At 38.9% G+C, this 144,179-nt stretch overlaps 2 protein-coding genes across 5 annotated transcripts; one reads left to right on the plus strand and one right to left on the minus strand.

The window, feature by feature from the left end:
* The first annotated feature begins 8,775 nt into the window (after window positions 1-8,775).
* Window positions 8,776-117,855, plus strand: MTMR8 (myotubularin related protein 8). Of its 4 annotated transcripts, none has more exons than XM_030934332.1 (14): window positions 8,776-8,889; window positions 43,586-43,708; window positions 46,760-46,922; window positions 48,167-48,324; window positions 53,007-53,135; window positions 54,304-54,438; window positions 57,910-58,042; window positions 59,505-59,614; window positions 65,879-66,004; window positions 67,135-67,184; window positions 69,488-69,688; window positions 72,338-72,466; window positions 112,731-112,857; window positions 114,763-115,730. In XM_030934332.1, the coding sequence occupies exons 1-14, from the start codon at window positions 8,866-8,868 to the stop codon at window positions 115,285-115,287; spliced, it is 2,133 nt and encodes a 710-aa protein (XP_030790192.1). In that variant the 5' UTR covers window positions 8,776-8,865; the 3' UTR covers window positions 115,288-115,730. The 4 variants fall into 4 exon arrangements, with proteins under 4 accessions (XP_030790192.1, XP_030790191.1, XP_030790193.1 ...); XM_030934331.1 differs by having other exon boundaries at window positions 8,793-8,889; window positions 46,760-46,925; window positions 114,763-117,855; XM_030934334.1 differs by lacking the exon at window positions 8,776-8,889 and adding an exon at window positions 27,546-27,553 and having other exon boundaries at window positions 46,760-46,925; window positions 114,763-117,855.
* Window positions 26,535-27,455, minus strand: LOC104673813 (40S ribosomal protein SA-like). The gene has a single exon (XM_030934336.1). It carries the CDS (start codon window positions 27,453-27,455, stop codon window positions 26,649-26,651), a length of 807 nt encoding a protein of 268 aa, XP_030790196.1. The 3' UTR covers window positions 26,535-26,648.
* Window positions 117,856-144,179: the final 26,324 nt, after the last annotated feature.

Here is a 144,179-nt window from a genome sequence, read left to right on the forward strand (position 1 = left end):
GTAAGTAAATAACTTGTTTTTGATTTTACAGGCTCATAGGTGGAAGGGACTTCCCTTGTCTCAGATGAGACTTTGAACTTTGAGTTAATGCTGGAATGAATTAAGACTTTGGGGGACATTTGGGAAGGCATAATTGTATTTCACAATGTTAAATGGATATGAGATTTGGGGGCCAGGAGTGGAATGATATTGTTTGGATCTGTGTCCCTACCAAATCTGATGCCAAATTGTAATCCTCAATGTTTGATGTGGGGCCTGGTGGGTGGTGATTGGATGATGGGGTTGAATTTCTCCTGAATGATTGATCATCACTTCTCTCAATATTGTCCTTACAATAGTCAGTGAGTTCTCGTGCGATATGATCATTTAAAAGTGTGTTGCACCTCTGCGCTCAAACTTTTTTGCTCCTGCTTCAACCATGTGAAGTGTCTGCTAACCCTTTGCCTTCTGTCATGATTTTAAGTTTTCTTAGTTCTCTCCACAAGCCAAGCAGGTGCCAGCATCATGCTTCCTCTACAGCCTGTGGAACCATGAGCCAATTAATCCTCTTTCTCTCATAAATTACCCAGTCTCACATATTTATTTATAGAAATGCAAGAATAGACTAATACAGAAGAGGTGGTATTCCAGGGGCACACAATTTTTAAATAATGGACCAGATCCCAAACGCTTGAAGAAACTACTCACTCTCCAACCCATACCTCTTCCCAACACAAACACACACACACACCCCTCCAAACCTGGTCTGGAATCTTCTATTTTCCTGAAGAACATATTAATTTAGTAGGTGAAACACATAACACTGAATTCAAATTACAGGTCAAACACCAATTATTTTTTATTTAGTTATAAATGGGCCACATGCTGCTGAATGGCCTCTCTGATGTAACCTGCCATCTCAAAAGCTTCGAAGTTGAGAGGCCCTCCTTCTGTTCCTTTTCGTCCAATCACCACAAGGCATACAGACTCAATCTGAACTACCGTCACTGCCCTGCTGCCCTGACTCTGGCCTTTGGTGCGCAGGTCCATGGTGTTGTTGCCTTCAGTGTACAGATTGTCCCGAATCAACAAGCATTTGGTTCCTGGAAGGGTGACTCCTTGGAGAAACAACTTCTCTCTCCCCTCTCTTGCCAGTAAAATCTGAATTTCTTCCTGGGTCAACTGGAACAAGATGCCTTCAGAGTAAGATGCTAATAACCAGGGTGGGGAATTGGTGATAATTGCTGCATCACAGCACGTACCAGTCGGTAGAAAGAGAGTGAGGCAGTCCTGCCAGACCTCTTCACTGATATCCTGTATCCACTGCATGATTCAGGTAAGCTGTCTCTAGCAAGTTGGTCTTCAAACGAAACTTGTTAGCACTTGGCTCAAGAAGTCTGATAAGCTGAGACTGGAATAAACTAAAAATACAGTCTATTTCTCATGGCCTTTCCCCAGAAGCAAGGTAGAGGAAGTCTTGGTGACTTGAATAAAGTTGTGCCTCAGCTGCTATCTGCTGTGATTTGTCAAGCTATCTCAAGAATAGAAGTGAAGTCACAAAGGTTCTGTGACTTTTTAAAGAGTCATAATCGACTACATCATTGGTGATCTCTGGCACTACCTTTCTGAGGCTGTATCTATAGCTATAAAGATAGTGGGTGCAAAGTGTACTTACTTCCCTGGTGTACCATGGGAAAAATACCAACCCCCAACAGTAGGAAAGGCTTTAGTAGAACATAAGTGGGAAATAATTGAGTTGAAGGCTTAGATGTGAAATAGGACAGGTGAGAGTTACTGCAGCAATTAGTATCTCATATGTTGGTTAATCTTACTGAGACCTGAGCTTTAGGTACAAAGTCAAAAAGCCCACAGGATTGTCAGTTCACAACTTCTTTTGAGATGATCACAATAGCTTCTTACTTGGTTTCCTTGCCTCCAGACTTCTTTCCTTTAGTTTACCCTCTGACCTACATTAGCTGTTAGTCATTCATTTGGTTATTTATCAAACATTTACTATTTGCCAAGAACTTGTCTAGGCAGTAGGATACAGTAGTGAACAGAACAGAGACAAACTGCTGCCCTCATGGAGCTGACATTCTACAGGGAAGAAACAAATAATAGATGCTACTAGTATCTCTTTCAATGAAAATATTTTTATTAGCCTAGTAGTTTTTTCTTCCAGATTTTCTCTCTTATTGCCAGGCTTTCTCTACTCCTATGGGGGTATATTTTGACTTGTGGTTCTTCTGTAACCTTTGGCAAGTCAGTGTGTGTGCATCAATTTACTCTGAAATGACACCAACTTGCATTAAAAAGGGAATGTTATGAGAAATCACTAATATTAATGGTGGGAAAAATTTGAGCTACTGCTAAAAATATATATTTTTTAATTCAACAAATATTTATTGAGTACCTACTATGTGTTAGGACTATTCCAGACTTTAGAAATCCAACAGTGAACAAAAAGTCCCTGCCCTCATAGAGATGACATACTAGAGAGAGAGGTAATAAATGACAAATACATCTATAATATATCAGGTAGTATTGATAACTATGAAGGAAAAAAGTTAGGAGTGTAGAGAATGTTGGAGAAGAAGTAGTGATAGTTTTATTTTATATATGGTGTTCAGGTAGGTAAGGATTGATACAGAGACATTTGATCAGAGACCTGAAAGAGATGAAGGAGTAAACATATAAATATCTGAGGGAAGAGCATTCCAGGCAAAGGAAATAACAAACATAAAGGCCCTGAGGCAGAAGCATGTCTGGTATATTTAAGAAACAGCAAGGAAACCAATATGACTTGAGGAGACAGAAAAAAGAGTGATAGAAGATATAATAGATATAATAAGAGTTGTACTGGGCTTAGATATTATGTAGGGATTTACAGACTATGGTTAATATTTGGCTTTTACTCTAAGATGGGGAGCCAGTAGACAGTTTTAAACCAAGGAATTATATCATTCTAGATTCTAGATTCTAGTCCCATAGAAGAGGCTATGTAGATTATAGGTTCTAGGGGTACCAAGGCCAAAACATGCAGACCAGCTAGAGGCTGTGGCAGCAATCCAGGCAAGAGATAACAGAGGTTTGGGGCCAGGCACAGTGTCTCATGCTTATAATCCCAGTACTTTGTGAGGTGGAGGTGGGAGGATTGCTGGAGACCAGGAGTTGGAAACCAGCCTAGGCAACATAGAAAGACATCGTCTCTACTAAAAAAAATTAAAAAGAAAAAAATTTAGCCAGGTATGGTGGTACACCTGTAGTCCCAGCTACTTGGGAGGCTGAGACAGGAGGATCACTTGGGCCTGGGAGTTGGAGGCTGCAGTGAGCTATGATCACACCACTGCACTCCAGCCTGGGTGACAGAGACATTGTCTCAAAAAATAATAAAATAAAATAAAATGAAATAAAATAAAATAAAATAAAATAAAATAAAATAAAATAAAATAGAGGCTTGGGCCAGGATACAGGAGTGAGAAGTGATTGAATTTGGAGACAATTTTGAAGGGAGAACTCATGGGATTTGATGGGATGGGATGGGATTTGGTATCAGGTATGGGATATGAGAGAAAGGATGCCTCCAAGACTCTTGTCCTGAATGACTGTGCTATGTTTTAATGTTTGTGTCTCCTTCAAAATTCGTATTGAACCTTTATCCCCAATGCAACACTATTAAGAATTAATGATTAAGGGGCATTTAGAAGGTAATTAGGTCATGAGGGCTGTAGTCTTATGGATAGGATTAGTGCCTTATAAAAGGGCTGGATGGAACTAGCCATGTGTGTGTCTCCTGCTATGTAAGTATACAGCGTTCATCTCTCCAGAGAGCATTTAAGATGCCATCTCGGAAGCAAAGACAGCCCTTCTCACCAGACACTGAAGCTACTGGCTCCTTAAGCTTGGTTTGCCAGCCTTCAGAACTGTGATAAGTACATTTCTGTTCTGTACAAATTATCCAGTCTAGAGTATTTAGTTTTAGTACCACAAATGCACCAGGATAAACTGGAAGAATAAAGTTGCAATTTCCTGAGATGAGTAATACTGTGTAAAGAGCAGGCTTGAGGATTCAGGTAGAAATAAAAAATTCTTTAATCCATCTTGAATTAATTTTTGTATAAGGTGTAAGGAAGGGATCCAGTTTCAGCTTTTTACATATGGCTAGCCAGTTTTCCCAGCACCATTTATTAAATAGGGAATCCTTTCTCCATTTCTTGTTTTTGTCTGGTTCGTCAAAGATCAGATGGTTGTAGATGTGTGGTATTATTTTTGAGGGCTCTGCTCTGTTCCATTGGTCTATATCTCTGTTTTGGTACCAGCACCACACTGTTTTGGTTACTGTAGCCTTGTAGTATAGTTTGAAGTCAGGTAGCATGATGCCTCCAGCTTTGTTATTTTGGCTTAGGTCTTAAATGTTAGACCTAAAACCATAAAAACCCTACAAAAAAACCTAGGCAATACCATTCAGGACATAGGCATGGGCAAAGACTTCATGTCTAAAACACCAAAAGCAATGGCAACAAAAGCCAGAATTGACAAATGGGACCTAATTAAACTAAAGAGCTTCTGCACAGCAAAAGAAACTACCATCAGAGTGAACAGGCAACCTACAGAATGGGAGAAAATTTTTGCAGTCTACTCATGTGACAAAGGGCTAATATCCAGAATCTACAAAGAACTCAAACAAATTTACAGGAAAACAAACAAATAACCCCATCAAAAAGTGGGCAAAGGATATGAACAGATGCTTCTCAAAAGAAGACATTTATGCAGCCAACAGACACATGAAAAAATACTCATCATCACTGGTCATCAGAGAAATGCAAATCAAAAGCACAATGAGATACCATCTCACACCAGTTAGAATGGCGATCATTAAAAAATCAAGAAACAATAGGTGCTGGAGAGGATGTGGAGAAATAGGAACACTTTTACACTGTTGGTGGGACTGTAAATTAGTTCAACCATTGTGGAAGACAGTGTGGCGATTCCTCAAGCATCTAGAACTAGAAACACCATTTGACCCAGCCGTCCCATTACTGGGTATATACCCAAAGGATTATAAATCATGCTGCTATAAAGACACATGCACATGTATGTTTGTTGCGGCACTATTCACAATAGCAAAGACTTGGAACCAACCCAAATGTACATCAATGGTAGACTGGATTAAGAAAATGTGGCACATATACAGCATGGAATACTATGCAGCCATAAAAAAGGATGAGTTCATGTCTTTTGTAGGGACATGGATGAAGCTGGAAACCATCATTGTCAGCAAACTATAGCAAGAACAGAAAACCAAACACCGCATGTTGTCACTCATAGGTGGGAACTGCACAATGGGAACACTTGGACACAGGAAGGGGAACATCACACACCGAGGCCTGTCGTGGGGTTGGGGGAGGAGGGAGGGATAGCATTAGGAGATATACCTAATGTAAATGATCAGTTAATGGGTGCAGCACACCAACATGGCACATGTATACATACGTAACAAACTTGCACATTGTGCACATGTACCCTAGAACTTAAAGTATCATAAAAATAAAATAAAATAAAAGAGTCAAAAATTCTGTTTTGGATGTAATAAGTTTGAGATGTCTTTAAGATATCTAAGGAGACATGTCAGTAGGCTGCTGAATATTATGTACATTTTGAGTTCAGAGGACAGATGAAGATTAGAGATAAAATTTTGGGAGTTGTCCACAAATACATGCTATTTAAAGCCATGGCACTGGATGACAGCACCCAAAGAATAAGATTAAATAAAGAAGAGGATAGTTCTGAGCTCTGGCAGCATTACAACATATAGAGATAGACAAAATGAAGTGAAACAGCAAAAGAGATTGGCGGTGAGAAGTCAGTGACGTAGGAGAGAGAGTGGTATCCCTATCCCTGGAGCCAAGTGAACAAAATGTATTCAATGAGAAGGGAGTGATCAAATACTGCTGAGAGGACAAAAAGAGATCTGAGGATGACCAATGGACTTTGCAATGGGGAGAATATTGGTAACCTTGACAAGAATAGTTTGGTGGAGTGGTGGAAGAAATGCCTGATTAGAGAGGTTTAAAGTGAAAATAGGACAGGAATAGAAGAGAATGGATTTAGATAAATCTTTTGAAGAGTTCTGCTATAAAGTATAAGAGGAATGGAGGGATGGCAGGTTGGGGACAGAAATGTGGGTCCAAAAAGATATTTTTTAAGATTGGAAATTCTATGGCATGCTTTCATGCTGATGGCAGTGATCCAGTAAAGTGGAAACATTTAGTAATAAAGGCAAGGAAACAATTGAGCAGGATAAAGAGAATGAAATTGAGTGGACAAGTGGAAGGGTTGCCTTAGGGAAGCTCAGGAAGTGTTCGTTAATTGAAGACGGATTATATGAGCTCACATGCAAGGCATCAAGCAAATTTGGTTGTGGGATGATGTGGAAGTTCCCTTCTCACAGCTTCTATTTTATCAGCAAACTAGGAAGCAAGGTAAGCATTTGAGAGAGAAAACAGAGGTATTTGATGATAAAGTTGAGGAAAGGAAGGAACCTATCAATATTCATTGTGTCTTTACAATGTTCCTGGAACCTCATATACATTACATTTTGAGTTCCCACAAGAACTTTATGAGAATAGGTTTATAGATGAGAAAACTAAGGCACAGAGAGTTTGTGTAATTTGCCCAGGGCCATGTATTATTAGCATATTGCTAAGCCAAAATTTGAACCTGTTCTGACTAGAGTCCACACACCCTTTCCACTATCCCAAACAGCATGGAAAGAAGGTTTTGAGTCTGAGTAACAGGGTATATGGTGGTGCAATTAGTAGGGATAGGAAAAAATTAAGAAAGAGCAAGTGGTAGAGGTAGGAAAATGCAAGGGGGTTGTGAGAGAGTGTGAAAGATGAGTTTGTTTTGGGCCATGATGCCTTTAATGTGCTAGCAGGAACACGCAAGTAGAACTGTCAGAGGGCAATTGGAAGTTCTAAATTTGAACTCACGAAAAAGGTCATGGTACTTGAGATATGAAGTTGGGAATCCCCTACTGAGGGTGCATTAGCCCCTTTTCACACTGCTATAAATAAATACCTGAGACTGGGTAATTTATAAAGAAAGGAGGTTTAATTGGCTCACGGTTCTGCAGGCTGTACAGGAAGCATAGTAGCTTCTGGTTCTAGGGAGGCCTCAGGAAACTTCCAGTCATGGTGGAAGGCAAATGGGGAGTGAGGCACTTCACATGGCCAGAGCAGGAGGAAAGTGGGCAGAGGACGGTGCCACACAATTCTAAGCCATCAGATCTCATGAGAACTCACTCACTATGGCAATGACAATACCAAGGAGGCTGGTGCTAAACCATTCAGAAGAAACCACCCCCATGATCCAATCACCTCCCACCAGGTCCCACTTCCAACATAAGGGATTCCAATTAGCCATGAGATTTGGTGGGGACACAGATCCAAGCCATATCCGGGAGTAAGGGTTTAACTTGTGGAAGAGATCACGATAACCAAAAGAAAGAAAATAGAAGAGGAATGAGGATAGAAGCCAGGAAAATGGCTTTAAAAAAGGAGAAAGGAGTTGGGAAGGAATCAGAGAAGGAACAGGTGGGGATGCAGGCAGTGAGTTTGCTTTATAATAAAGGTCAAAGGAAGAAAGAATGTCAAAAAGGAATATGAATCAATAGTTTTAAATGCTGTAAAACAAATAGAAAATTAGCACTGAGAAGAGCTGTTTGGAATCAGCAGCTGGAACTGAGGATGATGGGAAAGAGCCAATTGAGTGGAGTGGTAGGGAGGAGTGAGTTTGTTATGGAGAAGTGAAGGTGATGATAAGTAGACTATTCTTTTGAGATATTTGGCAGTGAAAGGGCTGAAAGTGATGGAACGATGGTGCAAGGGAGAATAGTGTCACGGATCGAGGGAAAGGCCTTCAGGCTAGAGAAAAAGGCAGAATATGATAAACGAATAGTTTTGCTAGCAAATGTTGTAAGAACTCAAAGAAGAACAAAATTATTTTGTAGGGGCAGTGAGATTGCAAACCATAACACTGCAATAGTAGAGCTAGAAATTACCCTGAGATAGTGGCCAATACCCTCACTGTAACCTTGGTCAACTTGAGACTCAGAGAGGTGGCGTGATTTCCCCAAGGTCACATAGCAAGTTAGTGGCAGACCTGAGAGGAGTAGAACCCAGATTTCACAACTCTCAGATTGTTCTTTTTCCCATCACAAGTCTGACTTGGAGCACACCACTGAGGGTCTGCACCTATTTACCCCTCATCTGACAACTAGTCCAGTGGGCCCTTCCTTGGTCCTCTTCCCATATCTATGATGGCAAAAGTGATGAGGTTACTGTAGTATTTCAGATTTTAACTAGGTTGATGGCAGCAGACACATAAAGGAGAGACAGAGAGGAGGATATACCTTTCCATATTTCAAAAAATATTCTCTGGTGACTTTCCCAAGGTCTCACATCTAGGAAGCTCTTCAGAAACCCAATTGCCAGCATGGGGCAGCCTGTGTTACCACTGCAGCATGCTATCATTGTAATATTAGAGTAAAGGACTGACATCTGTGTTCAGAGCCCTTATAGCATCAAGGAGTGTGAGAAGGGTGGCAGTACTCGAATCTGGGACTTAAAGACTGGGCCAAACGTTGAACCTGAACCAGAATAATCAATTCCCCGAAGAAAAGGGCACTTGCCAGGAAGCAAGATGGCGGGAACGGCTACGGTCAAAATGTCGCGATAGGAGCTGCCGCCGAGGATCAGGTGACGAGAGTTTGCGACACGACCCGGAGGGCGGGGTAGAAACCCGGGTTAGGGCAGGGGGCGGCTAGAGCGGTGGCGGCGGCATCCGGAGTAGCACTGAGATCTTCCGGTGGCGGGAACTGGGGTCATGGATCATATTACCGTACCCAAGGTAAGGAGAAGAGTTAAGCGAGGCTGACAGCTGCGAGCTTCCTCTTGGTGTTCACCTGGGAGCCCAGACACACCTCCTCAGCCTTCTCAGCCGTTTTTGACGCGTCTTTCCCGTGCGAGGTCCTGGGTTCTCTTTCTGCGTCCACACCCCTTTTCAACCAAACACCCCTTCTCAGGATCCGCTTGCGGGCGTCGGCGGCCGGGAAAGAGGTGGTCTGCGCCACTGTTCCCTTACGCGACACCGCCCCCGCGCCCGGTGCACGCCTGTTCTGGCCCTCTGACTCCAGCTCCTCCCTGGCCTTGACCTCACACCCACCCTTATCTCAGCTTTTTATACTAGCCGCACTTGTAACCGCCATTCGCGAATACCCCACATGGCAATGCCTCCTGCAGAGTTACTTCCTTTATCCAGCGTTTCTTCACCATCCTCTTGGCTCCTCCAGCCACTAACCTTCCCCAGGGGCTGCCCAGACCCCCCCACTCTCGCCCCAGCTCCACGGCTGCCTGTGAGGGTTTGTGGGGCTACAGCATCTCTTCGGCCAAAGCTGAGCAATAGAAAAGGAAGGGGAATGGGGCAGAGTGAATCTGGCCCTGCTCAGCCGGTAGGAGAAACCCAAGAGGTTTATCTAGCCAGTTGTCGCCTGTTTTTAGCCAGCCCCGAGTTAAAGTTGCTTCTGCTACTTTTTCCTCTCATCTTTCCAGATCCTACTCCCTCCTTTCCCAACGCCAGCCCCTTTCTGTTTCAAATCCGCTTCCCTTCCTTCTCCTCTCTGGGGCTGGGGAACAGTGAGAAGTTCACAACTAGTCTGTCGTTATTTTTTCCTGTTGATCGTAACACACGTGGCCCAGGCTAATTGAAGTCCCGGCAAAAAAATCCAGCGTGTTTTTAATGGAAAGAACATAGATTTTGAAGCCAGAAGACTTGAATTAAAGTGCTGCCCACCGCACCCCCACCAACTACTAACTAATGACTTTGGACAAATTTAAGCTCTCTGAGCCTTAGCTTTGATAGGGTTTTTCTCTGTGTCCCTACCCAAATCTCATCTTGTAGCTTCCATAATTCTCACGTGTTGTGGGAGGGACCCGGTGGGAGATGGTTGAATCATGGGGGCAGGGCTTTCACGCACTGTTCTTGTGATAGTGAATGGGTCTCATGAGATCTGATGGTTTTAAAAACGGGAGTTTCTCTGCACAGGCTCTCTCTTTACCTGCTGCCATCCAGGTAAGATGTGACTTGCTCCTCCTTGCCTTCTGCCATAATTGTGAGGCTTCCCCAGCCATATGGAACTGTTAAGTCCAATAAACCTGCAATAAATTGCCCAGTCTCGGGTATGTCTTTATCAGCAGCCTGAAAACGGACTGATACACCTACCAAATGACAATAATGAAATTTGCCTGACTCACTTCACAAGATGGTTGTGGGATTAAATAAGAGGATGTGTGTGAAAGAGTTTTTGTAACTAGTAATGTTTTGCCCACTTTTTAGCATAAGACCTTGATGCTGCCTGATGGGCAAAGCACAAACTCCAACCTTCAGCCTCTTTTTCTGACTCCCTCCTCTTCAGGGCCTTTGTCTGTGGAGGATAACCACATCCCGTGTAACAGCCAGCCTTGCCTTTTTCTGTGTCCCTTTGTTTCCAGATCATGTCATTTGTACGAGGTGCTCTGACATGGTATAAGAAGGTGGTACCATTAAAGGAAAGGAACTTCTGTTGTCCAGACTCCCTTTTCTCCCAACCCACCTAAGCTCTAGTTCAAAATCAGCTCACTTGAATACTCCTTTTTTCTCTCTTTTGACAATTGGGGGAGATGGGGAGGCAGAACTGCCCTTGTCCTTGAGTGTTAAAATATTAAAATTCCCCTGTTAAGGATTGAAACTATAAACTGGGCTTGCTGTATGGAAATTGGAAGGGAGAAGAAACCATTAATGGGCCCATATGAAAATTATAATAGCAACTAATACATATTGAATATTTAACTATGTGGCAGGCCCTGTGTTAGATATTTTACATGAAATATGCCTTCAATCCTTACATTAACCTATTAGGAGATACTATTATTATTCCCATGTTACAGATAAGGAAACTGAGATCCATAGATGTGGAATGCTTGCCTAATAAATAAAGATAGGAGTGCTCAGACTGGCGCTAGGATAGGGTTCGTGCTTAAGAAAACTTAAATTTGCATCACGGTCAGAATCCATTTGTACTGCATGGATAGTGTCATTAGTCTTGAAATATAAATAAAAACTCCAAATGAAGACTTGATTCTTTAAACAGAATTAGTATTTGTTTTGTTGCCTGGCAGGGCTGTGAGTGCCCACAGGTGGTATGCTGCTGTGAATCTGTTTTTTTCTCAGTTTTCAGAAAGGATTAGGGTTGCATTAATGGCTCGGGATTAAAATGGCCTCCCTTTTGTTAACTCACTGTTTCCACAAAAGAGAGAAACATCTGCCTTGTGCATCTCAGGTCAAAGGGATAACTGAGTTTGTCAGTAATTAGTTGTGCATGTCAAGTACAAAAGTGACTTTTATTTTTGGCTCTTGCTTGAGTCTTTTTCTCTACTCAGAAAGACTATAAAGAATTTATTGAAGTACAGTACCCATAAAGAAAAGTGTATAGATTGGAAGTATTCATTGTGCTATAAACTTATATACTGGACACACCTGTGCAACCACTACTGAGATTAAAAAGAACAACAACAACTGCCCCCCCAAAAAAAGGAACATTACCAGGAGTCTGCTTCATGCCCCTTTCCAGTCAATACCCCTCCCAAGGGTAAACCACTATACTGACCTGTAACAGGATACATTCATTTTACCCTTTTGTTGTACTTAATATAAATGGATTAATACAGTCTCTTTTGTGTTTGACTTCTTTTGCTCAACATTGTTTGAAAGATTTATCCATATTATTTTTTGAAGTTATGAATCATTCTCATTGCTATATTATGTTTTGTTAACATGCCACATGTGATTTATCCATTCTTCTGTTGATGGGGAATTTCCAGTTCTGCCTTTTACCAGTAGTACATTTTGTCAGATTTAAATATATATTTTTGTTGGTGTATGCCATAGGAGAGGAATTTCTGGGTCATAGAACATGCACATGTTCAGCTAGACACTACCAATTTTACATTCCCACCACCTATGTATGAGAACAGATCTATCTTTCTAAGATATAGTTTAGGGTTCAACAACCATTTTTGGAGCATCTCAGACCTACCCTAAAGTTTGGTGACTCTCTTGTCTGAATCAGAATTTGTTCTATGTATTTTTCCCTACTCTCATTACATCTGTGTCAGTTGGCACCCAGAATTCTTAATTACTTTTCTTTCCTGGGATGGAGCCTTAATAATAAGGCTTTATGCAATTAACATTTATTGAGCTTCAACTGGTTTGACAATTTGCTGTGGTTTAAGAGGGCATACTTTGGAGCCAGACTGTCTGAAATAAAATCTCAACTCTGCTACTTAACTAGCTTTGTGATTTTGGCAAATATGTAATCTCTCTTGCCTCAGTTTCTTCACCTACAAGACGGTGTTAAAAATAGTACCTATCTCACAGGGTTGTTATAAGAATTAGATAAATTAGTATCTGTAAAGTGCTTAGAACAGTGTCTGGCACATGGTAGATGCTTAATTTAGCTACCAGTTACTATCATCATTATTAAATATTGTATGCAGAATCCCACATTGGGAGTTAAGGATACATAATTGGATATAGATATGGCAACTGCCCTCTGGGATCTCTTAAGTAAGGTGATGAGATGCCAAGCATAAGATCCAAGAATGAAAGAGACTGAGAAATATGTCCATTCTGTCTTGTGATCTAATGGGAGCAGCCTGACAGGCAGAGAGAAGCTCTTCCAAGTTTACAGCCTCTTAGACCTCAGTAACTACTCTAGAGAATAGCGTTATGTGTTTAATTCATGAATCTCTTTAATCAAGGACAAGGATAATTTAGTCAAAAATCTGTTTTCTGGACTGTCCTTCACATAAATAATTGCTAGCTCATTAAGGAACGTTTTAACACAAAAAAGTAATTTCTACATTTGTATGGGTAAAAGAAAAGACAGTGAAGGTTTTATAGATTGTAAAGGACCTTGAATGTTACACTGAGGAATTTGAACTTGTAAATAGCCAAGGAGCTACTAAAGCTTTATAAGTCTAGAAATGGAAAAGTTAGAAAGGATCTTTTAAAATATTATCTAAATGAGGAATGGGGATGAAGTTTCTTTTCGGAATGATGGAAATGTTCTAAAATTACACAGTGATGATGGTTGTGTAACTCCAAATTTACTAAAACTATTTGAATTGTGTACTTAAAAGAGTGAATTTGACTGGGCCCGGTTGGCTCAAGCCTGTAATCCCAACGTTTTGGGAACCCCAGGTGGGAGGATCACTTGAGCCCAGGAATTTGAGACCAGCCTGGGTGACATAGTGAAACCCCATCTGTACAAAAAATTAAAAAAAAAATTAGCTGGGTGTGGTGGCTTGCACCTGTGGTCTCAGCTACTCAAGAGGCTGAGGTGGGGGATGGCTTAAATCTGGGAGGTTGAGGCTGCAATGAGCTCTGATAGTGCCTCTTCACCCCAGCCTAGGCGACAGAGTGACACCCTGTTTCACAAAAAAGGGTGAATTTTATGGTATGTAAATTATAGTTCAATAAAGCTGCTAATACATAAGTTAATTAATAAATAAGGATCATGTTGTGATGGTCTAAGCTTCTCATTTCACAGATGTGAAAACTGAGTCCCGGAGAGCTAGAGTTTTTTATAAACTGTGGAGTTATCACAGAAACAACATCCAAAATAATTGGAGTGCCAGATGGGTACAGAATGCTATCTTGGGTAGTAATAATAAAAAATAATAATACTTTGTAGTATGTTAATAACACTTTGTAGCACTTTGTAGTACCACACAGGACATTACAATTTGTATGAAGCTTTCTTAAAAGTAGATGCTTTTTGCCTTTACTTCCAGGAAACTAAGACCAAATATTCAGTCATGTTAACTACCTTAGCCCTTGTACTTAGCATAATTGCTTCCTCCCCCTCTTCATGACTTTGATTTTCTATTCTAATAACCTAATTGTAGATCTGTCTTTTATTATAAACAACCTGAAATGCATTTAGACAAGAGGCAGGGTCAAAATAAAGAAAGATAAAACTGGGTAAAGAAGTGTTTTTCATTATGAAAGAAATGAGATTTCTAGAGGTGAGAATTGTGCTCCCTTTCCAGTTCCCAAAATTGCAAATCCAGTTGGCTTCACTGTGATCCTTCCAGTCTAGGAAATAGTGTGATATAATGGAAAAAGCATGGACAAAGCTGGATTTGAATTCAGGCTATATTATTTATTAGCTCTGAGTTCTTGGGCAAATCACTGAAACACCCTGAGTCTGTTGGGACTATGATGAAGATTAAGATAAGGTATGATGAGGGCCTGGCACATTATAAGTGCTCTATAACTGTATGTTTTTTCCTCCCTCCATCAGAGCCAAACAATAGTAGAGGCTTTAGTATACATTAGTTGTGGGAGGTCTCAAAGATCAGCCTGTCTCAGGGAGATTTGCCTGAGCATCCAGAAAGACTCTTGGTACTACATTGCAAGGGAAGAGGCTACCTAGGAAGCCCTGGTGGCAGTGGTCTGGAATTTTAGACACTGTTTTGTAGGCATTGGAATAATTTTCCTTGCCACCAAAACCCACTCGTTCAACCTCACTTTGTACTTGGGAAACCCCAACTAAGCAGTTACTCCTAGAAACCACTGGGATTTGTTTTAGGGTTGTGTCTTTTTAGATACATTTTCTGGTTTTTGTGGTAAAATACTTAAGTGGTTTAGAAATATTTTTTGCTAAATTCTAAAGACATTTTCATCATTCGAGACACCAATACTAGACAGAGAGTTAGGAGACGTGAATTCTGGCCTCAATTCTGATACTGACATGCTATGTGACCTTAGGCTGCCTTTTTACCTCTCTAGGCTTCCCTTTCTTCATCAGTAAAATAATATTTAACATTTATAGGGCAATTGCTATGTGCCAGGTACTATTCTAAGTGCTTTACATAAATACTACGTATTTATATACTAATTTAACCCTTGCAACAATACTGTTATCCTCATTTTAAATATAAAGAAAGCATCCAGAAAGCTTAAGCAACTTGCCCAGAGCTGGAAATGTGAAGCCAAACAGTCTGTGACCCAAGTTTGTGCTCTTTACCCATGTACTATAGTGCTTCAATAAAATGAGCTGAGTGGGTATACTAGCATTTCCTAAACTATGTTCCTGATGAACACTAGTCCCACAAGATAATTTGTTTTAAAAAATGATTGTAAGGTAAAATATATTAACACAACAAACACTGTGGAGATTCATAGTGAATGTTCACCTATTACAGACTCTGAGAAGCCCTGCAATAAACCTGCTTGTGTTTGTTTCACCCAGTGTTCCCCTATGCTGACCACAGAACTGTGTGTGTGCATGTGTGTACGTGCCTGTTAACATCCTGTGGAACTAGGATTCATAGAAAATGCCTTAAGAATGCTGGTATCAATCTGGAAGGTTCATTCTAACTCTTGAGTTCTTTCAGCATTTAAAAATGATAGATGTGGGGACCACAAGATGCAGGATTCCTTTCCAAGACTGAAATTTGCTTTAGTTGGAGGGACACGGAGAAGTAGGATGTGGAGAGGCATAAGTTCAAGGCTATTCTGGATTGCATTTTTTTTTTTTTAACTTTAAATATTTCCTTTTTATTTAGCTTTGGAGTACATCTTGGATATATGACACTTAAGCACATATCCTTATTTCCTCTGATGGTTTTATCATAATAATTGCTCTGAGAGATTTTTCCAATGAAGTCTTAGAGTTACCACATCTCCGCTTATACTTTTCACCACTGAAAGATAGCTTTCTCCATATTCAATTTTAAAAAATCTTATTTATTTATTTATTTTTATTATACTTTAAGTTCTAGGGTACATGTGCATAACGTGCAGGTTTGTTACATATGTATACTTGTGCCATGTTGGTGTGCTGCACCCATCAACTTGTCAGCACCCATCAATTTATCATTTATATCATGTATAACTCCCCACTGCAATCCCTCCCTCCTCCCCCCTCCCCATGATAGGCCCCAGTGTGTGATGTTCCCCTTCCCGAGTGACCTTGTACGTCTTGACACAAAAGTATTCCGCCATTCCCCTTCCTTCCTCCTGTTACATATTTTCTCACTTACTACTTTAAAGAAGAGACCTAAATTAGAGAGGCTTGTCATGTAAGCCTGTCCTTTTTAATACATACAGGACACAGCGGTTGTTTTCATGATGAATGCTCTCTGCTGCTGGAGGCAGTGACACAAGGGGCAGGACTTACTTGGGACATGGGTGTGACTGATGAATATCATTACACTGATTGGTATTCTAGAGCCTGGTGTCACTTCTTTTATTTATTGTTGCAGTGCATCTAAGTTGTTACCAATAATTGTGGCAAATCAGGACAGTAGAGAGACCTCTGAAGTAAACCTGATTTCCTCTCTTCCTCCCTTCCTAGAAAGGAAATGAGAAAAACAAACAAACATGAATTATGGTTCACAGTTTCTCCAAGAGCAAAGATCTTATAAATGTCAGAGTGCTCTATCTACAGCTCAGGAGTGGAGAAATAACAAAACAATTGGGTGGCCTGCCTGGGAATTAAAATCTGTACCAAAAAAGGTCAGCCTCTTTTCTCCCTTTTTCTCTCTTTTTTCATCTTTCTCTGTCTCCTCTTTACTCTCCCTCTCTTCTCGTTTTTCTTCTCTCCTCCCTCCTTTCCTCTCTCCTCCCTTCTCTTTTTACCTTCTCTCCTGCATCCCCTTGTCTCCCGTTCCTTTTTGTCTTTTCTTTCTCCCCCCAGTCTCTCTTTTTCTTTCTCTCTTCCCCTCACCCCTAACCCCACACACTTATTGTGTGAGACCTCAGTTTCTGCCAGGTAAAAGCACTACAGGTAGAGGAACCCTCTTATAACATTGTGTCAGAAACAGATGGGGCTCTGCTGCCCTTGAGTAGAAAGAGGGAGGGTCTGAGTAACTGCAAGTCTCCTAGAAGGTCCTACCTACTAATAGGCACAGGATTCCTGCCTTGGGGAGACATACTATACAGGAAGTCCAGCCTGGATTTCAATAATTTTCCCCTCCCTTCAGGCTTCCTCAAAGACTGTTCTCCAAGCATCACACAGCACTCTTTGTACTTGCATAATGTAGCGTTTTGGTAGGTAGTGCCCTGGGCCTTAGCGGGAATTTCTTCTGAGTGGCCAGTTTTTCCTCTTGTTGAGCATCTCCTACCATTCAGGACTGCATAAGGATCTCTGGGACAATCAGGGGAAAGCTAAAGATGCTTTGTTTTTTTACAATTACTACTACTCATCCCTTAACCGTTTTTTCCCCTGAAGTGTGACTTCTTTTCCTGGGTGTTATTGAGTGAGCCCCTGTGCAATTGATACTGATTTGTTTTTCTTTCAATCTAATCACACTACACTTTGTCTAGCAAGGGCAAGCCTAGTTTCTTTCTTTCCTTTTCTGAGACAATGCCTTGCTCTGTCACCTGGGCTGCAGTGCAGTGGCATGAACTTGTCTCACTGCAGCCTCAACTTCCCAGGCTTAAGCGATCCTTCCCACCACAGCCTTCTGAGTGGCTGGGACTGCAGGAGCGTGGCCCCACACATGGCTAATTTTTAAACTTTTTTTTTTTTTTTTTTTTTGTAGATATGAGGTCTCACTATGTTGTCCAGGCTGGCCTTGAACTCCTGGGCCCAAGCAAACCTGCTTAGGCCTCCCAAAGTTCTGGGATTACAGGTGAAAGCCACTGTACCTGGCTCCTTTTGACTTAGTTGGCTGAAATGATGACATGCTTTCACCAAACTATTTCTATCATGTTTCCGTATCCTTCTGCATTGAGATTAGCACAGTACCTCCCTGCAGCTTCCCCATTATGTAAGGAAATGGTATGTACCCATGGTTCTCTTGCTGTAGTTCTTTGCAGCTTTTCCCATAAGTATTTTCCATGGGGGTAGGGGGAGCGTTCTGCCTATTCTGTGCCCGAAGGTCCCTGTGAGTTCTTTTTTCCCCTCTCATTCCCATGTGGGTTTTTGTTTTTAAAGTGCCCCCTGAATTCTGAGAGTTCTTTTGCATTTATCTTACACTGGTCCCTCTGGCTTTTCACTTAACTTTTTAATCCTTCTCTGGCCTTGTCCCACCTTGCTCCCGCCTTTCTATAGCTGGCCCCTTGTAGCTGACTTCACTTGCCTCTTCTTCTCCAGCCACCCTTTAGTCACCTTGTATATTGTGAAAAGACAAAATTACAACAAAATTTAGTTATAGATCTAATTCATGAATTGGGGAACCTCCATTTTACAAAGTAGAATGAATGTTCCCACTGGGCATTAGCAGAACAGTGTATTTTGTAAGGTGGGAACCAGAAAACAATAGAAGAAAAAAACTAATCAGTTAACATGAGGTTACTTCAGCTTACTTTTTTTTTTTGTCAGGGTTAAAGCAGAGAAGACTTCCTTATTAAGCTGATTCAGGTAGATTGGAGTCTCCTGTTTTCAGGAAAAACTGGTCCATTTGGGGATCTATATGTTTCCTTAAAGTTTCAGTTTGATTATGAGACATTTAACTTGAATGACTCTCTGTTGGTTTGGGACCAAGTGCAGGAGCTCTGTCCAAAACAATGGTCTCTGATGTGATTAGGATCTTTGTCCCCACCAAATCTCAAGTTGAATTGTAATCCCCAGTGTTGGAGACGGGGCCTAGTGAGAGGTAATTGGATCGTGGGGATGGACTTCTCATTTATGGTTTAGCACCATCTTTCTGGTGCTGTCCTCATGATAGTGAGTGAATTATGAGATCTGGTTGTTTAAAAGTATGTGGCACCTCACTGCCTACCCTTGCTCTTGCTCTGCCATGTGAGATGCCTGCTCTCCCTTCACCTTCCACCATGGTTATAAGCTTCCTTTGCTGGATAAATTTGCATAACTAAAAAGGAGGCAAGTACTGATAGCCAAGACAATGGGAAAAAGACCTCAGAGGCATTTCAGAGACCTTAATGGCAGCCCCTCCCATCACAGGCCCAGAGACTTAGGAGGAAGAATAGTTTTGTGGGTCAAGGCAAAGGCCCTGCAGCCCTGGGCATCCTTAAGACATTGGTTCTCAAATCCAGGCTACTCTGGCTCCAGCCTTGGCACAAAGGGGCCCAGGTGTAGCTCAGATTCTAGCACCAGAGGGTTCAAGCCATAAGCCTTGGTGGCTTCCACATGGTATTAGGCCTGCAGGGACACAGATTGCAAAAGAGGAAGCTTGGGGGCCTCTGCCTATATTTCAGAGGTTGTATGAAAATGCCTGGGTACTCAGGCAGAAGCCTGCTGCAGGGGCAGAACCCTCACACAGAACCTCTACTAGGGCGGTATGGAGGAGAAATATAGGGTTGGAGCCCACACACAGAGTCTCCACCAGGGCCCTACCTGGTGGAGCAGTGAGAAGGAGGCCACCACTTTCTAGACCACAGAATAGTAGATCCACTGGTAGCTTGTACCCGGCACCTGAAAAACCTGGAGGCGTTCACCTACAACCTGTGAGAGCAGCTGCAGGTTCTGAACAATGCAAAACCACAGGGGCAGAGATGCCGAAGGCCTTCAGAGTCCGCCCCTCACAGCAATGTACTCTGGATGTGGGACATGGAGTCAAAGGATATTATTTACTTTGGAGTTTTAAGTTTTAATGACTGCCCTGCTGGGTTTCGTACTTGCATGAAACGAATGGCTCCTTTCTTTTGGCAGCTTTCTCCCTTTTGGAATGGAAATGTTTACCCAATGCTTATAACCCCATTGTATCTTGGAAGTAACTAACTTGTTTTTGATTTTACAGGCTAGAAAGTAGAAGGAACTTACCTTGTTTCAGATGAGACTTTGGACTTTTGAGTTAATGCTGGGATGAGTTATGATTTTCTGGGAACGATTGGGAAGGTATGGTTGTATTTTTCAATATGAGTAGGACATTAGATTTGGGGGACCGGGGCAGAATCATATAGTTTGGATCTGTCCCCACCAAACCTCATGTTTAATTATAATCTTCAGTGTTGGAGGTGGGGAGTGGTAAGAGGTGATTGGATGATGGGGGTGCGTCTCTCATGAGTGGTTTAGTACCATCCTTCTGGTGCTGTTCTCATAATAGTGAGTGAGTTCTCATGAAATCTGGTCATTTGGAAGTGTATGGCTCCTTCCCCCCGTTTTGCTCCTTCTCTCGCCGTGTGAGTGCCTGCTCCCTCTTCACCTTCCACCATGATTGTGAGTTTCCTGAGGCCTCCCCAGAAGCTGAGTACATGCCAACATCACGCTTACTGTACAGGAGCCAAATTATATATAATAAATTATATATGTATAGTAATATACGTAATTTCTGATTTTGATTTTATATATATCATATATGATTTTTGGTTTTGGAATTATATATATAATTATAAATTATATAATATATATAATACTGCCTCCAATAATTTTGTTAAAATATATGTATATCTATCTATATATCTAATTGTATTTATATGCCTCTAGCAAGGATGGATCTATGCTGGAAAATGAATGCCTTCCTAGCTTGTACATGAAAATAATACTTCTTGGAATTGGAAAACAGTTTTAAGAATGACTTTGCAGGGCAGAATTCTAGGGGCAGGTGATCAAAAGAGATCTTTTTTCTTTGAAGCGTAACTGCACTGTGTTGTAGTAAGGATTAAAATGAAATATAACATGTAAAGCTCAATACTTGGTGTATAGTAACTTCTCTCTTTTGTTATTATAGTTGTTGTTGTTTCTGTATTTAAGGGTGAACCTTGGAACTTAGCCCTGGAAAATAAGAGGATTAATGGGATGAATGTGGTTCTCATCCTTGACTACATACTAGAATAACCTGGGGAACTTTTTCAGACTCTTGAGATCATTTATGTTAGAATTTCTAGGGGTGGGACCCAAGAATCAGTATTTCTTGAAGTTCTCCATATTCAGCTAAGCAGGAGAGCCATTGCACTAAATTTGTTGTTGTTTTTAAAAATAATTCCGGATCAATGGATTTTTCCATGTCCTTAATTTTTCTCAAATAAAAATTTTATTTAGATGAAGTTTGGATTAATTCAGTGGTTCTCAACAATGGCTACACAATAGATGGAGCTTAAAAAATTTAAATGCCTCACTTCAGACCAATTAAGTTAACCTTTGAGGGTGGAACCTGAATATGTTTTTTTAAATCTCCCCTGGCATATAGCCCAGGTAGTACCAGTGGTTTAACCGAAAGAAGGTTTGTGTTGTGAGGCTAAGTCACTGCAGAGTTTAATTGCTACAGCCATAACATAATTATTTAGTGGAACTCTGAAATGTGTGAGCATTTCTGGGTAACATTGTTCTGGAATAATTATCTCTTGTGGTTTACAAAGTGAAGTCAGACACATATTCATTTGGTGTTTGCAATAACCTCAGTGGCAGGCATAATTGGGAAATTGGCACAGTGCAGTGAAGTCAGTTCCCTGCTTTAACTGAAAGGAGGTTTGTGTTTGTGAGGCTAAGCCACTGATGTTATCTGTAGGTTTTGTGTAGATGCTATTTATCAAGTTGAGGAAATGCCCCTCTGTTCCTAGTTTGTTGAGAGGTTTTTATCATTAATGGGGATTGGATTTTGTCAAATGCTTTTCTGCATCTAGTGGTATGACTCTGTGATTTTTTTCCTTTTTAGCTTGTAATGTAATGGATTACATTAATTGATTTTTAAATGTTGAACCAACATTACATACCTGGAATAAATCCCAGTTGGTTGTGGTGTATCATTATTATTATTTATTTGTTTATTTATTTATTTATTTTGAGATGGAGTCTCACTGTGTCACCCAGGCTGGAGTGCAGTGGTATGATCTTGGCTCACTGCAAGCTGCGCCTCCCGGGTTCACGCCATTCTCCTGCCTTAGCCTCCCCAGCAGCTGGGACTACAGGCGCCCACCACCATGCCCAGCTAATTTTTTGTATTTTTGGTAGAGACGGGGTTTCACTGTGTTAGCCAGGATGGTCTCGATCTCCTGACCTCGTGATCCATCTGCCTCGGCCTCCCAAAGTGCTGGGATTACAGGCGTGAGCCACCACGCCCAGCCTCATTATTTTTATACATTGTTGGATTCAATTTACTAATTGTTACAGGTTGAATTGTGTCCCCCAAAAAGTTCATATGTTGAAGTCCTAACCTCCCATCCCTCAGAATATGACTTTTTTTGAGATGGGGACTTTACAGAGGTAATCAAGTTAAAATGATGTCATTAGGGTGAGCCCTAACCCAATGTGACTGGGTTATAAGGAGAAATTTGGACACAGGCATGCATATTGGGAAGCTGATGTGAAAAGACAGAGGGAGACGATGTCTTATCTGTAAGCCAAGGGGAAAGGACTGGATTAGATCCTTCCCTTACATCTTTCAGAAGAAATCGGTTCTGCTGACACCTTGATTCTGGTTGTCTGGACTTCAGAACTCTGAGGTAGTAAATTTCTCTTGTTTAAGCTGCCCAGTTTCTGGTACTTTGTTATGGCAGCCCTACCTAACTAATATACCATTATTTTGTTGAGGATATTTGCATCTATATTCATGAAAAATATTAGTCTGTACTTTTCCTTTCTAGTAATGTATTTTCTGGTTTTGGAATTAGGGTAATGCTGGCCTTATAGAATGAGTTAGGAAGTATTCTCTCTGCTTCTATTTTGAAGAGATGGTAGATAATTGCTATAATTGTTTTCTTAATTGTTTGGTGAAATTCACCAGTGAAACCATCTGGACCTAAACCTTTCTGTTTTAGAAGATTACTAATTTTGGATTTTGTTTCTCTAATAGATATGGACCACTGAGATGATCTGTTTCTCCTTGTATGAGTTTTGGTAGACTGTGTCTTTTGATATATTGGTCCATTTCACCTAGATTATCAAATTTGCGGACATATAGTTATTTATAATATTGTTTGATTATCCTTTTAATGTACATGGGATCAGTAGTGATGACCCCTCTTTCATTTCTGATGTTATTTGTGTCTTCACTCTCTTTCTCAGGTAGCCTGGCTAGCATCTTACCAATTTCTCGATCTTTTCAAAGAGCCAGCTTTGGGTTTTGTTGATTTTCTCTATTGATTTCCTGTTATCAATTTCATTGATTTCTACTCTGTAATATTTCAGAAGTTTACTTTGGATTAAATTTGCTCTTGTATTTTTTACTTTTCTAAAGTAGAAGCTTAGATTATTGACTTTAGATTTTTCTTTGTTCTAATACATGCATTCAGTGCTATAGATGTTCTTCTAAGCACTGCTTTTGCTATATTCTTCAAATTTTTTTAAGGTGTGTTTTCTTTTACTTTGAAATGTTTTAAAAACATTTTTCTTGCAACTTGTTTGATCCATGTGTTATTTAGAACTGCGTTGTTACATTCACGTGTCAGGCTGGGCACAGTGGCTCATGCCTGAGACCCTAGCATTTTGGGAGGCCAAGGCAGGGGGATCGTTTGAGGCCAGAAGTTTGAGACCAGCCTGGGAAACATAGTAAGAACTCTTCTCTACAAAAAGTTAAAAAATTACCTTGGCATGGTGATCCATGCCTGTAATCCCAGCTACTTGGGAGGTTGAGATTGGAGGATCACTTGAGTCCAGTAGGTTGAGGCTGCAGTGAGCCACGATCATAATAAAAAATATGTTCTTAGAGAATTGACCCCTCTATTTTTATATAATTCTTGTTATTTTAGTCTGTTCAGGCTGCTATAACAAAAATACTATGGATTTAGTGTATTAGTTTTTTCTCACATTGCTGTAAGGAACTACTTGAGACTAGGTAATTTATGAAGAAAAGAAGTTTAATTGACTCACAGATCCACAGACTGTACAAGAAGCATGGCTGGGAAGGACTCAGGAAATTTACAATCATGGCAGAAGATGAAGGGGAAGCAAGCACATCTTCACATGGCGGAATAGGAGAGAGAGCAAAAGGGGAAGTGCTACACACTTTTAAACAATGAGATCTCATGAGAACTCACTGTCATGAGAACAGCAAGGGGGAAGTCTGCCCCCATGATCCAATTACTCTCACCAGGCCCTTCTTCCAACATTGGGGATTACAATTTGACATGATATTTGGGTGGGGACACAGAGCCAAACCATATCATTCCACCCTGGCCCATCCCAAATCTTATGTCCTTCTCACATTTCAAAACACAATCATGCCTTTTTAACAGTTCCCCAGAGTCTTACCTCATTCTAGCATTAATTCAAAAGTTCAGGTCCAGAGGCTCATCTGAGATAAGACATATCTCTTGTACTTATGAGCCTGTAAAATAAAAAAAGCAAGTTAGTTGCTTCCAAGATACAATGGAGGTACAGGCATTGGGTAAATACTCCCATTCCAAAGGAGATATACTCACCAAAACAAAGAGGCTACAGTCTCCATGCAAGTTTGAAACCCAGCAGGGTAGTCATTAAATATTAAAGGTCCAATATAATCTCCTTTGACTCTATTTCTCACATCCAGGCCACAGTGATGCAAGGGGTGGGTTCAGAAGACCTTGGGCATCTTTGCATTGTGGCTCTGCAGGGTACAGCCCCCTTGGCTGCTTTCACAGACTGGTATAGAGTGCTTGCAGCTTTTGCAGGTGCACAGTGCAAGCTGTGGGTGGATCTGCCATTCTAGAGTCTGGAGGATGGTGGCCTTCTTCTCACAGCTCTGCTAGGCAGTGCCCCAGTGGAGACTCTTTGTGAGGACTCCAATCCCACATTTCCCCTCCACACTACCCTAGTAGAGGTTCTTCATGAAGGCTCTGGCTCCGCAGCAGACTTTTGCCTGGACATCCAGGCATCTCCATACATCCTCTGAAATCTAGGTGGAGGCTGCTAGGCCTTATCTCTTGCCCTCTGAGCACCTGCAGGCTTAACACTATGTGGAAGCTGCCAAGGCTTGTAGCTTGCAGTCTCTGGAGCAGCATCCTGAGACATATCTGGGATCCTTTTAGCCATGGCTAGAGCTGGAGTGGCTGGGACACGGTAGTGTCCCCAGGTTGCACAGGGCAGCAGGGCCCTGGGCCCAGACCACAAAATCTTGATTCACTCCTGGCCTCTGGACCTGTGATGGGAGGGGCTGCTGTGAAGGTCTCTGAAATGCCTTTGAGGTATTTTCTCCATTGTTTTGGCTATTAACATCTGGCTCTTCTTTACTTATGCAAATTTCTGCATCCAGTTTGAATTCCTCCCCTGAAAATGGGTTTTCTTTTCTACCACATGACCAGGCTGCAAGTTTTCTAAGCTTTTATGTTGTGCTTCCCTTTTAAATATAAGTTAGAGTTTCAGATTATCTTTTTGCTCACATACATGAGAATATGCTATTAGAGGCAGCCAGAGCACATCTTCAACACTTTGCTGCTTAGAAATTTCTTCCTCTAGATACCCTCAATCATCACTCTCAAGTTCAGAGTTCCACAGATTCCTGGAGCAGGGGCACAATGCCGCTAGTCTCTTTGCTAAAGCATAGTAAGAGTGACTTTTACTCCAGTTCCCAATATGTTCTTCATCTCCATCCGAGACCACCTCAGCCTGGACTTTATTGTCCATATCACTATCAACATTTTGGTCACAACCATTCAACAACTCTAGGAAGTTCCAAACTTTTATCTTCCTGTCTTCTTGTGAGCCCTCCAAACTTTTCCACCCAAAGCCTATTACCCAGTTTCAAAGCTGCTTCCACATTTTCAGTTATCTTTTTAGCAATGTTCCTCTTTTCTGGTACCAATTTTCTGTATTAGTCTGTTCTTGCATTGCTATAAGGAACTACCTGAGACTGGGTAATTTATGAAGAAAAGAGGTTTAATTGACTCACAGCTCTGCAGGCTGTACAGGAAGCATGGCTGGAGAAGCCTCAGGAAACTTACAATAATGGTGGAAGCAAAGGGGAAGTAGGCACATCTTCACATGGCGGAACAGGAAACAGTGAAGGGGAAGTGCTACACACTTTTAAACAACCAGATCGTGTGAGAACTCACTCACTATCATAAGAACAGCAAGGGGGAAGTCCACCCTTACGATCCAGTCACCTCCCACCAGGCTGTCCTCCAACACCGAGTATTACAATTCAACATGAGATTTCAGTGGGGACACAGAGTCAAACCATATCACTCAGTGAAACAATAGAATTTATTGCTCACAGTTCTGGAGGATGTGAAGTCCAAGATAAGATGCATGCAGATTTGGTATCTCGTGAGGTCCTACTTCCTGGCTCATAGACAGTGGTCTTTTTGCTGCCTTCTCACATGGCAGAAGGGGCAAACAGCCTCCTTTAAGCCTCTTTCATAAGAGCACTAATCCCATTTATGAGGAGAGAACTCTCATGAGCTCATCACCACCTAAATACCCCACCTGTTAATACTATTGCATTGGCAGGAGTTAGATTTCAGCATATGAATTTTTGAGGGACACCAGCATTCGGACTATTCTACCTCTCTTCATTCCTGATAACTTTCCTTGCTCTGAGGTCTTTTATGTCTTGTATTAATATATGTACTTCAACTTCTTCTTCTTTTTTTTTTTTTTTAGAAACTGATGTTTATTTTTCATCAGCCATTTTTCCATGTTGCTTAAGAGCCCGTGCAAGAACAGCTTAAGACCATTCAGTGGTTGCTCCTACCCATTCAGTGGCCTGAGCAGTGGGAGCTGCAGACCAGTCTTCCGTGGCAGGCTAAGCACTCCAGTCTTCAGTAGGGAACTGCTGAATAGGCACAGAGGGCACCTGCATACCTTCAGACCAGTCTGCAACCTCAGGCTGAGTAGTGGTGAACTCAGGAGCTGGAGCAGTCCATATACCCTGAAATTCCTCCTTGGTCACTGCCTTTTCAGCAGCAGCCTGCTCTTCTTTTTCAATCTCTTCAGGATCTCTGTAGAAGTAGAGATCAGGCATGACCTCCCACGGGTGTTCACGGGAAATGGTGCTACGCATGTGCAGAACTTCCCGAGCCAGCATCCACCACAGCAAACCCACTGAGTGAGCTCCCTTGTTGCATGGGATGGCAATGTCCACATAGCGCAGAGGAGAATCTCTCTTACACAGAGCAATGGTAGGTAGGTTAACATAAGATGCCTCCGCGAGAGGCTGGTGGTCAGCCCTGGGGTCAGTAACCACAAGAAGCCGTGGCTCCCAGAAGGCTGCCTGCATCTGGTTAGTGAAGGTTCCAGGAGTGAAGTGGTCAGCAATTGGAGTGGCTCCAGTGGCAGCAGCAAACTTCAGCACGGCCCTCTGGCCAGTATTCCTGGAGGATATAACACTGACATCAGCAGGGTTTTCAATGGCAATAATGGCACGAGCTGCCAACAGAAGCTTCTCCCAGGTCCTCTTCAGATTTATTATGTAGAGGCCATCACTTTTCCTTTTATAGATGTACTGTTCCATCTGGAAGTCAAGATTGGTGCCATCTGAGTGGGTTCCTGCTGCAAGGAACTTAAGGACATCCTCCTCCTTCATTTGCAGGACATCAAGGGCTCTGGACATTGTGAAAGTTTCCTTTTAAGTTACGACGGGAATCCAGAACAACGCTGTATGGACCCCTCTGTAGGTAGCGCGGAAAGGCTCAACTTCTTTTGATTAATGTAAGCATGGTATATCTTTCTCCATTCCTTTACTTTTTTTTTTTTTCTATTGAGACAGTCTCTCTCTGTCACCCAGGGTGGAGTCCATTAGTGTGCTCTCCGCTCACTGTAGTCTCTGCCTCCCATGCTCAGGCCATCCTTCCACCTCCTCAGTCTCCTGATTAGCTGGGACTACAGGCACCCACCACCATGCCCGGCTAATTTTTGTAGAGATGGGTTTTGCCGTGTTTCCCAGGCTGGTTTCAAACTCCTGGGCTCAAATGATCCTCCTGCCTTGGCCTCTCAAAGTGCTGGGATTACAAGTGTGAGCCACCATAGCTGGCCATTCCTTTACTTTTTTTTTTTTTTTTTTGGATTAAAGCAATAGAAATTTGTTCTCTCATCGTTCAGGAGCCCAGGAGTCTGAAATTCACATGTTGGCAGGGTTGCCCTCTCTCTGGAGGCTTTAAGGGAGAATCCTTCCTTATTGTCTCCTCTAGTTTCTGGTAGCTGTCAGAATTCCTGGTGGCTGTATCCATCGCTCCAATCTCTGCCTCCATTTCACATGGCCTTCTCTGTGTGCCGTCTCCTCTCTGTCTGTTATAAGGACACTTATCATTGGATTTACAGCCCACCTTGGGAGTCCTGGATGATTTCATCTTAGATCCTTACCTTACTTATATCTACAAAGACCCCTTTTCCAAGTAGGGTCACATTTACAGGGTCCAGGTATTAGAAAAAAGACCTGTCTTTCAGGAGGCTGCCATTCAACCCACTATAGATGTTCAGCAACGTTTTTCACTTCTCTTTAACTACTTTCATTCCACTCTTGGCTGAGTATAATCCTTATTCTGTTTCCTAAATACTGATGGTACTTCCTTGACTGATTTGTGAGTACTCACTCTGTTAGTCCTTTAGGGTAAAGAGCGTGCTCAGACATCTTTAATTCTATAACATTTGACACAGTGCCTGGCATATAGTAGATTCTCAGTGAATGTTTGTTAAATGGATGGCTGTAGGGAGGGATCATGCCTTGTTTATTTCATTTTCCCTTAAAATGCCTAACTCCATACTTTGAAAATAGTAGATACTCGAGAATCTTGAATTAAAGAAAGAATACTTTGAATATTCAGGTCTAGCTGTCTCCCAGGGGAATCTTTCTGAAACCTGGACCTCTGGTTGCCCTAGTGCTCTGCTCATGCACCTGTTTTGACATTTACCACAGGGTGTCTTTTGTTATGTTATGTTGAGTTGGGTTCATGTTTGCATTTCTTCAACAAATTATAAACTCCTGGGATTTTATATTTTATAATTTACAATGTCTCATACATTCTACTTTTATTTCCCATAGGATGTTTTAGCACAGAATCTGGTACATAGTAGGCATTCAAAAAAGAATTATTGAATTAAATCTAGCTTTCGTTGTTTGTATTTTTGCTGGTGTCTGACTCTGTGGTAGAGTGAACATCAAGATATCTGGCTGAAAGAAAATTTCCTGAGTCCATTTGGCTTTTTTTCTTTGAGCCCAGTGCTGTACCATCTTACTACAAGATCAGTATTCTTCAGATTCAGTTACTTTGGCAGGAAGTTCCCATTATTACTGCCTGGTCTTCTAATCTGGCGCTGCCCAAATATAATGTGGTGTGCTTAGATTCGGGTATCTTGGCATCTTCCCCTAGTCTCCATCCCTTGACTACATTTTTGTTACTTTTCTCTTTTAGAGGGTGGGCCATAGGGGTGGAAGATTTTTTTCAGTTCCCTTCCTCTCCCCAAGCACACATGGTTAATAAGTCTGTGGCAGTATAGTATAGTGGCGTATTAGTTCATTCTCACACTGCTATAAAGAAATAACCGAAGACTGGGTAGTTTATAAAGAAAAGAGGTTTAATTGACTCATAGTTCTGCAAACTGTGCAAGTAGTATGGCTGAAGACGCCTCAGGATATTTTCAATCGTGGCAGAAGGTGAAGGGGAAGCAGGCTTATTTTCACATGGCTGGAACAGGAGAGAGAGAGAGGGATGTGCTACACACTTTTAAACAACCAGATCTCATGAGAACTCACTATCATGAGAACAGCCAGGGGCAAATCTGCTCTCATGATCCAATCACCTCCCACTGGGCCCCTCCTTTAACACTGTGGATTACAATTCAACATAGGATTTGGGAAGGGACACAAATCCAAACCATATCAAATGGTTAAGAGTTTGGGTTCTTGCTTCTCACTGCCTGCCTTTGCCTCACCACTTAACCACCCATGTGGTCTTCGATAAGTTAATTTACCTCTCTGAGAACCAGTTTCCACATATATGAAATGGGATTAACAATATCATCTATCTTAAATAGTTATTATGAGGATTAAATGAGATAACACATGCGGAGTATAGCACAGTGTTTATCATCTCTCTTTGTTCCCACTTTTGGCTTGGACATACTCCCTAGATTGGTGTTATTGGTGTCTGTGGATTGATTGGCCCAGCACTGTTAGAGTTATTTGTCTGACAATGAAGTACTCTTTTCCTTTAAGTGCATACATATGCATTTTAATTTGTCATTAAAAAACATTACAGAAATTGCACTCTTGACCATTTATCCCAGAGAAATGAAAACCTGTTTTCATGCGGAAACTTGTGCACTAATGTTCATAGCAGCTTTATTCATAATAGCCCAAAACTGGAAACTACCCATATGTCCCTTCAGTGAGTAAATGGTTAGATAACTTGTGATATGTCCATACAGTTGCAATACTGCTAATCAATGAAAAGAGGTAAACTATTGATATATGCAAACACCTGGATGAATCTTAAGAGAATTATGCTGGGTGAATAAGGCCAATCTCAAAAGGTTACATACTGAATGGTTCTGTTTGTATAATATTCTTTAAAAATTAATTGTAGAGATGAAGAACAGATTAGTGTTTGCCAAGGGTTCGATGGAGAAGGGATGGGTGTGACTTTGAAGAAATGGCAGAAGGGAGTTTTGTGGTGTGTATGTATGTATCATGATTGTGGTGATTGTTACACAAAGCTGTACATGTGATATAATTGCATATAGCCATACACACACAATTTATAACTGTACATGGTATACATGTATAACTACATATGTAACTGGTATAATCTGAATAAGATCTGTGGATTGTACCAATATCATTTTCCTGGTTTGGATGGCTTACTATAGTTATTGTAAGATGTTAAATTTTGGGAGACTGGGCAAAAGGTCCTTAGGACCTTCCTGTAAATTTTTTTTTTTACAACTTCCTATGAATCTATAATTATTTCATAATAAAAAAGGTTTAAAAATCTTAACATTAAGGATTACACCAAATCCTGTCATTCTACATTTAGGCTACCGTTTTCATTCCATTATGTTCTCATCCAGTCTTTGTATGCATACTGACATTGTTTAACATATTTATAATAGTTTTACTTAACTTTTAAATTTATTATTATATTAAGTATTTTTATACAGTTCTTGAAAAATTTTCAATGGCACCAAATTTCAGATCTAATTAACTTTTTGGATACTTAATATGTGAAAGGCACCTACCTAGGAACCTTAGTATTGTATATCTACTTAATAGTCAATTTTAATATAATGTTCTTAAATTTACCAAATCCTTTCCCCTATTATTGGACATATAGGTATTTTTAGTTTTCTCCTATTATTGGCAGAATCTCAGGGAATATTCTCATGTGTATAAATTTGATTTTCTGAGGATAAACTTCTAAGGGTAGGGATATTGGGTCAAAGGATACTGGTTCATACTTATATGTTCTTGACAGTTTTTCCATATTACTTTCTAAAAGTGATATAGCATTGCAATCAGCAATGTATAAGGATAAACTTCAGAGGATAAACTGCTAAGAATGGGGTATTGGGTCAAAGGATACTGGTTCATACTTATATGTTCTTGACAGTTTTTCCATATTACTTTCTAAAAGTGATATAGCATTGCAATCAGCAATGTATAAGGATAAACTTCAGAGGATAAACTGCTAAGAATGGGGTATTGGGTCAAAGGATACTGGTTCATACTTATATGTTCTTGACAGTTTTTCCGTATTGCTTTCTAAAAGTGATATAGCATTGCAATCAGCAATGTATAAGCGTAGCAGTTTTACCACAACCATGCAGTATTTGATGTTTTGCAAATTTAATACCTATAAAATAGTAGGTCCATGTCATTTAAAATTAGCATTTCTGTCATTACTAGTGAAATTTAACTCATCACATTTTTATTGAATTATCTGTTCATGTTCTTTGGCTACTTCATCTGTTGAGCTTGTAATGCTTTTCTTATAAATGTAAATAAGCTATTTATACTTTACAAGAATAATAAGGAGAATATTTTTGATATTGATTCATTTGTTAATTGATTGAGATAGGGTCTTGCTGTCTCACTTAGGCTGGTGTGGAGTAGCATGGTGCAATCGCAGCCTCAAACTCCTGAGTTCAAGTGATCCTTCTGACTCAGCCTCCCAAGTAACTGGGATTACAGGCATGCACCAGCATGTCTGGATAATTATTTTTATTGTTTTTTGTAGAGACGAGTTCTTGCTATGTCACCCAGGATAGTGTTGAACTCCTGGGCTCAAGCAATCCTCCCACCTTGGCTTCCCAAAGTGCTGGGATTACAGGCTTGATCCACCATACCTGGTCTGTCTTGGATATTGAGGTTCCCTAATTAGAGCACATTTACAGTTACAGTCATGCATCACTTTACCATGGGGATATGTTCTGAGAAGTGCTTCACTAGGCAATTTTGTCATTGAGTGAACAACATAGAGTGTACTTACACAAACCTACTACACACCTAGGCTATGTGGTATATATTCTATTGCTTCCACCACCATTGTATTTATGGTACATCATTGACTGAAATGTTGTTATGTGGTACTTGACTGTATAAGAGAAAGCATCAAGGCCTCAGTAGATAAATGAGTATCCTGTTGTTAAATGTCTTCAGGGAAAAAGCTGATGCCATTTTTGTGTTATCCCTTTTAGCTATAGTAATTTGCCTACATAATTTGTCACACTGATAGACTTTGGGCTAATGACTTGTGGATGTCAACAAGAGAATATATGAAATGAAAAGATCATTGGGCTGGCGACTTTATGTTCACAGGCATCTTGCTTTACCTTTTTTTGTGTGTATGTAAATGAAAATCATGACACCTAAGGGTATGGACATACATGTTAGAAGGATGAGTTCTGAACCACTCATTCACCTATGAGTTAAAGAGGCTAACATCATACAACACCGTTTAAATATCTAAGATTATTTCTCATGTTTCTGCAAAGAAAAGATGGCATTTTAGTTTGTTTTGATTTTTCTAACCTCAGGTGTATTGCATTGAGTTCATCACGTACTCCTCAATTCTTGGTACTTATCATCATTAGTCCATGAAAAGCTACCTCTTGTTTTTATTTAATTAGCCCGTTTTTTTCCCCATTCCACTCCCCCATCACAGGCAAGCATTCTAATATGATTAATGTGATTTGTATTAGAATGTGTCTTTCAAAACATGATAGTTGTTTTATACACATGAATTTTTAGTTTATATAGTGATGCCTTCTTTATGTCATTCTCTTTCTTACTTTTTTCACTGTCTTATTTATTTTGCTGTATGTATCTCTAACCCATTGCTTCTAATAGCTGCATAATATCCCACTACATTTGACCTTCTGAATTGGCATTGCAATAAATAAATACCTGAGACTGTATAATTGTTTTTTAATTATACTTTAAGTTCTAGGGTACATGTGGACAATGTGCAGGTTTGTTACATAGGTATACATGTGCCATGTTGGTTTGCTACACCCATCAACTCGTCATTTACATTAGGTATTTCTCCTAATGCTATCCTTTCCCCTGCCCCCTACCCCCTGACAGGCCCCCATGTGTGATGCTCCCTGCCCTGTGTCCAGGTGTTCACATTGTTCAATTCCCACCTGTGAGTGAGTACATGCAGTGTTTGGTTTTCTGTCCTTGTGATAGTTTGCTCAGAATGATAGTTTCCAGCTTCATCCATGTTCCTTCAAAGGACATGGACTGATCCTTTTTTTATGGCTGCATAGTATTCCATGGTATATATGTGCCACATTTTCTTAATCCCATCTATCATTGATGGACATTTGGGTTGGTTCCAAGCTTTTGCTATTGTGAATAGTGCCGCAATAAACACACATGTGCATGTGTCTTTATAGTAGCATGATTTATAATCCTTTGGGTATATAGCGAGTAATGGGATGGCTGAGTCAAATGGTATTTCTAGTTCTAGATCCTTGAGGAATCGCCACACTGTCTTCCACAATGGTTGAACTAGTTTACGCTCCCATCAACAGTGTACAGGCATTCCTATTTCTCCATATCCTCTCCAGCATCTGTGGTTTCATGACTTTTTAGTGATTGCCATTCTAACTGGTGTGAGGTGGTATCTCATTGTGGTTTTGGATTTGCATTTCTCTGATGGCCAGTGATGATGAGCATTTTTTCATGTGTCTGTTGGCTGCATAAATGTCTTCTTTTGAGAAATGTCTGTTCATTTCCTTTGCCCACTTCATGATGGGGTTGCTTGTTTTTTTTATTGTAAATTTCTTTAAGTTCTTTGTAGATTCTGGATATTAGCCCTTTGTCAGATGAGTAGATTGCAAAAATTTTCTCCCATTCTGTAGGTTGCCTGTTCACTCTGATGGTAGTTTCTTTTGCCATGCAGAAGCTCTTTAGTTTAATCAGGTCCCGTTTGTCAATTTTGGCTTTTGTTGCCATTGCTTTTGGTGTTTTAGTCATGAAGTCCTTGCCCATGCCGATGCCCTAAGTGGTATTGCCCAGGTTTTCTTCTAGAGTTTGTATGGTTTTAGGTCTAACATTTAAGTCTTTAATCCATCTTGAATTAATTTTTATATAAGGTGTAAGGAAGGGATCCAGTTTCAGCTTTCTACGTATGTTTAGGCATTTTTTCCCATCACCATTTATTAAATAGGGAATTCTTTCCCCATTGCTTGTTTTTGTTAGGTTTGTTGAAGATCAGATGGCTGTAGATGTGTGGTGTTATTTCTGAGGCCTCTGTTCTGTTCCATTGGTCTATCTCTGTTTTGATGTTAGTACCATGCTGTTTTGGTTACTGTAGCCTTGTAGTATTGTTTGAAGTCTGGTAGCCTGATGCCTCCAGCTTTGTTCTTTTTGCCTTGGATTGTCTTGGCAATGCAGGCTCTTTTTTGTTTCGATATGAACTTTAAAGTAGGTTTTTCCAATTCTGTAAAGAAAGTCATTGGTATCTTGATGGGGATTGCATTGAATCTATAAGTTACTTTGGGCAGTATGGCCATTTTCACTATATTGATTCTTTCTATCCGTGAGCATGGAATGTTCTTCCATTTGTTTGTATCCTGTTTTATTTCATTGACCAGTGGTTTGTACTTGTCCTTGAAGAGGTCCTTCACATCCCTTGTAAGTTGGATTCCTAGGTATTTTATTCTCTTTGTAGCAATTGTGAATGTGAGTTCACTCATGATTTGGCTCTCTGTTTGTCTGTTATTGGTGTATAGGAATGCTTGTGATTTTTGCACATTGATTTTGTATCATGAGCCTTTGCTGAAGTTGTTTATCAGCCTAAGGATATTTTTGGGCTGAAACAATGGGGTTTTCTAAATATACAATCATGTTATCTGCAAACAGGGACAATTTGACTTCCTTTTTTCCTAACTGAATACCCTTTATTTCTTTCTCTTGCCTGATTGCCCTGGCCAGAACTTCCTATACTATGTTGAATAGGAGTGGTGAGAGAAGGCATCCCTGTCTTGTGCCAGTTTTCAAATAGAATGCTTCCAGTTTTTGCCCATTAAGTATGATATTGGCTGTCGGTTTGTCATAAATAGCTCTTATTATTTTGAGATACAACCCATCAATACCTAGTTTATTGAGAGTTTTTAGCATGAAGGAGTGTTGAATTTTGTTGAAGGCCTTTTCTGCATCTATTGAGATAATCATGTGGTTTTTGTCATTAGTTCTGTTTATATGATGGATTATGTTTATTGATTTGCTTATGTTGAACCAGCCTTGCATCCCAAGGATGAAACTGAATTGATCATGATGGATAAGTTTTTGATATGCTGCTGGATTCGGTTTTCCAGTATTTTATTGAGGATTTTTGCATCGATATTCATCAGGGATATTGGTCTAAATTTTTCTTTTTTTGTTGTGTCTCTGCCAGGCTTTGGTATCAGGATGATGTTGGCCTCATAAAATGAGCTAGGGAGGATTCCCTCTTTTTCTATTGATTGAAATAGTTCCAGAACGAACGGTACCAGCTCCTCTTTGTACCTCTGGTAGAATTTGACTGTGAATCCGTCAGGTCCTCGACTTTTTTTTGGTTGGTAGGCTATTAATTATTGCCTCAGTTTCAGAGCCTGTTATTCATCTATTCAGGGATTCAACTTCTTTCTGGTTTAGTCTTGGGAGGGTGTATGTGTCCAGGAATTTATCCGTTTCTTCTAGATTCTCTAGTTTATTTGCATAGAGGTGTTTATAGTATTCTCTGATGGTAGTTTGTATTTCTGTGGGATCGATGGTGATATCCCATTTATCATTTTTTATTGCATCTATTCTCTCTTTTCTTCTTTATTATTCTTGCTAGTGGTCTGTCAATTTTGTTGATCTTTTCAAAAAACCAGCTCCTGGATTCACTGATTTTTTTTTTGAAGGTTTTTTTTTTTTTTTTGTCTATATCTCCTTCAGTTCTGCTCTGATCTTAGTTATTTCTTGCCTTCTGCTAGCTTTTGAATGTGTTTGCTCTTGCTTCTCTAGTTCTTTTAATTGTGATGTTAGGGTGTCGATTTTAGATCCATTCCGCTTTCTTTTGTGGGCATTTAGTGCTGTAAATTTCCCTCTAACACTGCTTTAAATGTGTCCCAGAGATTCTGGTATATTGTGTGTTTGTTCTCATTGGTTTCAAAGAACATCTTTATTTCTGACTTCATTTTGTTATGTACCCAGTAGTCATTCAGGAGCAGGTTGTTCAGATTCCATGTAGTTGTGTGGTTTCGAGTGAGTTTCTTAATCCTGAGTTCTAGTTTGATTGCACTGTGGTCTGCAAGACAGTTTGTTGTGATTTCTGTTCTTTTACATTTACTGAGGCATGGTTTGCTTCCAACTATGTGGTCACTTTTGGAGTAAGTGCGATGTAGTGCTGAGAAGAATGTACATTCTGTTGATTTGCGGTGGAGAGTTCTGTAGATGTCTATTAGGTCCGCTTGGTGCCAAGCTCAATTCAAGTCCTAATATCCTTGTTAACCTTCTGTCTCGTTGATCTGTCTGATAGTGACAGTGGGGTGTTAAAGTCTCCCATTATTATTGTGTGCAAGTCTAAGTGTCTTCGTAGGTCTCTAAGTACTTGGTTTATGAATCTGGGTGTTCCTGTATTGGGTGCATGTATATTTAGGATAGTTAGCTCTTCTTGTTGAATTGATCCCTTTACCATTATATAATGGCCTTCTTTGTCTCTTTTGATCTTTGTTGATTCTGTTTTATCAGACTAGGATTTCAACCCCTGCTTTTTTTTTTTTTTTTTTTTTTTTGCTTTGCATTTGCTTGGTAGATCTTCCTCCATTCTTTATTTTGAGCCTATGAGTTTCTCTGCATGTGAGATGGGTCTCCTGAATACAGTACACCGATGGGTCTTGACTCTTTATCCAATTTGCCAGTCAGTGTCTTTTAATTGGGGTATTTAGCCCATTTACATTTAAGGTTAATATTGTTATGTGTGAATTTGATCCTGTCATTATGATGTTAGCTGGTTATTTTGCTCATTAGTTGATTCAGTTTCTTCCTAGCATCGATGGTCTTTACAATTTGGCATGTTTTTGCAGTGGCTGATACTGGTTGTTCCTTTCCATGTTTAGTGCTTCCTTCGGGAGCCCTTGTAAGGCACGCCTGGTGATAACAAAATCTCTCAGCATTTGCTTCTCTGTAAAGGATTTTATTTCTCCTTCACTTATGAAGCTTATTTTGGCTGGACATGAAATTCTGGGTTGAAAATTCTTTTCTTCAAGAATGTTGAATATTGCCCCCCACTCTCTTCTGGTTTGTAGAGTTTCTGCTGAGAGATCCGCTGTTAGTCTGATGGGCTTCCCTTTGTGGGTAACCCGACCTTTCTCTCTGGCTGCCCTTAACATTTTTTCCTTCATTTAGACCTTGGTGGATCTGACAATTATGTGTCTTAATGATGTTCTTCTCGAGTAGTATCTTTTTGTGTTCTCTGTATTTCCTGAATTTGAATGTTGGCCTCCCTTGCTAGGTTGGAGAAGTTCTCTTGGATAATATCCTGAAGAGTGTTTTCCAACTTGGTTCCATTCTCCCCGTGACTTTCAGGCACACCAATCAAATGTAGATATGATCTTTTCACATAATCCCTTATTTCTTGGAGGCTTTGTTCTTTCTTTTTACTCTTTTTTCTGTAAACTTCTCCTCTCACTTTATTTCATTAATTTGGTTGTCAGTCACTGATACCCTTTCTTCCACTTGATCAAATCGGCTATTGAAGCTTGTGCATGTGTCACGTAGTTTTTGTGCCATGGTTTTCAGCTCCGTCAGGTAATTTAAGGTCTTCTCTACACTGTTTATTCTAGTTAGCCATTCATCTAATCATTTTTCAAGGTTTTTAGCTGTCTTGTGATGAGTTTGAACATCCTTCTTTAGCTCGGAAAAGTTTGTTATTACTGACCTTCTGAAGTCTACTTCTGTCAGCTTGTGAAAGCCATTCTTCGTCTAGCTTTGTTCCATTGCTGGTGAGGAACTGCGATCCTTTGGAGGAGAAGAGATGCTCTGGTTTTTAGAATTTTCAGCTTTTCTGCTCTGGTTTCTCCCCATCTTTGTGGTTTTATCTACCTTTGGTCTTTGATGCTAGTTACCTACAGATGGGATTTTGGTGTGCACATCCTTTTTGTTGATGATGATGCCAATGCTATTCCTTTCTGTTTGTTAGTTTTCCTTTTAATAGTCAGGTCCCTCAGCTGGAGGTCTGTTGGAGTTTGCTGGAGGTCCACTCCAGACCCTGTTTGCCTGCGTATCACCAGTGGAGTCTGCAGAACAGCAAATATTGCTGGCTGATCCTTCTTCTGTAAGCTTCATCCCAGAGGGTCACCCACCTGTATGAGGTGTCATTCGGCCCCTACTGGGAGGTGTCTACCACTTAGGCTAAACAGGGTTCAGGAACCCACTTGAGGATGCAGTCTGTCCTTTCTTAGAGCTCAAACACCATGCTTAGAGAACCATTGTTCTCTTCAGAGCTGTCAGACAGGGATGTTTAAGTCTGCAGACGTTTCTGCTGCCTTTTGTTCAGCTTTGCTCTGCCCCCAGAGTTGGGCTCTAGAGAGGCAGCAGGCCTTGCAGAGTTGCAGTGGGCTCCACCCTGTTTGGGCTTCCTGGCAGCTTTGTTTACCTACTTGAGCCTCAGCAATGGCAGACACTCCTCCCACTGCCAGGCTGTTGCCTTGCAGGTCGATCTCAGACTGCAGCGCTAGCAGTGAGCAAGGCTCTGTGGGCATGGGACCCACTGAGCTAGGCGTGGGATATAATCTCCTAGTGTGCCGTTTGCTTTTACTGTTGGAAAAGTGCAGTATTTGGGCAGGAGTGTCCCGATTTTCCAGGTACAGTCTGTCACGGCTTCCCTTAGCTAGGAAATGGAAATCTCCCACCCCTTGCACTTCCTGGGTTAGGCGATGCCCCACCCTGCTTTGACTTGCCCTCCATGGGCTGCACTTACTGTCCAACCAGTCCCAATTAGATGAAACAGGTACCTCAGTTGGAAATGCAGAAATCACTGTCTTCTGCGTCGATCACGCTGGGAGCTGTAGACTGTAGCTGTTCCTAATCAGCCATCTTAGAACGGAAGAGACTGGGTAATTTTTAAAGAAAAGAGGTTTAATTGACTCACAGTTCTGCAGTCTGTACAGAAACCATAACACAGGCATCCACCTCTGGGTAGGCCTCAGACAGCTTACAATCATGGCATAAATTGTAGGTGAGGAGCAGGCATCTCACATGTTTGGAGCAGGACCAAAAGAGTGAGAGGTGCCACACACCTTTAAACAACCAGATCTCACAAGAATTCACTGATTATCATGAGGACAGCACCAAAGGATGGGGCTAAACCATTCATGAGGAATTCACCCCCGTGATCCATTCACTTCCCACCAGGCCCCACCGCCAACATTGGGTATTATATTTCAACATGAGATTTGGGTGGGGACAAGTATCCAGACTATGTTACCTGACTATTCTCAAAGTGATTGACATATTCATCCTTACATGTCCTCTTGTAGACCTACATGAACATTTCTTTGAGCCCATTTTCAGGAATAGAATTGTTGAGTCGTAGGAAACATATATATATATATATTTTTTTTTTTTTTTTTTTTTGATTAAGTAGTGCCAGATTGCCCTTCTGAATGGCCCCACCTGTCTGTAACCCCCTGGTTATAGTGGATGAGGATTCCTATATGCCTTCAACCCTACCAACACTTGGCATTTTCTTGCTTTCTAGTTTTTGCAAATCTTGTAGTCTTAAAGCAATATCTTATTTTAATTTAACTTTATTTTATTCCCAATGTTTTGAGCTTCTTTTCATGGTTGTATGCTTCTGGGATTGCCTCTTATGCAACTTGCCTGTTCTTATGCTTCATATATTTTTCTTTTGGGGCGTCTTTTTCATATTGAGTTACAAAAGTCCCTTGTATATTGTAGATAATAATTCCTTGTTAGTTTTAGGAGTTGCACCTATTTTCTCCCATTCTGTTATTAACTTTTAAAAAGTCTTTCCCTGTTTATAGATCCAAGGTACTCTGCATTTTCCAATAACTTTACAGTTTTATGTAAAAGTTACATATAGATGCATCTAGAATCTAGTTTTGTATATGGTGTTAGGTAGGGATATGGCTTTATCTTACTGCGTGTACTAATACTGTTTCCCCAACACATCTAGTAAATACTCTTTTGTCTGTCAATTTGTAGTGCCATGTTTATGCTCTATTAGACTCCCATTTTTTACATCAGTCTGATTTTGAGCTCTGGTCCTTTTCCATTGGTTTATTTTTCTGTTTTTGCAATAGTACTAGTGGTTTTTGTTGTTGTTGTTGTTGGTGGTGGTGGTTTTTTTCCCCACAGCTTTGAGTATGTTTTAATACCTAGTAGAGCAAATCTTACCCTCTTTACTTTGTTTTACGTTTGATTTAGCAATTTGTGGGGTTTTGTTCTTCTATGTAAATTTAGAATAAGTTTATTAGAAAATCCACTTTGAAATATGATTGAAATTGTATTGAATTTATAGATTAATTTGAGGGATAATTGCCATCTTTATTATATTAAGTTGTCCTATCCAAGAGCATAGACATTATTTCTTTAGATTGTATTCTGTATCCTTCATTAGACTTTTAAAGTTTTCTCTGTAAAGGTCTTGTATATGCTTGGTTAATTAAGCTAATTTCTAGATTCTATATAATTTTTGTTGCCATCGTGAATGGTATTTTTATGTTTTCTAGGTGGTCATTGCTGGTGTAGGAAAATGTTATTGACTTTTGTAGGTTGATATTATATTTGGTATCCTTGCTGAACTCTTTTATATTAGCTCTGAGAGTTTGGTTGATTCTTTTCTTTCATTTTTTTTCTAGTTGAATGATTACCTTCTCTGTAAGTGGTGCCAAATATAGAACTTCCCTTCTGATCCTTGCATTTCTTAATTCCACGCCCCCTTTCCTCATAGTATTTAGCCACGATATTTAAAACAGTAGCAGTGATAGAGTCAAGTTTGTCGTGTTCATGATTTTAAATTAATGCAGTTAGTTTCTTCATTATTCATAACATTCTTTGTCGTTTTTTTTTATATAATTTTTACCAAGTTAAGAATGTTTACTTTTATTCCTTGTTCACTAAGGATTATCATTATAAATAGAATTAAGCTATATTAAGTGCTGCTTTTTCTGTATCAATTGAGATAAAGCATATAATTTTTCTTTTTAGACTTGCTGATATATTACATTGACATTTTCTGATGTTGAACTCCCCATGCTTTCTTGTGATAAACTGCACTTGATCAAAATATATTTTTTAAAATATACTGTTGGATTCATTAACATTATTTAGCATTTTTTGTGTCTACATTTCATAAATGAAATAGCCCTAAACTTTCTTACTTTATAATTGTCTTTATTTGATTTTAGAATCAAGATTAAATTGCCCTCATAAAATGGACTGAGTAACTTTATTTTTTTTACAGTGACCGGAGTCAATTGGATAAGGTAGTAATTAATTATATTTTGGAAGTTCGGTAGAATAAACCTGTAACATCATCTGGACCTGAGGGTTTTGTTAGGGAAAATCTTTGACTACCATCGCCATTTTATTTTTTTCTTGATATTTAAAAATATTTCTTGTAAGTTTTCCAATTTATTAGCGTATTGTTTTTCATACTACTCATAGTTTTAGCTTTTTATGTTTTCCCTTTTTCATTCTGTATTTTATTTGCATCTTTTCTCTTTTTTAGCAAAGATCTATCCTATTAACCTTTTGACATAATTAAATTCTGGTTTGTTAATCTTTTCTGTTCAGGCTGTGTGTGTGTATCTGTGGAGGAGGATTCTCTGGTTTTAAATTTCTGTCCTTTACCATCTTACTTCTCTGTAATTTTGCTATTTCCATTACATTGACTGTTTAGTATGTCATTAACCTTTCTCATTTTATGATAAACTTACTGCTATACATTTACTACTTAGTTCTTGTTTAACTCTGTCCTACAAATTTTTATTTGTGTTTTTATTATCATTCACTTTTAAATCTTTTTTAGTTTCCTTTCCTTTTTCTTTTTAACTCAAGGTTAATTTAGTAATAAGCTATTGTGTTTTCAAACATTTGTTAAATTTTGGCTATTATTTTGTTATTAATTTCCAGTGCTATTGCATTGTGGTTGGAGAGCCTAAACTGTATGATATTCAACGTTTGGAATTTATTGATGTTTCATTTATGGCTGTAATCATAGTCTCTTTTTGGAAATTTTTTTTTTGTTGTCTTGAATGTTCGATTTGTTGGATATAGAGTCTTACTCTGTATATAATAGCTTGAGTTTTTTTAGTTGTAATGTGTAAGTGTTCTGTATCTTCATTTGATTTTTTTTTTTTTTTTTTTTTTTTTTTTTTGGTCTGCTCGACCTATCAGTTTCTAAGAAGAGTATTAAAGTATCCATATGCACTTGTTCCTTTTCTCTTTGCAGTTCTGCTAGTTGCTTGATATATTTTGAGACTGTATTATACAATATGTTTATATTTATGATGGCTATATCTTCTTGTCCTATTGATTTTTGTCATGTAAATTCTATTTAGTCAGATATTGAGACTGCTACCTCAGCTTTATTTTAGTTTATATTTGCCTGGCATATCTTATTATTTTCAGTTTGTCTGTGACTCTAAAGTATATCTCTTCTAGTATGAATATCGTTGAATCTTTTGTTTTAGTCTGTGTCTTTCTTTTAATTGGTAAGTTTAATTCATGTACATTTATTGCAATTACTTTTATTTTGGGATTTAATTATGGCATTTCTTTTTATGTGTTTTATTTATGGTACTCCTTTTGTTTTGTTTTGTTTTGTTTTTCTCCTTTTCTGTTTTATTCTATTCTTGCCCTGTAATGTAAGATCTATCTTCATGTTATTTACCCTTACTGATTTTTTTACACGTACAATAGCTGTACCTTCTTCCAACAAGATAAGTACCTCAGCAAGCTCTCAGGTTCTATATAGTTTCCAGTTAATACATACTTCATCTTGTAAACTTTGTCTAGAATTTTTATCTTTTCTAGAATACAGGTTTTCCTCTCACTTTCATAGTTTTTCCAGTGCTGGTTTCAGAAAAGGTAATATGGATCATACTAGTTTGCCACCTTGGCAGGAACTGGAAAAACTCAAGTTTTGTAGCAAATTAACAGGATTTATCTTGCTTTGAATGGCCCCACTTCAATCACAGGTGGTGAGTTGGTAACTTAATCAGTATTTTTTACTCCAATAACAGGTAGAAAATGTGAAATTGGTGGATCGTTATGTGAGTAAGAAACCAGCTAATGGGATTCTTTATCTTACTGCAACCCACCTGATCTATGTGGAGACTTCTGGTGCAGCCCGGAAAGAAACATGGGTATGTTCATGAGAAGAAGTATCAAAGGGTCTTAAAGAGTTGTGCATACATGCTGTCTATATGGTAGTTTCTTGAAATTTCAAGTATAATTTTTAAATTACTGTAAAACCTTTTCTTCAGAGGACCTATTCTAATAATCTTTTTGTGGTCTGAATTGTATTACTCCTCTTTTTTCAAGTTATTGACTCTAGTCATCGTAGTCATTTTATTCTACGTTGGAATATTCCTGGGGATTAGCTAAATTATTTTTAGGTAGAATAGTTTCTGCTAATTTCCTGAACTATGTTTGTAAGCATCTTGAAGTAATTTAAAGCCTGCTATCCATAAAATGTAGTTCAAGAACCAGCAGTATCTGTAGCATATGGGAACTTGATAAAAATGCAGAATCTTAAGCATAAGATTTTGATTTTATAAGAAGGGCTCAGGTTATGCTGATGCTAAGGCCTTATTGACTTTACCTTGGGCAGCACTAATTTAGACCATCTCTCTGTCCTAAGAGGATTTTACCTAGGTATATATATATGTGTGTGTGTGTGTGTGTGTGTGTGTGTGTGTGTGTGTTTACACCTGTAAGTAATGTTTTCTAATTACTTCAGCACCCCAACATTACTTTATGCCTTGCCCATCCTAAAGATCATAATTTAATCTTAATCATTAGATTTATGCTTAGAGCTCTTCATTTATAAGAAGTACAACATGCTTCTTTTATACAGCATAGCTTAGTGATTAAAGCTTTAGAGCCAGTCTGCTCAGGTTAAAATCCCAGCTTCAACATTTACTAGTTTTGTAACCTTGGGCAAGTTGTTTAACTTTTCTGTGTCTTGCTTCCTTCATCTGTAAAATAGAGATAAAATAATACCTTGAATTAGTTTTGAAAAGTCAAGATACAAGAATTATAAAGTGAATGTTTATAAGTGCTTATAACAATGCCTGGAACATGGTAAATACTATCATAAAAGTATAAAATAAATTGAATTGAGTATGCACATGAAAAAAGTATCTTAATACTTCCTTTTAAAACTGAACTTTTCCCATATATATCTTGCTCTTTGTGCTGTGATGATAAGAATGTCAAAAGAGGAATGAGAGCTGGGCTAGACTTAAGCTCTGATGCTAACTGGCTACGTAACCTTAGGCAAGTGATTCTTACTCTCCGGGCTTGTTTCTTCATCTGTAAAATGAGGTGGTTAGATTATATAATTAGTAAGGATTCTTGCAGTTCTAACAGTTCAGGAACCAGTTCTTTAGTACTGTGCCATGAGCCTATCTCCTATCTACCTGCATTTATAGACAGTACAGATGTCTCCAGATTTGTTCCTTTTGGGTATTATTTCAAATCCAGTGGACTGTATCTGGAAGGGAGGACTTACACTATTTCTGATGTCATAGGAGGCTTATTTACCCAATTAGGGAAGTTCTTCCCAGCCTTAGTCTGCCTACCTTCCCCCGATCCTTCCCAGTTTCACCACAATTGTTTGCCTGGGCCCTGATCTCAATTATCATTATTGTACTACCAAAACACACATCTCTGATGTTGACTGGAAGATCTTTGATTTTCTTGTGGTTGAATATATTAATTCATCTTACATTTTGTAATACCTCCAGAACTGCCATGGCAGGACTTGAGTGTGACAAAACAGTTAAGATAAAAATTAATCATACCTGTGATCCCAGCAGTTTGGGAGACTAAGGAAGAAGGATCGCTTGAGGCCAGGAGATTGAGATCAGCTTGGGCAACAAAGCAATACCTAGTCTCTACAAAAGTTAAAAAATTAGCCAGGCATGGTAGCACACAACTGTATTCCTAACTTACTTAGGAGGATGAGGCAAGATGATCTCCTTTGAGCCCAGGAGGTTGAGGCTGCAGTGAGTCGTGATTAAGCCACTGCACTCTAGCCTAGGCAACAGAGCAAGATCCTGCCTTAAAAAAATAGAAAATTTATCCTAGGAATATCTGAATCATTTCCACACTTGCTCCATTCTTAGATGGTGGATATGATTGAAAGAGTTCATTGAAGAGATGACTTTTCCAAATAAATTAGGGACTGGGGCATTGAGGTGGTGGGAGAGCAGAAAAGGCACTGTTGATTCCAAGACCATTCCAGGCACAGGACAGGGAGTCTAGAGAATGGAAAGAGCACATCCAGGCTCCATAGTTGCAGAAACATCAGATAGGGATAGGAGGAGAACATCAAAGATCAAAATGCAAAACCATGATTCTATGGCTTTTTGAATCAATTAAGAGAGAATTAATATTATTTGGACACATTTTATTTCATCAGTTCCCTTTCCATGCATTTCTTTTTTTGCTGGCATCAGCATGAACAGAAGTAATCATCCTACATTCTTTGCTTTACTGTCACTAGAGTTTAAAATGTAGAGGAATAGTTCCTCCCTAACATTTCTAGTTAAATCCTTATTCCAGAACTAGAGATTTTAGAATTCCCAGAGAAGAATCCTGGCCTTATATGGACTGCTATGGTTCAAATTCTGTTTGTGCCACTTCTTGGCTATATGATATCTGATGAGGAATTCACTTCTGAGAGCTTTGTTTTTTTTCATTCCTGAAATAGGATGATTACACCTCAAATGGCTCTTTTTAAATAGCTAATGGTCATGGACTACTTTGTTTATAATAAAGCACAATACCAACTATTAATAACTATCTTAATTAGTAATTTGATATAAGAAAAGAAATTCTTATTTTCCTCTGTAACAATTATTCTGTGATTGTGAACTCTATCACAGCATGCTAAAAGTCACCTATTCTGAGCTGATCCACCAAAATTTTCCCACAAACTTGGTAATCTTGTATCCCTAAGGAGAGAGAAATTTTCTAACACTGCGTTCTGCTTCTTGTTGCTTTACCACTATTATGCTTTAGTTCTATTTGAGAGAACCCCAGTTATGTCTTACAAAGAATGGTTGTAGGCTATAGATGTAGCCTACAGATCTGGTCATGCTGTCACCGTTATGGAGAGTCAGGAATACTGATAGTGATAGAGATATTGCACATCTGTATGTATACGCTGCTTCTTTTATGTTTTTCAGATTGCACTCCATCACATTGCCACTGTGGAGAAGTTACCCATCACTAGCCTGGGCTGTCCCCTGACCCTCCGCTGCAAGAATTTCCGGGTGGCCCACTTTGTTTTAGACTCTGACCTTGTGTGCCATGAGGTTTATATTTCACTACTCAAGCTTTCTCAGCCAGGTGGTTGTGATAGTATTTTTATCTAAAACCATTTTAATATTTTTCCAAAGTGGCATAATGGAAAGATCAGGGCTATGGAGTCAGAGGAGGGTTTGGATCTGGACTCTACCACTTATTAGCTCCATTATATTTGGGCAAGTTATATAACCTCTGAACTCATTTTCTTTACCTATAAAAGTAAGGAGAGTAAAAGCTCTCCAATGGGGGTTGTTTTGAACCTTGAATACCTTCATATATCAGTATATAGTAGATGTTTAGTAGACATTTTCTTCTCTCTCCCTCCCTCCTTTTAAGTTTCAACTTGTGAATGTTTCCTCAGTTTAGGAAGGAAGACTGCTGTGGAACAAAATTTGTTTCCTGTTGTCCTGCAGACTTTTTGTTTGGCCCACGATGTCCACCCCTACTTTTAATTCCATCTAGAAGACTAAGGGAGTTCATCAAAGTCCTCATTAATGTAGGACTTAATGCTTCCTCCAGCTTCACCCTTTCGTTCCCCATCCCCCACCCCTAGGCAATTAACCGTCAGCTTCCTCTGATTTTAGTCTTTGATTTTAATCATGCTCTTACATTTTCTCCCCCATTTTTCCCCTTTCCCCAAAATAATTCCTCAATATTTGCTGATTTTTATTGATAAAGTTACCTGCTGGATGACCCAACATTTTACAAGTCTCTGATAGGCTCCATTCATCTCTGGAGAAGTTGTTGCCACATAAATTGGTCAAATGAGTTATTTGATTGGATACTGTATCTTGTGAAGGGAGGAAGCAGGACTGACAGAGAAAAGAGAGGGAGTGGCCATTTATAAGTCAGAAGTTGCTGTTGGCTTGACAAGTAGAATGCAAAAACATTGTTGAAGATGTGCAACATGTTACAATAAGCAGTACTGTTAGGACATGGGAGCCCAGTTAAAAACTTTTGGTAAGGACTCTTTTCCTAACATGTGAAACCCTGAAGCCTCAGTTCAATCAATTATCCAGCATTCTTTTTTTATAGGAAGCTAGGCAGAAAGATCCCACTTTGTATTGATACTACAAAAAATTAAAACATTTTTTAAAAGAACCCAAGCAGTATTCCAGTTTTTATTCCTTACATAAAGGCAAACTTGCACACACTACAGTCTTTTTCTGGAACTGTTTGACAAACATTCCCTTTGGGAAAAGGAAATCTAGCGTTTATTTGTGTTGTTTGATGATTTTTAGGTTTCATTCATCATTTTGTTTTCCATGCCTATCTCTCTTCTCCAGCATTACCTGAAGATCTTTATGCTTTTTCTTATAATCCCAAATCCTCAAAAGAGATGAGGGAAAGTGGATGGAAACTGATTGAAGCAATATCAGACTTTGGGCGTATGGGAATACCCAACAGGTACTGGACCATAACAGATGCCAACAGAAACTATGAGGTAATTTTGTCCTTGTTGTTTGCCTTTTGGTGCATTCAATTAAAATGGCAGAATATCAGGAAACAAGATTTTGAAAAAAGAGAGAAATGATTCATAATCCTTCTCTCCTTTCCATTCAACATTCAGCCATTCAACAAACATTTATTGAGTACCTACTGTGCAATAGGGACTGAGTAAGAGATCTCATGGCCTAAAGCATAGGGTGCTATGTGAGCATAGGTGCAGGGCATGAAAATCAGCCTAGGAAGCCAGAAACAGCCTGATGCTTTGTGGAGTAGCCTTGTGAAGGCTAATTTACTTTTAACATTTTTAGTTTTTAATTATGGATCTATAATAGTTGTACATATTTATAGGGTACATGTTATATTTTTATACAGGCATACAATATGTAATGATCAGATCAGGGTAACTGGGGTATCCATCACCACAAGCATTTATCATTTATTTGTGTTGGGAACATTCCAATTCCATTTTCAGTTTTTTTATTATTGTTATCTGTAGTTGTCCTGTTTTGCTGCTGAATACTAGATCTTATTCCTTCTATCTAACTGTATTTTTGTACCCATTGAGGATCCTCTTTTTATCCCCCCACTCCACTACCCTTACCAACCTTTGGTAACCATCATCTATCCATGAGTTCATTTTTATTTTTTTGCTCGTACAACATGTGAGGGAGGTTATGCAATATTTGTCTTTCTATGCTTTGTTAATTTCACTTAATATAATGTCCCCCAGTTCCATCCATGTTGTTGCAAATGACAGGATTACATTTTTTTGTGGCTGAGTAATATTCCATTGTGCGTATATACCACAGTTTTCTTTTCTTTCTTTTTGAGACAAGGCCTCACTCTGTTGCTCAAGGTAGAGTGTAGTGGCATGATCATAGCTCACTGTAGCCTCAATCTCTTGAGCTCAAGCAGTCCTCCCAACTCACCCTCCCATGTAGCCAGGACCACAAGCACCCACCCCCATGCCTGGCGAATTTGTTTCATTTTTTGTAGAGATGGGGGTTTTGAACTTTTGGGCTCAAGCGATCCTCCCTTCTTGGCCTCTCAAAGTGCTGAGATTGTAGGTGTGAACCACTGCGCCTGGCCAGTAGTGGCTATATGATTTACATTCCTACCAATTGTGTATGAAGATTTCATTTTCTCCATATCCTCACCAGTATCCATTATTGCCTTTTTGATAAAAGCCATTTTAACAGGTGAAATGATATCTTATTGTAGTTTTGGTTTTCATCTTTATGATGATTATTGATGTTGAATGTTTTTTCATATACTTGTTGGTCATTTGTATGTCCTCTTTTGAGAAATGTCTATTCAGATACTTTCTCCATATTTAATTGGATTATTTGTTTTCATTCCTTTGAGTTGCTTGGGCTCCTTATATTTTCTGGTTATTAATCCCTTGTCAGATGGGTAATCTGCAAATATTTTCTCCTATTCTGTGGGTTATCTTTTCACTTTGTTGGTTGTTTCCTTTGCCATGGAGATTTTTAGCTCAGTGTTATCCCACTTGTCCATTTTGCTTTGGTTGGTTGCGTAATGCTTTTGAGGTCTTACTTGAGAAGTCTTTGCCCAGACCAATATCCTGAAGTGTTTCTCTGCGTATGGACGTCCAGTTTTCCCAGAACCATTTATTGAAGAGATTCCTTTCCCCCAAATATGTGTTCTTGGTGCCTTTGTTGAAAATGAGTGAACTGTAAATGTGTGGATTATTTCTGAGTTTCTCTCCTAATTTATACAGGGGGAGAAGGAAGGAGGTCAGGAAGTGAAACCGTATCATAAAGGGCTTCATGGCCAAATTAAGGAATTTGAACTTTATCATGAAGACAGTTGTGAGTCACAAGAGTATTTACACTTGAAAGGAACATATGTATATTTGTATTTTAGAAAGATAACTGTTATTAGTGTGGAGAATTTGTTTGCTGGAGCTAAGAATGCAGGAGAATGATATGTAAAGTTATGAGAACCTGAACTAAGGCAATGGCTGCAGATGGAGAGAAGGAGATGGTTTTGAAAGATATTTAGGTGGTAGAATTGAAAGCAACTGGTGACAGATCAAATGTGACTAGAAAAGTGGAGGAATTTAATATGCATCCCAGCTTTTCTGGTTTCTGGCTTTGATGACCAATGAGTAGTGGTGATGTTAACAAAGATAAGGACCACAAGAAGAGGGGCAGATGGTATCTTCAATTTTACACTTGATTTCAAGGTGATTAAACAGATATCAAGTATTTGATTTCAAACATTTGGGTCTGGATCTCAAGAAAGAGCTCTGGGCCAAATATGGACATCTGGGAATGTGTTGGAGGTCCCAAGGACCGTTCCTCAGGTTTTGTGATTTACTAGGAGAATTCATAGGACTCGGCGTATAGTCATACTTATGACTGTGATTTATTACAGTGAAAGGATACAAAGCAAAAATCGGCAAAAGGAAAAGGTTCAGGGGAGAAAGTCAACAAAACTGGAACAAGCTTCCAGAGTCCTCTCTCAGCAGACTAACATAGGACACACTGAATTCCTCCAGCAGAAATTGTGACAACACTTACGAAATGTTATCTACCAGGATGCTCATTAGAGGCAGAGTGCTCAGGGCTTCTATTGGGACCTGCCCACATAGGCACGTTCTGCCTAGTGTATGCCAGAAGTCCAGATGTCCAGAAGGAAAGCAGGTGTTCAGGATAAGCCACATTGTACAAACAGTTTTAAACACAATGCAAGTAGGCCTTTCTAAGGGTTGTCTGATGGTTAATATTGTCAATTTGATTGGATTGAAGTATGCAAAGTATTGTTTCTGGGTGTGTCTGTGAGGGTGTTACTAGAGGGGAGATTAACCTTTGAGTCAGTGGACTGGGCGAGGCAGACCCACCCTTAATCTGGGTGGGCACCATTCCCTCAGCTGCCAGTGCAGCTAGAAAAAGCAGGCAGAAGAAGGTGGAATGAGCAGACTTGCTGAATCTTCCGGTCTTCATCTTTCTCCCATGCTACATTCCTCCTGCCCTTGAACATCAGACTTCAAATACTTCGGCTTTTGGATTCTTGGACTTACACTAGTGGTTTGCCAGGGCCTCTCGGGCCTTCTGCCACAGACTGAAGGCTGCTCTGTTGGCTTCCCTACTTTAGAGGTTTTGGGACTCGGACTGATCCACTACTGGTTTTCTTGCTCCTCAACTTTCTGACGGCCTACCGTGGGACTTTACCTTTTGATCATGTGAGTCAATTCTCCTTAATAAACTCCCTTTCATATATACATATATCCTATTAGTTCTCTCCCTCTAGAGAACCCTGACTAATACAGGTAGCAATCAGGCCTGCTAGGATAATTTTTCTGCAGAGAGAGTCATTGATGTTTAAGTGATATCCCTGAATTGTTCATCTTTAACAGTGTTTTTACTATCATAGTAAGACTGTAATTGCAATGACTTTCTGGTAACATAGCTTTGAATGTCTACTAGGTATGGGGATTGATGAGCTGTGACTTCTCAGGGTCATCTGTGAGGTAACTTGTTAGGGTCATGCTTGAGAGGAATGAGTAGAGATTGGAAGTAAAATCTGTCCACCTCAAATGTGTGTCTGAGTCTTCCAAAGAAGGTCTGAAATATTCTTGTTGGTCTTTTTGATGTGTATAACCTAAGCTGAACGGAGAGCTCCATTTATTTTTCTTTGTATGACCGTCTTCTCCAAAGTTTAAGTCAGGGTAAGGGGGTGGGTAGAAAACATTTTTAAATGGTCTGCATTCTGGGGACATTGACTTTAATGAGTTACATAGAGCATTCTTGATCTTATCTACCTTTAACTTTTTTTATTTTTGCCAGTTCAGTTTATATTTGTTTCATGTATTGTTAAATGTTTAGGGGTGTTCTTTACTTAGGGGAGTGATTAGAATTAATTTTGCAATGTCAGCTCTGTGGTGTTATAATATTTTGTCACTGTCTCTTTGGAAATATGTATGTTGGTAACCACTAAAAGCTGATCAACTTGAGAAAATATATCAGTCTTTTCATAGAGTAGGTCATACCTAAAATGTCAACACCTCCAACCCCCAGACTAGTGGTTTAAAGGCCATTCAGATATGAATACTAGGAACCTAGTATGCAGTTTATATATATAACTTTTTCACTTGCTAGCAACAGGCTGGAATTAGCAATCACTCAAGCATTAGCTAGCTGGTATTTAATCATCTATTCCTCAGATATAGAAATGAAAATATCCTTGGTATAAAAGCTTTTCGAAGTATGCTGTTAGTTTCTGGAAAGGAAGGGATTGAGACATATAAAAACAAAATGTACTTTTAGAATTAGAATAACAAAAATCATAGAAACACATATAAAACCCCATCTTGAAATTCCTGCATATGCCTATCAGAGCAAAAACAATAACTGTAAACAAGTAAATTAATATGAACACATGCAAATATGAAGCAGACAGGTGAAGGAGGAGAAAATATGATGTACTCTTTCATAAACTGCATACTAGGTTCCTAGTATTCATATCTGGACGGCCTTTAAAACACTAGTATGGGGGTAGAGCTGTTGACATTTTAGGTATGACTTACTCTATGAAAAGACTGACATATTTTCTGAAGTTTATCAGCTTTTAGTGGTTACCAAAATACGTATTTCCAAAGAGAGAGTTATATATAAATATATATTTATATATATTGTGCTTATTTTCTTTTAGATATGCAGCACCTACCCTCCTGAAATAGTGGTTCCTAAATCTGTTACCTTGGGAACGGTGGTTGGAAGTTCGAAGTTCAGAAGTAAAGAACGTGTCCCTGTGCTCTCCTACCTCTACAAAGAGAACAATGTGAGTTAAGCAAATTTCTCTAATGAGAATTATACTTGGCTCTGGAAGACCTATTTTAAGTTTCATGCTGCCACTTAGTAGCTGTGTGACCTCAAGCAAGTTCCTTAACTTCTCTGGACTTTCATACTTCTGAAGTTTTTTGAGAGGATCTCAGGAGGGAATAATATATGTGTACCTTGTAAATTGGAAAATGTTATGCAGATGTTAAGTGGCATTTTAGTGTGTTTGTTTTTCTTTTTTTTTTTCCTTTTCTATGGGATCCAGCTTGGTAGAAAGTTGTGAAATGACAGGAAATTAGTTGTATACAGGATTTTTTGAGACTGTGGCCTCCCGGTAGAATACAGATATCCTTGATACTTTCTTACTGCTTTTCATGTAATTTCAGGTAGTAGTAAGAAAGCACTTGACTTCTCTGTGTTTCAGTCCCCTTACTTATGTAGGAAGTGATAATATTTATCACCTCTTGTAATCACTCTGAGATCTGGGGTTAGACAAATAGGCAAGTTGTCAAGTGGGCAGCCATTCAAGTGCTAAAGAGTATAGTAATGCAATTGGGTGTCATACTATTGAAGTGAGTCGACCCCTTAAAAACCACATCAAAGTGTAATCAATTTCAGTAACTAATCATTACCAGACATTCATGTTAAATAGTTACGTTGTTTTTGTGTTAAAGTGGCTTGAAATAAACCACCCTTCTGATTCGGCATTAACTTCTGAAACTAGTGAACCCTGTTCTCTTAAGGCGCTGTAGATCTTTGCTCTATCTTGAATTCTGCTGCCTCTGCAAGCTTATGGTTTATGTGGGCAATATCACTGGGACTGTAAAAAGTGAGGCAGTTTCAGAAAAGTAGCCCATTATGTATCGAGAATAGAATTTCACTAAGGAAATACTCACGATGTGATTTTCTTTCTTTTCTTTTTTTTTTTTTTTTCTATAGTCTGATTTGCCAAGACTGGGTTGGTAATTAGAGCCACATGCCCAGGGTAGGCAGGAGGTTAAGCACAATGTCAGTGGAGAATGACTTTAGAGTCACATTTCTCTTTGCTTTGGACACTATCTTAAGTTGGCTCATCCTCTCCCTCTACTCATGGAACCTGGCCAGGGTCAAGGAAGATTTTTGACCATTTGTGTATATAATCACTCAACTGACACACTTTTTCCTTACAGGCTGCCATTTGCCGCTGTAGCCAGCCTCTCTCTGGATTTTACACTCGCTGTGTAGATGATGAGCTCTTGTTGGAGGCCATTAGCCAAGCAAACCCAGGGAGCCAGTTTATGTATGTTGTAGACACAAGACCAAAGGTATCTATTTGTCAGTGATGTCTTTGATATTTCTGCCTCTTGCAGTCTTCCTCCTCATATATTGAGACATGCAGTGTTATTGGGGAAGTTAGGTTTGTGTATGTGTGTTTATTACTTCAGACATTGTGTAAAATCATTTCAGGAAGCCATTTGGGGCTCCTTTTATAAGGTTGTCACTGACAAGTGAGGTTATGAGAGGGTAATTCGAACAACCCGGCTTTGCCACCTCAGTGTGACGTCCTGCATAAGAGGCTTATTAGCATCCCTCATCTTTTTTACCAAGTCTGTTCCTTAACCAGAATTTTCAGTATTCCCATTCTGGGGTCTAAATTTACTGTCCGAGAAAGAGCTTCAACTTAGACATTGGAAACTTACTACAACCAACATATTTTTTTTTTCTGTAAATGTGTTAGATCACAGTAGTTTAATAATACTTTGGTTCTCCCAAAGCACCAGGGTTCACAAATTTTACTGCTATACGATTAACAAAAAATCTTTAGCTCATGTGGCAGTAATTCTTTTTTAGCATCTAGCACTGTTAGCTGGTTAAATTTTTTCCAGTTTAGTACAGTGCAGTTTAAATCTTGGTCCCAGAGAATAAAAAAGACCAAGTTCATAAATTTGCTGTGGATTTTGGCAGTGGACATGGATAGACCTAGTCAAATCCTTTGATCTTTCCAATAATTTAATACTGCATGATTTGTTGCAATATGTTTTCTCAGGCTTTGTCTCTTTCAAATATGAACATTGCTGAACAGAGTGTCCTCATATTAACCTAAGTATCAGCTTAAACTCCTCTCTGCATTAATTCCTTAACCTTCAACGTTTGGTCTAGCTCTATATGGGCTGTAGAAGAACTCATTGTGTCCCACAAAGAAAGTAAAGGAAGATTCCCTATTCTTAAATGTTGTCCTTTTTACAAACAGCCCCAGAAAGAAATAATTTTGCTTATAATTTGGTATGTAAAGTGTGGCTGACTAAAAGGTTTCATTGGTGATTCTAGTGATTACTAAATTGGTGATTTTCATCTAAGCCTAAGCCAGATGGTGGTGACTTAAGAGTTGAGCAGTTGGATGTACATGAAACCAGATAGTTGCCTTAGACAGCTTTCTGCCCCATCTTTGTGATCCCTCAGTGGCTATTCTCCAGAGCTACCTAGGACTGACTGAGCTCAGGAGAGAAAATAATTTCCCTTTCTGCTCAGGTCCATCCTTCAGTTTCTCAGAAGCTTGCTGTCTTGTTTCAGCCATAACCACATCTGAAATTCCGTGATTGTAAAGAGTTTAACTGTGTCTGTATCTTTAAACATTAAATAATCTTAAAATAGTAAAGAGAAATATACCAAGCTTTGAAGAAACAAAACAGTTGGTGCCTTTTGTTCAAATCTAACACCAAAAAGCCCCTTTTATGTTCCACTTTCCTCTCTCCAATTTGAGCAAATTAAGACAGGCCTAGAAATATCTGGCATTCCCTCTCTTCTGGATGGCTAGATCTGTACTTTTAGTAGGAACTATATTATACTGACAAAATTTTGTTCTAGGAGTCAGTCAAACCTGTGGTCAAATCCTGCTTTCAGCCTTTATCCATATCATCTTGGGCAAATTGGTTCATCTCTCTGAGCCTGTTTTCTTATGGGGATAATATTAGTACCCACTTTGAGAGGCTGTAATGAGGATTAAATGAGATAATGTACATAAAGGATTTAGCACAGTGTCAGGCATAGTAGGAGCTCAATAAATATTACATTACAATAAATATTATATCTGACATTCTGCAATTGGAAAGAGTTTAATCACATCTGTATCTTTAAAGATTAAATAATCTTAAAATAGTAAAGAGAACTACAGCAGGCTTTTGAAGAAACAAAAGGGTTGGTGCCTTTTGTTCAAATCCATCACCAAAAAGCCCCTTTTAACAGGTTCCATTTTCCTCTCAGTTTGCCACCTGAATATTAAATAGGTATCTGTTACTCAGATCTGCCAGACATATTTTTAAAGAGTGAATACTGGTATGAGGTAACTCGTTATCTGCATTAGGTGGCCTACCCAGACCTGGGTAGTGACTACTGTAATTATTATTATTATTGTTATTTTTGCTGAGGCATCACTCATAACAAACATCCTTGCTACTAGGTGACTATTGCTTATGCTTCCACAAGTGTTCCTTTGACATTTGTCATCAATTTAATGAAAGCTCAGTAACACTATCAATGTGATAAAAGATCAAAATTACCATCACATTTCCCCTTTTAACAGATGTCTTGCATTGTAAACAGAATATGTTTAGCACACTGACTTTTTTCCCTCTGCATGTTCTAACTTGAATAGTTTTTGCTTTGAGATTTTTGTATTCTTTAAATACAAAAATTATACCCTGTCCACATACATGCTCCTCCTGCCTTCTGAAATGCACCATATTGGGAGATGAGAAAATAGGCCCAGAAAATAGAAAATCACTTAATTAGTAAGATGGTCATTATCATAGACAGTCTCTTGGCTTCCTTCTAGTTAGTATATTCATATCTCCACAAGTCTCATTTACTCCCTACCCCACCCAGCATTCTTCATATGACCTAGGTATTCTCTGATTACCACAAGCTGAACATAGTGTTAAAACAATTGGTGGTGTCTCCATTTCAATTTTGTCAGTGAGTAAAAGTCATTTATCTCATGCAGTCACATTTTAGACATTTTTCTAGAATAGCTATTTAAAACTAATTGGGCTGTATGTGGTGGTTTATGCCTATAATCCCAGTACTTTGGGAAGCCAAGGCAAGAGGATTACATGAGTCCAGAAGTTCAAGGCTAGCGTGGGGAACAGCAAGACTGCATCTTTACAAAACAAAATTGTAAAAAAAATTAGCCCGGCATGGTGGTGCGCGCCTGTAGTCTTAGCTGTTCAGGAGGCTGAGGCAAAAGGATTGCTTGAGCCCAGGAGTTCGAGGCTGGAGTGAACTCTGTGATTGTGCTGCTGTACTCCAGCCTTAATGACAGAATGAGACTCTGTCTCTTAAAAAATAAATACAATTAATTCATCCTAAAGCTCTTAAGCTTCTTTCTAGAGCTTCTCAGTTGTAAATATTTTTGAACTTTTGCATGTTTCTCAGTATAAAACCCTTTCAGCTGAGAAAACATTTGTGGTAGGCAGCTCAAAATTATTATTTCAGTTTTTTAGATCAGATATTCTCATAGCTGCTATATCCTTTATCTCTTAAGAAAGGTTTTCATAATGAAACAAAACACTATGTCTCCCTATTTTTCCCCTATATGAGTCTGTTACTAAAAGTACCTAATGTAAAAACTAGTGAAATTCTCTCCATTCTAGAATGTATCTCATCTGATTTAACTTCTTTTTAATTGGGATTAAAAAGAATTATGATTTTATACTGTTCAGAATGAGGCATTGAGATTGATGAACTCCATTCTTTCATCATCTGACCTATCTGCTCTATTATGTTATCCACTATTGCAGTTGAATGCCATGGCCAACCGAGCAGCTGGGAAGGGATATGAAAATGAAGACAACTATGCCAACATTCGCTTCAGATTCATAGGCATTGAGAACATCCATGTAATGCGGAGCAGTCTGCAGAAACTCTTGGAAGGTACAGGGATTTCACCTTGGCTAGGCAAGCGGCCATAGCTTTGCATTATTATGTAAGCAGAAAGCATGCCTGATTTGGGGTGGAATATAAAAGCAAGCAGGTGAGCAGAGTCAGTAAGTGGTTAGGTGTTTAACTGTCATATGAATCTAGCTTACATAGTACTGAATTACAGCAGTGTTGGTCTGGAAAAAGGAATAAGATGTTCAGTTTCATAATTCGATAAAGTTCATCTGGGTCTGGTCTGGTTGGTATGAAAATTATTTCTGTAGAAATACAGAGGTTGATTTTCAGGGATAGGCAAACCAACATGAGTATTAAATAAATTTGGGGTTGATTTTATCATCCTCAGGGTAAGAAATTACCTTATTTAATTTGGTATAAGGATTTAGTCTGATTTCATCACTATGCTGATGAAGCTGAATTTAGACCTCAAAAGAATAAAGTTGATATCAGACAGTTTTGGTGATCTGTTATCGACTACAAAATGATTAGGGTCAGAAAGGAGGCAAGGTGGGATTGGGGCCTTACAAGACTCTTGGGTGTAGAACATTTCTCCTAAAACCACTACCCAGATTCCATGATGTTCTATGTCACTTCAGGCAGAGATAGTGAAAACCTGCCTTCTTTAGTGAACTCCCCGTTCTTCCTCTCCTTTCTTCAGTTTCTTACTTGTGTAGTCTGCCATGACCTCTCCTTTACATCACCCTTGCCAGATCTCATCTGCTCAGTCTGCATCCCTTTTAAAATATTAATGTCCCTCTTCCTTAGGTCTCTTACTCCTTTCTTTTTTGCCCCAGAATATGTTATGGAAGAGGACTTTGTTTTACAGATTTTTAAGGCAAAAGATTTCCCTCTGCTGGATAATTATTGCAGAGTGCATAAAAATTAACTGGTAATTTTTTTTTCAACGTGTTGACAGAACAGGGCTACAGGGAGTAGATGGGGGTGTGGGAGTAGAGACAGATGCTGAGGGCCTTCAGAGTTAGTATAAGTGGGTGGGATTAGGATAGGGATCAAATATGTTTTCTAATCAGGGGAGGTGTGTTTTCCTGTAGATGCTAATTCAGTCTTCTGGCTCTCTTCTTGAGAGATTTCTAAGGGCTTAAGAGTGGGTTCTACAGCATAATAAAGCAGGGGCCCAGGCTAAGAGATCTGGTAGGCTTTAGACCTAGTTCTGTCCCTGACTAATTAGGTTTCTAACTAATCATTTAATTAGAAATCTAAACTAATCATTTAATTAATCATTTAATTAGAAACTAATCATTTAATTAGAAATCAGGTTTCTAACTAATAATTTAATTTCTAACTAATCATTTAATTAGAAATGTGGTTTCTAACTAATCATTTAACCTTTCTGCCTCAGCTTCCTCATTTACGATATGGAGATCCACTTTCTCCCCTTTCTTAATGAATAAATCGAGTTGATCGTGAATTTCAATCTCTGCTTCCTTTTCTACCTTAGTTTGTGAATTGGAAACTCCAACAATGAGTGAATTTCTTAACGGCCTGGAGAGCTCAGGGTGGTTAAGACACATTAAAGCTATTATGGATGCTGGAATTTTCATTACAAAGGTAATAATCAGGACTTTTAAAATTGCACTGACTTTAATTATGGGATATGTTGAAGTAGTAGTGTGCCATGGAAAGAATATTGAAAAGAAAATCTAGTTTCTAGATTCAGCTCTGCCACTAATTCACTGTGTGCCCTTGGGCAAGTCTCTTTTCTTCTCTGGGTCTCAGTGTCTCCATCTTTAAACAAAGTGGTTGAACTAAAATCTAATGATGTAACTTTCAGGCGGCCAGAGAATTCTTTGGGAATATTATTAACCCTCTCCCCAACTGGAAAAATGAACATATGATGGTACATACAGAAAATGAACCTCAATTTCAGAGGGTCCACAGAACCCTGGACTTCACATTAAAAACTCTTAGGTGATCTCTAATCGATAAGTGATAATAATTGATCTCTGGCTCAGTTATTCTGTGATATATTTTTGTGTTGATACTAAGGTATTAAGTACAAGAGTGTGTGTGAAATGAATGCAGAGCTTACATATCTATGAGTTTTCAGAACTCTGAGTACAAAGACCTATTTTTTTAAACGTCTTTGTATAGATCTGCCTCCAAATGCAGTCTAGGTAGGCTTTGTCACCCTGTGTTTATGCTGACTCATTTATTTTCTGATCTCTAGGACCCTGGGCTCTGTAGCCTTTGTTAAGTGGTTTGTTTTCTTACAAAAAACAAAAATAAAATTCAGTGTATATTTTCTCATTTTGACATTTTGTTTTTATGTATTTCTACATGAGAACTCTCCCTCTTCATCCCACCCCCATTATTTGGTAAAAGTAAAGGAGATAATGACTTTTTATCCATCTGCTATAATTTTCTCAGTTGAAGGCAATGTTATATATAGCTTCTGGCTTAAAAGGTTTGAAGATTGTATATAATTAACTGCCTTAAATATCCAAGCCCTAATGCTTTTTGCTTTCCTAGTCCTGTTGCCTGCACTTTTCATTGTTATTGATGTTCACTATGTGACCCTGTCAGTTGTTTCAAGCGCACTATTCTAACTATTCTTTGTTCTGTTCCTTTTTCATAGATTCTACATCCATATATCTATAGTCCCTTTCTGAAACCAAGTTTATTAGACCAAAGAGAGTGAGGATGGATAAGAGGGAGATCTGATAGACAGTACAGCCTTATAAATATTGGTTGAATTAAAATGAGTGAACCAAAAAGATAGGCTTGGATTGCACAGTGTTTCTGTGTTCTCTGTCTCTATTACCACCTATCCAGTATCCCAAGCTTGAGAACCTCAGTCAGCCTTGAATTCTCTACCTCTTCTCCTCCATCTGGCTATTGCCAAGTCCCATGCGTTCTGCTTCAAAAGTGTTTCTCAAATCTGTCCTTTCTTCCCAGTCTCCACTGCTACTTCTCTAGTTAAGATAGCCACAACACATTGCCCACAGTGTAATAACCTCTTAAGTGCTTTACTTGTCTCTAGTAGTTACTCTTTAGTTATTTTTCTTGAACATGTCTGATCATGTCACTTTAAACTCAAAATCCTCCATTGGTTATCAATTCTATTGCCAATAAGACCTCATAAGCTTGACATTCAGAGTCTTTCACAATGTCGCCCCAACTTGGCTGTAGTGGACCTCTTGCTATTCTCTAACATACTATGTTACTTCTTTTTCTCTCTCTTTTTAAAATGTTTATTATATTTACTTGTTTTCTCATTACAAAAGCAGTACATGTATATTATCAAAGAAGTAAACACTTCAGAAGTATATAACATAAAATGTAAACATTCCCCATAGTTTGTCCCACAGTGCACACACATCACTGATAGTAGTTTAATGTTTATGTCCCTTGATCAGCACTGTCCATTTGAATTTTTTGTGATGATGGAAATATTCTCTATCTGTACTGTCTAATACAGTACCACTACATGTGGAAATTGAGCACTTAAAATGTGGCTAGTGAGACTGAGGAACTGAATTTATGACTTTATTTAGTTTTAACAAATTCAAATTTAAGTACATATGGGTGGCTAGTGACTACCATATTAGACAGTGCTGTTGTAGGATTTTTCAACGTATAGAGTTACACATATTAATACTTTGTGAAATGAGCTCATACTGTGCATACTGGGTTTTTTTGTTTTGTTTTGTTTTTGTTTTTGTTTTTTTTTTTTTGAGACAGAGTTTTGCTCTTGTTGCCCGGGCTGGAGTGCAGTGGTTTGATCTCGGTTCACTGCAACCTCCATCTACCGGGTTCAAGGGATTCTTCTGCCTCAGCCTCCTGAGTAGCTGAGATCACAGGAGCATGCCACCACGCCTGACTAATTTTTGTATTTTTAGCAGGAACGGGGTTTTGCCATGTTGGCCAGGCTGGTCTTGAACTCCTGACCTCAGGTGATCCACCAGCCTCGGCCTCCCAAAGTGCTGGGATGACAGGTGTGAGCTACCATACCCGTCCCATACTGTTCTTTAATTGGCCTTTTATACTTATACTATTTAATGAGCATTTGTTAGGACAGTTCAGTCAGTACTACGTCATTCTTTTCAGCAACTATGTTATATTCCATTGTGGTAATTTACCATAGTCCCCTGTTGATGGAGAATTTAGTTGTTCCTAATTTTTCGCTAATGCAGATATTGCTGCATCAAATATTCTTAAACATGTATCTTTATAGAAGTGGATTTTCTGAGTCAAAGAGTATGAATGTTTCAAATTTTAACAGATGTGGCCGAATTGCCCTCCAAGTAGATAATACCAGTTTCCATTCCTATCAACAGTGCCTATTTTTCCATTTTGGCAGCAATGGTTATCATCAATCTTTTTGATCTTTGCCAATGTGATAGGTGATAAATTTTATATTGTGTTTTAATTTGTATTTCTTTAATCATTAGTGAAATCCAGCATCTTTTTCTGTCCACCAGTGACTTTTGACTCCGTTTGGAGCCCTAAACAAAGAACGTGGTTGCTGCCATCATGCTCTGCTACTACCTGAGGTGTCTGCTTAATTGAGAAGTCAAAAAGGTTGAAAAACTTTTTTCCAGATCTCTCTAACTCCTTTTTTACCTGCAACCTGACTACCTTTCTAGGAATACCATTTTTTCTTGTACCCCATTACAAAGATTATTCATTGTCCCGCATCATATGAACCACATGACCAAGCTATTCTCCTTGCTCCTTACAAAAGCCCCTCCTCCTTTCAGATCTATTTCATTTGGCTATACCACCCTCTACACCTCCTAGTTACTCTTCCCCCTCCATTAAAGGATGTTGGGAACAGCCTTGCCACCTTCTTTTCCATCCTGGTTCTTCCCATCATCTGAAGAGATTTGAATGTCAATGTATAATTTATCAAACATTCTGCACTTATAGTTCTTTGTACTTTTTGTAATTCCAGCTTTCACATCCTTAATCCAGCTAGCATAGTTCTTCTATCTCATGGAAACCTCTGCACTTTTAACTCTTCTTTTTCCAAACTTCTTTTTTCTTCCCTGTATACCAAGACCAGGTAGTATAGCACTTCATTCATTCTACCTTGTCTCTTATCCTTCTACTCTACTTGCCCTGCTAGCCACTGTCATTCTCTGCTCTTACACCCTGACCTCTAAGCATTGCTGCAAATAAATATATCCCATAGATATGTTAGTTGGTACTCTCACAGGTTTATGCCTGATAATCTTAGCTGAGGTCCTGTAGTTGCAGGGCCACGGAACAGTTATTTTATGTGTATTTGGTTGGCTCCCAGTCCTGTTTCACCAAGCAGATATTCCTTGTACCTTGCTTTCAAACTGGCTACATCATGGTAACTCCCCCTCTATAAGCCCATATTGAAACATGTCCTTCATGGAAAAATGTATATAATACGTCTTCTCACTATTATCCTTACCAAATTCTTCGCTATCTCAGAGGACATGGTGCCCCATCTTCTGTGTAAGGATACTCACTCTACCTATATTTGAAATTCCATCTCTTCCTACTTTAAGGAACCAACTCTATCGGTTAAACCCTCTTTGTCTTACATTTTCAACCTATTCTTTTCGACTGTCTTCTTCCCTCAGTAGTATGCTCAAATGGTTTCTCATTCCTAAAGAAAAAGTACTTTTTCAGTCTTCTAGCTATTGCCCTCTTTCCTCTTGGTTATAACCTTCTGAAAAGTAGTCAGTCTTTCCTATTAGTACTTCATCTCCCTTCACCTTTCAGCCCACTGTGATCCAATTTTCATATATTGCTCTTCCAGAGGTCTTATGACCTTTGATTTGTCGTATCTACGAGTCACTTGTTAGTCTTCACTCTATTTTGACCTTCCTGTTGCATTTGGCACTGTTCACTCCTTTTCACTTTGAACCCTTTTTATAGTCCTGACTTTTATCCAACTACTCCCTTCTAGCTCCTTTTTTTTTTTTTTTTTTTTTTTTTTTTTTTTTTACCTTTTGGGCTTTTTTGAACAGGCTGACTCTTATGATAATCCTCCTTCCTCTACATGCCCTTTAAGGGTCACTGCTTTTTAAGGTCTTTTCTTTTGTCACATTTGGTCTCTGCCTGGACAGCGTCAACTATGCACACAGTGTATACTACTGTCTCTATTCACATAATGGTGAAATCTATACTCTGACTCAGATCTTTCCTCTCCTGACCTTTAAACCCGCATATCCAATTGTCCCACTGGACTTTCCATTAGATGTCCCTGAACTACCTCAAACTCACCATGGTCAAAACAGAAATCTTACATACCCCCACTACTACCTAAAACTTTCTTTTGTGTTCATTATTTAGTCTAATGGCACTACCATCCACCTGGTTGCTAAACCACACATTTCAGAGTTATCTTTAACTTTTCCTTCTCTTTCATCCCATGTCTAGTCTCTCACTCTGTCCTGTTAAAATGTTCATAATTAAAATCCCTCTTCTGTTTTTCAGCTCCACTGCTACTACCTTACCTCAGGCCTATATGGACTTTCACGATTTTAGTAGCTCCCTAACTGGTCTTCCTGTATCCAAACTCATGTCCTCTCAATCCATTCTCCTTACTGCCACCACAGGGATCTTTCAACGATGTACATCTGATCATGGCACTCCTCTGCTATCAACTCCCTATTGCCATCAGATAAAATGTATACCTGATTTGTCTGACCCTTGTCCTCCTAGCCAGCTCTATCACTCCTTGTTCTCTCACTTCCAGCTTAGCCTGAGCCATTAAGTGTTCTTCCTCTATGTCATGCCTCCTTGCAGTGTACACTCTGTTACATCATTCTCCAGCCTGAAATGTCCTTTCCTCCTGGTCCATCTGATAAATTCCTATTCATCTTTCCAGACCCACCTTAGTTGTCTCCTCCTCCCTGGTTATCTTTTGTGCCTTTGTTATACCTGGCATGGATTTTTACCTTTTATTTTTCATTGGTTTGCAGCCATGCATGTAAGTGTTTGTCTCTTTTGTATTCCCAGTGCACATCATAGTGCCTCTTGTACAGTCACTCAATTATTGGCTAGGTGTATGGATGAATGAATGAGTGAATTAATGTCCTTCTTCACCTAAGGAAATCCTACTCTTTGTTCAAGGGTCGAGCTTCCCTGGCTGCTGCAAAAGAATGTTGTTACTACACATTACTGTATATTACCAGTAGTTTTTCCATTGTATTTTAATTATTTATTTATCTTCGGTCACCCTGACTAGTTTGTGGGTTCCTTGAAAGCAGAAACTGAGTCTTATTTTTGTATTTCTAATACCTGGCACATAGAGGCGCAAAATTGTTAGAATGAATAAGTGAATGGTCAATATGTACCATTGCCAAAATTTCCCAGGTTGAATAACTGCCCAGATTTTTACATCATTCTGATTGTATGTATATAATCGCTTATTAAAGTGACCTAAGACAGGCGAGCACCTCCATCTTATGTTGAAAGCATTTGTGTTAGTAAGACTAAAACAGCTAGAGGAGATTGTTGTCAGATCTGGGACAAGAATGCAGAGCTGTCTGTGTTTTTGAGTGTGAATTCTTCCTCCAGTTCACCTATTCCTCTGAGAATTGATCCTTGGTTTCTTCAGAAGCTTAGTGAATTTAGAAATCCCCTTTTTCTTTTTGCCCTGCATTATGGGTTAGTTTTGATATTTTCTTCCTATTTGTTAAGCTGTCCTTCTCTTGCACTCCATTGTTTTCCTTTTCATTCCCCATAGAAAATGCTAACATTATGAGAAAAAATTAATGTAGCCCATAAACCAGATTCTCTGTGATTTAGGGACTGTATTTGGCAGCTCTTTAACCCAAGAAGCTATGCAAGGGTTGCTTATGGTACTTTTTTTGCCTCTTGTCTTCACAGGCAGTGAAGGTAGAAAAGGCCAGTGTCTTAGTCCATTGTTCTGATGGGTGGGACCGCACAGCACAAGTCTGCTCGGTGGCTAGCATCCTCCTAGATCCATTTTATAGGACATTCAGAGGACTCATGGTAAGAGAGCACACTACTGTATTTTGCTTTGTGTAAGAGACAGATTGCGACAATATAAAATTAACTCTCAAACAACTTTTTTTTTTTGCCAGAATTAACTCTAAGTCTACAAAAATAGCTTTTTCAATTTAGCTTCTTTTCATTAAATTTAGGTGTGTACTATCTGTATACTTTCTTTTGTATGTTCAACATACTTCTTACCTATCAGAACATAAGTTATATGTAATAGACTACTGTACAGAGTAGGAAAAGCTCAAAAAGTTTGCAAAACTTAATGGATGACTGTTAAATAGACTGTCCAAGGGGCTCATCATCTTTAACATGTCAGCTGTTCGAATGTCAGACTCATGATTGTTTTCTAGTGCTGAATCTAAGGCCTCTTAGTTGATCTTTCTAAGAAACAGAACTCACCATAGTGGTTTATTCTCATTTCTTTGGGAAGCTTTTTCTTTTTCTTTTTTTTTGAGATGGAGTCTTGCTCTGTCACCCAGGCTGGAGTGCAGTGGTGCGATATTGGCTCACTGTAACCTCCGCCTCCTGGGTTCAAGTGATTCTTGTGCCACAGCCTCCCAAGTAGCTGGGATTACAGATGTACACCACCAAGCTCGGCTAATTTTTGTATTTTTAGTAGTGACTGGGTTTCGCCACATTGGCCAGGCTGGTCTCAAACTCCTGGCCTCATGTGATCTGCCCTCCTCAGCCTCCCAGAATGCTGGGATTACAGGTGTAAGCCACCATGCCTGGCTGGAAATTTTTTTTTAATGGTTAAAAATGGTTTTGTTACTGGTATAAAGCTAAGAGCTGCCTTTGGATTTCTGTTTTTCAAAGTTTGAGTTTAATATCATGCTTGTCAGGATTGCATTTAGTTATGGCTCAGTGGCTTGTCACACATCATGTGAAAGCCAAAGGAAATTTGACTCTGGATATGTCTGAGAACATCTGAAATTTGAAGGCACCCTGTATAGGCCTGTGAATGAAATCTGAGTTACTTACTTAGTTATCATTTAGGAAATTAACTATTTTATGATCAGTTCAACCATTTCAGCAAAGTGTTTTGACATTCTTGTGTGTATAATTAATTCATTTTATGATTTTCCTAATGCAAACTCTTTCTTTTGTATAAAATGAAGATCTTGATAGAGAAGGAATGGATATCCATGGGCCATAAGTTTTCCCAAAGGTAAAACTATACTCATTTTGAAGGAAGGGGCTGAGGATAGTTCATTAGGGTGAAGTATGTCAAAACCTCAGTGTGTACATGTAAAGGAAGGAAGAGGAAGTTGAACATTGCATAAATCTCTTTTCATCAAGAAACAAGTATTCTAGATACTATGCTAGGGCACTAAGGTGACAAAAGTAACCAGAATATTATCCCTGTTTTTAAGGAGGACAAGTAATTATATCAAATTGTTAAATATTTCAAGGAAGAACAAGGCATCACAGGCTATAGAAGGAAAAGTGCTTAACATTGCACGAAGAGGTCAGGGTAGGCTTCCAGGAGTACACAGCATTTAAGGATGAATTTTTGGAAATGAGAAGAAATGTAATAGGAAGAACAAGGGAATGAGGAGGTCATTCAGAGGGACTAATATCAAGATAATGCACCTTAAAAGGTGCACCTTTTGAAAGATAAAAGGTGCAGATTTGTTCTTTTTTAAGGGGTGAGGATAAGGGCTTATATTTATCTGTTGTCTGCCATAAACCAAACTGCTTCACTAAGGCTTTACCTGTGTTATCAGAACAATCGATAAATATTTGTCAAATGCCTAACAATGTGCTGTATATTATATCAGACACTAAGCTGATTCCAAAGGCAAATAAAATTTGAGATTTGACTGGGCTCAGTGGCTCATGCCTGTAATCCTAGCACTTTGGGAGGCCAAGGCAGGTGAATCGCCTGAGGTCAGGAGTTTGAGACCAGCCTGGCCAACATACTGAAACCCCTTCTCTACTAAAAAAACAAAAATTAGCCAGACATGGTGGCGAGTGCCTGCAATCCCAACTCCTTGGGAGGCCGAGGTAGGAGAACTGCTTGAACCTGGGAGGTGGAGGTTGCAGTGAGTCAAGGCCACACCATTGCACTCCAGCCTGGGTGACAAGAGCAAAACTCCATCTCAAAAAAAAAAAAAAAAAATTGAGTTTTACCCCAGGATTATAATTCAGGTCTTATTTTCCCCCATTGATATGTGTTCATTTTATTTCATTTGGTTGCCACTCTCTAGCCATTTGGGTCCATGTATTTATTCTTCCTTCACCCACAAACTTTGGACCAGTCATTATGTTAGGTATTGAGAAGACGGAGTTGAATCAGATATAGTCCCTATCTCTTCTTTGAAAGAAAAGAAAAATCAGTGATGACAGTGTAGTATGATAAGTGCTTAAGACAGAGGAAAACATAAACTAAGGAAGTTTACCCATTCTGGGGCAAAGAAGGCTTCCTATAATAGCTGACATTTTAACTGAGATTTAAAGTATGAGTAGATGTTATTTAGAAAGGGAGAAAGCATTCTAGCTACTGATGTGTTTTAAACCATAAAGCCATTAAACAAGATTATGTGTTTGAGGAGCTGCAAGCAATTCAGTGTGACTGGGTCAAAGGGTGTGTAGGGAGAATAGAGGAAATGAGGCCAGGGAAGCGGAGCCAGTGAGGAGAAGATCATTCAGAGCCCTGTTTTTTTTTTTTTTTTTTTTTTTTTAAAAAAAAAGCGAAAACATTTGAGTGTTTTGTATACATAGTAAAGCTATATTGGAGGACTTTGGACAAGGCAGTGAAATGATGTTTAGATCTATATTTTACAAATATCCCTCTGACAGCATGTAGAAGATTGAAATTGGTGGCAAGGGGCTGAATTAGTAGGCTACCAGAATTGATGAGGGCCTGAAAAAAGACAGAAGCAATGGGATAGATACAAGAGTATTCAGGAAGTAGAACTCACCAGAAGATGGGAGAAAACATTAAACAGTTCTGGGATGAGGTTTCATTCATGTACTTTAATAAATGTTTCTTAAATACCAATTTTGTGCCAGACACTATGCAGTAAACAATATAGATGTGGTCATTGCTCACATAGAACTAAATGTAGCTATTTAAATTAAATTAATTAAAATTAAATACAATTAAAAATTCAGTTCCTCAGTCACAGTATCCACATTTCAAGTGCTTAACAGTTAGTGGCTGCTATATTGGACAACACAACTGTATAAATTTTCCATCATTGCAGAAAGTTCTATTGGAAAGAGGGTGTATAAAAAAATAGACTAGATGACCAAAGGGTTTAGAGTATGGATGACAGTGAAGGACACCAGCAGCTAAGAAGTCTGCTGGGATTAACTAGCTTTGAAATTCTGGCTGGCATTTTGGTATGAGGTGTTTCGTTGCCACTGCCAACAGAGACAAAAGATGACCCTCTTACAGCCTATTCCCAACAGTGTAATCCTTAATGCTAACTAGTGTCTTCCTTTACCTTTATTTGCATCTCTCAGGTGTGGCCACCTCGATGGGGACTCTAAAGAAGTGTCCCCTATCTTCACCCAGTTCCTAGACTGTATCTGGCAATTAATGGAACAGTTTCCCTGTGCCTTTGAGTTTAATGAAAACTTCCTGCTAGAGATTCATGACCATGTTTTCTCCTGCCAGTTTGGAAACTTCCTTGGTAACTGCCAGAAGGATCGGGAAGATCTAAGGTGAATTTACTTTGTGAGAAGACACTGAACAGGGAGAAAGGGGGTCAGTGCAAAAAGAATGTACCTACCACCCTGAATTTGACATAGCAGTCAAGAAAGGGGAGGAGATAACAATAATAAAAAGAACTTTTGAAGCATAAAGCACTCAGTGTTTGCACAGAGATCTCTCAGAACCCTGAGATTTCTCATCTGTAAAATAGGGATAATAATGCCTACTTTTTAGAGCAATCATGAGGATCCAATAAAATAATGGATGTACAAGGCCTTTGCAAATAATTAATTGCTGTGCAGGTACAAGTAGTCATTATCTACAGTCCTTTCTCACTCATATCAGAGATCACAAACTAGCAGCTCGTAGGCTGAACCCAACAGGCATGGTTTGTTTAGTATGTGGAGTATTTTTTAAAACTCCTAATTAGTTGCCAACATTTTTGTTTATTTCCATAGGTTTTTGGGGAACAGGTGGTATTTGGTTACATGAATAAGTTCTTTAGGGGTGACTTGTGAGACTTTGGTTCACCCATCTCCTGAGCAGTATACACTGAACCCAATTTGTAGTCTTTTATCCCTCACCCGCTTCCTACCCTTTCCCCCTGAGTTCCCGAAGTCCATTGTGTCATTCTTATGCCTAGTTGCTAACATTTAAATATCAGTAGATTTCACATTAAAATCCAGTTATTTTAGAATGTTTTTTATAAATATTCTGAAAAATCAGGAGCTTTGACAACACTAGACTGTATTTTCTCATGATAATAATCAGCTAGAGGTGAATAGTAGCTGTTCCATTTGGATGAGGCAAACTCACTCTTGTTGACTGCAGTTCTTACCATTCTCTATAGTTTATTCTTAGCCCATTTCTAATGTTATCTGCCTAGTTCTAGTAGGCAGTTGAGTTTGCACCCCTCTCTTAAACTAACATCTTGGCAATATATGAGACATAAGTACTTTTTGAAATTGACGAGATAGAGCTCCTATGAACAGTATCTTCATTATTTTAGAGACAGAGAAAAAGAAATAGAAAAGTAGCTGTTTCACAACTCACTCCTATTTCACAGCTGTTGGCTGAGTTAGTAGTTAGCCCAACCCACAGGGCCCTTTATAGCATAGCCAGGATGACATTACTTCTCTGTGATTTGGTTTTCCTGTCAACATAGAGAACAATGACAAGTCTTTCTGTTTCAACATTTGTATTTATTTGGTAGTTTCTCTCTTGATGCCATGCATGTTTCTCTCTCTCTCTCTCTCTTTACAACTAGACCTTTGTCACTTTCTCCCCAAATTCTTTTAAGATATTCATTCTGTCTTTGTTTACCTATGCATTAAAACCGAGAATCTTTTCCATAATCTTTTTCCTTCTCTTAAAATCAAGTCAATATATGTGGTATTTTTCACACAAATCTGGATATCCATTTAAAAAACATAACAGTTGAACATTTTAACATATTTTAAAATAGTGATTACTTAAAATAAGCAGAAGTGTCATACATTCATGAACGGAAAAGCATGGGCTTTAGAATCAGGCAGACTTGGGTTCAAACTTTGGCTCTGTTACCTTCTAGCTATGTGACCTTGAGCAAAATAATATTTAGTCTCATTTTCTCAGTAATTTTGGGCTAAAATATCTCAAAAGGTTTTATTGGGAAAATTTAAGGAGGTATTTTAGGTAAAGAGTTTGGAACAGTGTTTGAACATATAGTAAATACTCAACAAATTAGTTACTTTACCAACGCAATATTTTTTTTCTGTTATAAACCAACAGCAAATGAGAAAGATGGATATACAGAGCCTTTGGCCTCACTGGAATGCTCTGACAATTGTAAAAGTTACAAGACCACAATTTTAGGTCTTACTGCTTATATCACTCTTCATTTCTCCTTTTAGCTTACTTTGACATGGTGTGTGTACAAATGACCTTCTCATGAATGTTATACAGCAGCTCTCTTTGGGAACCAGTGGATCTCATGTATTTTGAGGTGTTAACTAGGGGACTTGCTTACTGGTTAAGCAGGCTCCCCATGGTCTCAACTAAAGTATAAGAATCAGTTCTGTAATATAAATGCCATAGTCTTTAGTTGCCCATCTGGGATAACTCATGAACATGTTCCAGTATAAATTTCCAATTGTCTTTCACTATCTTAAACCTTCTGAAGGGAGGAGAAGCTGGCTTTAAGTAAAATGAAAAATAGAAGAGCCAGAAATTCACCCCGTAGAACCTATCTCTTAACTTACCAGACTTTTAAAAACAATTCCAGAATTTTTAAAACCAGAGAAGTTCATAAAATCCTTGATTTGGAAGATAACTTAGAGGTCACATTTAACAGTGAGGAAATAGGCCCAGAAAAAACTCGGGATTTTTCTTAAGATCACACAGCTGTTCCGCACAGAGACTGGACTTAGAATCTCCTGTTCTCCAATATGGAACTCTTTCTAACCTCTCATTTATTTTAAAGATGGATAAATTGAAGCCCAGATAATTTGTTATTCCATCAACACTTTTTATCTACTTATTTTTCTTCTGTCATATCCTGTCCTCCTTTCTTGAGTTGGGTTACTTGTTAGTAAAATTTGCTGCTTATCAGTTCAACAGGACTATTGAGATTACTTGCTTACTGTTTTTAATTTTTTTGGCTTGTTTTTCTTTTCTAACAGAGTCCATGAGAAAACACATTCTGTGTGGCCTTTCTTGGTTCAGAGGAAACCAGACTTCAGGAACCCTCTCTATAAAGGCTTCACTATGTATGGGGTACTCAATCCTAGTACTGTACCCTACAACATTCAGTAAGTTCTTAAGTTTTTCCCTCCTTTCTTGTAGCAGGTCCCAGGGTTTCAGCTTCCTTGCTTCTCCTTGGATAGCTGCCACCATCTGTACAAGCCTGGCTATGGAGTAGGATACTCTGTCCTCATATCACCCATACCTTGCTGCTTCTGAAAACAAGAGCCCAATTCCTTTTGGTTTTCAGGGCTTTGCTGTTACCTGCTTAGGGAAATAGATAGGAAATTATAGTTGATTTGTAGGAATACAGCCAGTCAAGATAACATTTGTTTGATTCATTTACTCTTCCTCTGTATCTTCTACTTTTCTGTCCCTTACCCAATAAAGAAAAGAAATATAAAGGAAACCAGGAGAGTGCTGGTAATGTTTGCTATATTTTTCTAAAACTTCTGCAGGCTGAAGCACTCACAAAGAGTGCAAAGCAGACATTAATATATTTATTAGCTCTAATAGCTCGTTTTGTGGATTCTTTAGGATTTTGTAAATGTAAGATCATGTCATCTCTGAATAGAGAGTTTTATTTATTCAGTTGCAATTTGGATGTCTTTTATTTCCTTGCCTAATTGCTCTGACTAGAACTTCCAGTACAGTGTTGGGTAAAAGTAGTGAAAAGAGGCACCTGTGTCCTGTTCCTGATTTTAGGGGGAAAGCTTTCAGTCTTTCACTATTGAGTATTGATGTTAGCTGTAGGTTTTTCACAAATTTCCTTTTTCATGTTTCGGATGTTTTCTTCTGTTTCCATCTGAGTGCTCATTGTATTTTTTTTTGCTATTATTATATTTTAAATTTTAACTGACACAATAATTGTACTACATATGGGGTATAGAGTAATTATGTATTTGCCTTTGTGTGCCCGGCTTATTTCGCTTAACATAATTTCTCTAAGCTCATCTGTGTTGCTGTGAATGACAGCTCTTCTTTCTTTTATATTGCTAAAATAATATTTCCTCATGTGTATATATCACATTCTCCTTCTCAGTCCATCCGTTTATGAACATTTAGGTTGATTTCATATCTTGGCTATTGTGAATAGTGCTGCAATAAACATGGGAGTGCACATACCTCTTCGACACAATGACTTCATTTTCTTTGGCTATATACCCAGTAATGGGATTGCCAGATAGATCATAGGGCAGTTCTATTTTTATATTTTTAGGAAGTCCATACTGTTTTTCATAATGAATGTATGAATTTATATTTCCACTGATAGTATGTGAGCGTTCCCTTTTTTCCACATCCTTGTCAGCACTTGATATGTTTTGTCTTTTTGTGAATAGCCATTCAAACTTGGTGGAATGATATCTCATTGTGGTTTTGATTTGCATTTTCATAATGATTGGTGATGTTGCATTTTTTTCATATACCTATTGGCCATTTGTATGTCTTCTTTTGAAAAGTGTCTATTCAGATCTTTTGCCCATTCTAAAATCAGATTGTTTGCTTTGCTATTTAGTTGAGTTTCTTATATATTCTGTTTATTAATCCTTTTTAGAAGGATAGTTTGCAAATATTTTCTTCCATTCTGTGGGTTGTCTCTTCACTTTGTTGATTGTTTCCTTTACTGTGCAGCAGAAGCTTTTTAGTTTGATGTAATCCCATTTGTCTACTTTTGCTTTTGTTACCTGTGCTTTTAGAGTCATAGCCAAAAAATCGTTGCCTAGTCCAATATTATGAAGTGTTTTCCCTATGTTTTCTTCTAGTAGTTTCATAGCTTTCAGTCTTTCATTTAAGTTTTTAATCCATTTTGAGTTGATATTTGTATGTGATGAGAGATATGTACCTAGTTCCTTTCTTCTGCATATGGGTATCCTTTTTTTTTTTCAGCACCATTTACTGAAGACTATACTTTCCCCAATGTTTGTTCTTCACACCTTTGCCTGTATATGCATTTGTTTTTCTAGGGTCTCTATTCCATTGGTCTGTGTGTCTATTTTTAGATCAGTACCATGCTATTTTGCTTGCTATAGCTTTGTAGTACATTTTGAAATCAGATAGTGCGATATCTTCAGCTTTCTTTCTTTCTTTTTTTTTTTTTCCCACAAGTTTGCATCAGCTATTCGGGATCTTTTGTGGTTCCATATGAATTTTAGAATTCTTTTTTCTATTTCTGTGAAGAATGCCATTGATATTCTCATTAGGGATTACATTGAATCTGTAGATCACTTTGGATAGTGTAGACACTTTAACAATATTAATTCTTCCAGTCCATGAAGATGAGATATCCTTCTGTTTATTTGTGTCCTCTTCAATTTTCTCCATCAATGTTTTATAGTTTTCAGTGTGAAGATCTTTCACCTCCTCTGTTAAAATTATTCCTAGGTATATGTTTTTTGTAACTATGGTAAGTGGGATTGTTTTCATGATTTCTTTTTCGGATAGTTTACTATTGATGTATAAAAATACTGCTGATTTTTGTATCTTGCAACTTTACTGAATTTGTTTATTAGCTCTAGCAGTTTTTTGGTGGAGTCTTTTGGGTTTTCTGTATACGGTGAACCCTTAAACAACACGGATTTGAAATGTGTGAGTCCATTTACATGTGGATTTTCTTCTACCTCTGCAACCACTGAGTCAACAAGACCAACCCTTCTTTTTCCTCTTCCTCCTCCTACTCAACACAAAGATGACAAAGATGTAGATGTTTATGATGATCTACATTCACTTAATAGTAGATATATTTTCTCTTTCTTATGATTTTCTTAATAATATTTTTTTCTTTAGCTTAACTTATAAGAATACACTATATAATACATATAACATACAAAATAGGTGTTAATCAATGATTTATGTTATTGATCAGGCTTCTGGTCAAAAGTGGGCTACCAGTAGTTAAGTTTATTGGTAAGTGAGAGCTTATACATTGATTTTCCAGTGTGCAAGGGTCTGACAATTCTAACACTGGTATTGTTTGAGGGTCAACTGTATACACTCATGTCATCTGCAACCAGGGGTAGTTTAACTGCCTTTCCAATTTGAATAACTTTCATTTCTTTTTCTTGCCTAATTGCTGTGGCTAGGAATTCAAATACTAAGTAGAACAGAGGTGGTAAAAGTAGGCATTGTTGTCTTGTTCCTGATCTTAAGGAAAAACTTCCAACTTTTCCCTGTTCAATATGGTGTTAGCTGTGGGTTTGTCATATATGACTTTTATTTGTAGTGAGGTACATACTTTCTATACATAATGTGTTGTTTTCATCATGAAGCGATATTGAATTTTGTCAAATGCCTTTTCTTCATCTATTGAAATGATCATACGGTTTTTGTCCTTCATTCCATTTAGTGTTCTGTGTCACATTTATTGATTGGCATATGTTGAGCCATTCTTGCATCCCTGGGATGAGTTACACTTGATCATAGTGAACAATCTTTTTAATGTGCTGTTGAATTCTGTTTGATAGTATTTTGTTGATGATTTTTGCATTTGTGTTCATCAGGGATATTCTTTTTCAATTGTGTCCTTGCCAGGCTTTGCTATCAGGGTAATGCTGTCCTTATAAAATGAGTTTAGAAATATTGTCTCCTCTTCAATTGTGTCAACTAGTTTGAGGAAAATTGGTATTTGTTCTTTAAATGTTTGATAGAATTCAGCAGTGAAGCCATCAAGTCCTGGGCTTTTCTTTGATGGGAGATTTTTATTACTGTTTCAATTTCATTACTCACTAATGGTCTGTTCAGATTTTCTATTTCTTCTTTTTTTTCTGTAGAAAAGTTATTTTTTCTTTTTTTTTATTATATGTTAAGTTCTAGGGTACGTGTACACAACGTGCAGGTTTGTTACATATGTATACATGTGCCATGTTGGTGTGCTGCACCCATTAACTCATCATTTGCATTAGGTATATCTCCTAATGCTATCCCTCCCCCCTCCCCCCACCCCATGACAGGCTCCAGTGTGTGATGTTCCCCTTCCTGTGTCCAAGTGTTCTCATTGTTCAATTCCCAACTATGAGTGACAACATGCGGTGTTTGGTTTATTGTCCTTGCAATAGTTTGCTCAGAATGATGGTTTCCAGTTTCATCCATGTCCCTACAAAGGACAGGAACTCATCCTTTTTTATGGCTGCATAGTATTCCATGGTGTGTATGTGCCACATGTTCTTAATCCAGTCAATCATTGATAGACATTTGGGTTGGTTCCAAGTCTTTGCTATTGTGAACACTGCTGCAATAAACATACATGTGCATGTGTCTTTATAGCAGCATGATTTATAATCATTTGGGTATATGCCCAGTAATGGGATGGCTGGATCCAATGGTATTTCTAGTTTTAGATCCTTGAGGAATCACCACACTCTTCCACAATGGTTGAAGTAGTTTACAGTCCCACCGACAGTGTAAAGGTGTTCCTGTTTCTCCACATCCTCTCCAGTACCTGTTGTTTCCTGACTTTTTAATGATTGCCATTCTAACTGGTGTGAGATGGTATCTCCTTGTGGTTTTGATTTCCATTTCTCTGATGACCAGTGATGATGAGCATTTCTTCATGTGTGTGTTGGCTGCATAAATGTCTTTTGAGAAATGTCTCTTCATACCCTTTGCCCACTTTCTGATGGGGTTGTTGTCCTTCACATCCCTTGTAAGTTGGATTCCTAGGTATTTTATTATCTTTGAAAGTTGTATATGACGAGGAATTTATCCATTTTTTATAGGTTATCTGAGTTTTCTGGCATTGAATTGTTCCTGATACTGTCTTGTGATGCTTTTTATTTCTGTGGCATCAATTATAGTATCTCTCTTTTTTTTTAATCTAATTTTATTTGAGTCTTCTCTGTTTTTTCTTTGTGTGTGTGTGTGTGTTTTTTTTTTTTTTTAATTATACTTTAAGTTCTGGGGTACATGTGCACAATGTGCAGGTTTGTTACATATGTATATTTGTGCCATGTTGGTGTGCTGCACCCATCAACTCCTCAGCACCCATCAACTCATCATTTATATCAGGTATAACTCCCAATGCCACCCCTTCCCCCTCCCCCCTCCCCATAATAGGCCCTGCTGTGTGATGTTCCCCTTCCAGAGTCCAAGTGATCTCATTATTCAATTCCCACCTATGAGTGAGAACGTTCGGTGTTTGGTTTTCTGTTCTTGTGATAGTTTGCTGAGAATGATGGTTTCTAGTTGCATCCATGTCCCTACAAAGGACACAAACTCATCCTTTTTTATGGCTGCATAGTATTCCATGGTGTATATGTGCCACATTTTCTTAATCCAGTCTACCACTGATGGACATTTGGGTTAGTTCCAAGTCTTTGCTATTGTGAACAGTGCCACAATAAACATATGTGTGTATGTGTCCTTATAGCAGCATGATTTGTAATCCTTTGGGTATATACCCAGTAATGGGATGGCTGGGTCATATGGTACATCTAGTTCTAGATCCTTGAGGAATCGCCATACTGTTTTCCATAATGGTTGAACTAGTTTACAATCCCACCAACAGTGTAAAAGTGTTCCTATTTCTCCACATCCTCTCCAGCACCTGTTGTTTCCTGACTTTAATGATTGCCATTCTAACTGGTATGAGATGGTATCTCATTGTGGTTTTGATTTGCATTTCTCTGATGACCAGTGACAACGAGCATTTTTCATGTGCCTGTTGGCTGTATGCATGTCTTCTCTTGAGAAGTGTCTATTCATATCCTTTGCCCACTTTTTGATGGGGTTGTTTGGTTTTTTCTCGTAGATTTGTTTGAGTTCTTTCTAGGTTCTAGATATTAGCACTTTGTCAGACGAGTAGATTGCAAAAATTTTCTCCCATTCTGTAGATTGCCAGTTCACTCTGATGGTAGTTTCTTTTGCTGTGCAGAAACTCCTTAGTTTAATTAGATCCCATTTGTCAATTTTGGCTTTTGCTGCCGTTGCTTTTGGTGTTTTAGACATGAAGTCCTTGCCCATGCCTGTGTCCTGAATGGTATTACCTAGGTTTTCTTCTAGGGTTTTTATAGTTTTAGGTCTAACATTTAAGTCTTTAATCCATCTTCAATTAATTTTCGTATAAGGAGTAAGGAAAGGATCCAGTTTCAGCTTTCTACTTATGGCTAGCCAATTTTCCCAGCACCATTTATTAAATAGGGAATCCTTTCCCCATTTCTTGTTTCTCTCAGGTTTGTCAAAGATCAGATGGCTGTAGATGTGTGGTATTATTTCTGAGGACTCTGTTCTGTTCCATTGGTCTATATCTCTGTTTTGGTACCAGTACCATGCTGTTTTGGTTACTGTAGCCTTGTAGTATAGTTTGAAGTCAGGTAGCGTGACGCCTCCAGCTTTGTCCTTTTGACTTAGGATTGTCTTGGCAATGCGGACTCTTTTTTGGTTCCATATGAACTTTAAAGCAGTTTTTTCCAATTCTGTGAAGAAACTCATTGGTAGCTTGATGGGGATGGCATTGAATCTATAAATTACCTTGGGCAGTATGGCCATTTTCACGATATTGATTCTTCCTATCCATGAGCATGGTATGTTCTTCCATTTGTTTGTGTCCTCTTTTATTTCACTGAGCAGTGGTTTGTAGTTCTCCTTGAAGAGGTCCCTTACATCCCTTGTAAGTTGGATTCTTAGGTATTTTATTCTCTTTGAAGCAATTGTGAATGGAAGTTCATTACTGATTTAGCTCTCTGCTTGTCTGTTACTGGTGTATAAGAATGCTTGTGATTTTTGCACATTAATTTTGTATCCTGAGACTTTGCTGAAGTTGCTTATCAGCTAAAGGAGATTTTGGGCTGAGACAATGGGGTTTTCTAAATATACAATCATGTCATCTGCAAACAGGGACAATTTGACTTCTTCTTTTCCTAACTGAATACCCTTGATTTCTTCCTCTTGCCTGATTGCCCTAGCCAGAACTTCCAACACTATGTTGAATAGGAGTGGTGAGAGAGGGCATCCCTGTCTTGTGCCAGTTTTCAAAGGGAATTTTTCCAGTTTTTTCCTATTCAGTATGATACTGGCTGAGGGTTTGTCATAAATAGCTCTTATTATTTTGAGATAGGTTCCATCAATACTGAATTTATTGAGCGTTTTTAGCATGAAGGGCTGTTGAATTTTGTCAAAGGCCTTTTCTGCATCTATTGAGATAATCGTGGTTTTTGCCTTTGGTTCTGTTTATATGCTGGATTACGTTTATTGATTTGCGAATGTTGAACCAGCCTTGCATCCCAGTAATGAAGCCCACTTGATCATGGTGGATAAGATTTTTGATGTGCTGCTGGATTCGGTTTTCCAGTATTTTATAGAGGATTTTTGCATCGATGTTCATCAGGGATATTGGTCTAAAATTCTCTTTTTTTGTTGTGTCTCTGCCAGACTTTGTTATCAGGATGATGTTGGCCTCATAAAATGAGTTAGGGAGGATTCCCTCTTCTTCTATTAATTGCAGTAGTTTCAGAAGGAATGGTACCAGCTCCTGCTTGTACCTCCGGTAGAATTCGGCTGTGAATCCATCTGGTCCTGGACTTTTATTGGTTGGTAGGCTATTAATTATTGCCTCAATTTCAGAGCCTGCTATTGGTCTATTCAGGGATTCAACTTCTTCCTGGTTTAGTCTTGGGAGAGTGTAAGTGTCCAGGAAATTATCCATTTCTTCTAGATTTTCTAGTTGATTTGCACAGAAGTGTTTATAGTATTCTCTGATGGTAGTTTGTATTTCTGTGGTGTTGGTGGTGGTATCCCCTTTATCAATTTTTATTGCATCTATTTGATTCTTCTCTCTTTTCTTCTTTATTAGTCTTGCTAGCGGTCTATCAATTTTGTTGATCTTTTCAAAAAAACAGCTCCTGGATTCATTGATTTTTTTGGAGGGTTTTTTTTTATCTCTATCTCCTTCAGTTCTGCTCTGATCTTAGTTATTTCTTGCCTTCTGCTAGCTTTTGAATGTGTTTGCTCTTCTCTAGTTCTTTTAATTGTGATGTTAGGGTGTCAATTTTAGATCTTTCCTGCTTTCTCTTGTGAGGATTTAGTGCTATAAATTTCCCTCTACACGCTGCTTTAAGTGTGTCCCAGAGATTCTGGTATGTTGTATCTTTGTTCTCAGTGGTTTCAAAGAACATCTTTATTTCTGCCTTCATTTTGTTATGTACCTATTAGTTATTCAGGAGCAGGTTGTTCAGTTTCCACGTAGTTGAATGGTTTTGATTGATTTTCTTAGTCCTGAGTTCTAGTTTGATTGCACTGTGGCCTGAGAGACAGTTTGTTATAATTTCTGTTCTTTTGCTTTTGCTGAGAAGTGTTTTGCTTCCAACTATGTGGTCAATTTTGGAATAAGTGTGATGTGGTGCTGAGAAGAATGTATATTCTGTTGATTTGGGGTGGAGAGTTCTATAGATGTCTGTTAGGTCTGCTTGCTGCATAGATGAGTTCAATTCCTGGATATCCTTGTTAACTTTCTGTCTCGTTGATCTGTCTAATGTTGACAGTGGGGTTTTGAAGTCTCCCACTATTATTGTATGGGAGTCTAAGTCTCTTTTAAGTCTCTGAGGACTTACTTTATGAATCTCGGTGCTCCTGTATTGGGTGCATACATATTTAGGATAGTTAGCTCTTCCTGTTGAATTGATCCCTTTATCATTATGTAATGGCTTTCTTTGTCTCTTTTGATCTTTGATGGTTTAAAGTCTGTTTTATCCGAGACTAGGATTGCAACCCCTGGTTTTTTTTTGTTCTCCATTTGCTTGGTAGATCTTCCTCCATCCCTTTATTTTGAGCCTATGTGTATCTCTGCATGTGAGATGGGTCTCCTGAATACAACAAACTGATGGGTCTTGACCCTTTATCCAAATTGCCAGTCTGTGTCTTTTAATTGGACCATTTAGTCCATTTACATTTAAATATACAATCATGTCATCTCCAAACAGGGACATTTTGACTTCCATTTTCCTATTCATTAGGAAAATGAATATCCTTTATTTCTTTCTCTTGTCTGATTGCCCTGGCCAGCACTTCCAACACTATGTTGAATAGGAGTGGTGAGAGAGGGCATCGTTGTCTTGTGCTGGTTTTCAAAGGGAATGCTCCTTAAGCTGATAAGCAAATTCAGCAAAGTCTCAGGAGGCAAAATCAATGTGCAGAAATCACAAGCGTTCCTATATACCAGTAACAAACAAACAGCCAAATCATGAGTGAATTCCCATTCACAGTTGCTACGAAGAGAATAAAATACCTCAGAATCCAACTTACAAGGGATGTGAAGGACCTCTTCAAGGACAACTACAAACCACTGCTCAACGAAATAAAAGAGGACACAAACAAATGGAAGAACATTCCATGCTCATGGATAGGAAGAATCAGTATCATGAAAATGGCCATACTGCCCAAGGTAATTTATAGATTCAATGCCATCCCTATCAAGCTACCAATGACTTTCTTCACAGATTTGGAAAAAAACTACTTTAAAGTTCATATGGAATCAAAAAAGAGCCCCCATTACCAAGATAATACTAAGCCAAAATAACAAAGCTGGAGGCATCACGCTACCTGACTTCAAACTATACTAAAAGGCTACAGTAACCATAACAGCATGGTACTGGTACCAAAACAGAGATATAAACCAGTGGAACAGAACATAGCCCTCAGAAATAACACCACACATCTAGAACCATCTGATCTTTGACAAACCTGAGAAAAACAAGAAATGGGGAAAGGATTCCCTACTTAATAAATGGTGCTGGGAAAACTGACTAGCCATATGTAGAAAGCTGAAACTGGATCCTTTCCTTACACCTTATACAAAAATTAGTTCAAGATTGATTAAAGACTTAAATGTTAGACCTAAAACTGTAAGAACCCTAGAAGAAAACCTAGGCAATACCATTCAGGACATAGGCATCGTCAAGGACTTCATGACTAAAACACCAAAAGCAATGGCATCAAAAGCCAAAATAGACAAATGGAATCTAATTAAACTGAAGAGCTTCTGCACAACAAAAGAAACTACCATCAGAGTGAACAGGCAACCTACAGAATGGGAGAGCCTTTTTGCAGTCTACTCATCTGACAAAGGGCTAATATCCAGAATCTACAAGGAACTCAAGCAAATTTACAAGAAAAAAACAACCCCATCAAAAAGTGTGCAAAGTATATGAACAGACACTTCTGGCAATTAACAAATACAGATAGTAATAGACTCTGGAATAGTTCCTCATTTGGTTCCTCTGTTCAGCCACCGAGTAGTTCAGACAGCTGTACCTCAAGCTGTGGGCAACTTGGCCACTGGAATTGAAGAGCAAATAGAAGTAGCAAATAGAAGTAGTTTTGAATTATGATGCTCTTTTATACTTGCGGGCAATCCTGACACATCCCAAAGAGAAAATTAATAAAGAGGCAGTATGGTTCCTCTGTAACATTACTGCAGGTAATCAACAGCAGATATAGGCAGTAATTGATGCCCATATTGTACTAAGAATAATAAACCTTTTGGATAAGGGGATATTGGCACTCAGAAGCTGACTGTAAAAGATGTACAAGTTGTACAAGTAGTACTGGATGGACTAAGTAATATATTAAAAATGGCTAAAAATGAGGCAGAATCCATAGCCAATCTTATAGAAAAATGTGGAGGACTGGAGAAAATTGAAAAACTTCAAAATCATGAAAATGGAAACATCTACAAATTGGCCTATGAAATCATTGCTCAGTTCTCTTCAAATGATATTGATGAAGATCTTAGCCTTGATCCAGAGGCAATTCAAGATGGAACATTTGGTTTCAGTTTATCTGCCAGTATACCAGTAGAACGATTCCAGTTTTAGAACAGTATTGTGGAAGTTAGGTACAATTTTATATATGTTATATATAAATGTATATAAAAATTATATATATGTGTGTATATATACGTTTGATCCATCAAGCTTAGCTCATGGGATCTGCTTCTGCATTAAATTGGGAAAGAAAATGTGAAGATTTCATTTGGAATCACAGAAAATGCCCAAATGTGGTCAAGATGGTGAATGGGTATGAGTGAGAATGAGTGGCAAAATGTAATGAAAACTTTACATGAATGCTTATTTAGGCTGTTCATAGTAAAAAGGGCTACAGGTCACAGATCTTCAGTGCCTGAGAAAGAACATTGACTTACTCTATGTAAACTGAGGGGAAAGTGTAGTACTATTATCTTCAAGGCTTGTAAGCATAAAAGATAATTGGATGCCCGTATAAGTAAAAGGAAAATGAGCCTAGGCCTTGCTATGAAGCAGTGTCTGAATGGAAAATGTTGAATGAATATCTGGCTCAGTGATGGACAGTCAGGATCATCTTTAAAATCTAGGGCTCTCATTCATGAATTAGACTCCTAGTCCTGGAGTGACTATGTACAGGAGTGTGGTAGTGGTGCTGTATGTGAACACATGCAAGCTTGTTTTGCCTTCAGGTGGCTGATAACCTAGTAAATCATCAAAATGAGATCATAAGTGTTAATGTACACTGGACATAAAAATAAATACCGGATCAGCAGCAGACATTTGTTTACTCTGCAACTTATGTTTTCTATTTCCCCTTACCCCTTTTCCTCCCCACCCCCTCAAGTTTTTATTTACTTTACCTAGTATGGCTTTCTTCTTAGTTGACTCTCAAGTCAGAAAACATTTCAGGAAGGTTTTCCTGTGCATTTGCACTGAATGAATGTTTGATGCTATGAAAGACTTTCCTTATCAAAGCTAATTTGTGTATATTTTTGCGTGAAAAAAAATCATAACTTTTTCTCAAAAGAGACTGTGCTGCAGGATACAAGTTGCCATAATAGTATAAAAACAGTAAAATGTACTAAAAAGGCCATGCTTTTCACTTTCAGGGAGAACATAAAGATCTTTGCATGAGGTAAATCTACAGCATAGCTCATTTTCGGATTTTGTTGAGTCCTGTAGAGAAGAAAAAAGTTTCAGTTGTGGTAGAATACCATGCTGTATTTAAATGTTACTTGTTTTCAAATTTTGTTTTATATGAGAATGAGGTGGAAACTTCTAAAACGGAATTTGTCACATGTATACTGCTTCATAAAGACTGATCAAGTGGTTTTTATAAATTGAATAATACCTCAGTTTTGAGGTTACGTACAGTAAATGTGATGTAATTTGTACAGTAAGAACTCTTTATAAGATGGCTCATTTTAGGAAATCCTGTGCCTTCCCCTTTGAGCACAAGTATTGTGTGAACACAGTTTGCTATAAGAAATATATCACATTAACCACCATTAGCCTCTAGATATACTTTGTGTTTAAAAATCAACTAGTAATTCTGAAACACTGTAGAATGGATAAAAATTATTTTGTGAACATAACTCTGTTGAACTAGAGTATTTTTTGCAGCATGTCTTGTCATCAGAACTATAATTCAAGTTTAAAACTAGTAACAGCAGAAAACTAGCTTATGAAATTTATCCAAGTCGAGTGCAAGCTAGGCTGTCTTGGGGAAATAAACATTAAAACTTAAAAAAAAAAAAGAAAAATGTTCAACATCATTAACCAATTTGGTAAATACAAATTAAAAGCTCAATCAGGTATTACTACACATTTATCAGAATGGTTAAAATTAAAAAAAAAACATGGTGACAGTACAAAGTGCTGTCAAAGATATCGAAAAGCTGAATTTTTCCTGCCTTCCTGGTGGGGATTATAGTGACTTTGAAGGATTTTACCTCTGATAAGAATCATGAGATGGCATTAACACACAGCAAACTTGAAGTGATCCTTTGATAGGTTTGCACCTGGGAAAATCCTTCACAGCATGAGGCCATTCAGACTCTCTGGTATAGGCCTGAGGGCACAACCCATAAGGGGAGGAGGGCTAAGGAACTCGTGAAGGAGAGGGGGCTGACATATCTATTAATATATGATGTTGCTAGGCAGCACAGCGAGGAGTCTGTGGGTCAGGAAACTCTGAAGACCAGCAGCAGCTTGGGGTCTTTATTGCCCTACAGTTTTTTTGTCTATGGGTAGTAGATGTTTTGTGAAGTTTTGTAGTGTATGTAAAGCAGGCAGGCTCTAATGCCTAAAAATATACTCATGTGGGCTATATTTAAAACAATTGGATGTGTAAAATTTTCAGATTGGTACCATCAGGCTTTTCAGCTAATAGGTTACTAACCTGTAATGAAGAAGTAAACAGCATAGGGTCCGTATACAGAGGCTATCTGTGGTTCATTTATATAACAATCTGTCCTCTGGCCCCATGGTATTTTTTGCTTGTTTTGCTTTTTGTAAAATATACATAACACAAAATTTACCATTTTAACCATTTTAAGTGTACGGTGTAATCAGCAATCAGAAGTTGTATATCTACCATCATTATCCATTTCCAGAACTCTTTCATCATCCCAAACAGAAACTCCATACTATAACAAAATAACTCTCCATTTTCCCCTCCCAGCAGCCCCTGGCAACCTCTATTCTACTTTCTATCTTTATGAATTTACCTATTGTAGGTAGCTCATGTAAGTGAAGTCATACAATATTTGTTTTTGTATGTGTTTGTGTCTGGCTTATGTCACTTAGCATAGTGTTTTCAGGGTCCATCCATGTTGTAGCATGTATCAGAACTTCATTCCTTTTTGAGGCTGAAAAATACTCTATTGTATGGATATAGCACATTTTGTTTATTCATCCATTGATGGACAACTGGGTTGCTTCCACCTTTTGGCTTTGGTCAATAATTTGTCTATGAACATTGGTATTAAACTGTTTGATTTCCTGCTTCGAGTTCTTGGGGATATATACCTAAAAGTGGATAGTTGGATCATATGGTAATTTTATATTTAACTTTTTAAATGACTTCCAAGTTGTTTTCCACAGTGGCTGTGCCATTTTACATTCCCACCAGCAATGCACAGAGGATTCATTTTTTCTGTATCCTCACCAATAATTGTATTTTTCCTTTTTTTTAGATAGTATCCATCCTAGTGGGTATGAAGTAGTATCTCGTGGTTTTGATTTGCATTTTCCTTGTGACTAGTGGCATTGAGCATATTTTCATGTGCTTATTGTCCATTTGTATATCTTCTTTGGAGAAATATCTATTGAAGTCCATTGCCCATTTTTGAATTGGGTTGTTTGATTTTGTGGTTGAGTTTTAGGAATTCTCTATATATTATTTATATCAATCCCTTACCATATATAGGATTTGCAAATATTTTCTCCCATTCTCTGGTTGCCTTTTTATTCTCTTGATAGCATCTTTTGGTGCACAAAATTTTGATAAAGTACAGTTTATCAATTTATTCTTTGTTTCCTGTGCTTTTAGTGTCATATTGAGGAAATCATTGCCAAATTCCATGTCATGAAGATTTCCCCCTATGTTCTCTTCTAAGAATTTTACAGTTTTAGGCTTCCAAATCTTCTTGTGAGAGAAAAAAAGAATTTTACAGTTTTAATTCTTGCATTTAGGTTTACCTCCAGAGAATCTAGGAAACAATTTGTGTGTGTGTGTGTGTGTGTGTGTGTGTGTATGTGTGTGTGTGTCAGAAACATCTCATTTTAAGTTTTATCTGAGGTACACTAACAGGAGAGCCAAAATGATAGCATCCTTTAGTTTATCTAGTACCTCGTTGCTCAGGTTCTCACTGAAAAATGAGACTTACAGGTGACTCAGTAGCAAATATTGGAGATGAGGAATGTGTTGGAGCCAGAATATAAACATTCCTATCGAATGTTGGATCTTCTTTACCAGTGTGCGAGGTTGGAGCACTAGGAGCTTGTCTTACCAGATTGAGAATAGTTCAGCCTTCTGAGTTCCAAAGGTAACCCCGAGATTTAGTAGAGAGGTCTTGTACCTTATGTGGGGCAGTTTCCCATCTGCTGTAGACGATATTTATGTTCTCCCAAATTCATATGTTGAAATCCTAACTCCCAATGTGATGGTATTAGGAGTTGAGACCGAGAAGGCAAAGCCCTCATGAATGGGATTAGTTCCCTTATAAATGAGGCCCCAGAGACATTGTTTGCTCCTTCTGCCATGTGAGGACACAGCAAAAAGACAACCATCTATGAAGCAGGAAGAGGACTTTCACCAGATGCCAAATCTGCTGGCATCTTGATCTTGCACTTCCTAGCCTCCATGACTGTGAGGAATAAATTTCTATTGTTTGTAAGTCACCCAATCTATGGTATTGTGTTATAGCATCCTAAGTGGACTAAGACACCATCCCCTCTCATTGAAGTGTTTGCTCGCAGTTGTGATAGCCTCTGAGACAGAATCTTGGCAAGGTTTAGTAAGGAGGATTTTATCAATATAATGCCAAAGCTGAATTTCTGGTGGAAATACGGGGCAGGCATCTAGGTCATGTCTGCACATGTTTGATCACAGGGCTATTTGAGTATTCCATAGGTCGCTGGGAAAAAAATACACTCTTCACCCTCAAAAGTGAAGGCAAATTGTGATTAGCTCTCCTACAAAATATTTCCCAATTGGAGCATGTTAGGCAAGTCTATAACTCCGTACAATTTATCTATGTTGTTTTGAATGTCGTCCATTAAGGTGATGATATCTGGTAGAAGTGCTCCAATAAAAAGGTACTCTTATTTAACTCTCTATAGTTAACCTCTCTTTATTAATAGTGGCTTTACACATAGGCTATACCAGGGAATTGACAGGTGAGATGATAAGAATCAGTACATGTTATTTAACTAAGCTATGATGGCCTATAATCCTTCAGGGTCTTGCCTTAGCTTGTGCTGTGCCATATTTACCACCTGCACTGGTAGGGGAAAGTTAATTGGTTCCTACCAGGTAATGCCACGAATACCATAAAAGCATTAGGTTCTGTGGAGTTACTAGCTGATTGAGGAAGTCCATTCAAATAATGGGAAAAGGGATAGTCTCAGGGGTGCAACCAGAATCAAAGCATCTTTTAGCAGAACTGGATCAGTTTTAATAGTTAAGTAAGTAATTGCTCCCTTACATAATCATCCTCCTGGACAAGGTGAGGGTTGAGGGGATTCCTTTAAAGCATGAGTGATTCTTAGGATTGGGGAGATTTGGGCACCCATGTCCAACAAAGCCAGCCAATGTTATGGAGCCAAACTGCAGTTAATATGGTAAAAGGGTGATTGTCTGCTGGAAGTAGCCACCTTCTGCAACCACCAGATCCCTATGTGAGGGTGGGTCCCTGCCACTGGAGGAGATCAGGAGCAGGTTTCCCAAATGAGACTGACTTTGAATACCTGCTGCAGATTGTAATCTAACCCTAGTAAATGTTAATACTTGCTTCACCAATGTATGAGAGAACATCCAATTTGGGCCTCTTTGTCCATTAGGGTCCAATGTAACCCCTTTTGTTTATCTCAGGGTTCAAGCTAAACCATGGACCTCGCTCTACGTGGTTTGCTTGGTCTAAAAGGGTGCAGCATAACTGTTGGTAGTAATTTTGATTTAGGCTAGATGGAGTTATAGAATTAACAGGCAACACTTGAGTTTGTCTTTCATGTATTTCTACTACATCGAGTGAAGCTATGAACTCTTAAATTGTTTTAGCATTAGCCATTATTGCCCAAAAGGAGGACTTACACTTGTCAGGAACCCTCCTGAGAAATAAGTGGTTAGACGTGGGACTGAATTCAGTTTCCTCTGGACTTGCCAAGTCATCGTGCTGCAGGTCATCTGTTGCCTGATAAACCCACTTCAACATCCCCAGCTGATGGAGGAGATCTTTGGCCTTGGTTAACATTTTCCATTGACAGTCTTCCCAGGCCTTTATAAGGCCTAATATAGGATGGGAAGCCCACTAAGCCATAAAAATCCACATCAACAAGGTATATGTGGACTGAGGCACAAAGTCTCTTTTGAGGGTCATTCCTACCTTCTATGCTTATTATGTGGGATCCTTTAGCAATGACACCATTTTTTTCCATCTTGTACTATGGCAGCCAATTGTTTAATTCCCCTATTAGGTGGAGTTTGCTCCCTTCCAGATACATTCTGTATATATAGTCAGACAGCCCCTTTTTCATTCAGTTCCTGGGTCAGGTCCTTAAGGAGAGACTGGATGCAAGGGCAAGAAAGAGGATGCATTTTCTGCTCCAAAAGAGACGTGGCCGTCTTCCTTTGTTTTTCTGTTTTATGACTTTGCTGGTGGTTACTGGCAAAGCAGAGGGTAAATGATCCTAGTCCCTAGCATAATGATGCCATGCTGCTGCTTTCTTCTTTAGAGGTCACCAATTCTCTTCCCCAGGATCTTCCCTTCCAACTCATCTCCTGCAGGAGTTTGAGTTTCTGCCTCCTCTCTGGGCAAACCCTGGTGAAAAGCAACCAACAGCGAGGTCCAACATGCACCCACTTTATGGTTTGGAGCATCCCTTGAGTAGGATAGTCACTTCCTTTGGTGTCCTGGGATATAACTTTCTTTGATTTAGTCATTGAAATAATGCTTTAGTTGGCTCAGCCAAAAGATGGAGAGCTCAGTATACTTCCAACAGAGGACTAGAATGAGAGTATCAAAAGCATTTTTGTCATGATAGCAGAGGACTACTAGCTGCTTGCAAGTGTCTCTCCCAGTTGTGCTTAGGAGACCAGCATTAGACTGACATCTCTGCCTTATCAGCTTGTTTGCCTGCCATAGCAGTGTCCAGGGACAAGGATATTCTCTCATCTCAGAGTATTCTCATCACATATTACCAGTCTGGCCATGGGGAGCTCTCCCACTATAGACCATTATGGGATCTGGGGTAACCCACATGTGATCCATAGGTATGTACTTTCCCTTTTTCTATTCAGGCCCACAAGTGCCTACCTAGTGCTTTTCTAGTGGGAGACCCAGGTGAGCAGACTGACCTACCCTGGGCAGCTTGGTGCCTCTCTCTCAAAAGTCAGTTCTGATGGCGAGGATTTACTCAAATACTGCCACTGCCACTTCTCCAGCCTCATGAGGCATGGGGGAGACCATAGAAAATATAGAGTGCAATTCAGTACAGAAGAATGCCATGCCAAAGTTATGCGAAGGTGTTCCAAATTCTGAGTCCCAAGTACTTAAGGTCATCCAGGGTTGTTTTGACATTAATCCTCCTATTGACTTGGTAGGTCCCATATTGATTTCCTGGTCATCACCAAAATTCCATCCTTGTTGCCACTTGTAATGAGTTGAAGGATTTCAGGACTGATCAAGGAGAAAATGAAAAGATATGACCGCAGTAGCACACAACAAGCTTTTTGAGGGGGGCGGGTGTAGGGTGTTCAGCAGGCATGTTTGCATGAGTGTAGAGGCCAGCACTCAGAAGGGGAGAAAGGCAAGGAAACTTCTCTTCAAGAAAGAGGAATATCAGAGGGGTTTACATGTCTAGATCACTAGACAGCATGTCAGGAAGTTGCTGGGTCAGAGGGTTCTGAAGGGCAGCAGTGATGTGAGAGGTCTTTATTACTCCAGGGTTAATCTTATCTTTGGTTAGCAGATGCTGGGTGCAGTTTTGTGGGGTATGCAAGACAGGAAGGCTCTAAAAGGTTAAAAAATGCTTACTTTGGCTATTTAAAACAATTGGATGTGTAAAAATTTGATTTTGGTACTGGTAGGCTTTTGAGCGAATGGATTCCCAGCCTGCTCAGAAAAAATAAACAACATAAGGTCCATATGCAGAGGCTACCTTTGGCTCATTTATGTAATAGAAATATGAAATAGTATGGAGCCACTTTGAAAAACAGTTTGTCAGTTTTCTAAAAAACTGAACATGCAAATGCCATATGCCCCAACAATTGCACAAATTGTACTCTTGGCCATATATGCCGGAAAAAAATCAAACTTTCTGTTTATATGAAAACCTCTACATGAATATTTATAGCATTTTTATTCATATACTCAAAAACTGAAGACAGCCCAGATGTCCTTCAACAGGTAAATGGTTAAACAAACTGGTCCATCTGTACCATGGAATACTGCTCAGCAATAAAAAACAAACTAAATATATGCAACACCTTGCAGAGAATATGTTAAATGAAAAATGCCAATTTCAAAATGCTATCTACTGTATGGTTTCATTTACATAAATTTCTTTACAAAATTAAAGAAATAGAGAACAAATTAATGGTTATGAAGGGCTAAGGACAGAGTCCACACTCTGAAGGAGTGGTGGATATGAGGGGGAGGTGGGTGTGTGGCTACTAAAGGAGAACAGGAGTTTGCCTAGTGGAATTGTTGGTATCTTGACTATCAGTTTCAGTATCCTAGTTGGGATATTGTACTGCAGTTACCCATTGTGAAAACTGGGTAAAGAGTCCATGGGAACGCTATTATTTCTTTTTAAATTTACTTTTAAGTGTAGTAAAATACACTTAAAATTTACCTTTTTGACCATTGTTAGGTGTTAGTTCACTTTTTTAGGTTTTAGGTTAGTTCCATTTTTAGGTTTTAGTTCAGTAGTGTTAGGTCAATCTTTAGAACTTTTTCATCTGAAACCCTACCCATTGAACAAATCATTTCAAATGAAACCCGATCCATTAAACAAATCATGCCACCTAGTCCCTGGCAACCACCAATCTACTTTCTATCTCTGAACTTGACTAATCTTCATATAAGAGGAATCATACAATGTTTTTCCTTTTGTATCTGGCTTATTTTACTTAGCATAATGTCCCCAAAAGTCATCCATATTGTAGCATGTGTCACAATTTCCTTCCTCTTTAAGGCTGAATAATATTTAATTGGTTGTATATACCGTATTTTTTTTTTATCATCTGGCAGTGGACATTGGGTTGCTTCCTCCTTTTGGCTTTTGTGAATAATACTGAATGGAACATTTTTGTAAAAGTATCTTGAGTCCTTGCTTCCAATTTTTTTTTTTTTTGCGATGGAGTCTTGCTCTGTCACCCAGGCTGGAATGCAGTGGCACAGTTATAGCACACTGTAACCTGTAATTCTTGGGCTCAAGTGATCTTCCCACCTCAGCCTCCTGAGTAGCTAGGACTACGTACATGTGCCACCACGCCCAGCTAATTATTTTATTTTTGTAGAGACAGGGTCTTGCTATGTTGTTCAGGCTCCTACTCTTTTGATATCCAGAAGTGGAATTGCTGGATTATACGTTAAATCTGTTTTTACATTGTTGAGGAAGCACCATAGTGTTTTAAATAGTGGCTGCATCATTTTATATTCCCATCATCAGTGGACAAGGTTTCCAATTTTTCCACATCCTCACCAACACTTGTTATTCTTTGTGCTTTGTTCCTTTTATTTGGATAGTAGCCATTCTAATGGGTGTGAGGTGATACATCATTGTGGTTTTGATTTTCATTTCTCTATTAGTGTTGTTGAACATCTTTTTATGTGTGTCTTGTCCATTTTAATTTCTTTGGAGAAATGACTATTAAAGTCCTTTGCACACTTTATAATTTTTGTTGTTGTAGGAGTTTTTAATATATTCTGGATAATAACTCCTTACTAGTTATATCATTTGCAAATATTTTCTCCCATTCTGCAGGTTTCCTTTTCACTCTTCTGATAGTGTATTTTGATACAGGAAAGTTTAATTTTGATGTAGCACAATTTATCCATTTTTATTTTGTTACCTATGCTTTTGGTCTTATATCTGTGATATAAGATTGCTGAATTCAGTGTCATGACATTTTATCCTGTGTTCAATGTAAATAATTTTACAATGTTCACTCCTACCTTTAGGTCTTTTATATACTTTGAGTTAATTTTTGTTTATGGTATAAAGTAAGGGTTCAACTTTATTCTTTTTTATTTTGTCTATTTTTTTCTAATTTTATTTTATTTTAGGTTCCAGGATGCATGTACATAATGTGCAGGTTTGTTACATAGGTAAACGTGTGTCATGGTGGTTTGCTGCACCTATCAACCTGTCATCTAGGTATTAAGCCCCACATGCTTCAGCTATGAGTCCTGATGCTCTCCCTACCCCCGCCCTTGCTGACAGGCCTGGGTGTGTGTTTTTCTCCTCCCTGTGTCCATGTGTGCTCATTGTTCAGCTCCTACTTATGAGTGAGAACATGCGGTATTTGGTTTTCTGTTCCTGTGTTAGTTTGCTGAGGATGATGGCTTCTAGCTTCATCCATGTTACTGCAAAGGACATGATTTCATTCCTTTTATGGCTGCATAGTATGCTATGGTGTATATTTACCACGTGTTCTTTATCCAGCCTATCATTGTTGGGCATTTGGGTTGGTTCCAAGTCTTAGCTATTGTGAATACAGCTGCAATAAACATACGTGTGCATATATCTTTATAATATAATTATTTATATTCCCTTGGGTATATACACAGTAATGGCATTGCTGGTTCAAATGGTATTTCTGGCTCTAGATCCTTGAGGAATCTTCACCCTGTCTTCCACAATGGTTGAACTAATTTACATTCCCAACAACAGTATAAAAGTGTTCCTATTTCTCCCCAGCCTTGCTAGCATCTGTTGTTTCTTGACTTTTTAGTAATCACCATTCTGACTGGCATGAGATGGTATCTCATTGTGGTTTTGATTTGTGTTTCTCTAATGATCAGTGATGTTGAACTTTCTTTCATATGTTTGTTGGCCACATAAATATCTTTTTTTTTTTTTAAAGTGTCTTTTCGTGTCCTTTGCCCACTTTTTGATGGAGTTGTTTTTTTCCTTGTAAATTTGTTTAAATTCCTTGTAAATTCTGAATATTAGAACTTTGTCAGATGGATAGATTGCAAAAATTTTCTCCCATTTTGTAGGTTGTCTGTTCACTCTGATGATAGTTTCTTTTGCCGTTCAGAGGCTCTTTGGTTTAATTAGATCCCATTTGTCAATTTTAGCTTTTGTTGCAACTGCTTTTGGCAATTTCATCATAAAGTCTTTGCCCATGCCTATTTTCTGAATGGTATTGCCTAGATTTTCTTCTAGGGTTTTTATGGTCTTGTGTTTTACATTTAAGTCTTTAATCCATCTTGAGTTAATTTTTGTATAAGGTATAAGGAAGGAATCCAGTTTCAGTTTTCTGCAAATGGCTAGCCAGTTTTCCCAGCACCTTTTATTAAATAGGGAATCCTTTCTCCATTACTTACTTTTGTCAGGTTTGTCGAAGATCAGATGGTAGTAGATGTGTGGTATTATTTACAAGCTCTCTATTCTGTTTCATTGGTCTATGTGTCTGTTTTGGTACCAGTACCATGCTGTTTTGGTTACTGTATAGCCTTGTAGTATAGTTTGAAGTCAAGTAGTGTGATACCTCTAGCTTTGTTCTTTTTGCTTAGTTTTGTCTTGGCTATATGGGCTGTTTTTTTTTTTTTTTTTTTTTTTATTTCATATGAATTTTTAAGTAGTTATTTCTAATTCTATGAAAAATGTCAATAGTAGTTTGATGGAAATAGCATTGAATCTCTAAATTACTTTGGGCAATATGGCCATTTTCATGATACTGATTCTTCCTATCCATGAGGATGAAATTTTTTTCCATTTGTTCATGTCCTCTTTCATTTCCTTGAGCAATGGTTTCTAGTTCTCCTTGAAGAGGTCCTTCACATCCCTTGTTAGCTGTATTCCTAGGAATTGTATTCTCTTTGTAGCAATTGTGAATGGAAGTTCATTCATGATTTGACTCTCAGCTTGTCTATTTATTGGTGGTGTTATAGCAATGCTTGAGATTTTTGCACATTAATTTTGTATCCTGAGACTTTTCTGAAGTTGCTTATCAGCTTAAGGAGCTTTTGGACTGAGACAATGGTGTTTTCTCAATATAGGATCATGTCATCTGCAAACAGAGACAATTTGACTTCCTCTCTTCCTATTTGAATACCCTTTATTTCATTATCTTGCCTGATTGCCCTGGCCAGAATTTCCAATACTATGTTGAATAGGAGTAGTGAGAGGGGGCATCCTTGTCTTGTGCCTGTATTCAAAGGGAATGCTTCCAGCTTTTGCCCATTCAGTATGATATTGGCTGTGGGTTTGTCATAAATAACTCGTATTATTTTGAGATACGTTCCATCAATACCTAGTTTATTGAGAGTTTTTAACATGAAGGACGTTGAATTTTATTGAAGGCCTTTTCTGCATCTATTGAGATAATTATGTGGTTTTTGTCATTGATTCTGTTTATTGATTTGTGTATGTTGAACCAGCCTTGCCTCTGAGAGATAAAGCCAACTTGACTGTGGTGGATAATCTTTTTGATGTGCTACTGGATTCAGTTTGCCAGTATTTTATTGAGGATTTTTGCATCGATGTTCATCAGGGATATTGGCCTGAAGTTTTCTTTCTTTGTTGTGTCTCTGCCAGGTTTTGGTATCAGGATGATGCTGGCCTCATAAAGTGAGCTAAGGAGAAGTCACTCCTTTTCAATTGTTTGGAAGAGTTTCAGAAGGAATGGTATCATTTTCTCTTTGTACCTCTAGTAGAATTTGGCTGTGAATTCATCTGGTCCTGGGCTTTTTTTAGTTGGTAGGCTATTTACTACTGCTGTAATTTCAGAACTTGTTATTTGTCTGTTCAATAATTCAACTTCTTCCTGGTTTAGTCTTGGGAGGGTGTATGTGTCCAGGAATTTATTCGTTTCTATTTCATTCTTTTGCATGTGGATATAAAGTTTTTCCAGCACCCATTTCTTTGAAAGACTTCCTTTCTGCATTGAATTATCTTGGCACTGTTATCAAAAATCATTTCATTGTATATGCAATGGTTTATTTCTGGGTTCTCTGTTCTATTCCATTGGTCCATATGTGTGTCTTCATGCCAGTACCATATTGTATTGATTACTGTAGCTTAATAATATGTTTTGACTGGGCGCAGTGGCTCAAGCCTGTAATCCCAGCACTTTGGGAGGCCGAGACAGGCGGATCACGAGGTCAGAAGATCAAGACCATCCTGGCTAACACGGTGAAACCCCGTCTCTACTAAAAAATACAAAAATCTAGCCCTGCGAGGTGGTGGACATCTGTAGTCCCAGCTACTCAGGAGGCTGAAGCAGGAGAATGGCATAAACCCGGGAGGCGGAGCTTGCAGTGAGCTGAGATCCTGCCACTGCACTCTAGCCTGGGCGACAGAGCGAGACTCCGTCTCAAAAAAAAAAAAAAAAAAAAAAAAAATATGTTTTGAAGTCAAGAAGTGTGTGACCTCCAACTTTGTCTTATTTTTCAAGATTGTTTTTGCTATTTAGAGTGCCTTGCAATTCCATATAAATTTTAGGATGTATTTTTTCCATTTCTGTAAAAAAACATCATTGTGATTTTGATGGAAACTGCATTAAATCTGTAAATCCCTTTGGGTAGTATTGACATCTTAACAATATTACGTCTTTCAATTCATGAACAGGGAATGTCTTTCTATTCATTTGTATCATCTTTAATTTCTTTTATTATTATTATTATTATTATTATACTTTAAGTTCTACGGTACATGTGCATAACGTGCAGGTTTGTTACATATGTATACTTGTGCCATGTTGGTGTGCTGCACCCATCAACTCCTCAGCACCCATCAACTCGTCATTTACATCAGGTATAACTCCCAATGCAATCCCTCCACCCTTCCCCCTCGCCATGATAGGCCCCGGTGTGTGATGTTCCCCTTCCTGAGTCCAAGTGATCTCATTGTTCAGTTCCCACCTATGAGTGAGAACATGTGGTGTTCGGTTTTCTGTTCTTGTGATAGTTTGCTAAGAATGATGGTTTCCAACTGCATCCATGTCCCTACAAAGGACATGAACTCATCCTTTTTTATGGCTGCATAGTATTCCATGGTGTATATGTGCCACATTTTCTTACTCCAGTCTGTCACAGATGGACATTTGGGTTGATTCCAAGTCTTTGCTATTGTGAATAGTGCCACAGTAAACATACGTGTGCATGTGTCTTTATAGCAGCATGATTTATGATCCTTTGGGTATATACCCAGTAATGGGATGGCTGGGTCATATGGGACTTCTAGTTCTAGATCCTTGAGGAATTGCCATACTGTTTTCCATAATGGTTGAACTAGTTTACAATCCCACCAAGAGTGTAAAAGTGTTCCTATTTCTCCACATCCTCTCCAGCACCTATTGTTTCCTGACTTTTGAATGATTGCCGTTCTAACTGGTGTGAGATGGTATCTCATTGTGGTTTTGATTTGCATTTCTCTGATGGCCAGTGATGATGAGCATTTTTTCATGTGTCTGTTGGCTGTATGAATGTCTTCTTTTGAGAAGTGTCTGTTCATATCCTTTGCCCACTTTTTGATGGGGTTGTTTGTTTTTTTCTTGTAAATTTGTTTGAGTTCTTTGTAGGTTCTGGATATTAGCCCTTTGTCAGATGAGTAGCTTGCAAAAATTTTCTCCCGTTCTGTAGGTTGCCTGTTCACTCTGATGGTAGTTTCTTTTGCTGTGCAGAAACTCTTTAGTTTAATTAGATCCCATTTGTCAATTTTGGCTTTTGCTGCCGTTGCTTTTGGTGTTTTAGACATGAAGTCCTTGCCCATGCCTATGTCCTGAATGGTACTACCTGGGTTTTCCTCTAGGGTTTTTATGGTATTAGGTCTAACATTTAAGTCTCTAATCCATCTTGAATTAATTTTCGTATAAGGAGTAAGGAAATGATCCAGTTTCAGCTTTCTACTTATGGCTAGCCAATTTTCCCAGCACCATTTATTAAATAGGGAATCCTTTCCCCATGTCTTGTTTCTCTCAGGTTTGTCAAAGATCAGATGGCTGTAGATGTGTGGTATTATTTCTGAGGACTCTGTTCTGTTCCATTGGTCTATATCTCTGTTTTGGTACCAGTACCATGCTGTTTTGGTTACTGTAGCCTTGTAGTATAGTTTGAAGTCAGGTATTGTGATGCCTCCAGCTTGGTTCTTTTGACTTAGGATTGTCTTGGCAATGCGGGCTGTTTTTTGCTTCCATATGAACTTTAAAACAGTTTTTTCCAATTCTTTGAAGAAACTGATTGGTAGCTTGATGGGGATGGCATTGAATCTATAAATAACCTTGGGCACTATGGCCATTTTCACAATATTGATTCTTCCTATCCATGAGCATGGTATGTTCTTCCATTTGTGTGTGTCCTCTTTTATTTCACTGAGCAGTGGTTTGTAGTTGTCCTTGAAGAGGTCCCTTACATCCCTTGTAAGTTGGATTCCTAGGTATTTTATTCTCTTTGAAGCAATTGTGAATGGAAGTTCATTCCTGATTTGGCTCTCTGTTTGTCTGTTACTGGTGTATAAGAATGCTTGTGATTTTTGCACATTAATTTTGTATCCTGAGACTTTGCTGAAGTTGCTTATCAGCTTAAGGAGATTTTGGGCTGAGACGATGGGGTTTTCTAAATATACAATCATGTCATCTGCAAACAGGGACAATTTGACTTCTTCTTTTCCTAACTGAATACCCTTGATTTCTTCCTCTTGCCTGATTGCCCTAGCCAGAACTTCCAACACTATGTTGAATAGGAGTGGTGAGAGAGGGCATCCCTGTCTTGTGCCAGATTTCAAAGGGAATTTTTCCAGTTTTTGCCCATTCAGTATGATATTAGCTGTGGGTTTGTCATAAATAGCTCTTATTATTTTGAGGTACGTTCCATCAATTCCAAATTTATAGAGCATTTTTAGCATGAACGGCTGTTGAATTTTGTAAAAGGCCTTTTCTGCATCTATTGAGATAATCATGTGGTTTTTGTCTTTGGTTCTGTTTATATGCTGGATTACGTTTATTGATTTGCGTATGTTGAACCAGCCTTATATCCCAGGAATGAAGCCCACTTGATCATGGTGGATAAGCTTTTTGATATGTTGCTGGATCTGGTTTGCCAGTATTTTACTGAGGATTTTTGCATCGATGTTCATCAGGGATATTGGTCTAAAATTCTCTGTTTTTGTTGTGTCTCTGCCAGGCTTTGGTATCAGGATGATATTGGCCTCATAAAATGAGTTAGGCAGCATTCCCTCTTTTTCTATTGATTGGAATAGTTTCAGAAGGAATGGTACCAGCTCCTCCTTGTACCTCTGGTAGAATTCAGCTGTGAATCCATCTGGTCCTGGACTTTTTTCGGTTGGTAGGCTATTGATTATTGCCTCAATTTCAGAGCCTGCTATTGGTCTATTCAGGGATTCAACTTCTTCCTGGTTTAGTCTTGGGAGAGTGTAAGTGTCCAGGAAATTATCCATTTCTTCTAGATTTTCTAGTTGATTTGCGTAGAGGTGTTTATAGTATTCTCTGATGGTAGTTTGTATTTCTATGGGGTCGGTGGTGATATCCCCTTTATCATTTTTTATTGCGTCTATTTGATTCTTCTCTCTTTTCTTCTTTATTAGTTTTGCTAGCGGTCTGTCAATTTTGTTGATCTTTTCAAAAAACCAACTCCTGGATTCATTGATTTTTTGGAGGGTTTTTTGTGTCTCTATCTCCTTCACTTCTGCTCTGGTCTTAGTTATTTCTTGCCTTCTGCTAGCTTTTGAATGTGTTTGCTCTTGCTTCTCTAGTTCTTTTAATTGTGATGTTAGAGTGTCCATTTTAGATCTTTCCAGCTTTCTCTTGTGGGCATTTAGTGCTATAAATTTCCCTCTACACACTGCTTTAAATGTGTCCCAGAGATTCTGGTATGTTGTATCTTTGTTCTCATTGGTTTCAAAGAACATCTTTATTTCTGCCTTCGTTTCGTTATGTACCCAGTAGTCATTCAGGAGCAGGTTGTTCAGTTTCCATGTAGTTGAGCGGTTTTGATTGAGTTTCTTAGTCCTGAGTTCTAGTTTGATTGCACTGTGGTCCAAGAGACAGTTTGTTATAATTTCTGTTCTTGTACATTTGCTGAGGACTGCTTTACTTCCAATTATGTGGTCAATTTTGGAATAAGTGTGATGTGGTGCTGAGAAGAATGTATATTCTGTTGATTTGGGGTGGAGAGTTCTATAGATGTCTATTAGGTCTGATTGGTGCAGAGATGAGTTCAATTCCTGGATATCCTTGTTAACTTTCTGTCTCGTTGATCTGTCTAATGTTGACAGTGGGATGTTGAAGTCTGCCATTATTATTGTATGGGAGTCTAAGTCTCTTTGTAAGTCTCTAAGGACTTGCTTTATGAATCTGGGTGCTCCTGTATTGGGTGCATATATATTTAGGAGAGTTAGCTCTTCCTGTTGAATTGATCCCTTTACCATTATGTAATGGCCTTCTTTGTCTCTTTTGATCTTTGATGGTTTAAAGTCTGTTTCATCTGAGACTAGGCTTGCAACCCCTGCTGTTTTTTGTTCTCCATTTGCTTGGTAGATCTTTTTCCATCCCTTTATTTTGAGCCTATGTATGTCTCTGCATGTGAGATGGGTCTCCTGAATACAGCAGACTGATGGGTCTTGACTCTTTATCCTTTTGCCAGTCTGTGTCTTTTAATTGTACCATTTAGTCCATTTACATTTAAAGTTAATATTGTTATGTGTGAACTTGATCTCATCATTATGATATTACCTGGTTATTTTGCTTGTTAGTTGATGCAGTTTCTTCCTAGCCTCGATGGTCTTTACATTTTGGCATGTTTTTGCAATGGCTGGTACCGGTTGTTCCTTTCCATGTTTAGTGCTTCCTTCAGGGTCTCTTGTAAGGCAGGCCTGTTGGTGACAAAATCTCTAAGCATTTGCTTATCTGTAAAGGATTTTATTTCTCCTTCACTTATGAAACTTAGTTTGGCTGGGTATGAAATTCTGTTTTGAAAATTCTTTTCTTTAAGAATGTTGAATATTGGCCCCCACTCTCTTCTGGCTTGTAGAGTTTCTGCCGAGAGATCTGCTGTTAGTCTGATGGGCTTCCCTTTGTGGGTAACCCGACCTTTCTCTCTGGCTGCCCTTAAGATTTTTTCCTTCATTTCAACTTTGGTGAATCTGGCAATTATGTGTCTTGGAGTTGCTCTTCTGGAGGAGTATCTTTGTGGCGTTCTCTGTATTTCCTGAATTTGAATGTTGGCCTGCCCTACTAGTTTGGGGAAGTTCTCCTGGATGATATCCTGAAGAGTGTTTTCCAACTTGGTTCCATTTTCCCCCTCACTTTCAGGTACCCCAGTCAGATGTAGATTTGGTCTTTTTACATAATCCCATACTTCTTGCAGGCTTTGTTCATTTCTTTTTCTTCTTTTTTCTTTTGGTTTCTCTTCTGGCTTCCTTTCATTCATTTGATCCTCAATCACTGATACTCTTTCTTCCAGTTGATCGAGTCGGTTACTGAAGCTTGTGCATTTGTCACGTATTTCTCGTGTCATGGTTTTCATCTCTGTCATTTTGTTTATGACCTTCTCTGCATTAATTAGTCTAGCTGTCAATTCTTCCACTCTTTTTTCGAGATTTTTAGTTTCTTTGTGCTGGGTACATAATTCCTCCTTTAGCTCTGAGAGGTTTGATGGACTGAAGCCTTCTTCTCTCATCTCGTCAAAGTCATTCTTCGTCCAGCTTTGATCCGTTGCTGGCGATGAGCTGCGCTCCTTTGCAGGGGGAGATGCACTCTTAGTTTTTGAATTTCCAGCTTTTCTGCCCTGCATTTTCCCCATCTTTGTGGTTTTATCTGCTTCTGGTCTTTGATGATGGTGACGTACTGATGGGGTTTTGGTATAGGTGTCCTTCCTGTTTGATAGTTTTCCTTCTGACAGTCAAGACCCTCAGCTGTAGGTCTGTTGGAGATTGCTTGAGGTCCACTCCAGACCCTGTTTGCCTGGGTATCAGCAGCAGAGGCTGCAGAAGATAGAATATTGCTGAACAGTGAGTGTACCTGTCTGATTCTTACTTTGGAAGCTTCCTCTCAGGGGTGTACTCCACCGTGTGAGGTGTGGGGTGTCAGTCTGCCCCTTTTGGGGGATGTCTCCCAGTTAGGCTACTCAAGGGTCAGGGACCCACTTGAGCAGTTAGTCTGTCCCTTCTCAGATCTCAACCTCTGTGTTGGGAGATCCACTGCTCTCTTCAAAGCTCTCAGACAGAGTCATTTGCATCTGCAGAGGTTTTTGCTGCTTTTTGTTGTTGTTGTTTTTGTTTAGCTGTGCCCTGTCCCCAGAGGTGGAGTCTACAGAGACAGGCAGGCTTCCTTGAGCTGCTGTGAGCTCCACCCAGTTCGATCTTCCCAGGGCTTTGTTTATCTACTTAAGCCTCAGCAATGGCGGGCGCCCCTTCCCCAGCCTCACTGCTGCCTTGCGGTTAGATCTCAGACTGCTGTGCTAGCAATGAGGGAGGCTCCGTGGGCGTGGGACCCTCCCAGCCAGGTGTGGGATATATTCTCCTGGTGTGCCCGTTTGCTTAAAGCGCAGTATTGGGGTGGGAGTTACCCGAGATTCCAGGTGTTGTGTGTCTCAGTTCCCCTGGCTGGGAGAAGGGATTCCCTTCCCCCTTGTGCTTCCCACGTGAGGCGTTGCCTCGCCCTGCTTCAGCTCTCGCTGGTCCGGCTGCAGCAGCTGACCAGCACCTATTGTCCGGCACTCCCTAGTGAGATGACCCGAGTACCTCAGTTGAAAATGCAGAAATCACCGGTCTTCTGTGTGGCTCGCGCTGGGAGTTGGAGACTGGAGCTGTTCCTATTCGGCCATCTTGCTCCGCCACCCATCTTTAATTTCTTTCAACAATGTTTTGTAGTTTATTGTGTATAAGTCTCTTACCTGCATGTTTACGTTTGGTGAAAGCAGGCTTTCTTGTCTTATTCCCAATCTTAAAGGTAAAGCTTTCAGTCTTTTCACATTGAGTATGTTTACTGTGTGTTTGTAGTATATAGACTTTATTGTGTTGAGATAAATTCCTTCCATACCTAAATTACTGAGTTTTTATTATGAAAGAGGTTGAATTTTGCCACATTTTTTCTGCATCTATTGAGATAATCATGTAATTTTTCCTTTCATTCTGTTAATGTGGTGTCTCATATTAATTAATTTGCATATGTTGAATTATCCTTGCATTGCAGGGATAAATTGTGCTTGATGGTGATATACGTTCCTTTTGATGTGTTGTTGAATTCAGTTTACTAGTATTTTCATGAAGATTTTTGCATCTATATTGAATATCAGCAATATTAGCCTATAATTTTCTTTGGTATGAGGGTAACTCTGGCTAACATAAAATGAGTTTGGAAGCATGCCCTCCTTTTTGATTTCTTGAAATAATTTGAGAAGTGGTGGCGGGGAGGGGCAGCTGTGGGCACAGCTTCATCAGACTTAAATATTCCTGCCTGCCAGCTCTGAAGAGAGCAGTGGATCTCCCAGTACAGTGCTTGAGCTCTGCTAAGGGACAGATTGCTTCCTCAGGTGGGTCCCTGACCCCCATGCCTCCTGACTGGGAGACACCTCCCAGCAGGAGTCAACAGACATCTCATACAGGAGAGCTCTGGCTGGCATCTGGCAGGTGCCCCTCTGGGACAAAGCTTCCAGGGGAAGGAACTGGCAGCAATCTTTGCTATTCTGCAGACTCCACTGGTGATAACCAGGCAAATAGGGTCTGGAGTGGACCTCCAGCAAACTCCAGCAGACCTGCAACAGAGGGGCCTGACTGTTAGAAGGAAGACTAACAAACAGAAAGAAATAGCATCAACATTGGCTGGGCACAGTGGCTCATGCCTGTAATCCCAGTACTTTGGAAGGCTGAGGCAGGTGGATCACAAGGTCAGGAGTTCAAGACCAGCCTGAGGAACATGGTTTAACCCTGTCTCTACTAAAATAAAAAAATTAGCTGGGCGTGGTGGCGCCCACCTGTAGTCCCAGCTACTCAGGAGACTGAAGCAGGGGAATCACTTGAACCCGGGAGGCAGAGGTTGCAGTGAGCTGAGATCTCACCATTGTACTCCAGCCTGGAGGACAGAGTGAGACTCCATCAAAAAAAAAAAAAAAAAAAAAAAAAAAAACAGAACAGCAAAAGAAATATCATCAACATTAACAAAAAGGACATCCACAGAGAAACCCCATCTGAAGCTCGTCAGCTTCAAAAACCAAAGGTAGATAAATTCACGAAGATGAGGAAAAACCAGCGCAAAAAGGCTGAAAATTCCATAAGCCAGAACACCTCTTCTCCTCCAAAGGATCACAACTCCTTGCCAGCAAGGGAATAAAATGGGAGGGAGAATGAGTTTGATGAAATGACAGACGTAGGCTTCAGAAGGTGGGTAACAACAAACTCCTCTGAGCTAAAGGAGCATATTCTAACTCAATTCAAGGAAGCTAAGAACCTTGAAAAAACATTAAATGAATTACTAACTAGAATAACCAGTTTAGGGAAGAACATAAATGACCTGATGGAGCTGAAAAACACAGCACGAGAACTTCGTGAAGCATACAGAAGTATCAGTAGCTGAACTGACCAAGCGGAAGAAAAGATATCAGAGATTGAACATCAACTTAATGAAATAAAGCATGAAGACAAGATTAGAGAATAAACAATGAAAAGAAATGAACAAAGCCTCCAAGAAATATGGGACTATGTGAAAAGACCAAACTTACATTTGATTCGTATACCTGAAAGTGATGAGGAGAATGGAACCAAGTTGGAAAACACTCTTCAGGATATTATCCAGGAGAACTTCCCCAACCTAGCAAGACAGGCCAACATTCAAATTCAGGAAATACAGAGAACACCACAAAGATACTCCTCGAGAAGAACAACATCAAGACACATAATTGTCAGATTCACCAAGGTTGAAATGAGGGAAAAAATGTTAAGGGAGAGAAAGGTCGGGTTACCCACAAAGGGAAGCCCATCAGGCTAACAGCGGATCTCTCTGCAGAAACCCTACAAGCCAGAAGAGAGTGGGGGCCAATATTCAACATTCTTAAAGAATTTTCAACCCAGAATCTCATATCCAGCCAAACTAAGCTTCATAAGTGAAGGAGAAATAAACTCGTTTACAGACAAGCAAATGCTGAGAGATTTTGTCACCACCAGGCCTCCCCACAAGAGCTCCTGAAAGAAGCACTAAACATGGAAAGGAACAACCAGTACCAGCCATTGCAAAAACGTGCCAAATGGTAAAGACCATCGACACTATGAAGAAATCACATCAACTGACAGGCAAAATAACCAGCTAACATCATAATGACAGGATCAAATTCACACATAATAATATTAATCTTAAAGTAAATGGACTAAATGCCCCAATTAAAAGACACAGACTGGCAAATTGGATAAAGAGTCAAGAGCCTTTTGTGTGCTGTATTCAGGAGACCCATCTCACATACAGAGACACACATAGGCTCAAAATAAAGGAATGGAGGAATATATACCAAGCAAATGGAAAGCAAAAAATAAAAATTAAAAGAATAAAGCAGGGATTGCAGTCCTAGTCTTAAAACAACAAAGGTCAAAAAAGAAGACAAAGAAGGGCATTACATGATGGTAAAGGGATCAATGCAACAAGAAGAACTAACTATCCTAAATATATATGCACCCAATACAGGAGCACCTAGATTCATAAAGCAAGTTCTTAGAGACCTACAAAGAGACTTAGACTCCCATACAATAATAGCAGGAGACTTTAATACCCCACTGTCAATATTAGACGGATCAATGAGACTTGAACTCAGCTCTAGACTAAGCCAACCTAATAGACATCTACAGAACTCTCCAACCCAAATCAACAGAATATACATTCTTCTCAGCACCATGTTGCCCTTATTCTAAAATTGACCACATAATTGGAAGTAAAACACTCCTCAGCAAATGCAAAAGAATGGAAATCATAACTAACAGTGTCTCAGACCACTGGGCAATCAATTTAGAACTCAGGATTAAGAAACTCACTCAAAACTACACAACTACATGGAAACTGAACAACCTGCTCCTGAATGACTACTGAGTAATTAATGTAATTAAGGCAAAAATAAATAAGTTCTTTGAAACCAATGAGAACGAAGACACAACGTACCAGAATCTCTGGGACACAGCTAAACCTGCCTTTAGAGGGAAATTTGTAGCACTAAATGCCCACAGGAGAAAGCAGGAAAGATCTAAAATCACCACCCTAACATCACAATTAAAAGAACTAGAGAAGCAAGAGCAAACAAATTCTGGCAGAAGACAAGAAGTAACTAAGATCAGATCAGAACTGAAGGAGATAGAGACATGAAAAACCCTTCAAAAAAATTAATGAGTCCAGGAGCTGTTTTTTTCAAAAGATCAACAAAATAGACCACTAGCCAGACTAATAAAGAAGAAAAGAGAGAAGAATCAAATAGACACGATTTAGAAAGCATTAATTCTTTAAATATTTGGGAGAATTCTTCAGTGAAGCCTCTAGCCATGGGCTTTTCTTTGCTGGGAGGTTTTTGATTCCTGATTCAATTTCTTTACTCAATATTAGTCTGTTCAGTTTTTCTTTGTGATTCAGTCTTGGTAGGTTGTATGTTTCTAGGGATTTATCCATTTATTCTGGGTTATCCAATTTAATGTTACATTGTTGTCTTTATGATCTTTTAAATTTTTGTTACATCAGTTGTAATGTCTCCTTTTTCATTTCTGATTTTATTTATTTCTTAGTCTAGCTAAAGTTTTATCAATTTTGGAACTTTTTTTCCAAAAAATAAACACCTCTTTGTTTGTTTGTTTGTTTGTTTGTTTTACAGAGACTCACTCTGCTGGCCTGGCTGCAGACTGGACAAGGCTCAAGCAGTCCTCCAAACTCAGCTCCCAAGTTGCTGGGACTACAAGCATGTGCTATTTTCTAAATTTTTTTGTAGAGATAGGGTTTCTCTGTGTAGTCCAGGCTGGTCTTGAACTCCAGGCCTCAGACAATTCTCCTGCCTTGGCCTCCCAAGGTGCTGGGATTATAAGAGTAAGCCACTGCATCTGGCCTCACCTCTTAGCTTCTTTGATTTTATATTCACTATTTCATTTATTTCTTCTCTAGTCTTTATTATTCCTTCCTCCACTACTTTTGGGCTAGTTTGTTCTTTTCCTAGTTCCTGAGATATAAAGTTAGGTTTTTCATTTTAGATCTTTCTTCTTTTTTAGTGTCACTATAAATTATCACTATAATTTATCACTATAAATTTCTCTTTTTATTAATATTTTTAATTGGCCAGTCATAATTGTATATATTTCAGGTGTACAGTGTGATGTTTTGATATATTAATAAAAAGAGAAATGATTAAATCAAGCTAATTAACATATCCATCACCTCATTTAGCCATCATTTTTTGTGGTGAGACAGTTGAAATTTACTCTCTTCTCTTCAATTTTGAAATATACAATACATTATTGTCAACCATGGTCACCATGCTGGGCAGAAGACCTCAAAAACTCATTCCTTTTATCTAACTGCATCTTTCTACCCTTTGGCCAACATCTCCCCATTCTCTCCTATCTCAACCTCTGATAACCACAATTTTACTCTCTGTTTCTATGAGTTTGATTGTTCTAGATTCCACATATAAGTGAGAACATAGTTTTTGTCTTTCTGTGTCTGGCTTATTTCACTTACATAGTGTCCTCCAGTTCCATCTATGTTGTCACAAATGACAGCATTTATTTCTTTTTTAAGGTAGAATAGTATTCCATTATGTATATATATCACATTTTCTTTATTCAATCATCTATTGATGGACTCTTAGGTTGAGTCCATATCTTGACTCTTGTGAATAATGCCAGAATGAACATGAGAGTGCAGATATTTCTTCAAAATACTGATTTCAGTTCCTCTACCCAGAAGTGGGATTGCTGGATCATATGGTACTTCTATTTTTAATTTTTTGTCAAACCTCCATACCGTTTTCTGTAATAGCTGTGCTAATAAATTTCCTTCTTAGTACTGCCTTTGTTGCATCCTACATGTTTTGGTATGTTGTGGTTTTGTTTGTTTCAAGATAATTTCCAATTTCCCTTTTGATTTCTTCTTTGACCCATTGGTTGTTTAAGAGTGTATTTTTTTAATTTCCATATATTTTTTAACTTTCCAGGTTTCCTTTATGCTATTGATTTCTAGTTTCATTCCATTGTGAACAGAAAAAAATACTTGGTATGATTTTAATCTTCTTAAATTTGATAAGCTCTATTTTATGACCTAACATGTGATCTATCTTGAAGAATGTTACATGTACTTTTGAAAAGAATGTGTATTATACTGTTATTGGGTTGAATATTCTGTATATCTATTAGGTCCATTTGTTCCATAGAGTTGTTCAAGTCTGCTATTTGTTTTTTTATTTCTTTCTCTGATTGTTCTATCCATAATTGAAAGTAGAGTATCGAAGTAATCTATTACTGTATTTCTGTCTGTTTCTTCCATCAGTTCCATCAGTGTTTACTTTACATATTTAGGTACTCTGATGTTGAATGCATATATATTTATAATTGTTATATTTTCCTGGTATATTGATTCTTCCATAATTATATAAAATTCTTCATTGTCTCAGTGACATTTTTTGACTTAAAGTTCATTTTGTCTGATACTACTATTGCCACACCTGCTTTTTTTCTTTTTCTAAGTTACAATTTGCATGGAATATCTTTTTTTATCCCTTCACTTTCAGTCTATGTGTGCCCTTAAATCTAAAGTGAGTCTCTTATAGACAGCATATAATAGGATGTTTTTCTTTTCTTTTTTTTTTTTTTTTGAGGCGGAGTCTGGCTCTGTCACCCGGACTTGAGTGCAGTGGCCGGATCTCAGCTCACTGCAAGCTCCGCCTCCTGGGTTTACGCCATTCTCCTGCCTCAGCCTCCCTAGTAGCTGGGACTACAGGCGCCCGCCACCTCGCCCGGCTAGTTTTTTTTTTTTGTATTTTTTAGTAGAGACGGGGTTTCACCGTGTTAGCCAGGATGGTCTCGATCTCCTGACCTCGTGATCCGCCCGTCTCGGCCTCCCAAAGTGCTGGGATTACAGGCTTGAGCCACCGCGCCCGGCCAATAGGATGTTTTTCTTAAACTATTCAGTCTTTCTGTGTATTTTTATTGAGGAGTTTAATCTATGAATATATTTCAAGTAATTATTGATAGGGGATGATTTACTGTTGCCATTTTGTTCATTGTTTTCTGTTTGCCTTGTAGGGATTTTGTTGTTGTTCTTCTTTTCATTTCTTGCTCTCTTCCTTTATGTTTTGTTTGTTTTGTTTGTTTGTTTGTTTAGTTTTTATATTAGTATGCTTTGATTCATTTCACTTCTTTTTTTTTTTAACTTCTGTAGGTATTTCCTTTGTAGCTACCATGGGGCTTACATAAAATATCTAACAGTCTAACACTCTTGTCTTAAGCAGGTAACAACTTAACTTTAATTATGCACACATTACACGTTTTCTTCTTCTCCCTTTATGTTATTCATGTCAAAGTTTACATCTATTTTTATTGTATATTCATTAGCATACTTTATAATTATGTTAATACTTTTTTAAAACTTTATACTACAATTAAAAGTGATTTACCCACAACCATTACAGTAATATAGTATTCTTTATTAGTTTATATACTTACCTTCACCAACAACTTTTATACTTTTTTATGCTACTGTGTTGCTATTTAGCATTCTTTCATTTTTGTTTTCATTTTCATTTCTCTTTCAATCTAAAGAGAAGACTTCCCTTTAGATTTCCTGTAAGGCAGGTCTAGTGGTAATGAACTCCCTTAGCTTTTGTTTGTCTGGGAAAGTCGTGATCTCTCTTTCGTTTTTGAAGAACAGTTTTGCTACATATATCATTATTGGTTCATAGTTTTAGTTTTCCTTCAGCTCTTTGAATATATTATCCCACTCTCTACTCTCTTCTGACCTGAAAGGTTTTTTTGCTGAGATGTCTGCTGATGGTCCTAATGGATTTTCCTGCATATGACAAGTTGGTTTTATCTTACTGTTTTCAAAATTCTCTCTGTCTTTGACTTTTGACAATTTGATTATCATATGTCTCAGTGTAGATTTCTTTAGATTCATCGTATTTGGGTCATTTTGGCTTCCTAGATCTGGATGTCCATTTCCTTCCCCAGATTTAGAGAGTTTTCAGTCATTATTTCTTTAGATAAGATTTCTAGTCCTTCCTATCTTCTCTCGGGACTCCCATAATGCATATATTGGTCTGCTAATTAATGGTGTCCCATAGGTCCCTTAAGCTATTTTATTTTTTTTTTATTCTTTTTGCTTTGTGTCCCTCTGACTGGATAATGACAAATAATCTGTGTTTGAGTCTGCTTAGTCTTTTTTCTGCTTGCTGTAGTCTGTTGTTGAACTCCTCTATTGGATTCTTTACTTCAGTTATTGTATTCTTCAGCTTTAAGACATCTGCCTATTCTTTTACATTTTCTGTCTCTTTGTTGAAATTTTCACTTTGTTTATGGATTGTTCTCCTGAGCTTGTTGAGATTTTCCATGATGGATACTTTGAGTTCTATATCGGGTCATTCATATATTTTCATTAGAGTCAGTTTCTGGAGTTTTTTTTTTTTTTTTTTTTTTTTTTTTTTTTATTTTTTTATTTTTTTTATTTTTTTTTTATTATACTTTAAGTTCTAGGGTACATGTGCATAACGTGCAGGTTTGTTACATATGTATACTTATGCCATGTTGGTGTGCTGCACCCATCAACTCGTCAGCACCCATCAATTCATCCTTTATATCATGTATAACTCCCTAATGCAATCCCTCCCTCCTCCCCCCTCCCCCCTCCCCATGATAGACCCCAGTGTGTGATGTTCCCTTCCCGAGTCCAAGTGATCTCATTGTTCAGTTCCCACCTATGAGTGAGAATATGCGGTGTTTGGTTTTCTCTTCTTGTGATAGTTTGCTAAGAATGATGGTTTCCAGCTGCATCCATGTCCCTACAAAGGACGCAAACTCATCCTTTTTTATGGCTGCATAGTATTCCATGGTGTATATGTGCCACATTTTCTTAATCCAGTCTGTCACAGATGGACATTTGGGTTGATTCCAAGTCTTTGCTATTGTGAATAGTGCCGCAATAAACATACGTGTACATGTGTCTTTGTAGTAGACTAATTTATAATCCTTTGGGTATATACCCAGTAGTGGGATGGCTGGGTCATATGGTACATCTAGTTCTAGATCCTTGAGGAATTGCCATACTGTTTTCCATAATGGTTGAACTAGTTTACAATCCCACCAACAGTGTAAAAGTGTTCCTATTTCTCCACATCCTCTCCAACACCTGTTGTTTCCTGATTTCTTAATGATTGCCATTCTAACTGGTGTGAGATGGTATCTCATTGTGGTTTTGATTTGCATTTCTCTGATGGCCAGTGATGATGAGCATTTTTTCATGTGTCTGTTGGCTGTATGAATATCTTCTTTTGAGAAATGTCTGTTCATATCCTTTCCCCACTTTTTGATGGGGTTGTTTGTTTTTTTCTCGTATTTTAGCTTGTTTCTTTGTTCAGATTGTGTTACCCTTTTTCTCCACATTAGAAGAATCCACTATCACTCCCAGTCATATGAATTGGCCTTGTACAGGAGAAGACATTAACCAGCCAACCAAGCCAGAGCTGCTGTGGGCCTTTCAACCCATTGTCCTAGTTTAAACTGCTGTCTTTGTTATTAGTGTCCCCCAGGCATCCAGACTATGTCCAGTGTCATCAGTGCTCCTAGGCAGGTGTCACAAAAGCCATTCCCTTGGTAGATCCTGGAGAATTTAGAATGCTGGGTGCATGTTCCAACTTTTCCCCTTCCCAGGGAGAAGCTGGGAACTGGGATTTTCCCCCTACCCTGTGTTGAGCCAGGTACAGGAGCTGTGGTACATGCCTACATGCTAGTTGAAACTGCCATTTTCTTCTCTGTAGCCCTCAGGATACTATCACATGCCAGACCCTTTCAACTCTTTGAAATAGGTGAGAAAGAAGCCGGTCTTTCAGGTGGCACCTGGAGAAGTTGGGATGCTAGATGTGCAGTCTGGCTTCTTCCATTCTGAGGTAGAAGCTGGGAATGGGGGTTTCCTCCTGATCCTATGGCACTGTGCTGGGAGTAGGGATTATGATGAGTGTATGTTTCTGCTTTTTCTACAGATGTTTTATTTACAATCTGGTTGGTTTCGTACTTATCCAGGGTGCAGAAGCCTCTCCATGAGTTGCTGGATTTCTCATAAAGGGAATTGATCCTTGTGTTGCAATTAAATTAGTGTATCCATTGGGGGAAGGAGAGTCCAGGGCTTCCTATTCTGCCATCTTGGTGATGTCACTCCTCTCCCTTATTATTTCATAAAACTACATGTGAGTCTATAATTATCTCAAAGTAAAAGCATAATTTGATTGTTTAAAAGAACCTCAAGTTTGCTGAAGTCTAAAGTGTCTCCTTCAGCTGAGATTTTTCTGCTGGTATCTTTACTCTTTCCAATTATGAGCATGTCCATTCTTTTTAATGTCATCAAATTACAGTACTCATGAGATCTTCCCACCTACTAGGCTAATATTTTCTTGGCACAAGGAAAACATTGGTAATCAATTACTCCAGCTAAACTAACCCACTTCCCCCCCACCCTTTTTGTCTATTTGAGGTTCTGGTGTGGGATGTATAACCGCTTTGACAAAGGGCTACAGCCCAAGCAGAGTATACTAGAGAACCTCCTGGAAATTAAGAAACAGAGAGCAATGCTGGAGACAGATGTGCATGAACTAGAAAAGGTGAGGAGAAAAGTCCCAAAGAGAGATCTTCTTGCCCATTCTGGGTAGGTCCAGCCTGCTTGGAGTTGAATTGATACTTGTGGAAAGCTCCCTGACTGGCTTTTTTATACTCTTTGGCTTTTCCTGTGTCCCGTGTCTACAAAGCTTTCAGCATAACTCCTTTTCTTACTTCCCAAAATGTGGTAAATATGTCACTCAACTAGATAAACAAGTAAATTTGTTCTCTTTATCTCTTTTTGGATCTGGATGGAATGAGTAGGAGGAACAAGAGGGAATGACTAGGGAAATCACATAGCGTTTGTTATCCATCAAGAGAATAAGTATAGCATCTTGGTTATACTGATAAGAACAGTGCAATTGCTGTTTTCCAATTAAAAATCTTATAAAAGAAGGTTCTTATTTCCTTCCCATGTAGACTGCAAACTCAGCTTATTGAGTGACCCTGTTGGATACTTGTTTTTTAATTACAGGTTACAGAACTCAAAAATTATTTCTTGTTGATTTCATAAACTGAGCTGCTTATAAAATGTAGGGATCCCTAAGGGTTTGTTTGAAGGACAGGGGAAAGGTACCTCTTAGAAAAGAATTATTGGAAATGGTGTGCTATTTAGGAACTGGGTGTGAACCCACTTTAAGCCAGATAAGGCATAGCTTTTCTGCTTCCTGTAAGTAAACAAATGTCATTTTATTGTGAAAATAAATGTGTTGTGATTACATCAGATCCCAAACTTTTTAATGTCCTCTTGGGAGGCAACAGCCAGTTACTTGGTTCCATTTTAAAAAAAGGTGGGAGGGCAGACTAAAGTATAACTTAAAATCGTAGGAAGCATGCATCCCCGAGAAGGCCCAGTCTTAAGTAGATTAGATGTAGTAGAGAAACTTCTTCTTAGGGCTCCTCTTTTAGCTAGTAGCAGATTCTTCCACAAGGCCCTCAGGAAAGGTGCCCTATTCTTGACCCAGCCCTCTCTCTTATCCTTATCCCTGCCTGACTCCTGAGAGAGAATCAGATTCATTTCACATAGACTCAGATCACTCTGGAAAGACTTCTTTTTGAAGTATGTATGTGCTTTTATGTATGTGTGTTATTAACTTTCTTTTTTTAATACAGAGCAGAAAAACAAAAATGGCTGATAGTATCACCCAGACAACCCTGTTTACTTTTTTAAAAAGACAATATAAGTGTAAAGTTAGAAAATACAGAAAAATAAGGTACAAAATGAAAATTTAAAAGACTCCCCCCACCACCTTCAGAAAAATGTATGCATTTTTCTGAAGAGAAGGTCCATAATTTTCATCAGATTTTCAATGGGGACTTATGACCCCAAAGAATCACTGTTGTAAAGTATCAGTGAATCATTATATTATCTCTGAAAGTGAAAATAACTGTTAGAGGTAGCATGAGGTAGATGACAGGTCATAGACTTTGGCGTTAGGTAGATGCAGGGTCAGATCCCAGTTGTTTACTTCGTACATGTGCGAATTTGGGTGACTTACTTAACTTCTCTGAGCCTCAGTTTCTTCATCTGTAAAATATAGCTAATACCTAAACTAATAGGTTTATTATAAGGATAAAAAGAAATACTGTGCATAAAGTGCCTAGCACATAGAAGTATTCAATAAATATTCGTGATCTATTCCTCCGCCCTCTCCCCATCCCATGAACAAAATTGCACTTATAAAAGAGGACTTTTATAGATATAAGACCTTTGAGATTCTTCAATGGTAGGGCTTCTAAAGTACTATGGCATGTGATGAGGGAAAGATGCTGTAGGGGAGAGGGTGAGCAAAAGGTCATTTGCTACCATTATAAGTGACAGCAATAGGATCTCTGCAGCTCAAGGTGATGTTTGTCTAGTTTTTCTCCTGTTTCTAATTCTTCTTAACCCTTTCTTGCTCCTGAGGCAGAAACTAAAAGCCCGTGATGAGCCACCAGAAGAGATCTGTACCTGCACTCAATTAGGAAACTTATTATCCCAGCATCTGGGAAGTCCTTTGACCAATCCTCTTGGCTTTATGGGTATCGATGGAGACCTGAATACCTTGATGGAGAATGGCACCCTCTCCAGGGAAGGAGGCCTCCGAGCTCAGATGGATCAAGTAAAAAGCCAGTGTGCAGACCTCCACCATAACCATTGTGAGATTGTGAGCAGCCTTAGGGCCATAAATATCTCTGGGGATGTGGGCATCTCTGGAGGGACAGGCATCTCTGAGGCCATGGGCATCTCTGGAGACATGAGCACCTTTGAGACGATGGGCTTCTCCGAAGACTTAGGAATCTGTGGGGCCATGGATATCTCTGAGGCCACTGACATCTCTGGAAACATGGGTATTTCTGAGGCCAGGGGTTTCTCTGGGGACATGGGCATCTCGGGGGACACAGGCATCTCCAAGGCCAGCACCAAGGAGGCAGACTACTCCAAGCTTCAGTGAGTTAGTTACTCATCTTCCATGCTATAGCGGCTACAATGATTCTTGTCCCAGAGAGGGCTATGCTGCTTTTCCAATTGGTTTAAGTGAGTGAAGCCAAGGCATCCCTCTCCCCACTTAGTCTGGAAGGGAATTACTTTACTGATTAAGTGACCAATATGTTCATATTAAGCAGTACAGAGTGTAGGCAAGAGAAAGAATATGTTATTGTTCTAAAATGGGATTTAACTATAGAAATGTTGCCTCTCAGGTGAGACACATATTAAGCTGGTTCTACTGTCTGTTTTCTTTAATGATCGACTGCCCCTATTTTCTATCCTGACTGCTGTAATGTGAGAGTGAAGTGGAAATATTGTCACAGTGGTCAATAATGACCCTTTTGAGGGTATGGAGAGATGGTATACAGCAGGTAACTGAATTGCAGAATATATTAAAAGAAAATCTTACTTTCAGGTATGCTTAGTCATGGGATATTAGCTAACATTATTGCCAATGGAGACATACAATGTTTTCCTGAGAAGGAAATCAAAATGATGCTTAATTGTTAGCATGAGTGCATGAGTGCTTAGTGGTTTGAAATATATAAAGAAAGTTTTCTTAAGTTACAACACATGCTTTCCCCAACCCACACCCCAGCTAGGTCTTGTTATAATACTTAGCCAATTCCCTTTTTCATAGATAGTCCATAGGTAAACTTGAATCCACTACAGTCTAAAATTATAAATTTCAAATTAATGGGGTTTGAATTAGTAACATTAATTGCATCAGTTCAGGAAGTAACTGAAAATCTCAGTGCTTCAGACTCAGACTGAGACATGGTCTGTGTGCCCATCTGGTTTTGTGGAAAATAGGACCCTTTTTAGGTCTTTTTATGAAGACAAATGGTTTTGCTTATCTAGATATCACATGAGGTTTGTGGATTTTTTAGACACAATTGGCACTACTTTTAAATCTGGTAGGTTTATCACCTTGTGCTAATGTACAGTTTTGAAAAAAGTCCATTCTGATAGCAGATCCAGATACTCCTGGGGAAAGGGATGTATTTTTATTTAAACACCAGTTTTTCTCCTAGGGGTTGATATACTTGATGGGTTTTTCATCTGTCCTATTGGATATTCAGTCATGATTTTGCTACTTCCACATACTGAGAGTAGGATAGGCCTCAGTCAGTTTGGGTCATGGTCTGTATATTCTCAGCAATTCCAGAACTCTTAATGCCAACACAATCCAGGTCCTTACCTAAAATGTCTGTTCCAAATACTCTGTATTTGGCTTAAGCTAAAAACTTAGATGACTTAAAGAGGCATCCCTTGATTATCACATCCAGTTGTGCACATAGAAATATCTAAAGGATTATGTCATTAGGTGCTTTTCTTTGAGAGAAAGAGGAACCTTTTAAGGGTTTAATTTAAATGTAGGAGAGGAGTGCCAGGATAGCTCGTTGATTTCTTATCCCTAGCTAAACTGTAGACCCAAAATATCCTCTTTAGTGGAAGAACTCTAAATCATCTTGGTTGTCTTTTTTTATATGTAAACAGGAGTCATTTTTCTATTTATTTCCTCTTGGTAAATTGTTATTTTTTTTTTGTTTTTAAAGAACTCTTAATTTATTTGGGTCTTCCCCATTAATAAATAAAGGCCATATTTTACTTACATATTCTTGATGGCTACCTTGATCCTATAATTTTAAAGCATCAAGATGATTTCCTTTTTTTATCTCTCTGGTCCTCCTCTTTCCATGATTTAGTCCTTGCTTTATATAACCTAAATCATCAGATGTTGCCAGTTGTCATTTGACTTCTTTTGGAAAAAAAAATGGGGTTTGTGCACACCATTTTGATCTGGAGGCTACATCTACTCCTGGCTTTGTGAAGGAAGTTGCCAAAAAGAATGACGGTACCAATCTGCCACCAGTGAGCCATTCTGGATCTTGCTCCCAGATCTTTCTCCCATATCTCAATCTGCATTTTGCAGTTTATTAGCATGATGTTCTGGATATAGTGTATTGAGTTTTCAGAGAAGAAAATAAAAAGGTAAATGACAAGATGTAGTAGTTTTTGCAAATTCTATAAAAGACTAAAGATTCTTGATTTATTCCTAAAGATCTGTACAGATACAGTACATAGTACCTAACTTATTTCTTAGATCAAAAACAAAATTAATCAATAGTGAAAGGAAGGTCTTTTCAATATAATTCTAAACTAGAAGTAGTAAACCACAACTCTGATATTTCCAAAGGTGAAAACAGCATTTTTAAAAGACTGGATTATTTTGTTAATTATCTAAGGCCATGGGATTGATCTCAGTCTCAAAATCTGTGAGGTCAGTTTGTTTGGTCTTTGATATTTTTATTCCCCAACATACCACATTATTGCTTACATATAAAATATACAGAACTTAAAAAAAAAGCTGCATGAAAATCACCTATTTATTCTCAACACGAAACACCTTTTGGTTTTACAGTTGGATTTAAAAATCTGAGAAGAGCCTGGCCGCAAAGGAAGAAAGAGAAACAGGAGAACCTAGGCCAAGCATGGTGGCTTACGCCTGTAATCCCAGCATTTTGGGAGGCCGAGGCGGGTGGATCACCTGAGGTCAGGAGTTGGAGACCAGCTTGGCCAACATGGTGAAAGCTTGTCTCTATTAAAAATATAAAAATTAGCCAGGCGTGGTGGCGGGTGCCTGTAATCCCAGCCACTTAGGGGGCTGAGGCACAAGAATCGCTGAACCCCAGAGGCGGAGGTTGCAGTGAGTCGAGACCACGCCACCGCACTCCAGCCTGGGTGACAGGAGCAAAACTCCATCACACACACACACACACACACACACACACACACACACACACACATACACACACAAAAGAAACAGGAGAACCTAAATCTTCCCTAAGACCTCTCTCACTGCTAAGACTGTTTCCTCATTATAGTCCCTGATCACTGAAAGACCCTCTAAAATAATGGTGCCTGAGGGTTCACACCCTTGTCATTCATCGTATCTTCTCCTCACTTCAGTCCATGCTTTTTTACCCATGTCCCATCTGCAAAGTAATCCTAGAAGATATATATACAGACTGTTGTTAAACCATGAGTATAAGTCACCTTTTTATAAAGTTAACCTAAGACTTTTCAATGCCTAAGAGGGAGCTATAGTGTTGGAAAGATAGCATATTTCCAAAGCCATTTCAGAAAATCAATCTTGGCGTAAGTTAGAATGAACTATTCCATTGTCTGTCTGCGTAAGTTAGAGTGAACTATTCCATTCTCTCTCTGCTATACCCATGATACCCCATCCTAACCCAGACACCTAGCTAATTTTGTTTTCCTGATGTGAAAAATACTCTAATTAAAAAAATAACCCTCCATCAACTTTCAAAGACAACATAGAAGAAAGTAGGCAGGTTTTATCTATTATTTATACCTTTCTAAATCCAAATTAGATTTGATCTGGCTTCATCAAAACCAATAAAAATATAAAAGAACCATTAAAATAAGAATTAATACAAGTGACAGTTGGGTAAAATATGTGTTCCAGAAAAATTAAGGTAAAGATGATTGCTGCAATTGCAGTTAATATTAGAAAATAAGACAAAAGAAGAAATGTAAGGAGTTACGTGGATTGCATTACTTAAGACAAGGTTTATACCAGCTCGTTAGAAAGAAAAAGTTTTAAGGTATTGTCTTCCAACAATTCTTATATCTTAATGTTCTTGACATCCAATTATCTAGTAAGCAGTTATATGTCACAGTTGTTTTATGCAATGTTTTCCATATGGCTGTATCTTTACCATTAAACTTCAAAATCCAACAACAGAGTATTAAGTCATGCAGTGAGAAGGCCATAACTTGGGATCTGTAGCTTTCCGGGGATCTAATTTAATACATGGAACAAGTTGATACAGTCTTGATAATTACTTTAGCCCTCAGGTGATTGGTCCTTGGCTAATTAGTTGTCTTAGAAGGTTGGGTAACTTAAGCTGGAGAGGAATATTTGAGAAGCAGGTCATTGTTGAAGACCTGAATGGCAAAAGAGAGTTGGAAAAGTCATTTCTCCCACAGTGACAAAATCCCAAAATTTTTAATATGTTCCAATAATACCAGCTACTACTCTACACTTTCCCCAGGAATGAGATTGGAAATTTATGGATTCAGATGCTGTACTTTTTAGATGTTCTGCAGTGGTTTGGTTGGAACAAGAGATGAGACATTAGAAAATGTTACCTGAACTATGTATTAGGGAAAAGATTTTGTTTATCCATCTCTTTTGTTTCCCTTTGCCGTGAAAACTCTATCTAAATAAAACCTGTTCACCACCGGGGGGGGGGGGTGGCGGGGGGGGAGAAGAACAAAGGGTTCAAGATAGGAAAATAAATAAATAAATAAATAAATAAATATCTGAGAAGAAAAAGATGGAATCTAGGTATTTATACACTATTAAAAGCAGATTAGCTATCTATAGGTAGGAGCCCAGCAATAGTGAGGAGACTCTTGAAGGTAAGTTGCCAGGAGTACTAGAAAAGATGATGTATTAATGGCTTTCACTTCATACTCTGATATAGCACCTATCCTGTGAAAGAAATGTGACTCCCTTCCCCCACTGTCCTACCTTTCCAGTTCCCCAAGCAGAAGTTCCATTCTCATGTGACTACTCTACTTAAATAGGAAGGCATTTAACCACCTGCCACTGTCATCCACTAATCTGACCTCTGCCTGCTTTCTATACAAGTTTCGTAGGCCTGGGGTTACTGCTTATCTTTTCTAAGCATGAGGCAGGCTCTGTCCCTGTGCTTGTGGCGATGCTCAGAGTCTACCATGGCCACCGTTTTTAAAATGCATTAATTATTTACTTAGTTTATGGAATGACAGATTTATCACAGTAATAAAACAATTTTAAATAACAAACTTAAATAACAGCTAACAGTTTGACTTTTTAAAGAAGAAATTCACGAATAAGGTTTGCTCTATGAAAGAAAACCTGAAACTCTATATAGAACTAATTACAAGAATCGAAAGCTTATGGTGAATATATTAGACATGTGTATCTTTGGAAAGTACCCTTAGAAATTATGTTCATTTACCAGCAAGTCAGTTGTCATTGCCTGCCAACATGCATGAAACATCTTTTGTCTGAGATACCCCTCACACTTCACTGGAAGTGAGACCTTTCTCAGAACACTTCCAGCCAAAAGGAATCCAAGTCTTTTTAAGAGGTGCTTTTCAAACGTAATTGGTAACTATTTAAGCTTGGCCTTAATTTAGTAGAAAGAGAAGTTTAATAACTAAAGATGATCATGTTAGTTCTTTGTTACATATTGGCTTTTATTAAACACCCAACTCTTCTTGATGCTAATTAGGCTTTCATATACTATTGGGAAATCTTTCTATGAGAGTATTTTATTAAGTGTACTTTTTCTAAACAATTGTGTAGGGTAACGTAAATTACCTTTACATTAAAATATCCCTCTCAAAAGGGGCTTACTGTACTCCAGATTGGTTTATACCTAGGAAGATAATTCTCACTTTATTACTTTCCAATGTTTATGATTTAGTGATATCTAAACCAAATTTTTACCTCACTTTCAGGCATCTCACTCTCAGAATTCTTTGTATGATACAGACAGATATGATTCCAACCAAGTCTAGTTGCTTTATTCTAAGTGCCAAATCAAAGCCTTCCTTTTGATGTACACATTTAAAAACAAACAAAAAGACAAGGATTAAGCCTTACATGTTGTTCCTATGTTTTTGTTTTTGTTTTAATATACTGTGAAGAAATGGTTGAAGTGTCAGGCAGTAACAGACAAATGGAAAGATGTGAGGTCATAACGGACTCTTGTTTTCTTGTCCCTTTAAAGGCAGTTGTGATTTCAAAGTATTTGATGGTGGCATAGAAACTTTTCCAAAGCAAAAAACAAAAATGCAAAATGTGCTTTTCAAGCCCTATAAAACACGTCTTCTCTGATTCCCTGGCTGTGGGACTGACAGTCTTTGCCTTCCCCTGAAATACGAAGTACTAGTATTGTCACCAGTCTTGGCAGCCCATGTCTCCTTTACATGTCAATGCAAGTAAAAGCATGTTACATTCTCTGTGATTTGTGACTGTTTTCACAAAAGAGAAGTGTGCTTTGAAAACATCTGTTTCATTTAGACCCATGAGTCTTGCAGGAACTGAACAAAAATATGCTGAGAAGTTGGCATGTGTGAAACCAGTGGCTTCCATGTTAAGTCTGGTGTCCTGTCTCTTGGTGCTTTTTAAAGCATTGGGGGTAACCTAAAAGCTTTTTTCTCTTCCACAGCTTTATTAACCTTTCAACCATTTTCATGGTTTCATACTTAACCTTTTAGAGGGCTCTACACCAGCCCTTATAGAATCCCAGTTGTGGAGAAGGAGGTGGGAAGGGTCGGGGGAAGAGAGTAATACAGAAACATACCTGGCCAGTTCAACAAAAAGAGTATATACCTATCCATGATTACCAGCATTCCAGTTATTTAAAATTTCATGTGCTCCTTGAGATTAAATTGTTCACAATAAGGTCCAAAAGTCTTTTCCAAGTGGTACTGAGACTAATATATTTTCTTTTTAAGGCTTTTACACTGGTAGAAACTCTTTCCTTAAGAATGCTATGAGTTGTGTATTTTCTTTGTCAACATTTTTCTCTGTTGTGATATGTAGTCCTGGGTTTTCTCTACTTTCAGAGAGTGAAGGATGATGGGTGGTATTCTCTCCCCTTAACATGTTCCTGAGGCAGATCAGTCCTTAGCTTTCTTTTGCTTCTTTTGCTGAAGCAACATTGGATTTCTCACCTGTCAGGTGAGAAACATGCACCAAAGTCATAGATAATCAGTGTTCAAAGACCCATGTCTTCTGGTCCCGCTTCACATGCATTTGGCCATACCAGTTCACATAAAGTGTCTCCAAGTCTCCACTTCACTTGCATTTGCAGACAGAGTGGTTTCTTCATTTTGTGAATGCCAATGAGAATGCAGAGCACGTATTCTACTTCTGAAACAGAGCATGTTGTATATTATAGTTTGACAATGCCTCTGGCTTAGGAACAGCTAACAAGTTCAGTCCTTTTGGAATATAGCTCATAGTGTAGCTGTGTGTGTGTGTGTGTGTGTGTGTGTGTGTGTGTGTGTACTAGAACTTTAGTAGCATCTGATCTCATAGGTTATTTGGGCATTCAGATGAAGAGGATTTGTCCAAGAAATTAGAAACTCTTTTAGTGCTAAGCCTCTTACTTTGATATTGTCTAGCTAAGTTTAATGAGTACTTTGGGACATGCCAAGCCAGAGATACAAACCAAAGTGAAGCAATTGGCCTTTTCTCTGGGATATATTATCAGGCAGCTTTAAAAGTAAGATTCAAGTATATGACCAGTGTTATCTGTAATACGTTAATGTCAGCCACATACCTGCATGAAGATCATGCAACTGATGTATAATTCAGAATTGAACTATATAGGTTCTTTGAGAACCTGACTTGTTATTAGCTCCAGGTTTACAGACTGACACTGTCACAGCAGCTCGTCTGAACTTGCCAAGGTACAACAGCGTGAATGATTGACTTTAATCCCCTGTCATGTGTTATCTTGAGCCTGTCACACCACTGCGATATGGATGTGTGACCCAGTGACAATGTTCACTGCCAGTTGTTTTGTCCAGTGCCACAGAGCTCATTGGCCCTCTACTGCAGTTATGTTACAGTTTGTAAATGTTTGGATGATACAGTGTTTTCTATCCAAAATTAAAAACCTTCAGTCTTTTGCATGTGTGAGGTTCCTGTGTATTAGCTATAAATAAAAGATGGCTTACCTCCAAAAATGGTACGCCGACCTAGCCTCAACAGATGAACCACTTTACAAAGACAGAATCTGCACGTAGGTTAAAATACTCTGTTGATGTTAAAATAAGACAAGAAAGGTATCAGGGCGCCTGGTTCTGAAGAGCACTGTCAGTGACCAGCTGTGAGGGCAAGACTGACACCAACTTAACTCACAAAAGAGTGCTGACAGTATCAGTTTGTCCATTCACATTGGGGACGGACCTGTTTATGGACCAAGCTCTTCATCCCCTTTCAGGGCCTTCTCTCCTGCCCCCACCACCCCCTCTCCCAGCAAGAATTCTCACTCATGAATTTGGAGGTTATTCCTCCAGGCCTCAAAAGAGCTTCCCTCTCTGGTGACTACGTGATCTGGGCCTCCAGTGGGTAGAACACAGAGGGACCTTGGTTCTAGTCCTGTCTCTGCCATTCACTAGCCCAGTGGTTTTGGGCAAGTCATTTTCTCTCTCTCAGCCCCAGACGTCTTATCTATAAAATGGGAATGATAATTGTACCTACCACACAGGGTCGTTACGCAAGTTAACAGAGCTAACATATAAAGTACTACCTGATAAAGTCCCTGGCACGTAAAAAACAGTCAAAAAGCATTAGTCAGCCTCCTCCTACCTTCAGCCCTGATGCTGCTGATTACACTGACAAGTTCTCACTCTTCTGCCTCTTTTTTCACCTCCATTCAGCCCCTTCCTACTCTTCACATAATGTCTGTAGACAGTCAGATTCCAATATAATATATTATGCTAAATTAACCAACAAATCTTTGTTCATTGTATAATGTTTTTAAAATATAGAGAACCAAAAAAGAACACATCATAATTTTTCTATGCAGAGAGAAATCTACATGCGGAGAACAAAATAGGACTGTACTGTTCACTCTTATGTAATAGTCTCACTTAATTTTGAACATCTTTCCATTTCTATAAATACAGGTTTATTTTGCTATTTTAATGGCCACATAGTATCTCACTATATGAGCTATAGTTTATTCAACCAGGCTCCTATTGTTAAACATGCTACAGCCTTCTTCTATATCAAATTTCAATCTTGCCTTTCTGAGCTATACCCTGTTTTCCTTGGTTAGAATTCAGCAACCTGCTTTCTAATTTGAGGTAACCACCTTCCCTGAGGTGACCTATACAGATGGGTAATTTCATCTATTCTGGTAGGAGTTTTTTTTTTTTTTTTTAAACAAACAAACTCTGTATAGTCCTTTCTCCCATTGCTATAAAGAAATGCCTGAGAGTAGGTAATCTATCAAGAAAAGAGGTTTAATTGGCTCACAGGTCTGCAGGCTGTCCAGGAAGCATGATGCTGACATCTGCTTGGCTTCTGAGGAGGCCTCGGGAAAACTTACAATCAGAGCATAAGGCAAAGTGGAAGTGAGGCATCTCACATGGCAGGAGCAGGAGCAGGAGAGTGAAGAGGAAGGTGCTACACACTTTTAAACAACCAGATCTCACAAGAACTCACTATCAGGAGAACAACACCAAGTGGATGATGCTAAACCATTAATGAAGGATCTCCACCTCCAGTACTGGGGATTACAATTGAACATGAGATTTGGGTTAGAACACAGATCCAAACCATATCAAACTCTAAGAGTAATTTGAGCTCCAAATTTTCATGGTACTTTGTATAGAACATAAGCCTGATCTTGGAATTTATTCACTCTGTAGTCCCAAGGTAATGCACTGTGTTAGCTGTGGCTGAGGGTGTGGCAAGCTGGGCACTCTGAAATCAACTATGTTCACAGCCTCCTGTCATTCAGTAAAGGCTTAGTTTCACAGGAGGGATGGTGTCAAAGGAAGCCCCTAAATGAGAAAGCGCTTCTGGATTTATCAGCCCCCTGACTTACTGTGCTTCCTTATTCGCAAAACAGGAATAATCTCTACCCTGCCAGACTCATGCTGTGATTGTGACAACCAAGGGAAATTGTTACTGCAAAAGCACTTTGCAAATGTGGAAGTACTTTTCAAATATTAATTGGTATGATTAGTTTCAATCTTCAAATCCTGTCCAACTGAACTAGAACTACCTATAGAAGTGAGGAACAAAATCAAGAATTAATGGAGTATGCTTTTGGCCTTTCGGGGGGAAATGCTACTTGGGTATATGTAAGGCACAGCACATTTGAAAGCTGCCTTGTTTCTCTAGGCCTCTGTTACCTTATATTTAAGACAGGTGGTTTGAACTAGATGATTTCTAGGAAAAGACTGAATATCTATTGAGTGGTTCATCTGTGCCGGGTCTTGGGCTGGGAGCTTTAAATATATTTTGTGTGGATGACATAACTGAAGTCCTGTTCAAAGTCAACAAGCTAGTATGGAGGCTACTGAAACACAAGACTGACTAAAATATTGTCTATCTTGAGAATTTCATACTCTAAAACCCTATTGATTGATTGGACTTCCAGTCCAGACAAGACAGTGTAGATTCATTTCTCACTATTCCTTCCCACTAAGTACAACCATAAGGCCTGGAAATAACACAAGTGGCAACCAAAGGAGAACTCTGAAAGGTGGTATGAAGGAGAGCTGTTTTGGGATCCCAGGGCTAGAGTAAAAACACAGCAGCAAGATGTTTTATATCCTGTCACCCAACAAGGTGGCAGTCCAGGCTGGGTATTTCTTGACCCCCAACCTAACAAGAGAAGGCAGCCCAGGTAGGCTTATTCCTCCCCTAGATCAAGCAGGATTCCCTCCAACAAGAGGTGAGCCTGACAGCATCATCAAGGGGGATTAGTCAAGACATCAAGACCTCCCTCATTCCCCACTAACAATAAGCAGCCAGACAAAGGGCTCTCCATCTCTACCCTCCCCTACTCAGAGACATGGGCAGCAGGAGACATCATCAAAAGAGGCCCTGCCACAAGTGCTCATCCCAGGACGACTACTTCATCTCCACAGGCAGATGGGGACCCTGTCAAAACCAGGGACTAGGCAGGGAAGCCTCTTTGTCATTGCAAGCCTGAAAGTTCCATGACCAACTAAGAGACACTGGGCAACAGGCCTAGGGAAACCATGTCTGCTCCCCTCAGGCAGCACAAGCAGAAAACAGGAGGAGCCCCAGTGGCAGCAGACAAACCTATCAGACCAAAACAGCACCAAAAAGCTTTCAAAAACCAAACTTCACTGGAATGATAGCTGACAAAAGTAGGAGAGGATCTGCATGCTAAAGCTAAACAAGATGACTGCCTGCTAAAATAGAAAGTTTAAATAGAGTCTCCTAACATAATAAACAAAATGTCCAGGATATAATAGAAGACTCACAATTTAAGTAAGAAGAGACAATCAAGTAATGTCAACACTGAGATAAATCAGATGTTGGAATTACTAGGATTTTAAAACTGCCATCATAAAAAGGATTCAAAAAGAAATAAAAAATCATTTGAAACAAGTGAAAAATTGGAAAATTTCAGCAAAGAAATAAAAGTTATTTTTAAACAGAACCAAATGAGGCTGGGCGTTGTAACTCACACCTGTAATCCCAGCACTTTGGGAGGCCGAGGCGGTTGGATCACCTGAGATCAGGAGTTAGAGACCAGCCTGACCAATATGGTGAAACCCCATCTCTACTAAAAGTACAAAAATTAGCCGGGTGTGATGGTGTGCGCCTGTAGTCCCAGCTACTGAGGAGGCTGAGACAGGAGGTTTGCTTGAACCCGAGAGGCAGATGTTCAGTGAGCCAAGATCATGCCACTGCTCTCCAGCCTGGGCGACAGAACAAGACTCCATCAAAACACACACACACACACACACACACAAGAAAGTGAGGCATCGTCCCAGCACTTTGGGAGGCCGAGGCGGGCAGATTGCTTGAGCCCAGGAGTTTGAGACCAGCCTGAGCAACATGGCGAAACCCCCCTTCTCTACAGAAAATACAAAAATTAACTGGATGTGTTGGTGTGAGCCTGTAGTCCTAGCTACTTGGGAAGCTGTGGTGGGAGGATCACTTGAGCTGAGGAGGTTGAGGCTACAGTGAGCTGTGATATCGCACCACTACACTCCAGCCTGGGTGACAGAGTGAGGCCTTGACTCAAAAAACAAAAAAAGAACCAAATGAAATGGAAATAGCACAAGTGAAAGATACAATAATGTTACAGTAGGTAACTAATCAGGTATGAGCAGGGCAGAACAGGGCTCCCCACCACACACACACCAGGAGTGTTGGGTGACCTTCAACCTGATGGTCAGGTGGTTAACAGTTTCTCTAAAGTAATAATTGTTCATAGCCAGTGCCAGGGAAAGGCATTCTCCTAATAGAAAACACCTAAAACTGATCAGCAGCTTCCCAATAAGATCCTGGAAGTATGGCAGCGTATAAAGCCCCAAGTCAAGAGGTCAAGCTGTGCACTTGGTTTCTCAAGTCACCCACTTGACTGTCTTCTAAGTTGTACTTTCCTTCTTTCCTTTCCTTTTTTTCCTTACTGTTCTAAAGCTTTTTAAATACACTTCCACTCCTGCTCTGAAACTTGCCTTGGTCTCTTCTGCTTTATGCCCCTCAGTCAAATTATTTCTACTGAGGAGGACTGAAGTTGCTGCAGACCCATTCGAATATGCCACTGGTAACTTGGGATAACTTGGATCTCCTCCACCAGTAACAATAACAGAAGAGAAACAAAAAACTCACTGGATGAGCTTCTAGTGGAATGGAGATAACAGATAAGAGAATCAGTGAACTTGAGGATATATAAATTGAATTTACCCAGTCTTATAAAAGGAGAAAACAAAACAAAACAAAACAAAACAAAACAAAAAAAAAAGCACGAGGGACTTGTGTAATAAAAAATAATTAAATTTAAATTTAAAAACCATTCATATATTTGAAGTTCAAGAAAGGAGAAAGAGAGCAGGGCTGAAATAATGGCTGAAAATTTTCCAAATTCAGTGAAGGATATAAACCTATAGATTCAAGAAGCTGAGCAAACCCTAAAGGGAGTAAACCACCAAAAGACTCATATCAAGATGCATGATAATTAAACTTCTGACAACTAAAAAGAAAGAAAATTATTGAAAACAGCCAGAGAAAAATGATGTATTATTGACAGGAGAATATCAAATGAAAGTGGATTTCTCATGTGAAACTGGAAGCCAGAAAACAAAAATGGGACAAAAGTTTTTAACTGCTGACAGGGAACAAACAAAAAACTATCAGCTTCAAATTGCATTATCAGCGAAGCTATCTTTCAGGAATAAATGGGAAATAAAGATATCCTCAGTTGAAGGAAAACTAAAATAATTTGTTGCTTGCAGACCTACTCTTAGAGATTGGCTAAATGAAATTCTTCAAACAGAAAGGAAATAAAGAAGAAGAAAAATATATAAGGAAAGAAGAGGAACAATAGAGAAGAAATATGGGTATATACAATGACTTATTCTCCTAAGTTTTATAGCTCAAACTTGATTATTAAAACAAATTGTAACACCATCTGGTATGCAAGGCAACGGCATTTTAAAAGTGAATAAATAAAAGGACCTAAATGGATGTAAGGTTTCCACACTTCACAGAGTGGTAAAATGTTAATACTCAGAGGCTGAGTCACATAGATATGTTTTAATACCCTGAGTAACCACTACAAAACTATACAAAAACATACATTCAGAAGCACTATAAATCTAAATGAAATCCTTAAAATGTTCAAGTAATGCACAGGACATTGAGAACAAGAACGAAAGGAAATGAATAGAAAACAAATACTAAAATGTCTGACTTACGTGCTAAAATACCACCAACTACCTTAAATGTATATGGTCTAAATACACCAATCAAAAGACAGATGAGAAGAGTAGCCATTATTTCAAATTTAACAACACAGGTAGATTAAAAGTAAGAGTGGGAAAACATTGCCTATATTAATATCTAATAAAATATACTTTAGAGCAAAAAAATTATTAGAGGGACATAACATAATTATAGGATCACTCTATCAGAGTGGCATAATAATCTTAAATGTGTACAAACTAGAATCTCAAAATACATAAAAGAAAAACTAGTAAAATGAGAGAGAGAAACCCACAATTTTTTTTATCTTATTTTTTTTTTATTATTTTTTTTTTTATTATACTTTAAGTTCTAGGGTACATGTGCATAACGTGCAGGTTTGTTACATATGTATACTTATGCCATGTTGGTGTGCTGAACCCATCAACTCGTCAGCACCCATCAATTCATCATTTATATCTTGTATAACTCCCCAATGCAAGCCCTCCCTCCTCCCCCCTCCCCCCTCCCCATGATAGGCCCCTGTGCGTGATGTTCCCCTTCCCGAGTCCAAGTGATCTCATTGTTCAGTTCCCACCTATGAGTGAGAACATGCGGTGTTTGGTTTTCTGTTCTTGTGATAGTTTGCTAAGAATGATGGTTTCCAGCTGCATCCATGTCCCTACAAAGGACGCAAACTCATCCTTTTTTATGGCTGCATAGTATTCCATGGTGTATATGTGCCACATTTTCTTAATCCAGTCTGTCACAGATGGACATTTGGGTTGATTCCAAGTCTTTGCTATGGTGAATAGTGCCGCAATAAACATACGTGTACATGTGTCTTTGTAGTAGAATAATTTATAATCCTTTGGGTATATACCCAGTAGTGGGATGGCTGGGTCATATGGTACATCTAGTTCTAGATCCTTGAGGAATTGCCATACTGTTTTCCATAATGGTTGAACTAGTTTACAATCCCACCAACAGTGTAAAAGTGTTCCTATTTCTCCACATCCTCTCCAACACCTGTTGTTTCCTGATTTCTTAATGATTGCCATTCTAACTGGTGTGAGATGGGATCTCTTTGTGGTTTTGATTTGCATTTCTCTGATGGCGAGTGATGATGAGCATTTTTTCATGTGTCTGTTGGCTGTATGAATATCTTCTTTTGAGAAATGTCTGTTCATATCCTTTCCCCACTTTTTGATGGGGTTGTTTGTTTTTTTCTCGTATATTTGTTTGAGTTCTTTGTAGATTCTGGATATTAGCCCTTTGTCAGATGAGTAGGTTGCAAAAATGTTCTCCCATTCTGTAGGTTGCCTGTTCACTCTGATGGTAGTTTCTTTTGCTGTGCAAAAGCTCTTTAGTTTAATTAGATCCCATTTGTCAATTTTGGCTTTTGCTGCCATTGCTTTTGGTGTTTTAGACATGAAGTCCTTACCCATGCCTATGTCCTGAATGGTACTACCTAGATTTTCTTCTAAGGTTTTTATGGTATTAGGTCTAACATTTAAGTCTCTAATCCATATTGAATTAATCTTCGTATAAGGGGTAAGGAAAGGCTCCAGTTTCAGCTTTCTACTTATGGCTAGCCAATTTTCCCAGCACCATTTATTAAATAGGGAATCCTTTCCCCATTTCTTGTTTCTCTCAGGTTTGTCAAAGATCAGATGGCTGTAGATGTGTGGTATTATTTCTGAGGACTCTGTTCTGTTCCATTGATCTATATCTCTGTTTTGGTACCAGTACCATGCTGTTTTGGTGACTGTAGCCTTGTAGTATAGTTTGAAGTCAGGTAGCGTGACGCCTCCAGCTTTGTCCTTTTGACTTAGGATTGTCTTGGCAATGCGGGCTCTTTTTTGGTTCCATATGAACTTTAAAGCAGTTTTTTCCAATTCTGTGAAGAAACTCATTGGTAGCTTGATGGGGATGGCATTGAATCTATAAATAACCTTGGGGAGTATGGCCATTTTCACGATATTGATTCTTCCTATCCATGAGCATGGTATGTTCTTCCATTTGTTTGTGTCCTCTTTGATTTCACTGAGCAGTGGTTTGTAGTTCTCCTTGAAGAGGTCCTTTACATCCCTTGTAAGCTGGATTCCTAGGTATTTTATTCTCTTTGAAGCAATTGTGAATGGAAGTTCATTCCTGATTTGGCTCTCTGCTTGTCTGTTACTGGTGTATAAGAATGCTTGTGATTTTTGCACATTAATTTTGTATCCTGAGACTTTGCTGAAGTTGCTTATCAGCTTAAGGAGATTTTGGGCTGAGACGATGGGGTTTTCTAAATATACAATCATGTCATCTGCAAACAGGGACAATTTGACTTCTTCTTTTCCTAACTGGATACCCTTGATTTCTTTCTCTTGCCTGATTGCCCTAGCCAGAACTTCCAACACTATGTTGAATAGGAGTGGTGAGAGAGGGCATCCCTGTCTTGTGCCAGGTTTCAAAGGGAATTTTTCCAGTTTTTGCCCATTCAGTATGATATTAGCTGTGGGTTTGTCATAAATAGCTCTTATTATTTTGAGGTACGTTCCATCAATACCGAATTTATTGAGCGTTTTTAGCATGAAGGGCTGTTGAATTTTGTCAAAAGCCTTTTCTGCATCTATTGAGACAATCATGTGGTTCTTGTCTTTGGTTCTGTTTATATGCTGGATTACGTTTATTGATTTGCGAATGTTGAACCAGCCTTGCATCCCAGGGATGAAGCCCACTTGATCATGGTGGATAAGCTTTTTGATGTGCTGCTGAATCCGGTTTGCCAGTATTTTATTGAGAATTTTTGCATCAATGTTCATCAGGGATATTGGTCTAAAATTCTCTTTTTTTAATGTGTCTCTGCCAGGCTTTGGTATCAGGATGATGTTGGCCTCATAAAATGAGTTAGGGAGGATTCCCTCTTTTTCTATTGATTGGAATAGTTTCAGAAGGAATGGTACCAGCTCCTCCTTGTACCTCTGGTAGAATTCAGCTGTGAATCCATCTGGTCCTGGACTTTTTTTGGTGGGTAGGCTATTAATTGTTGCCTCAATTTCAGAGCCTACTATTGGTCTATTCAGGGATTCAACTTCTTCCTGGTTTAGCCTTGGGAGAGTGTAAGTGTCCAGGAATTTATCCATTTCTTCTAGATTTTCTAGTTGATTTGCGTAGAGGCGTTTATAGTATTCTCTGATGGTAGTTTGTATTTCTGTGGGGTCAGTGGTGATATCCCCTTTATCATTTTTTATTGCATCTATTTGATTCCTCTCTCTTTTCTTCTTTATTAGCCTTGCTAGCGGTCTGTCAATTTTGTTGATCTTTTCAAAAAACCAACTCCTGGATTCATTGATTTTTTGGAGGGTTTTTTGTGTCTCTATCTCCTTCAGTTCGGCTCTGATCTTAGTTATTTCTTGCCTTCTGCTAGCTTTTGAATGTGTTTGCTCTTGCCTCTCTAGTTCTTTTAATTGTGATGTTAGAGTGTCAATTTTAGATCTTTCCTGCTTTCTCTTGTGGGCATTTAGTGCCATAAATTTCCCTCTACACACTGCTTTAAATGTGTCCCAGAGATTCTGGTATGTTGTATCTTTGTTCTCATTGGTTTCAAAGAACATCTTTTTTTCCGCTTTCATTTCGTTATGTACCCAGTAGTCATTCAGGAGCAGGTTGTTCAGTTTCCATGTAGTTGCGCGGTTTTGATTGAGTTTCTTAGTCCTGAGTTCTAGTTTGATTGCACTGTGGTCTGAGAGACAGTTTGTTATAATTTCTGTTCTTTTACATTTGCTGAGGAGTGCTTTACTTCCAATTATGTGGTCAATTTTGGAATAAGTGCGATGTGGTGCTGAGAAGAATGTATATTCTGTTGATTTGGGGTGGAGAGTTCTATAGATGTCTATTAGGTCCGCTTGGTGCAGAGATGAGTTCAATTCCTGGATATCCTTGTTAACTTTCTGTGTCGTTGATCTGTCTAATGTTGACAGCGGAGTGTTGAAGTCTCCCATTATTATTGTATGGGAGTCTAAGTCTCTTTGTAAGTCTCTAAGGACTTGCTTTATGAATCTGAGTGCTCCTGTATTGGGTGCATATATATTTAGGAGAGTTAGCTCTTCCTGTTGAATTGATCCCTTTACCATTATGTAATGGCCTTCTTTGTCTCTTTTGATCTTTGATGGTTTAAAGTCTGTTTTATCAGAGACAAGGATTGCAACCCCTGCTTTTTTTTGTTCTCCATTTGCTTGGTAGATCTTCCTCCATCCCTTTATTTTGAGCCTATGTATGTCTCTGCATGTGAGATGGGTCTCCTGAATACAGCAGACTGATGGGTCTTGACTCTTTATCCAGTTTGCCAGTCTGTGTCTTTTAATTGGAGCATTTAGTCCATTAACATTTAAGGTTAATATTGTTATGTGTGAACTTGATCCTGCAATTATGATATTAACTGGTTATTTTGCTCGTTAGTCGATGCAGTTTCTTCCTAGCCTCGATGGTCTTTACATTTTGGCATGTTTTTGTGATGCCTGGTACCGGTTGTTCGTTTCCATGTTTAGGGCTTCCTTCAGGGTCTCTTGTAAGGCAGGCCTGGTGGTGACAAAATCTCTAAGCATTTGCTTATCTGTAAAGGATTTTATTTCTCCTTCACTTATGAAACTTAGTTTTGCTGGATATGAAATTCTAGGTTTAAAATTCTTTTCTTTAAGAACGTTGAATATTGGCCCCCACTCTCTTCTGGCTTGTAGAGTTTCTGCCGAGAGATCTGCTGTTATTCTGATGGGCTTCCCTTTGTGGGTTACCCGACCTTTCTCTCTGGCTGCCCTTAAGATTTTTTCCTTCATTTCAACTTTGGTGAATCTGGCAATGATGTGTCTTGGAGTTGCTCTTCTGGAGGAGTATCTTTGTGGCGTTCTCTGTATTTCCTGAATTTGAATGTTGTCCTGCCCTACTAGGTTGGGGAAGTTCTCCTGGATGATATCCTGAAGAGTGTTTTCCAACTTGGTTCCATTTTCCCCCTCACTTTCAGGCACCCCAATCAGACGTAGATTTGGTCTTTTTACGTAATCCCATACTTCTTGCAGGCTTTGCTCATTTCTTTTTCTTCTTTTTTCTTTTGGTTTCTCTTCTCGCTTCATTTCATTCATTTGATCTTCAATCGCTGATACTCTTTCTTCCAGTTGATCGAGTCGGTTACTGAAGCTTGTGCATTTGTCACGTATTTCTCGTGTCATGGTTTTCATCTCTGTCATTTCGTTTATGATCTTCTCTGCATTAATTAGTCTAGCTGTCAATTCTTCCACTCTTTTTTCAAGATTTTTAGTTTCTTTGCGCTGGATACGTAATTCCTCCTTTAGCTCTGAGAAGTTTGATGGACTGAAGCCTTCTTCTCTCCTCTCGTCCAAGTCATTCTCTGACCAGCTTTGATCCGTTGCTGGCAATGGGCTGCGCTCCTTCGCAGGGGGAGATGCGCTCTTATTTTTTGAATTTCCAGCTTTTCTGCCCTGCTTCTTCCCCATCTTTGTGGTTTTATCTGTCTCTGGTCTTTGATGGTGGTGACGTACTGATGGGGTTTTGGTATAGGTGTCCTTCCTGTTTGATAGTTTTCCTTCTGACAGTCAGAAGGACTGTCTGTTGGTCTGTTGGAGATTGCTTGAGGTCCACTCCAGACCCTGTTTGCCTGGGTAACAGCAGCAGAGGTTGCCGAAGATAGAATATTGCTGAACAGCGAGTGTACCTGTCTGATTCTTCCTTTGGAAGTTTCCTCTCAGGGGTGTACTCCACCCTGTGAGGTGTGGGGTGTCAGACTGCCCCTAGTGGGGGATTTCTCCCAGCTAGGCTATTCAGGGGTCAGAGACACACCTGAGCAGGCAGTCTGTCCGTTCTCAGATCTCAACCTCCGCCGTTGGGAGATCCACGGCTCTCCCCAAAGCTGTCAGACAGAGTCGTTCGCGTCTGCACCGGCTCCCGCTACTTCCCCTGTTGGTCTTCAGCTGTGCGCTGTCCCCAGAGGTGGAGACTACAGAGACAGGCAGGCTTCCTTGAGCTGCTCTGAGCTCCACCCAGTTCAAGCTTCCCAGCGGCTTTGTTTACCTACTCAAGCCTCAGCAATGGCGGGCGCCCCTCCCCCAGCCTCGCTGCTGCCTTGCGGATAGATCGCGGCAGACTGCTGTGTTAGCAGTGAGGGAGGCTTCGTGGGCGTGGGACCCTCCCGGCCAGGATTGGGATATATTCTCCTGGTGTGCCTGTATGCTTACAGCGCAGTATTGGGGTGGGAGTTACCCGATTTTCCAGGTGTTGTGTGTCTCAGTTCCCCTGGCTAGGAAAACGGATCCCCTTCCCCCTTGCGCTTCCAGGTGAGGCGATGCCTCGCCCTGCTTCAGCTCTCGCTGGTCAGGCTGCAGCAGCTGACCAGCACCGATTGTCCGGCACTCCCTAGTGAGACAACCCCAGTACCTCAGTTGAAAATGCAGAAATCACCGGTCTTCTGTGTCGCTTGCGCTGGGAGTTGGAGACTGGAGCTGTTCCTATTCGGCCATCTTGCTCCGAAACCCACAATTATATTTGGGGATTCCAACATCCACCTCTCACCAGTTTATAAAACTACTATGTAGAAAATCATCAAGAATGTAGAACTGAAAGGCCCGGCATGCTGGCTCACACCTGTGATCCCAGCACTTTGAGAAGTCAAGGTGAGAGGATTGTCTGTGGCCAGGAGCCAGGAGTTTGAGACCAGTCTGGGCAACATAGCAAGACCCTGTCTACAAAAAGTAACAGAATTTGCTGGGTATGGTGGCACGTGCCTGTAGTTCCAGCTAGTTGGGAGGCTGAGGTGGGAGGATCACATGAGCCCAGAAGTTTGAGGCTGCAGTGAACTATGATCATACCAGTGCTTTCCAGCCTGAGTGACAGAGACCCTGTCTCTTAAAGAATATAAAAGTGAAAAATACAGTCACCCAACACAATCTAATTGACATATATTGAGTGCTGTACTCATCAGCAGTATAGATATTCAAGCTAAGATAGAGAATATATATATATATATATATATATATATATATATATATATAAACCCGTATCCTGGCCCTAAAACAAGCCTCAACAAATTGAAAGTAAGCATAATCATTACAGACTGCATTATGACCACAGTGTAAAACAACTAGAAATTAAAAATGAAAAGATAGTAACAAAACTCTCTGAAGACTTTGACAACACATTTCTAAATAATCCATGGGACAAAGAGGAAGTCTCAAAATTTAAAAACACACCATAAACTTGCCTCTGTCCAGTCTAGCATGTAAAGAGTTTGGAACTCATCACTCCTATCCGAATAGCAAGAAAAGAGCTAACAATCTGGAAATTAACAACTTTTCTCAAATCTGTCAGAGAACTGAGTTCACAGGACAAACTGCTACCCTCAAAATTAGAGACAGATAGGTAAATACAGAAGAACCACAATTTACCAAACAGAGCAGAAATCCGTGAGCAGAACGCTGCAACAGGAATCAGTACAAGAGTAGGGGAAACTTAAATTGAGCAATTATTGGAGGCTCAGTGTGGACAAATTTAAGGGTTAATAATAACAACAACACCAACAACAACAACAAAGAAACCCTCCAGGAGACCATCTTAGGGATGACTCCATTGTTTTGTGAGCATTTTCACCAGGAGTACTACCAGATTCTCACAGTGGAAAAGAAAAAGCCATTTTGAAAGTAACCATTTTGAGATACACGGAACTTTCTGTTCTTCTTAAGAAGACCTGACATCAAACTACTTCACTGGAACATAACTGGCTTGAGTTTTGCCACAGTCTAATCGAAATGGGAGAAGAGTAATACCCACCTCCAGTCCTCTCTAGCTTTCCGCATGTGGGGGAGTAAAATACGTAGCCTTTCTGTCTCAACAAAGCGGGTGGAGAAGTATAAAAAGCATTTCTGAAAGTCACAACCCTGGGGCACAAGCCCACTAAAACACTGTGACCCTATCATGGGACAATAGAACATCTCTACTTCCTCCATATCTTACCACCACATCAGTTAGGCTCCTGCATAATAACAGGATAATATATCTGAAAGAATTTAGAAGAATTATAATTAATATACTTAGGGGACCAATGAAGAAAATGGACAGTGTGCAAGAACATGAGAAGGAAAAATAAATGCTACAAATCAAATATATTGTAATAGAAATGAAGAATGGCTTGGATGAGCTCACCAATAGACTATTAGACTGAATATGGCCAAGGAAAATGAAAATCAGTGAGTTTAAAGAAATGTCAATAGAACCCTCCTAAACTGAAATGAAACCAGAAAAAAAGTGAAAAGGACATAACAATATCCAAGAAATGTGGGACAATTAGAAAAGGTGTAACATAACTTTATGTAGTGTAGCATAACATTACATAAAGATGTAATGGCAATACCAGAAGAAGGAGAAAGAGAAAAATGAAGAGAAGAAAAATTTGAAGCAATAATGACTGAGAATTTCCCAAAAGTAATGATAAACACCAAACCACAGATCTAGGAAGCTCAAAGAACTCCAAGAAGAATAAATACCCAAAACTCTATACCTAGGCATATCATATTCATACTGCAGAAAATCAAAGACAAAGAAAAATCTTGAAAGGAGCTTTAGAGGGGGAAGAAAACTTAAATTTAGAGTAGCAAGGATAAGAATTACATTGGACTGCTCAGAGCCATGCCAGAAGGAAGGTAGTGAATCAAAAATATAAAGTACCAAAAGTAGAAAAGCCCCAATCTAGAAATTTGTGTCCAGTGAAATTATGCTTCAAAAGTTAAAAGCTTAAAGAAAAATGGTGAACTAGGAAAATTCAAACCATCTTTCTCCCATTAAAAAAAAAAAAAAAAAAAAAAAAAAAAAAAAAACATTAAAAAGGATCTACTAAAAATTATCTAGCTGTATAGGAGTTCTGGAAATCAGTCAGTGATTAATAGAAACCAAGCAAATGCCCAATGAAGAAAAAGGCACATTCAAAAAGCTAGGAAATTTCATGGCATTGTTACTTACCTTTGACCCACACCTTCCCTGGTGTTACATGCTTTTGGGGAAGAGGTGGCTCAGTCCCCAGCTCTCCTTCAAACCAGAGAGAGAAGAGTAGAACTAATTTTCCATGTTCTAAACTGTCTGAGGGCAACCTGGTGGATTGATTTCTGTCACCTGAACTGGAGCTTAGATGGCCAAAAGTGATACGGTTCAGATCTCAAGCTAAGAAAAGTCATTAGAAGCAGTGAGTACAGCTCATGAAAACCACAGGGGGACTATAAACCCATAGACCCCAAGGTCAGGAGATTATTGGTAGGGGAAAACAATTTAACTGCCACGTCCCCAAAAAGAAGCCGCAGTGAGACTCAGGGAAACTAAGACACATAAAAGTTGACTATATGTGAGGAAATTGGAGAAAAAGACCTCAGGGAAAATATAGGCTGAGAAAAGGCCTTCTAAGGCTGGGATTGCCCGGGCCAATCCCAAGGACAAAAATATACCCTGCTAATTAATAAAAGTCTAACCCTGCAAGGAGCTAGTCTGCAAAGACCAGAAAAATACTGTTTGTTTGTTTGTTTGTTTTCAAATGCCTAATTTTCAAAAAATATATAGCAAGACATAGAAAAAAACACAAAAGCCTAGTCTATTTATAGAAACAAAATAAATCTACAGAAAACATCCAAAAAGAGACATAGGCATCAAACGTACTAGATAAAGACTTTAACACACTTCTTTAAATATGTAAAAAGAACTAAAGGAAATCAAGAAAACAGTATGTGAGCAAAATTTAAAAAATCAATGAGAGAATTTTTTTTTTTTTAAATCGTGGGCTAAAAAAAATAAACTCCTTTGAAATACTTGCTAGAGTGGTTCAACATCAGGCTCTAATAGACAGAAGGAATCAGAACTTGGAGACAGATCATTTAAAGTTGTCAAATCTGAGGAGCAAAAATTTTAAAAGAATGAAGAAAAGTGAACAGAGTCTAACAGATTAATGAGACACCATTGATGAGACAAAAAAAAAAAAAATGCGTCATAAAATTTCCAGAAGAAAAAGAAAAAGGGTCAAGGAGGTTATTTGAAGAAATAATGTCCAAAACCCTCCCAAATTTGAGGAAAGAAATGAATATGTAAGTATAAGAAGTTCAACAAATTCCAAGTAGGATTTAGCCAAAGAGACTCACACCAAGACACATTATTATCAAATTATTGGATGAGAAAAATCTTGAAAGGAGGAAGAGAAAAGCAATTTATCACATAAAAGATATTCTCAATAAGATCATCAGTTTGTTTCTCAGCAGAAACCTTCAAGACCAGAAAACAGAAAATTCATACATTTAAAGTGCTGAAAGAAAAAAAACAAAGTACCCTGAAAATTGAGAATTCTGTATCTGGCAAAACTGTCCTTCAAGATTGAGAGTGATAGGCCACAGATGGCCAACTAGACACAGCCAGGAGGAACATCTACGACTGAGAGACTGGAACATCAGGAAGACTGGCAAACTCCAAGCAAATCTTCAGAGGGAAGGCATTAAGAGTAGATGGAGGAAAGGAGCAGATGCTGGGCTGAAGGGGTAGGTATCTGGGAACGCTGCAAGGGAATACAAAGAACCGGGACTCATTCCTCATGGGGATGAGCAATGGGGGGAATAGGCAAGAAGCAGCCTGCTCCCATTATGGACCTCTGAAGTCTGGGCAGCAGGAAATGCCACGACCCCTATGGACACTTAAGCTGGCAGGGAGTACTTCTTAGAGATGTGCTAGGACCTGGACTCCAGCTTGCACAGAGCCCAGAGGGTTTGGTGTGGGAATATCTGCATGGGAGCAATGCCAGGGATGCCCATCCTCCAAGGCTTCCCATGCTTTTCTAGGATACTTTGGTCATAGAATGAATGTCAGACCTGGACAGAACAGGGCTGTCTTGCTTGTGAAATGAGGCCAGTTCAATCTGAGTGCCCACCTGTCTGTTGCCCTCTCCCAGGACCCCAGCCTGACAGCACCTGCTGGCAGTGCAGCCTTGGATGCCCAACCAGGGTGCTTCCTAGGGACCCTCATTATATCTCCTTCACCAGCAGACTGTGCCTCACCACAAGAGGTCCCGAGCAGAGCACCCACTGACAGAGTACACCATTCCCCTACACACCCTCCCCATTACAGCCTTCCCCACACCACTTTGCCAGGACACTCTTGCTCATGGCCACCCTGCAACTGCTTTGCTGGTGCACATGTGCAAGTGGACTTCACCTCCTCTCCTCTGTCAGTGTGCAAGTATGCATGCACCCCACCACTGCTGCCAGTGTGAGTGTAACCCATTGCCCCACCACCACCACTAATGTTTCAGCATTAGCTGTGCAACAATTTCGTGTGAATGTGCACACACAGGTGATCACAACTCTCCCATGCTGCCACCACAACTGGTATGAATAAGTGCTGAATGGTGGCAGCTCCATACCCTGACACTGTCAACAGTGCAAACGCACACATGGAGGCCAGCAGCCCCACATCCACCAGTGCCCCACTGCCACTGCCACCAGCATGAGTGCAAGCACAGGCACTGGCAACCTTTCCACTACCTATGGCCCACCGCCAGCAGGAGCACGCACAGGAATGCTTCAGCCTCGCTTCTACCAGTATCCCACTCCAGCCAATGTGCATGCACTCCACCATGCTGCCACAGCTACTGGCACATTCAAGCAGCCACAGCTTGTGCTGTCACTGCCCCAATGAAGTGCTTTGATTGGCACCAGCCATTAGAGTGTTGTGCCCAGTGGAGTGGGAACACCTCAGCCCCCTCCAGCACAGCAGGCTTCTAACTGCAAGGAGCTGGAGAAGAAAGCCAGGTGCCTAGTACCTGCCCCCCAGAGTCAGAGCATGCAGATCAGGAGTGCTGAGCTGAGCCTGGTCCCCATACAATCTTCCAGAAATGAAGACAGTCACACCGACCTTATACCACAATCAAACTCTCAAGGGCATCAAAGAAGATAATAGCAAAAACACCAAAAGGATAGCAGCTTCAAAGATCAAGAAAACAGTCTACATAGATAAGAAATAAACAGTGCAAAAACTGTGGCAAGTGAAAAACCCAGAGTGTCTTACCTCCAAATGACTGCACTAGTTCCACAACAGTGGTTCCTAACAAGGCTGAAATGACAAAAATAGAATTCAGAATATGGAGAGGAATGAAGATCATCAACATTCAGAAGAAAGTGGAACCCCAATTCAAGGAATCTAAGGAATACAATAAAATGATACAGGATATAAAAGACAAAATGGCCATTTTAAGAAACAACCAAATTGATCTGATAAAGCAGTAAATCTCCAAGAATTTCAGAATACCATTACAGGTATTAACAGCAAAAATAGACCAAGCTGAGGAACAAATCTCAGAGCTTGAAAACTGGTTCTACAAAATAACCCAGACAACAACCACAACAAAAAGAAAACACAAGAATGAACGAAAGCTCTGAGAAAGATGGTATTATGTAGACACCAAATCTATGAATCATTGGTGTCCCTGGGAGAGAGGGAGAAATAGCAAGCAATGTGGACAACATATTTAAGGATATCATTCAGGAAAATTTCCCCAACATTGCTACAGAGGCCAACATTCAAATTCAGAAAATGCGGAGAACCCCTGAAGATACTATACAAGATGACCATCCCCAGGACACATAGATTTTCCAAGGTCAAAATTAAAGAAACCATATTAAAGGCAGCCAAAGAAAAGGGACAGGTCACCTACAAAGGGAACCCCATTAGGAAAACAAAGGACATTTCAGCAAAAAACCCTGTAAATCAGAAGAGAATTAGTGCCTATATACAGCATCTTTAATGAAAAATTTCAATCAAGAATATCATATCCAGCCATACTAAGCTTCATAAGCAAAGGAGAAATAGGATCCTTCTCAGACAAGCAAATGCTATGGGAATTGGTTAGCTCCAGACTTGCCTTACAAGAGGCCCTGAAGGGAGTACTAAATATGGAAAGGGAAGACTGTTACCAGCCACCACAAAAACACACTTAAATGCATAGACCATGCACTTAGTCTATGACACTAAGAAGTGACCACACAATCAAGTCTGCATAATAACCAGCTAATGACTTGATGACAGGACCAAATCCACACATATCAATATTAACCTTGAATGTAAACAGGATAAGTGCTTTAATTAAAAGGCACAGAGTGACATGTTGGATAAAGAAGGCAAGACCAACAGTATGCTGTCTTCAAGACACCCATCCACATGCAATGACACCCATAGGCTCAAAGTAAAGGGATGAAGAAAAATCTACTAAGCAAACAGAAAACAGAAAGAAGTAGGGGTTGTTATTCTACTGTTAGTCAAAACAGACTTAAACCAACAATGGTCAAAAATCAAACAAACAAAGAAGGGCATTACATAATGGTAAAGGGTTCAATTTAAAAAGAAGACCCACCCTTCATAAATATATGCACAAACACAGGAGCACCCAGATTCATAAAGCAAGTTCTTAGAGACCTATAAAGAGACTTAGATAACCACACGATAATAGTAGGAGACTTCAACAACCCACTGACAATATTAGACAGGTCATCAAGGCAGAAAATTAACAAAGATATTTGTGACCTGAACTCAACACTTGACCAAATGGACCTAACAGACATCTACAGAAATCTCCCCCCAAAAACAGCAGACTATGCATTATTCTCAGAAGCACATGCACATACTCTAAAGTCAACCACATGATCGTGCATAAAACAATCCTCAACAAATTCAAAAAAATCCAATATCTTATCAAACACACTCTTGGACCACAGCACAATAAAAATAGAAACCAATACTAAGAAAATCACTCAAGACTATACAATCACATAGAAATTAAACAACCTGCTCCTGAATGACTTTTGGGTAAATAATGAAATTAGGGCAGAAATTAACAAATTATTTGAAACCACTAAGAACAAAAATACAACATTCCTTCTTAACACTGCTTTAGCTTTGTTCAATTTGGTGACACAGCAAAAGCAGTGTTAAGAAGGAATTTTATAGCACTAAACACCCACATGAAAAAGGTAGAAACATCTCAAATTAACAACCCAACATCACACCTAGAGAAACTACAAAAACAAGCTAAATCCAAATATAGAAGAAGACAAGAAATAGCCAAAATCAGAGCAGAAGTGAAAGATACTGAGATGCAAAAAAAAAAAAAAAAAAAAAAAAAAAAAAAAAAAAAAATCAATGAATCCATGAATTGGTTCATTAAAAGAATAAATAAGATTGATGGACTGATAACTAGACTAATAAGCAAAAGGGAAAATATCCAAATAAACATAATCAGAAATGACAAAGAGCACATTACCACCAACCCCAGAGAAATATAAAATCCTCAGACTGCCACAAACACCTCTATGTAAACAAACTAGAAAACCTAGACAAAATAGATAAATGTCTGAAAAAATACAGCTTCTCAAGATTGAACCATGAAGACATTGAATCCCTGAACAGGCCAATAATGAATTATAAAAGTGACTCAACAATAAAAAGCCTGCCACCCAGGACCAGGCAGATTCACAGCTGTATTCTACCAAGTGTATAAAGGAGAGCTGGTACCAGCATTCTTACTGAAACTGTTCCAGAAAGTTGAGGAAGAATGATTCCTCCCTAACACATTCTTTGAAGCCAGCATTATTCTGACTGCAAAACCTAGCAGAGACACAACAACAACAACAACAAAAAAACTTTAGACCAATGTCCTTGATGAACATATATGCAAAAATCCTCAACAAAATACTACCAAACTGAATCAAGCAGCACATCAAAAAGGTAATCTACCACAATCAAGTAAGCTCTATCCCTGAGATGCAAGGTTGATTCAAGATATACAAATGAATAAATGTGATTAATTACATAAACATCTATTTTTAAAACTACATAATTATCTCACTAAATGAAGAAAACACTTTTGACAAAATGCAATATCATTTCATGTTAAAAACCCCAATGAAGTAGGCGTTCAAGGAACATACCTCAAACCAATAAAAGCTATCTATGACATAGCAGTAGCCCAAGTCATACTGAATGGGCAGAACTTGGAATAATTCCACTTGAGAACTGGAACAAGAAAAGGATGTCCACTATCACCACTTCTATTCAACATAGTACTGGAAGTACTAGCCAGATAAATCAGACAAGAGAAAGGAATAAAAGGCATCCAAATAGAGAGGAAATCAAACAATCTCTGTTTGCAGATAATATAATGCTGTACCTAGAATATAATGCTAGATATAATGCTATCCCATAGTCTCTTCCCAAAAGCTGCTTAAGCTGACGAAAAACTTGATCTGATACACAATTTCAGCAGTTTCAGGATACAAAATTAACATAGAAAAATT

This window comes from Rhinopithecus roxellana, chromosome 7 (genome assembly GCF_007565055.1).
Source record: "Rhinopithecus roxellana isolate Shanxi Qingling chromosome 7, ASM756505v1, whole genome shotgun sequence".
NCBI lineage: Eukaryota > Metazoa > Chordata > Mammalia > Primates > Cercopithecidae > Rhinopithecus > Rhinopithecus roxellana.

Excerpts from the sequence above, each read along its gene's own strand:
- MTMR8 (XM_030934331.1), top strand. The coding sequence starts at position 8,866 with ATGGATCATATTACCGTACCCAAG. Across the intron at positions 58,043-59,504 it reads TCTGCAGAAACTCTTGGAAG|TTTGTGAATTGGAAACTCCA; the intron begins GTACAGGGATTT and ends TTTCTACCTTAG. Across the intron at positions 66,005-67,134 it reads GGACATTCAGAGGACTCATG|ATCTTGATAGAGAAGGAATG; the intron begins GTAAGAGAGCAC and ends TATAAAATGAAG.
- LOC104673813 (XM_030934336.1), bottom strand. The coding sequence starts at position 27,455 with ATGTCCAGAGCCCTTGATGTCCTGCAAATGAAGGAGGAGGATGTCCTT.